The following is a 144,179-nucleotide window of genomic DNA, read 5'->3' as shown; positions in this document are numbered from 1 at the left end:
GGAGATCACGATTGTAAAATTAAAGAGATTCGAGCGCGCACGGAGGCTTTCCGGCAGTCGCTCTTCCCGCGAACCATACGCGACTGGAACAGGAAAGGGAAGTAATGACAGTAGCACATAAAGTGCCTTCCGCCACACACCGTTGGGTGGCTTACGGAGTGTAAATGTAGATGTAGATGTCATACAACTTCTGTAGCTCTTCATCCATTTTTTTTATTTACACGTCAAGTTCCGTAGGACCAAATTAAGGAGCAAATCTGCAAGGTCATGGGACGTGTCAGTACATGAAATTACAACATAAAAGTAGTAACAGTGAAAAATAAATGTTTAGCAACCCGAAAAAGATTAGTCCATAAGTTTAAGTAAACGCAATCAACAATACAATAAGAATCAGCTTAATTTTTCTAGGAACTCCTCGACAAAACAGGAGTAGTGACCCATGAGGAAACTCTTCAGTTTCCATTTGTAAGCACGTGGATTACTGCTAAGATTTTTGAATTCGAGTGTTAGCTTACTGAAAATGGATGCAGCAGTATAATTCACACTTTTCAGCACAAGAGTTAAGGAAGTCCGACAGAAATGCAAGTTTGATTTCTGCCGAGTATGAACTGAGTGAAAGCTGCTTATTCTAGGAAATAAGCTTCTATTGTTAACAAGAAATGACACTAAGTAATATATAATGAGAGGCCAATGTCAAAATACCCAGACTCGTGAACAGGGGTCGACAAGAGGTTCGTGAACTTACACCACTTATTACCCGAACCGCCTGTTCCTGAGCCAAAAATTTCCTTTTAGAACGCGAAGAGTTACACCAAAATATAACATCATATGACATAAGCGAATGAAAATAAGCAAAGTAGACTAATTTTCGTGTCGAACGATGACTCACTTCAGATATCGTTCGAATAGTAAAAATGTATTAAGTCTTTGAACAAGATCCTGAACGTGGGCTTTCCACGACGGCTTACTATCTATCTGAACACCTAGAAATTTGAACTGTTCAGTTTCACTAATCATATGCTCGTTCTGTGAAATTAAAACATCAGGTTTAGTTGTATGGTGCGTTAGAAACTGTAAAATCTGAGTCTTACTGTGATTTAGCTTTAGTTTATTTTCTACAAGCCATGAACTTAAGTCATGTAGGGGAAGGCGGGGCAAGACGGGGAGATGGGGTAATACGGGGAAGGGCTATAAGCTACAGTTGGAGTGCTGCCATCTGTGGATAGCTACGTCAACATCATCAATACACAGGTCCCAGTGTGTTGACATTGCTGAACCTTAGTTCATCGGCGGTTTCTGTGAGCTTTGCAAGGTACGTACAATTGTTATACTGATTTGCAATGTTTTACACCTTTCGAGGTCCTAAAACATGTGTTTCGTGAACGTTTGTCCAGACTGTGTATATAGCGCTGAATAGTACGTCCTATTAACAGTAAACTGCTGTGTCAGTAGTCAATGTTCACTACATAGTGTTCATGTAGGCGTAACGTAACCTGACAGCATGGTAGGGGACAACACGGGCTGGGGCAAGATGGGGAGCTTCCCCGTCTCGCCCCTACTATTACGCTCTTATCGTCTCGTGGGCTTACCTCGCTGCGGGTTTTGAACACGTACATTATACGTTGAATACAATTGTAAATAGAATGGTATTCGTTATTCCAACGTTTCCTAATTAATTACAAAGTATGCCTTAGGTTATTTGGTGAATAAAAATACACAAAACATGCAAAGTCAGTATTCTTGCTATGCATTAACGACTGACTATTGGAAATATGGTATTTACTATATGATATAGATTACCAGGAATGATCTGACTCAATAGTACGTTCCACGTGCTTTATTTCAGATGGTTCGCAAGTATCGGCGACAAACGTCTAAGCAAGATTGGTCATTGGAGTCAATGGAAGGCGCTGTAAATGCTGTTATAGAAGGTCATATGGGTTCTTTCAGGGCTGCTCGACAGTTCAACGTGCCACAGACAACGATTGAATGACATGCGGCAAAGAAGCGTGCTAACCCTGGCTATACAGTTGTGAAAAGGTTAGAACCAATCACTAGTGAGTTTATCCCAGAACAAGAGGCAGAACTTAAAGACTACTTAACACAGATGGAAGGACAGTATTTTGGCCTAACACTTAAAGAACTTTGTGAACTTGCTTTTCAGCTAGCTGAACGAAACAACATCAAACATCCATTTAATACTGCAGCCAAATCTGCTGGAAGAGATTGGTTAAATGGGTTTCTTGCACGAAATCCTATCTTAACAATACGAAAACCAGAGGCCACATCAATCGGACGAGAAATAGGGTTTAATCCAGTTGCTGTAGATCGGTTTTTCGATCTGTTAGAAAGTCAATTAGACACATTCAAGTTTACGGAAGACAGAATTTTCAATTGCGATGAGACTGGTTTAACAGTCATTCCAAAAGGTCACACAAAGGTGGCTGCTTTGAAAGGGCATAGACAGGTGGGAGCAGTTACTTCAGCAGAAAGAGGCCAGACTGTGAATGCAGAAATCTCTGTTTCAGCGTTGGGGTGCAACGTACCACCTATGTTAATTTATCCTCGAAAACGAAAGCAACAAGCGTTTGAGACTGGCCTGCTCCCTGGTGCCTGGGCAGAAGTCCAAGAAACTGATTGGATGACGGAAGAACTATTTTTGACTTGGTTTAAGAAGTTTATTGCATTTACTGGAGCGTCAAAGGAAAGGCCAATACTTCTCATAATGGACGGCCACAAAACGCACACCAAGAATTTAGAACTGATAGATGTGGCCCGCGAAGATGGGGTTGTCTTGCTGTGTTTGCCACCACACTGCTCACACCGTCTTCAACCATTGGACGTGGCATTTATGAAACCTTTCAGTAAATTTTACGAAGATGAAGTAAGATCATGGCTTCGCACCCATCCTGGAAAAGTTGTTACGCTACATCAGATCGCAAGTTTATTCGGCAAAGCCTTCATTCATTCAGCTACAATGTCCACAGCAGTGAACGGGTTTCGGAAAACAGGCATTTGGCTTGTAAACAGAAATGTGTTTCAAGAAAGTGATTACCTTCCCTGTTCAACTACAGACATTCATCAAGCTCACACATCTGAAGTTATAGAAACGGAAGACCAAATACCAGAGATGTTGTCAAGACGTAAAATACTTGAACAATTAACAACTGACGATCAAGCCTCTGTTTCGTCTAACTTTCAGGTTACCAGCCCTGAAATGGTGTTAGCTATTCCAAAGGTGGATAAAAAAATCAAAAGGAAACCATCTAGCAGGCGTGGAAAACCCGTTGTTTTAACCGAATCTCCCTATAGGAGTGAACTATCTAAAGAAATTAAACAGAAAGGAGTCCCCAAACGTGCTGCACGTAAACGGAATATCTTCTCAAAGACGTTTAATAAACCTGGGATACCACCAAAAGGACATAATGTGGTGTCACCGCCAGACACCACATTTGCTAGGTGGTAACTTAAATCGGCCGCGGTCCTGTAGTACATGTCGGACCCGCGTGTCGCCACTGTGTAATCGCAATCCTAGCGCCACCACATGGCAGGTCACAAGACACGGACATGACCTCGCCCCAGTTGTACGGACGACATAGCTTGCGACCAGACCTACCAAGTCTTCCTCTCATTTGCCGAGAGACTGATAGAATAGCCTTCAGCTTATTCCATAGCTACTACCTAGCAAGGCGCCATGTGTATCGGTGCTTATAGCTTACTACTATTCAAGAGATGTATTCCAACAAGAGAATAAAGTTAAGTATATTATTCCAGCTACGTACTTTTCTTCTTATTCATTAATAAGTCTCATGTTCCAGTACCTCACGCCCGTCTGCGTTAGTTTAGCGTGCACTTTCAGCCACTTCGATCTACAAGGTGTTGGCCCAGCTGCCGACACATCACATGGCGACGAGAGAAAGTGTTTTTTCTGCTTTGGACTGATTTGTTCTTTTTCCCTTTTTGTGCTCTGATTTGCTTGTGTCATGGCTTCGCCACAATCTCCAGATGTACTGTCCGAATTTTTTCGCTTGCAGAATCAGCAGACGCAGGCGTTATTGGAAGCCCTTGGACAGCTCGTCCAGGGTCAACGTGCGCTGCAAACCGATGCGGCAGCCGCCGCTTCATCGCTACCGCAGCCACACAACGCTGTCGCACCGCCATTTAGGCCCTTTGAGGCCACGTGCGAAACCTGGACTGAGTGGGCCAGCCAGTTCCAGTTTCATCTCGCAGCATACAGAATTCAAGGTAAAGAGCGGCAGCCGTTTTTGCTTTCTTGTGTCGGTGTGTCTACCTACCGTGTGATAGTGAAATTGTTTCCCCGACGCGACGTCGCAACTCTGACCTACGAGGAAATTTTGTCGGCTTTAGATGCCTATTTCAAAGAAACAGTAAATGTAGTTGCAAAACGGTATACGTTCTTTCGTACAAAACGTACGGCCGGTCAGACTAATAGGGAGTGGGTGGCAACTTTGCAAGGACTTACTAGAGACTGTGCGTTTGCCTGTGAATGTGGCCTCCCTTATTCAGATACTATGGTGCGTGATGCAATAGCACAGAACGTTTCTGATGTTCGAATACGGGAACAGATTTTGAAACTCGTAAATCCCTCCCTTCAACAAGTGATAGACATATTAGATAGGCAAGACACACTTGACTTTGCTCAGGAATCATTTGAAACTTCGCCAGCAGTGTGTCACATTAATCGGCCCGCCGGGCCCGCTGCACGGGACGCTAAGCGGCCCTCGCGCCCGTCGCAGCCGCGCTCGCAAACACGTGCGCAGCGTAAGCAAGCAACTGCAGTGAAATCATGCCCGCGGTGTGCAACTCGACATTCGCGTGAAAATTGCCCGTCACGCCAAGCTATTTGCTTTTACTGTCAAAAGAAAGGACATGTACAAAGTGTTTGCCAGAAAAAGCTTAGATCAGACAATCGCAATAATTCCAGGCCTTTTGCTTCGCGCCGGAATCGAACCCAGGACAATCGGGCTCGTGGACCTTCGCCCATGGACATTCATGTAGTTCATTCCCACCCGTCCAGTGCCACTTTAGCTAACAGGGACTGTGTTCGTCCCACCAAAAGTGTGCGTCGACGTCGCCGGAAATCCCGTAAAGTCGCAAGTGCTTCTGTACCTGTATCAGTTCAATTTGCACGTGACAGTCGCTCATGTCGTCAGCAGGACAATAAACTTTTTGTGGACTTAGACTTTGACGGCAAAGTGATCCCATTCCAGCTCGATACCAGAGCTGCAGTTTCATTGCTTAATCACGACACGTACAAACAACTGGGCCAACCGCCATTGCGTGCCGCAAATGTTAAGTTACATAGTTATTCAGGACAGCTGATCCCTGTGTTAGGACAGTGCAGCCTTCTTGCAACATACAAGGGACAAACAAAACTTGTATCATTTTACGTTCTTCGTTCTTCTAGTGCAGTGAACTTGTTTGGTTTAGATTTGTTTCAATTGTTTAATTTGTCTATAGTAAATCAGGTCCTATCAGTGAATCAGACTGAGCCTTCCGCCAGTGTTTCTAGTCTTTGTGAAGAATTTGCAGACATTTTTGCACCGGGCCTTGGTTGCGCTAAGAACTATGCAGCACATTTGGAACTGAAAGACAACGCGCAACCGAAATTTTTCAGAGCGCGCAATGTTCCCCACGCATTGCGTGATGAGGTCGCAAGAACATTGCACGATTTAGAATCTCAAGGTGTAATTGAACGTGTGCAGGCTTCTCTCTGGGCCTCACCCTTAGTAATTTTGCCAAAACCTTCCGGAAAATTGAGACTTTGTGTGGACTTCAAGGCCACTGTGAATCCACAACTTGTGACTGCTACTTTTCCTTTGCCCCGCCCGGAAGATCTTTTTGACAAACTGTGCCCCGGAAAATATTTTTCAAAATTGGCCCTAGCAGATGCGTACTTGCAGATACCTGTGGACGAAGACTCCCAGCGCGTCTTGGTGGTAAACACGCATCTTGGCTTGTATCGCTTCAAAAGACTGCCATTCGGGTGTGCATCCGCCCCTGCATTGTTTCAGCAATATTTACAAACTATTTGTGCGTCGGTCCCTACTGCTGCGAACTATCTGGACGATATTGTGATCTCAGGACAGACAGAAGCAGAACATTTGCAAAATCTCCGAACATTATTTCAGGTATTGCGTCAGAATGGTCTTCGCTTGAGAAAGGACAAATGTGTGTTCTTTGCTCGGGACTTACCCTACCTGGGGCATGTCATAAATGCCCAAGGTATACATCCGAGTCCCGAGCACCTCCGTGCCATACAAGACTTACCTGCTCCGCAGAATTTGAAACAGCTACAGAGTGTGTTGGGTAAAATCAATTATTATCATAAATTTTTGCGCAATGCTTCTTCCATTTCAGCTCCGCTTCATCGCTTACGCCGTAAAGGTGTTCCGTTCGTCTGGACGACGGAATGCGAACGCGCCTTTCGCCAGTTGAAATCGGCGTTACTTTCAAATACTTGCCTTACGCCATTCGATCCCCGAAAACCCCTTTTGTTGATGGTTGATGCATCGGATTTCGGGATCGGTGCTGTGCTTGCGCACAAAGATGGCTCGCATGATCGCCCTATTGCCTTTGCGTCCAAATTGCTCTCCTCTGCGCAAAGAAATTATTCACAAATAGAGAAAGAAGCTTTAGCTCTCGTGTTTGGTGTTACCAAGTTCCATGACTTCTTGTATGGTCGTCACTTTACCATCATCACAGACCACAAACCGTTGACATCGCTTTTTCATCCGAGCAAGCCTGTACCTCCACGTACAGCGCAGAAATTCATTCGCTGGTCACTTTTTCTCTCGCAGTACCGCTACGATATCTTGTATCGGTCCACTGCTAAGCACGGAAACGCTGATGCGTTGTCCCGTTTGCCTGTTGCTGAGGATAAAGCATTCGATTCTTCCGAACTTGCTTGCATGTTCATTGATTCAGAAACCGATGACGTGGTCGCATCGTTTCCGATTGATTTTCGTCGTGTAGCTACAGCCACAGCTGCTGACCCTGTCCTTGCTACTGTTTTGCGTTTTGTTGCTACGCAATGGCCCTTGTCAAAGTCACGGATCGAGGATCCTTTGGTTCGCCGTTGTTTTGCTCACAAGGAGAGACTTTTTGTACGACGTGGTGTTTTGTTGTTGCGTTCCGATAATTATCAGTCCCGAGTCGTGGTCCCACGTTCGTTACAGTCCTCTGTCTTAAAGCTTCTTCACCAAGGACATTGGGGTATAGCGCGAACGAAACAGCTTGCTCGTCAGCACTGTACTTGGTTCGGAATCGATGCTGCGATTACGAATATGTGCTCCTCTTGCGTGGCGTGTGCAGAACAACAATCCGCACCGCCGCGGAAATTCTTTGCATGGCCGAAAGCCACTTCCCCTTGGCAACGCTTGCACATCGATTTTGCTGGTCCGTTCTGGAATGCTCGATGGTTGGTTGTGGTCGATGCTTTCAGTAATTTTCCTTTTGTTGTCCGGATGTCTTCCACGACGTCTTCTGCCACAATCCAAGCCTTGTCTGCTATCTTTTGCATTGAAGGTCTTCCGCAGACTATTGTTTCCGACAATGGCCCACAATTCATGTCCGCAGAATTTCAGTCATTCTGCACGGCCAATGGTATTCAACATCTGACATCCGCGCCGTTTTCGCCTCAGTCAAACGGTGCCGCTGAACGATTGGTCCGGACTTTCAAGTCCCAGATGTTGAAATTGAAAGAGTCGCATTCTCGGGAGGACGCTTTGTTGCTCTTTTTGTCTTCGTATCGCTCTCAGCCCCGCGATGGTCGCTCGCCGGCTGAATTGCTCCATGGTCGTCCTCATCGTACCCTGATGTCTTTGCTGCATCCGCCGCATCAGGTTCCTGTGCAGCGGCAGACTCCTGCTTTTGCTCCTGGCGACGTTGTCTATTATCGCACCTATCGCGGTTCACGGCGTTGGCTCGCAGGGCGCATTCTTCGCTGCCTCGGCCGCGCGATGTATTTGGTTTTGGGGGCCTCTGGTGAGGTGCGTCGGCATCTCACTCAGCTGCGCCTCTGTCGTCGCCTGGGTTCTGCCGCTCCCCGTCTGCTTTCAGCGACGGAGCCGTCAGGTCAGCGCCTTGGGGACCCATCTACTGGCTCGCCTCATCCCCAGGTGTTACCGACGCTGCCTTCCATTTTGCCCCATGGCGTCGCGCCGCCGCCGCAGCCGCCGCCGGCGCCGCCCGCAGTGGACGCGTCGCTGCAACCGCCTGGCGCCTCCCTGGGTCACGCGCCGCCGCTCGCTTCCCGTGACCAGCCGTCCTCCGCCATGGACCTCTTGCCCGCTCCGGACCAGATGTCGTCTTCGCCCGTCGGGTGCTCCGACCACATGGAGGTCGACCCTTCTGTCTCATTACGTGCGCATACACCTCATGTTGACGTGCACCCTGGACTAGGTTTGCAGGCGTTTCCTAGCTCCCCTCGGACCGAATGGCCGGGTGCGGGTGGCACAGCCTCGCCTGTTGTTAGGCTCCCCACCTCATCGCATACGTCAACATGGGGTCCTCCCCACGGCGGGCGGAAGCCTTATCTCACGACCGTTCGCCGATTTGCGGGGGAGGAATGTGGTGTCACCGCCAGACACCACATTTGCTAGGTGGTAACTTAAATCGGCCGCGGTCCTGTAGTACATGTCGGACCCGCGTGTCGCCACTGTGTAATCGCAATCCTAGCGCCACCACATGGCAGGTCACAAGACACGGACATGACCTCGCCCCAGTTGTACGGACGACATAGCTTGCGACCAGACCTACCAAGTCTTCCTCTCATTTGCCGAGAGACTGATAGAATAGCCTTCAGCTTATTCCATAGCTACTACCTAGCAAGGCGCCATGTGTATCAGTGCTTATAGCTTACTACTATTCAAGAGATGTATTCCAACAAGAGAATAAAGTTAAGTATATTATTCCAGCTACGTACTTTTCTTCTTATTCATTAATAAGTCTCATGTTCCAGTACTTCACGCCCGTCTGCGTTAGTTTAGCGTGCACTTTCAGCCACTTCGATCTACAAGGTGTTGGCCCAGCTGCCGACACATCACATAATGACAACGAAAAAGTGACGAACGTTACTGACGTCTTAACCACCCCTTCATGCTCAAGGGATAATAAACTGAGGTCGAATGACAACGAGGAAGAGAGTGAAGAATGTTTATACCGCTATGACTTCTCTGAAGCAGGCTGGATACGGTGTATCAGCTGCGGGCGCTGGGCCCACGACACTTGTGCAGGGATAGAAAGTGATGATGACGAGGCTGTCCACACTTGTGTACTATGTGAAAGCAAGAGGCCTAAATAAAATGTAATACCTGATTCTACAATTCGCAGAACCATGTTTCGAAACCTTCTCGTCACATGATTTCGGTATTCGAGTCCTTATTTACGCTTTAGAGATGAATTCATGCTAGTTCCCCAACTTACCCCGCATATGGGGCAAGACGGGGAACTGGTAGTTTATGTTTCAAATCGAGATATTTCTAAATAAATGTAACAAGTTTGCAGGTTTCTTTGCATGCTATTATAAGTCAATGGTTAAGTAAACAAAAGATAACCGAACCTACTTGAATTTGTTTATTTTTTACCCTTTTATAAGGGTTTAAAGGTAGCTTCCCTATCTTGCCCCGCCTTCCCCTACTGCGCTATTTGTAACCGAGCGAATGTTGCACACAACAGCCTTTACTACCAAGCTAGTGTCATCAGGAAACAGAAATATTTTGGAGTTAGCCGTAATACTAGAGGGGATATCATTTATATAAATAAAGAACAGGAGTGGCCCCAACACTGATCCCTGGGGCACCCCCCACTTGACAGTACCCCACCCAGACCCCACATCACAGCCGAAAATAATGACCTTTTGTTGCCTGTGTGAGCTACTTCCCGTATTCCGTAATGGTCAAACTTCTGGAGCAATATTGTGTGATCAATACAATCAAATGCCTCAGTTAAATAAAAAAATATGTCAAGCGTTAGAAAATTTTGTTGAACCATTCAGCACCTCACAGAGAAAAGAGAATAGCATTTTCCGTTGTTAAACGACTTCTAAAGCCATACGTGAGTGTCTCGAAATCTTCTTAAGTGGCAGACCCCGCAACGTTGTCCTCGACGGCGAGTGTCATTAGAGACAAGGAAGTGCCGCAGGGAAATGTCATAGGACCGCTGTTATTTTCTATATACATAAATGGTATGGCGGACAGGGTGGGCAGCAACAGGCGGTTTTTTGTTGATGATGCTATAGTGTACGGGTAGGTGTCGGCGTTGACTGATTGTAGGAAGATTAATTAGACAAAATCTATACTCGGTGTGATGAATGGCAGCTAGCTCTACATTATAAACACGGAAGCTATTGAAGAGAAGTAGAAAAAATAAACCCGCAGTGTTCGGATACAGCATTAGCAGTGTTCTGTCTCACAATGAAATGAAATGATCATATGGAATTGTTGGCCGGCAGGCCCCATGCGGGGGAGTTCGGCCACCGTATTCCAAGTCCTTTTTTTAGTTGACGCCACTTCTGCGACTTGCGGGTCAATGATGATAAAAATGATGATGAAGGACATACAACACCCAGTCCCCTGCCGGGAATCGCACCCGGGCCCCTTCCGTGGTAGGCGGAAACGCTATCGCTACGCTACGGAGGAGGACTCTGTTTGACAAAGTCACATCGTTTAAATAGCTGGGTGTAACGTTGCAAAGCCGTAAATGGAACGGGCATGTTAGGATTGTGTTAGGGAAGGCAAACGGTCGGTTTCGATTTATTGGGAGAATTTTGGGAAAGCGTAGTTCATCTGTGAAGGAGACCTCACATCGGACGCCAGTGCGACCTTCTCTTGAGTACTGCTCGAGTGTTTGGAATCCACGCCATGTTGATTAAAGGAAGACATCTAAGCAATGCAGGCGGGCTTCTAGATTTGTTACCAGTAGGTCTGAAGAACACGCAAGGTTTATGGAGATGCTTTGGGAACTCAAATGGGTCTTCTTGGAGGGAAGGCGACGTTCTTGGCGAGGAACACTATTGAGAGAATTTAGAGAACTGGCATTTGAAGCTGACTACAGAACGATTCTATTGCCATCAATATATCACGAAGATCAGATACGAGAAATTAGGGCTCATTCGGAAGTTTGAAGACAGCCGTTTTATGGCTCTGAGCACTATGGGACTTAACATCTGAGGTCATCAGTCCCCTAGAACTTAGAACTACTTAAACCTAACCAACCTAAGGACATCACACACATCCATGCCCGAGGCAGGATTCGAACCTGCGACCGTAGCGGTCGCGCGGTTCCAGACTGTAGCGCCTAGAACCGCTCGGCCACTCCGGCCGGCCAGCCGTTTTATTCTCGATCTATTTGCGAGTGTAACAGGAAAGGAAATGACTGGTAGTGGCACAGGTTACCTTACGACACTCATCATACGGTGGTTAGTGGAATATGTATGTAGCTGTAGACAAACAGCTTTCCATCAAACGTAGTCTTCAATTCTGAAAACTTGTATGTCACAGAGAAACTATAAGACGGCAGCTCAAGAACTGAGAAGCTCAAAGTGTCAAAGTGTATCCGTCGTAAGCTAGGCTTCACGCGCTTCTAAGCATACAGCGTTCGTTCGGTAGTGTTCGCAACAAAACAGGTGATTCCTCATCTTTAAATACAGAGCTCTTGATTTATATGAAAATAACGCTGGGTTTGGTAGACGTACACAGTACGGTTCTTATTTTTTTCTCTTTATTGAGTTCCGAATGCCCCCGAAGGGGACGGGCTGGCAGCAGTTTAGTACACCGCTCTTCAGCCTACAGAATTTGTTTTGAAAAGTTGAAGATAATAAATAATAAAAGCAGGCGATGAAATCGGTGACTTCAATGGTAAGAGGCGAAAAATCGTGAAACTTTAAAACATGAAACAAAGGGTTGATGATGCTAATAAAATACATATGAAGCAGACAGGTAAAACAATAGACAGACAATTAAAAAACACGGCAACAGTCTGGTGTCTGTTCGCAAGGGATATAAAATTCACACCCAGCGACAGCATGGTTTCTGTTCGCAACACTTTGGAAAGACGAACGACACTGAACATTCACTTGAACACTGCACTAAAAATTTGGTATAAATATGACATACCACAGGGAAGGCCAGATGGGGGGAACCTGGTGGACTGATGAGGGGAAAGGAAAGGGGGGGGAGGAGAGGAAGATACGAAGTGGAGGGAGGGGGGAAATGAGGTGATGGAGGACTAGGGCCCACAAGAGGGGAGTGGGTGCTGGGCAGACATGACAGGGAATGGGGAAAGGCAGAGGAGGGGTATACAAAAGGCCTTGGGGGGGAGAGAGGAGGCAGAGAGAGGATAGTTGGGGAGAAAACAGGATGGAAGGGTGGGGAGGGGGGGGGGAGTGGGAGCCCAGGGAAAGGACAGAGGAAAGAAGGAGGGTGAGGATCAGAGTTGATAGGAAGGATAAATGGAGGGAGAGAGGGCATCATCCAGGAGGGGGAGTTGACAGAAGCCACCTTAGGAAAGGAGATGAAGGGTGCAGAGATGGAGGATAGGAGGGACACAACAGTAAAGGCGTGGCAGAGGATGGGGATTGCAGAGGAGCAACTAGGGGGTGAGGGGGATCAAGGCGGCGGGAGGTGTAGAGTATGTGGATATGTTCGAGGAATAGGAGCAGATGGGGGATAGGAATGAGGTCGTAGAGGATCCGCGTGGGGGATGGGAGGCATATTCGGAAGGCGAGGCGGCGTGCATGGTGCTCGAGGATCTGGAGCGACTTACAAAATTTGGGGGGTGGGGGGGGCGGATATCCAGGCGGGACTTGCATAACAGAGGATGGGACGGATTAAGGATTTGTAGGTGTGGAGGATTGTAGAGGGGTGCAACCCCCATATCCAGCCAGAGAGGAGTTTAAGGAGTCGGAGGCGGTTGTGGGCTTTGGATTGGATGGAGCGAAGATGAGGGATCCAGGTGAGGTAACGGTCTATAGTTCCTACAGCAAGCTGCTTCGTATTAGAATTTTTACAGTGTTTCTTTCAAACTGCCAGACACGATGCGTCATCTGTTCCCCTCTCTAAAAGTGTACAACCGTCAAGAAACGAAGGTTTCTCACTTTAATGAAATGTAAAAGAACTGCGTAACTTGCATGTATTATTTAATTGACTCACCTGTTCGGTAATACACACAATGGATACACTGCAGAAATGCTGCTTGAAAATAAATACAGATGCTAGCCAAGCCTACAGGTGGCGCTGCAGTATTCGACCACGGACGGTACGTGCCGCTATATCCTCCATACGTTCCAAGTGTCAGTTGTGGTCTGAACAGTTTTCCATTTAGTCGTGATTGCATTACGTCGGAGTTAACGTGAGCAAATTGTTGGTGCTCGTATGGTGGTTGTCTCCATAAGCAAGACAGGAGAAGTGTGTGTGTTTCAAGAGCCACCGTGTCGGAGATTTGTACCACATACAGGGACAATGGAAATACATCATCCGCTAAGTCACAACGCAGATGAAGGTGTATGTTTTGAGACCGTGAAGGACGGTCACTGAAGAGGATCGTGAAGATAAATAAGAGGATGAAAGCTCGAAAAGTTACTACAGAACTGAATGTCGCAATCGCAAAACTTGTCAGCACAAAAACAACACGAAGGAAGCCCCAGAATCAAGGAACTGCAAAGCGAGCTGGAATTATTTCAGTGATGTAAGTGCTGTAGTAGGAAAACGTGACGCTGGAGGCACAAAATTGGACTAAGGAGCAATGGATGAAAGTTGGATGAGTCGTGTATCACACTGTATCCCACTTCCGACCGAGTTTACGCCCCAATAGTGATGATTTGGACCGCCATATCATGGTATTACTTTGGTCCCATAGATACGTATTCTGATAGGTCACCTTACTGTCAGTGATTATGTGACCATACAGGCTGATTATTTTTATCCCATTGTTCAAAGTCTGTTCTCCAATGGTGATGGTGTATTCCAAGACGAAAAAGTCCTTTCACACAGCTCGCATGTTTCAGGACTTGTTTTGTGAGCACGGGAATGAATTGTCGCATCTCTTCGGGCACCGCGGTCACCAGATGTCAATATTATTGAACCTTGTGGTCTTCTTTGGAGAGAAGGGTATGTCATCTCGATACAGCTCCATCGTCGTTACCTGAACTTCCCACTGTTTTGCAGGAAGCATGGTACACTGAAGCGCCACAGAAACTGGTGTAGGCATGCATATTAAAATACAGATACAGTATACGTAAACAGGTAGAAAGTGGAACCGCGGTCGGCGACGCATATATAAGACAACAAGTAACTGTCGCAGCTGTTCGATCGGTTACTGCTGCTACAATGGCAGCCTATCAACATTTAAGTGAGTTTCAACGTATTGTTGTAGTTGACGCGCGAGCGATGGGACACAACATCTCCGCGGTACCGTTGAAGAGGGGATTTTCCTGTACAACTATTTCACGAGTGTACCGTGAATATCAGGAATCCTGTAAATCTCCGACATCGCTGTGGCCGGAAAAAGATCCTGCAAGAACGGGACCAACGACGACTGAAGAGAATCGTTCAACGCGACAGAAGCGCAACTGTTCCGCAAATTGCAGCAGATTTCAGTGTTGGGTCACCAACAAGTATCAGTGTGCGAACCATTCAACAAAATATCATCGATATGGGCTTTCGGAGCTCACTCGTGTACGCTTGATGACTGCACGACACAAAGTTTTACGCCTCGCCTGGACCCGTCAACTTCGACATTGGACTGTTGATGACTGAAAACATTTTACCTGGTCAGACGATTCTCGTTTCAAATTGTATCGAATGGATGGACATGAACGGGTATGGAGACAACCTCATGAATCTATGGACCTTGCATGTCAGCAGTGGACTGTTCAAACTGGTCGAGACACTGTAACGGTGTGAAGCTTGTGCAGTTGGAGTGATACGAGGCCCCTGATACGTCTAGATACGACTCTGACAGGTGACAGGTTTATAAGGATCCTGTCTGATCACCTGTATCACATCATGTCCATTATGCATTCCGACAGATTTGGGCGATCCCAGCAGGACAATGAGACATCCCAAACGTCCAGAATTGCTTCAGAGAGGCTTCGAGAACGTTCTTCTGAGTTTAAACACTTACGCTGGCTGCCGAACACCCCAGACATCAACATTATTGAGCATATCTGGTACGCCTTGTAACATGCTGTTCAGAAGAGATCTCCGCCCTTCGTACTCTTACGGGTTTATGGACAGGCCTGCAGGACTCATGGTGTAGGTTCCCTCTAGCAGTACTTCAGACATTAATCGAGTCCATGCCACATCGTGTTGCGGCAGTTCTGCTTGCTCGTGGGGGCCATACATGATATTAGGCAGATGTGCCAGTTTATTTGCCTCTTCAATGTGTAAGACCTCTTGAAAACCCTACAGGGTCTGTAGTTTTCTACTCTGAAACGACTGGGACTTATTTTGAGTGTCAACCGTTTTCCTAAATGGTTTCCGGCATGGTAAAGTGTGTTTTTGGTGTTTTCACATTTTTGTCCAACCCCAGTGTATGATAATGGGCTTACCCTGTAATATTTCTCCTTGCCGCCTACCGCTTCAGCTGAAATACGGAGCCCAACGAGGGCGATGGCATACCGTGTGGCCTTGGAAATGTCTCTCTCCTTTCTGCATGTGTGAATCAAGCAGTCACTTTCAACACTAATAGAAGCTAGTCGTGGGCATACAGATGAACGGGACGGGCTGCCATAATTACAACAATGGAAAGGCCCTAATTTCACTCCTTAATTGCGATATATTTTGCCTTCAAAGTTTGCATAGGAACAGAAAAGGAATATTAACCCCTGATATCGAGAGGAAAAACGGCGCTACTTTTGGCTGGAAAAACTGCGCTACTTTTGGCTATCATGTTCACATGTTCAACAGCTAAAATAAAAATTACAAAATATATAATCAATGAAGCTCCTATAAGGTTGAAGCGAGCAAGAGAGAGAAATGCTAGCAATGAGAAGCAACAATGCAACATCGTGCTATTTGTAGGCCATAGCATCTCACGTTGTATCAATGACGTGAATCTGCAGTTAGATTTTGGACCGTATACTGTGTTTGAACATTATGAAATACCTAGACGGAAACTACCTGTTAACACACTGTCAGCACTGATTAAAAAAAATATGATTCTTGTAGAACACAACTAACTCAGAATTCACACAAAGTAATGAATGCTACCGTCAGGGAACCTCATTCCTTATTTTTAGATTTCCAAAAGGATTTTGATGCCGTTCCTCGCAAGCGGCAAGCGGCTTGTAATCAAATTGCGTGCCTGCGGAGTACCGCCTCAGTTGTGCGACTGGATTAGTGATTTCCCGTCAGATAGATCATAATTCGTAGTAATAGACGGAAAGCCATCGACTAAAATGGATTTGGGAGACAACCTGCACACCCCTCTTGAATTGTTTGCACATGATTCTGTCTAAAACCGTCTAGTAAAATCATCGGAAGATCAAAACCAACTGCAAAATGATTTAGACAAGATATATGTATGGTGCGAAATGTGGCAATTGACCTTAAATAATGAAAAGTGTGAAGTCATCCACATGAGGAATCAGTTAAATTTCTATTAAACATAAATCACAAATCTGAAAGGTGCCAGTTCAGCTAAATACCTAGGAATTAAAATTAAGAACAACTTGAACTGGACAGATCAGATAGATAATGTTGTCGTGAAGACAAACCAAAGACTGCGTTTTATCCTCGCAACACTTAGTAGATGCAAGAAGTCTGCTAAAGAGCCTGCCTACACTACACTTACTCGCCTTCTTCTAGAGCACTCCTGTACGGTGTGGGATCCTTAACATATAAAATTAACGGAGGACATGGAAGTTCAGACAGGGCAGCTCGTTTTGTGTTATCGTGAAATAGGGGAGAGAGTGCCTCGGGTACGATACGCGAGTTGGGGTGGCAATCATTAAAACAGAGGCGCTGTTCGTTGCCGCGAGATCATTTCACATAATTTCCGTCCCCAACATTCTTCTCCGAAAGCGAAAATATTTTGATGACGCCCAACTATATAGGGAGAAATGATCATCGTAGTAAAATAATAGGAATCAGGGCTCGCACGGAATGATTTAAATGTAGGTTTTTCCCCGCGCGATGTTAGAGAGTGGAACATTAGAGAAATACAGGGTGATTCAAAAAGAATACCACAACTTTAGGAATTTAAAACTCTGCAACGACAAAAGGCAGAACTAAGCACTATCTGTCGGCGAATTAAGGGAGCTATAAAGTTTCATTTAGTTGTACATTTGTTCGCTTGAGGCGCTGTTGACTAGGCGTCAGCGTCAGTTGATGCTAAGATGGCGACCGCTCAACAGAAAGCTTTTTGTGTTATTGAGTACGGCAGAAGTGAATCGACGACAGTTGTTCAGCGTGCATTTCGGACGAAGTATGGTGATAAACCTCCTGATAGGTGGTGTATTAAACGTTGGTATAAACAGTTTACAGAGAATGGGTGTTTGTGCAAAGGCAGCCCGTGACAGAGCACTTCATCACTGGCCTCCAAGAAGCCCTGATCTTACCCCCTGCGATTTTTTCTTATGGGGGTATGTTAAGGATATGGTGTTTCAGCCACCTCTCCCAGCCAACATTGATGATTTGAAACGAGAAATAACAGCAGCTATCCAAACTGTTACGCCTGATATGCTACAGAGAGTGTGGAACGAGTTGGAGTATCGGGTTGATATTGCTCGTGTGTCTGGAGGGGGCCATATTGAACATCTCTGAACTTGTTTTTGAGTGAAAAAAAAACCTTTTTAAATACTCTTTGTAATGATGTATAACAGAAGGTTATATTATGTTTCTTTCATTAAATACACATTTTTAAAGTTGTGGTATTCTTTTTGAATCACCGTGTATTGTGGCACTGGTTAGATGACCACCCCCCCCCCCCCCCCGCCTGGACTTAAGTTTGAATTGCAGAGTAGTCGTGTGGATGTATATGTATCGACGGCGGCTTCCGGTTGTCCAAGACGTCCTCTGTAACGGACTCTGGCCCTATGAACGTGCGGACTGCTTCAGCACACCGACAAAAGAGAGGCAGAGTGTCTTCGCTGGGTCTTATTTAAAAACTCGGTCCCAACAGGAATGCGGCAGACTGTCAGGGCAAGCACTATTTTCTACTGCCACATTAAACGTCCGTTCCTACAAAGGGCTGTATCTGTCTTACCAGGAATTTCTGTGGGATCTCTCCAGATCTGTTAGCTTATCATTACCTGGCCGGTCTTCACCGCAAACTGCCTCCCAGATATCTCTTTAATTCATATCCGTGACATTTTCTCCTCTATTCCACTACAGCAAAAATTAAAATGTCCTTCTTTGGACTTTTTAGATGTTCTACTTCAGTCCTATCTCAAAAAGGACTCTTAAGTACCTGTGAAGCCCGCTCGTTAGCGGTGCGGTCTAACGCACGGCTTTCCGCATTGGAAAGGAGCGCCCGGTCCCCGGCACGAATCCGCGCGGCGGACCTGTGGCGAGGTCCGGTGAGCCGGCCAGTCTGTGGATGGTTTTTAGGCGGTTCTCCATCTGCCTCGGCGAATGCGGTCTTCCGCCTCAGCTACACTATGTCGCGATATCTGCGCAAACAAGTTCTCCACGTACAAGTACACCACCATTACTCTACCACGCAAACATAAGGGTTACACTCGTCTGGTGTGAGACGTTCCCTGGGGGAAGGGGGGGGGGGAGGGGGGGGGGGTCCACTGGGGGCCGAACCGTACCATAACCCTGAAAGAGTGGTTCGGGGTGGGGCGGCGGAGGGGTGAAGTGGACTGCGGTAGTTGTCGTGGGGCTTGTGGACCACTGCGGCTGCGGCCGGGACGGAGTCTCTCCGTCGTTTCTAGGCCACCGGTTAACGTACAATACGACACAATACCTGTCAAGGATTCATCTAACCAGTGACACTATTTCTCTACCGCTTCACTCTCTAACAGCACATAGGAAAAACCAACATTTAAATCTTTCCGTGCGAGCTCTGATTCCTCTTACTTTCCAACGATCATAATTTTTTCGAGTGTACCACGCCAACAGAAACTTCTAAAACAGTATTACCTTCACTCCTCATCACTTTATCAAATAGTAAGGATAGATTTATAAGTAATTCCTATCGAATTATGCAATTTTGATAAAAGTGTGTAAGACACAATATGCTGATTTCAGCAAATTTAAATAGTAAATGTAGGGACAACTACGGCGTAAAAGATTATTAAGTCAGTGGGTTAAATGGCAGACAACACGGTTAAAATTACGAGGATATTCGAAACATTTGAAAACGGCGTGTCGTCGAAATCAGCAGGTCGTGCAAAATACACTACCAGGAAACGAAAGAAGAATGTCATGACGCAAGTGACTATGGCATTCCACACTTTCATGGGACACTACGAGAGGGCAGTTACGCAGCGCTGCGGACAAATCAGGAACCGCGTCGTCAGCCATGAAATGGTGCAAGCTTCGCAGCAGTTGTTCACCTCCAGAGCCAGTAGCAGTCATATTGCCCTGGCACACGTAGCTCCGACTGTCTCTGCAACATTGCTGGCATGCCGCGACAGCGTTTGTACAGTTTACGGAGTTTGAGAGAGGACGTGTGGTGAGTCCGCGGGAGGCTAGTTGGTCATAAAGCGGAACTGCGTTACACGTGGGGTGAGGGGTCTCCACAGTGCATCGATGTTGTCGACAGTGCTCAACAGAAGGTGTACATAACCTGGGTCCGGACAGCGGCAACGCACAATTGCACCTTCGCATCTTATGATGTGCTGCATTGGACTGCATAGCAACCCCCGGGATATCAGTGAGGACGATTCGCAACCGTCTTCGTAAAGCAGGGCTACGTTCCTGCGTGTCGTTAGGGTGTCTTACGCTACCCCTCACCCCCCTCCCCCTCCAACATTGTGCAGCCCACTTACAGTGGTGTGTCGCGACAGACTCTTATGGAAGGAAGATTGGAGATTTGTTGTCGTTGCATCTGCCTCGGTGCCAGTGATGAGCTTATGCGTGTGTGCCGTCGTTCAGGCGAGTGCCAGCGTTTGGAATGTATACGACAGAGGCTCACGGAGCCGACACTCAGCATCATGGTGTGGAGGCCAATACCTTACAAAGGCCCTTCTCCTCTGGTGATCGTCGACAGAACAGTGCACGGTAGATTCAAAACAATCATCCATCGCGTCGTGCTACCGTTCCTGCACCATCAAGGCGATGTGTTTTTTGAGCGTGACAGTGCACATCTACATGTACAGTGTGGGCCAAATAAAAATGGCCCAGACGAGTGGACACGACTGGACGTGAATGGCAGAGTTGTCAGTGGAGGTCAGTCTGTTCGCGGCCCTAGCTGGCCACCCACGCCACCTGGTGTGTCATTGTGGGACTACTTTGTGTGGGGAGCCCTCAAGTCTGAGGCGCATCGCAACAACCCTCATAGTCTTGAAGAACTGCAGCAGAAAATTTTGGATGAGACTGCAGTAATTCTTGCAGTCCGGCTTCGATCTGCCTTCAGAAACTTGCTGACTGGTCCCCAGTTGTGCCATGAAATGAACGTTAGCCACTTTCAACTTCTGCTGTAGTCAGGTTAGTACTGTATTTCCTTTCCTCTTCTGTGTTTCTTTGTACCCTGGAACTCTGTCCTCCGGACCACTTTTATTCTTACCCTAACCAGTATCTCTTGCCACCCAACATCCTCTCCGAGGTGTACATCATTTAACCTAAGCAGCATGATCCCCAGGTCTGTGCGCCAAGGAGCATTTTAGGACTGGATGGAACATCATCTTTTGCGGTCTGCAAGAACAGCAGGAAATCTACTTCAAATGGCTCTGAGCACTATGGGACTTAACATCTACGGTCATCAGTCCCCTAGAACTTAGAACTACTTAAACCTAACTAACCTAAGGACAGCACACAACACCCAGCCATCACGAGGCAGAGAAAATCCCTGACCCCGCCGGGAATCGAACCCGGGAACCCGGGCGTGTGAAGCGAGAACGCTACCGCACGACCACGAGATGCGGGCAGCAGGAAATCTAGCCCGACTGAGGCACGAGGTAGACATTTCATGGTAGGTTATATCACGGTCGTATATTCGTCACTTCTACGATCGGCCCTGTGGGAGAATTGCAGTCTGCATTTGCTGCAAAAGGAGGGTACACAGAATAGTAACGCTGACATCCAGCACGCCCTGTCAATTGTACTCAGATGCGTGTGACTTTGCGGTCATTTGTTGTATACGTCCTGCAGTATGTGACAACAGACTTTACCTCTGCTGCATCGACGACTTCATGCGTTCTTTTAAGGGTTCTGTACCTCAGTCGCTAAAAACGGAAACGTTAAAGTATCACTTTGTTGTCCGTCTGTGTGCCTTTTTCTCAGGGACAGATAGCGATATCTAGTTGAAATTTATGTCAGTGCCTAAGGTCTACGGCCTGATAGCTGTGAAGTACATGTAAGATTCTAAAGCAATGCAGTCAAAAGATACGGTCAGTTATGTCACAAATTTTGATACAAGGCAACTCACTCATTGAAACCTGCAAGCTATTTCTCGTTGACCTAAAATAGTGAAATTTAGCAAAATGCAAGGTTTGACAGTAAAAGTAAAGGGAAAATCATGAAATTGTAATTTGTTATTATGGTACAGAAAAAAATTACTTTTGTTAGTTGTTATCCGACTTCAGATTTCAAATTAAAACTTTTATAAAAGTCTTTTAATTCCAAAGACTGATATCTTGGCAGCATCGATGTCGATTTTGGACCAATATCGTAGAGAATCTTGATTCCCAGGATGGATGAACTGTCCGTATACATAACTGAGTTTGTACGCAAACCTCAGAGGGCGAGTGCTACTCACACCTGTCGAGTTTTTTTTCATGTTCCAGCATTGTAAAGGACTTCGATCGTAACACAGCGAAGTTTGAGAATGAAATCACCTTGTAATAAATTTGCAGCTATAGCATACGATATGAAAACAAAACTCTATCCCGAAACTTCCTGGCAGTGCCGGACCGAGACTCGAACTCTGGACCTTTCTCTTTCGCGTGCAAATGCCTTACCAACTGAGCTGCCCAAGCACGACTCAAGCACCGCCCTCACAGCTTTAATTCCGCCAGTACCTCGTATCCTACCTTCCGAACTTCACAGAAGCTCTGCTGTGAACATTGCAGAATTAGCACTCCTGGAAGGAAGGATATTGCGGAGACATGGCTTAGCCACAACCTGGGGGATGTTTCTACAGCGGCGTGGGCGCTGATATGAAACTTCCTGGCAGATTAACATTGTGTGCCGGAACGAGACTCGAACTCGGGCCCTTTGCCTTTCGCGGGAAAGTGCTCTACCAACTGAGTAGAGTTAAAATTTCATTCTAGAAACTCAATCCCTATCGTCTACCTGTGTTAGATCCTCAACGCAGAAACGCCGACGCCGCGCGGAATTAGCCGAGCGGTCAGAGGCGCTGCAGTCATGGACTGTGCGGCTGGTCCCGGCGGAGGTTCGAGTCCTCCTTAGGAGAATTTAGCTTAAGTAGTGTGTAAGCTTAGGGACTGATGACCTTAGCAGTTAAGTCCCATAAGATTTCACACACATTTGAACATTTTTTGAAACGCAGATATCGTCATAGCAACGCAGATATCGACGGGAGGTACCGGTAATGGCAAGGAAAACATGGGAAACGGCCGCTGTCAGAGTAAGCAGCAAAGTGCGCCCGCAAATCCGCCCGCCTAATGAGCCGGTCACTATCCTGCTGCTCCCGGCCCGTTGCTGCGTAACAGGTAATTTTCGCTGTCGGAGCCAGCGTTCCGCGGTCATGACTGGGCGTGTCCACAGCAGGGCAACAGAAATAATTGTGTCCGCCCGTTGTTGCCGGCCGCAGAGCCATTCGGCGTGAGGAAACCCGTGGTTGCGGCCCGCCGAGTCACGCGCCCAGCCAGAGCGGACCCGCAGAGTCCAGACCGGCGCGGCCTCGTCTCCTTCCTGGATTACCACGTCGCCAGTAACGGAACCCGGCGGCGCTGCGACCTCCGAGTGCACATTAAGCCGAATAGCAGTCCGGCCGCAGATGCTATCTGGCAGCACGTACCGCCCGTCCCCCTCCCCGGTGATTTATTTCCCCGCCGCCGCTAGAGCACGCACTCCGCTCCCGTGCTGGAAGCTCTTTTGGAATGGAGGATGGAGCGCTGGAGTCTGTCTCGTCGAGACAGACGTTGTTCGAGAAGGGGCATTTGCTCAGACGGAGACTAATTGCAGGTGGAGGGGAGGAAAACCTTTGTCTATCGGAGGAACCTTCTCAGAATTCAGCTGTAAGAAACGCCACCTGTCACGCAAAGGAGTCAGTAACACGTGCTCAGCACAGACAGAAAGAGAAATAAAGCGATTACTTTTTCTTCTAGAAAAAAACGACAGTCGTATTAAACTTGTCAAAGGATAACATCTCTCACCTCGACCATAATTATTATTCATAAAATTATTTTTACCCCTTCCGTCATTTTTTACAGATATTTATTAATACGACGCGTTTCGGCAGCATTGTGCCTGCCATTATCAGCTGCATTACTTGTTCACAATAATTTCTCATACGCTTGTTCCCATAGGCTCCGTAAAGTTTGTCTGCTACTTGACCAGAATTATTCCTCAAATACTTCAAAAACTTCTCTACAGTGCCACAGTCTTCAGTTACATTTAACTGCCCAATTCCTAGAATTACCACTAAGTCTAGTTTCAGCTATTACAACTTTTCTCCTATCAGGTAAGTCTTTGGATATCAATTTACTTCATGCCTTCATAAATTTTACTAGAAATTTTTCTATTTCTGCCTCTATTGGAGTATGGCATGACCCTCCATATTGTGCAAAGGGGTAAAACCCATTTCTGTTCTCTAACTCTTTGATATTTGGAATTTGTTGTTGTAACTAATGAACTGTAGGTTTTACCTCACTGTCTCTCCACCCCCGGTAGCTGAGTCGTCAGCGCGACAGCCTGTTACTCCTAAGGGCCCGGGTTCGATTCCCGGCTGGGTCGGAGATTTTCTCCGCTCGGGGACTGGGTGTTGTGTTGTCCTAATCATCATCATTTCATCCCCACCGACGCGCAAGTCGCCGAAGTGGCGTCCAATCGAAAAACTTGCACCAGGCGAGCGGTCTACCCAACGGGAGGCCCTCGTCACACGCCATTATTATTATTATTATTACCTCACTGTCTGTATCATATTTTATTTAATCTTTCATTGCCTCCTTTTGCTTTTTCACTCGTTCATTTACCTATTAATCCAGCCTTTTCATCTAACTTTTTATCCATATTCTCTTCTACTACATCTCCCTTTTCACCCAAAGAATTATCCAGTTGTGTGACGTCCACTGTTAATGGTTGTATTGATTGATAATGTTGTTTGGATTGTCTGATTTTCATTTTTTGAAAAGCTTGACTCATTAGTTCACGGTTTGCATTGTTTGACTTTGCTTGGTATCTAATGCCAGTATTGACTGATTTATGTGCGTTGACAGTGATTGTATTTTTTTGTGTTGCTTTGGTTCTAATGCTTGTATGGACCGATTTGTATTGTTTTATCCTCCAGATTTCGACCTTGTTTAGAGTCTACATCCTGAACTGCTTGCATAGAATGATGTATCTGTGTTGTCAATGATTGATTATGTTGACTCATTTGGGCTGACAACGACTGTCACATCCTCATTAGCGTATTATCATGATCACTTATGTTCAGTCTTGCCTCCATTTTTACCTTATCCTCAATCATTGGATACGTAACTTCCTCCTCTAAGTCTCTTTGGTCCGAATCCACTACTTCCTGTTTTATAGTCGAGTACAGGTACGTTAACTGTTTCCTCTGAACTTCCCTGATCAAAGGCAAATGGCTCTTGCTTCACTGTCACATAACCTATTTGCTCTGCATCTATTGGATTGTCTTCACCATTAAGATTTGCATTCCTGCCAACTGAATACACATTGTCTATGTCATCAGATAGTCTTTGCTCCTCTCCTTGTGTCTGCTTGTCAGACATCTTAAAAATTTTTGTAGTTTTTGTGAACCAAAATGAGCAACTCATTTTTGCGAGGCCCTGCCCCAAGTCGATTACATGCGATTCAACGTGTGAAAAGGTCCTGTAAACGGTCGCCCTGTGCGATAACCCACCCGGATTTATCCTAATAAGGAATACCTAATTGCCGCAAATGACCGAAAGCGGCAATCGCCTCGTTTCACTGTGAGGACAGTCGCTTGCAGTGTGTGCTCAGCAACTCCATTGCTGATCGCTCTCTAGTATACAGAACATGCACACTGCCACACGGAAGCAGTTTTAAATATATAATTACTGTCGTTTGTTCTTTGGGGCCTGCAGTGCAAAACATAAACATGTTCTCTAATCGCATGATTATTATGAATATCAGCCAGCTGCACAGCTCTTTAAATGGCTTTTATATTATGAATCACTCACGATGAGCCCATTTCAGCATATTGCCATCATCAGGTGCTCCTACGTGTAATATCATTGCTGCCATGTCCTGTCTTTTTTTAGAATTACTAGTTTCTCCTTAGTAGTATGTTGGATACCAGGTAAAGTAAGATATACGCATCCAGCATACTCTAAGGAGAAACTATTAACTGTAAAAAAGACAGGACGTGGCAGCAACGGTATTACACATAGGAGCACCTGATGATGGCAGTATGCTGAAATGGGTTTATCGTGAGTGATTCATAATATAAAAACCATTTAAAGAGCTGTGTAGCTGACTGATATTTATAATAATTACTTTCGTATATAATGTAGAGGATAACGGAAAACTGTATATGTTCCGCACACTGAGTTGACGATTGCGTAACTTTACGGACTAACGTGGGTTTATCGGTATTGATACCTATAAAAAAATATCACTTTCAGGAACATAAACTGTCTACAAAAATGTATAGTGAAATATTATAGGACTAAAACCTCCTAAACTTTGAGGATGCTTAGCTATTGTGGTGATTGATTTCTGGATGTGTATCTACAAACATTAAACTCGTATTTCTTTCAAATAAAAGATTAGTTGCATTTACAGCACTTCCCAGTACTAATGCAGACGTTCCACTTTCTGAATGACATACTATTTTTCAAGTACTACGCTTTCAAGGCAAAATATCACTTTATTCTGCACTCCAAATCAACAGAAAATTACGTTTGTCATACGCGCTACAGCTCATGGATTGCGTAGCCTGAAATCCACCCAGTATTTGCTACTGGGAATAATATGAAGTCATAATACCTTTCGTCGTCTTCTTCTGGTGTACAGCATCTGCTACGTACTACTTTCTTAAAGAATGTAGCTAGTAAATATTTATTGTTAAATTTCCTTTACTTTTTACGTTTATAGTCACAAATATTTTGCCATCAGACTACCTAATGTACTGGAGCCACAGTGGCATCGTCAAATGTTAAACAGAAAATCAGCACCACCATCGTCATATATATATATATATATATATATATATATATATATATATATATATATGTGTGTGTGTGTGTGTGTGTGTGTGTGTGTGTGTGTGTGTGTAACATATCTGACGATGCTGGTGCTGATTTTGTGTTTAACATTTGACGATGTCGCTATGACTCCATTATATTAGGACATGTTTTTATAAAACAGATCTGAAGATGGTCATTACAGACCGAAACCGATAGTCTGATGAAAAAACTTTGTGACCATAGAAGTAAAGTACAGGAAATTTATTCTATATTCACGCCACTGTTTTATTCGCGGCCATGTTGCAGCTTGTGATATTTATGGTTGGTTGTACAATGTTGTCTTCATGTACGCGATTAGCAATGATTTATATTACAAAGTAATAAACCAGCTTTAATCACTGAAATTTATAAGGTTTTTGCTGTGTTGGCAGAAGAGCCAACACCGTGTTGCTAGAGGAGGCCGAAATGCACGCGTTTAATTACACGCAGAGTGGCGTGAGGTCTGGAACAGTTAAAGGAGTTGAGTCTAACAAGAAAAGAACGTAGTTCTTGGAATACTTAACTTTAATCCATAATTGGAGTACATCGCTCTTGACTGTACATGCTTCGATATAAATATCAATTGAATACGGCGCCTTGCTAGGTCGTAGCAAATGACGTAGCTGAAGGCTATGCTAACTATCGTCTCGGCAAATGAGAGCGTATTTGTCAGTGTAGCATCGCTAGCAAAGTCGGCTGTACAACTGGGGCGAGTGCTAGTAAGTCTCTCTAGACCTGCCGTGTGGCGGCGCTCGGTCTGCGATCACTGACAGTGGCGACACGCGGGTCCGACGTATACTAATGGACCGCGGCCGATTTAAAGGCTACCACCTAGCAAGTGTGGTGTCTGGCGGTGACACCACAGTTTTTAATATATGTCTGGCAAGAAAAAGGACACTCCTACGTAAGTAAACACACATGAAATAAATCTTTTGCTTTAAACAATAGTGACACGTTTAGTACTTAACTTTTACAAAGCATTAAGACTATGGCTTTTACAAAACAAGTACGACTAGCAATTATAACTCGTCCATCCGAGGATATTCTTGCTAATAAGCTCAGAATTCCACCACACACAACTATACGATTTCCTAACCCAAAAAACTCAAGACTCTGTGCAGAGACTTTTTCTGCAAGTCTTCTCATGATTTCAAAAACGGCGGTAACTTTGTCGCCTGAACGCATCCTCAGCGATTCACCTAATGATTCTAACTTAAAACTAAATGCCATGACAATATCCATTAGTATTTATGTAGCTTTTTAATATTTCAGATAACACAATCTCTCTAACGAAATATATAAAACAGTTATTTAAAAAAGTATGACTCACAAATCTGCATTTCAGTTTAGACTGTGCGGTTACTCGCTTGGCGGCAGCACTCCTGAGTGCCTACTTAAAGCGCTGCTGCCTGTACAATATTGGTATTTTGCTATGACGCTAGATGGCGTACGCGTCTTTAAGGAGTGCTCCACTGCCTGTATTATGGTGGCGGTATTCACGACTCTCAGAGAGTAAAGCACGACAATCGATAAGCTGCGCTCGAAAAACTCGGAGCGCGACAGCTGTATGGGCTGGCAGTACGAACTATACCAAGATCCAGCAGGGGCCGCAGCTGCCAACCCATGAGCATAACGTGTGTGGACAGAGATATGTTGATGGCTCGTTAAATACCAGAGCACGGAGCTACGTCGGATCAACACCTACGCCACATACTCCCCCAACCATGCCCACTTTACCTTCACCCGCCTAGGCACCCTCGTTTAAGCCCCTCTCTCCCCTTCCCGCACCCTTCCCACCTCCAACATCCTGGCGCGTCAACAGTATCGTCTCCTCTACCTCAACATTCGCTCCCTCCCTACAAACAAATACCTCTTCATGCATACCCTCTCCTAGCACCAGGTTGACTCCTTCATCCTTAATGAAACCTTCCTCCAACCCCACCATGTTGTCCGCACCTCCCCTTATCTCCTTCACCGCACTGACAATCCCCTTCCCATAGCCCGAGGCGGGGTCGCTATAGGCCACCTCAGGCATCTCCCTGTCCGGCCACAACCCCTCCTCAATTACCCAATCGAACACCTTCTCCTCAGCCTAATTTTTTCCCTCCCTCACCGTCACCTGTGCCACTATCTATATCCGCCCCGCAGCTCCTCTCCCCTTTGACTTCATTTCCCATGTTGACCGTACCTTCTCCACCTATGTGATCGCCGCTGACCTCAACAGCCACAGCCGTGACCCTGCCACCCTTCTGCAGTGGCATCAGTTCCTTGCCACCCTCCATGGTGACCTTGTTCCTCTCCCACAGCACACCCGTCCTGAAAGTAACTCCACCCCCGATGTTATCCTCGCTTCCCCCAACCTCCTTGGTCGCATCGCCATTGATGTCCTCGATCCCATCGGTAGTGACCACCTCCCTGTCCTTCTCACCATCTCCTCTACCTGTCCCACCACTGCCGCCACCCGCCCAGCTGGCCCTCCAAAGTCTGTCCATGACTACCACCATGCCAATTGGGATGCCTACCGGGATTCCATTGCCTTACAGGTCAAAAGCCACCCCATCTTTCACCACCCTGATGACATCACCCATGCCTCTTCCTTCCTTCAGAAGACCATCACTGACACTGTGGAGGTTCATGTCCCTACCAAACTCATCCACCCTCACTGCCCTGTGCTTCCTCCACAGGCCGTCCTTCTTCTGCGTGAATCCTGCAGGCTCTACCGCTCCTTCCTCTGCACTTGTGACCGGGATACTCTCACCCGCCATCGGCAATTCCAGCGACATATCTGGAACCTCCTTACAGCAAAGAAACGCCGGGACTGGCGCCAGACATGCACACGCCTCCACTCCACCCTCCCTGTCAACTCCTCCAAGTACTGGTCAGCCTTCCACCGCCTTACTGGTAGCCATCCAACCCCGCATTACTCCATCCTCCATGACGATCGACCCTTTCCTGACAACCTCAGTAAGGCTAACCATTTTGCTTCCCACCTCTCCGAGGTCTTCTCCATTCCTGACGATCCCCATTTTGATTACTCCCTCTTCCCCACCATCCTTGACCACACTGACACCTCTGTCCCCCCGCTCGCCCCTAGCTTCCAGTACTTGGATCGGTTACCCCCCTCAGACATCAACACTCCCATCACCACACAAGATATCACACTCATCCTCCGCTCCAAACACAACACCGTCCCTGGTCACGATGGCGTCACCTACCATCACCTCATGGAATCCCCTCCATCCTTCCTGTCTGTCCTTGCTACCCTGTACAATGTCCTCCTCTACACTGGATTTTACACCAACCTGTGAAAGACTTCCCATGTCCTGCTGTTCCCTAAACCTAACAAACCCCCGTCTGATACCTCTTCCTATCGTCCAATCTGCCTCACCTCCGTGTTCAGTAAGGTCTTCGAGGCCATCCTCTCTCGCCGTATTCACCACCACCTTAACCAGCACCGCCTCCTTCCTCTTACCCAATGTGGCTTCCGGCCTTCCTTCTCCGCCGACGACCAGCTCCTTAACCTTACCAATCTTCTTTCTCTCCAACTTAACTCCCATCGCTCCGCTATCTTTGTTTGCCTTGATCTCCAGAATGCCTATGACCGTGTCTAGCATCCTGGGCTCCTCTTCAAATTCCAGACCTATGCTCTCCCCATCAACTTCGTCCGTCTCGTTGCTTCCTTCCTCTCCCATCGTCCCTCCTATGTGACTATCCACAATTCCAACTCCCGTACTTTCTACCAATCTGCCGGCGTGCCCCAAGGTTCTGTCCTTTCCCCTCTCCTCTATCTCCTGTACACTGCTGATATGCGCAAACCTCCCCCTCCTGTTCATGTTCTCCAGTTCGCTGATGACATCGCCTTCCTAGCCCTTTATCCTACCCTTCAACGGTCCCAACATACCCTCCAAACCCACCTTGACCAATTCACCGCTTGGTGCAACCAGTGGCTCCTCCGTGTTAATCCCTCCAAGACCCAGACGATCATCAGAGGCCGCAACACCCGCTCCTTCCGCCTCCATGATTTTTACCTCACCATTTATGGCCGTCCTATCCACCTCACTCCTACCCTCAAATACCTTGGCCTCACACTCGACCGTCACCTCACCTGGACTCCCCATCTTCTTACCATCCAAAACAAAGCTCACAACTGCCTCCGCCTCCTGAAACTCCTGTCCGGCCAGATGTGGGGACTGCATCCTTCCACCATCCTTCACACCTACAAATCCCTGATCCGCCCCATCCTTTGTTATGCCAGTGTCGCTTGGGTTTCTGCCCCTCCCCGGTTCTATAAATCCCTCCAAATCCTCGAACGCCAAGTGCTCCGACTGGCCTTCTGCATCCACCTTCCGTCCCCCAAGCACATCCACTACTACCTCATCCCCTTCCCCCACCTTCTCCTTTTCCTTGAACACATCCGCACACTATATATTGTCCGCCGCCTTCATCCCCCTCACCCCCTGGTGTCTCCCTTCCTCTCCATCCCCAACCAGTTGCCGCGCCTTTTCCGTTGAGTCTCACCCTCTCTCCATCTCCACACCCTCCATCTCCTTTCCCAACGCAACTTCCACCATCTACCCCTCTCGGATGATGAGCTTCGCCCTGACATCTACCCTTCCTACCAACTCTAACCCCATCTTCCTGCCTCCTCCTCAGGGCTCCCTCTCCTCCCCCACCCTCCTCCTGAGCGGCGTCCCCCTCCTACTCCCCCTCCATCTCTTGTGCCTCCTTTCAGTGTCTCTGCGCTCCCTCCTGCCCTGTCTTCCCTCTTCCTCTCCCGCCCCATGTGTCTCCTGCCTCTTCGTGAACCCACTGACGCCCCTCTTCTCTTCATTCCGCCGCTTCCCCAGCTGCCCCATGCTCTCTCCTCCTTTTCCATCCTCTCTGACCTTTCCCTCGGCAGGTCCCACCTGGCAGTTTTATTCTTCGTCGTGTGTGCTCCAAGTGGGTTTTAAGTGTGTTGTACCAAAGTGTTTTTAATACTGTGGCTTACCTTTAACCTGTGCATGCGCATTCAGTGTCTTCTCTGTGTTTTAAGAATCGCCAACTGTGTTTTTTAACTTTCTGGTGACTTTTTTAACTGTTCCCCATGAACGTCTCCATGCCCGTGTATTTTTACCTCCATTTTCTCCCCTTACTCTGTTTTATGTTCCCCTTTTTTATCTCCTTATTTATGTATCATTTTATTCTTGTTTTAGGTGTCGTGCCACTCGGCTGAAGAGCGGCGGATTGTGCTGCTGACAGCCCTCCCCTGCCCATATGGGGCAAGGGAATGAAATCACAATAAAGAAAGAAAAAAAAGCTATGTCGGACAGTTTTATTCAGCGCCCCGAATCGTTACAGTCTCCATTTACCGCCGAGTCTACAAGCTGCAGTGTTCGTCCGTCGTCTTTGAGACTTAGGCTCCGTGGGGATAGTAGGCCAACGCTGGACTCTACGTAAGCATCTGTAGGAGGTACAGTGACAGGACTTTTAATAACTTCGAACGTCTAGTTGTGCTGGACTTTTCATAAGAAGAAGCATCATTTAAGTTGATAATTTCTTCATATTTAATAAAATCTTTTTATTACTAATTGTTGGGAATCCTGATTGAAGATAACCTACTACGCCATGTTCCTGCATTCGTAAAATCTCTTACTTCTGTTAGCGGACAGAGGCTTATGCGTTGTCAATCGTTGAATTGGAACTACTAGGAAAAAATTTCTGTGACCGAAATACACTCCTGGAAATTGAAATAAGAACACCGTGAATTCATTGTCCCAGGAAGGGGAAACTTTATTGACACATTCCTGGGGTCAGATACATCACATGATCACACTGACAGAACCACAGGCACATAGACACAGGCAACAGAGAATGCACAATGTCGGCACTAGTACAGTGTATATCCACCTTTCGCAGCAATGCAGGCTGCTATTCTCCCATGGAGACGATCGTAGAGATGCTGGATGTAGTCCTGTGGAACGGCTTGCCATGCCATTTCCACCTGGCGCCTCAGTTGGACCAGCGTTCGTGCTGGACGTGCAGACCGCGTGAGACGACACTTCATCCAGTCCCAAACCTGCTCAATGGGGGACAGATCCGGAGATCTTGCTGGCCAGGGTAGTTCACTTACACCTTCTAGAGCACGTTGGGTGGCACGGGATACATGCGGACGTGCATTGTCCTGTTGGAACAGCAAGTTCCCTTGCCGGTCTAGGAATGGTAGAACGATGGGTTCGATGACGGTTTGGATGTACCGTGCAGTATTCAGTGTCCCCTCGACGATCACCAGTGGTGTACGGCCAGTGTAGGAGATCGCTCCCCACACCATGATGCCGGGTGTTGGCCCTGTGTGCCTCGGTCGTATGCAGTCCTGATTGTGGCGCTCACCTGCACGGCGCCAAACACGCATACGACCATCATTGGCACCAAGGCAGAAGCGACTCTCATCGCTGAAGACGACACGTCTCCATTCGTCCCTCCATTCACGCCTGTCGCGACACCACTGGAGGCGGGCTGCACGATGTTGGGGCGTGAGCGGAAGACGGCCTAACGGTGTGCGGGACCGTAGCCCAGCTTCATGGAGACGGTTGCGAATGGTCCTCGCCGATACCCCAGGAGCAACAGTGTCCCTAATTTGCTGGGAAGTGGCGGTGCGGTCCCCTACGGCACTGCGTAGGATCCTACGGTCTTGGCGTGCATCCGTGCGTCGCTGCGGTCCGGTCCCAGGTCGACGGGCACGTGCACCTTCCGCCGACCACTGGCGACAACATCGATGTACTGTGGAGACCTCACGCCCCACGTGTTGAGCAATTCGGCGGTACGTCCACCCGGCCTCCCGCATGCCCACTATACGCCCTCGCTCAAAGTCCGTCAACTGCACATACGGTTCACGTCCACGCTGTCGCGGCATGCTACCAGTGTTAAAGACTGCGATGGAGCTCCGTATGCCACGGCAAACTGGCTGCCACTGACGGCGGCGGTGCACAAATGCTGCGCAGCTAGCGCCATTCGACGGCCAACACCGCGGTTCCTGGTGTGTCCGCTGTGCCGTGCGTGTGATCATTGCTTGTACAGCCCTCTCGCAGTGTCCGGAGCAAGTATGGTGGGTCTGACACACCGGTGTCAATGTGTTCTTTTTTCCATTTCCAGGAGTGTATGATGGTATACAGAGCCATAAAGGTACTTGTATCGTTGAAGTCCTTCTTTTAAGTGTGTTTACACAAATTTATGTGAGTTTCTGTCGGTCTATAGACATGAGTTACAAGTGTTATTAATACGATCACGACTGAAAAGGGCTTTATCATGAAACAGTAGTAACGGCAATTTGCAGTTAGCCAACGACGTAGTTCCCAAACGTCTGACGTCTTCTCATCCTTCTCGAAAATGTTAAATTCATTGTAAATAATACTGAAACAGTTCATGCATGCGTATTGTCTGTCATGTGCACAAGTGTAACGTAGTTAAGTGTCACGTACTTAAGTGAAATGAATGTGGTACTCCGTGGCTAGGAAATTACCTATGTTTCGTCTACAAAACTGACCAGTGTTTCCATTATAAAATCCGTAAACGAAAACCATATCAGCATACCTAAGATGTGTAAATACTAGTGACATGCTTAATCGATTGGCCAATAAATCTCAGTCACAATAACAGCTAAAAATTTCGTTGTGTAAATTCAAGCACAACTTCACAAGTTGAATTAAAAAGAAAAAAAAAATACAACAGATAAATAAGCCCATAGCATCTGGATTTCCAACACGTGAAAAGAAAACTTATCTCTGTAATCAGCTGTTTCACTGAAATCAAGAAAGACTCAACACATGTTATGTGGAATGTTTTATTCGAATTGGCCTATATAGAGTGTATGGAAAAATTATGGCCCAACTTTCAGGTGATTTTCCTCACATATACAGGAATAAAACGTATAATTTGGGCATGGGTCCCGATATGCTTTATCTTCATGGTAGAGCTCATTTTCTACTTCTCTTCGTAATCATATTAATAATGGAAAACACTAAGTATTAGTACGTGTCAGCTTTAAATGCAAATGCGCACAATACTGTGTTGGTTACGTTCGATTAGAATGTGCAGTAAGCTGTAATTCTTAAATTCAGCGCCAGTGTTTGTTGTTGCCAATGAACGGCCGTCACTTTTACATATGATTTACTATATTGCTTTTTTTTTGACAAGCAACTAACTTCATTGCTCTGTCAGCATCAAGCAAATAACATCAACAGTTCAGTGTTCATCACAGACTCAGTTTCCGGTACAGTTCAATGGAAATGCAGTGTTGACAGACGCCCATTTGCTGTACGAATTAGCATGTGGTACTCACCACGCCGCACAACGCTTATGTCCGCAGAGAGATCCAGAACGATGGTACCCCGACAGGAAGGAGTTTGATGCTGTTGATCATCGTCTTAAGGATTATGGTCCGTTTAGCACTACTACTCGCGACTAGTCGAAGCCTAGAAGGACCAGGTGGAGGAACTTCTTCGTGTAGTTGAGGACAACCCTAGCGCATTGGAAGACAGTTAGCTTCTGCAAGTAATGTTGACCGCATGACTGGAGTGTGCTACATGAGAACCTGCTATATCTGTGCAGTGTACAGCATGTGCAGCTACTATCAGCAGCTGATTTCCCAGCACAAACGAAGTATAAGTAGAAATTTAGACTGCTGAAGGTAGTTTGATTTGACATTTTATAATTAAGAAATTTCCAAAAATGTTCAAATGTGTGTGAAATCTTATGGGACTTAACTGCTCAGGTCATCAGTCCCTAAGCTTACACACTACTTAAACTAAATTATCCTAAGGACAAACACACACACACCCATGCCCGAGAGAGGACTCGAACCTCCGCCCGGACCAACCACACAGTCCATGACTGCAGCGCTTAAGACCGCTCGGCTAATCCCGCGCGGCAAGAAATTCCCCCTTGCCGACATGTATACAGATTCAGGATAGCGTACCTGACAATGAGCAGGAACTACTCAGCTTTACTGTGGCCGTGCATTCGCAGTTATGTAGCTTGCTGTAGTTAAAGAGAGTATCCAGCGAATACTGCTGGGAAGTGATGGTTAGCTTCTGTACCTGGGACAACCGACAGGTCTGTAAAATATGGGGCGCTAAAGACTTGGTCTTTAGTTTTAGCACGGTTTATGGGTAATTTTCGTCGGTCTCCGCAGCCAGGTAGTAGGTGTGGCTGACTGCCTTGAGGAGGACCCCATTCTTCCCCTTTCCGTTGTACCATTTTCTTGAAACGTACGCCTGGTTCGAGACAGACACGGGAAGTGGCTGGCTGTTGTTTTCTTTAAAGTGGAATGCGACTGATATACTGCTGGAAATTGAAATAAGAACACCGTGAATTCATTGTCCCAGGAAGGGGAAACTTTATTGACACATTCCTGGGGTCAGATACATCACATGATCACACTGACAGAACCACAGGCACATAGACACAGGCAACAGAGCATGCACAATGTCGGCACTAGTACAGTGTATATCCACCTTTCGCAGCAATGCAGGCTGCTATTCTCCCATGGAGACGATCGTAGAGATGCTGGATGTAGTCCTGTGGAACGGCTTGCCATGCCATTTCCACCTGGCGCCTCAGTTGGACCAGCGTTCGTGCTGGACGTGCAGACCGCGTGAGACGACGCTTCATCCAGTCCCAAACCTGCTCAATGGGGGACAGATCCGGAGATCTTGCTGGCCAGGGTAGTTGACGTACACCTTCTAGAGCACGTTGGGTGGCACGGGATACATGCGGACGTGCATTGTCCTGTTGGAACAGCAAGTTCCCTTGCCGGTCTAGGAATGGTAGAACGATGGGTTCGATGACGGTTTGGATGTACCGTGCACTATTCAGTGTCCCCTCGACGATCACCAGTGGTGTACGGCCAGTGTAGGAGATCGCTCCCCACACCATGATGCCGGGTGTTGGCCCTGTGTGCCTCGGTCGTATGCAGTCCTGATTGTGGCGCTCACCTGCACGGCGCCAAACACGCATACGACCATCATTGGCACCAAGGCAGAAGCGACTCTCATCGCTGAAGACGACACGTCTCCATTCGTCCCTCCATTCACGCCTGTCGCGACACCACTGGAGGCGGGCTGCACGATGTTGGGGCGTGAGGGGAAGACGGCCTAACGGTGTGCGGGACCGTAGCCCAGCTTCATGGAGACGGTTGCGAATGGTCCTCGCCGATACCCCACGAGCAACAGTGTCCCTAATTTGCTGGGAAGTGGCGGTGCGGTCCCCTACGGCACTGCGTAGGATCCTACGGTCTTGGCGTGCATCCGTGCGTCGCTGCGGTCCGGTCCCAGGTCGACGGGCACGTGCACCTTCCGCCGACCACTGGCGACAACATCGATGTACTGTGGAGACCTCACGCCCCACGTGTTGAGCAATTCGGCGGTACGTCCACCCGGCCTCCCGCATGCCCACTATACGCCCTCGCTCAAAGTCCGTCAACTGCACATACGGTTCACGTCCACGCTGTCGCGGCATGCTACCAGTGTTAAAGACTGCGATGGAGCTCCGTATGCCACGGCAAACTGGCTGCCACTGACGGCGGCGGTGCACAAATGCTGCGCAGCTAGCGCCATTCGACGGCCAACACCGCGGTTCCTGGTGTGTCCGCTGTGCCGTGCGTGTGATCATTGCTTGTACAGCCCTCTCGCAGTGTCCGGAGCAAGTATGGTGGGTCTGACACACCGGTGTCAATGTGTTCTTTTTTCCATTTCCAGGAGTGTATAATGAGGAAAACCGCTAGGAGTATAAATGATGATATCCGGCTCCAGATTTGATTCCAAGTACGCAACCAGCGTCGAAAGAACGTCACCTTTCTCACCTATTCGAACGAATTGTAGTGAAATATCCGGATTAGATTTTCCATCCACCGGCGTAAATTATTCAGGGCTAACACCAGAATGGCTCCTCTAGAATGTCCTACCCGATTCCCCACTCGTCCATCCCTTCTCCACGTAATGAACTGTACGTCAGCGGGCCCAGAGATCCAAGCAAATAAAAAAAAGCACAGAATCTTGGAGATAAAAAACAAAAAACCTGTGGCTGTCTCTTGGCACGCTGCTATCTCCTAGGGGAGGGAGGGTTGAATTGCGCTGCAGCTGCCGAGTGAAACAATGTAACGCCGGGCCCGCATTTGTGGCGGACCGCCACAAAAACACGACAAATGCCGGCGAGTTCCGACGTCTGCCGGAGGCATCGCGCCCCCGCATCTCCTGATTGCTGCCGCCCGCCGCCTCCTCCACCACCGCCACAGGGCGCCCCGGAAGCTGCACCGCATGGCGTGTCGCACATCCCCAGCAGTATGTGGCTCCAGCCCTTACCAGTGGATCGGGAACTTAGTCTTTCAGAAAACGCGAAAAATATGATACGAAGGCAGAGCGTTCCATTTACTGTCACTTGCTTCTGTATCACAAGGGGAGGTCACGATGTTCGGATCACGCATTTACTTCAAACATTGTACACTTTTAGTAGGTCAATTAGGTTTAGGACAACGTAATGTGTAAGTAGTAAGGCGTGCTACTTCGAGGAAACCGCAAGAAAAATTTTACGCATCAGTGATGTACTGGTGCGTTGCTACCCTAAACACGAGATGGTAGCGGTTATGTGGTTGACGTTCAAGCTCCGTAATCGGTGGGTCGTTGGATCGAGTCACGCTTACGATTTATTCTGTAAGTTTATATTTTTTCAACACCAGTCATATTATTTCATACATATTACATCTGAAAGGTACTATGATGAAAACACACGTGTATTTGCACGAACTTTCATTCAATTTGTTGGGGTTGATTTGGTGGAAGAGACCAAACAGCGAGGTCATCGGTCTCATTGGATTAGGGAAGGATGGGGAAGGAAGTCGGCGGTGCCCTTTCAAAGGAACCATCCCAGCATTTGCCTGAAGGGAAATCACGGAAAACCTAAATCACGATGTCCGGACGCGGGATTTCATTGAATTTCCATTGTTATTTTGATGGTCTCTAATTTTTATTCTTGCGACAAATATCATGCGACTTTAATTTTTATAGCCGGCTTGAAAACTTTATCAAACACCTTCAGACTTGTTCATATTGGGCTGACAACGAACGAGAGATTTCTTTTGATGAATATGCTATTATAATACGTTCAATCATACATCGCCAATTCTTGGCGTAAATATTTACGACAATGTCGCGTTAGGCATGATTTGCATCTAAATTGTCGGAAGAAAGATACTTTTCAAAATGTCTGAGAGCTTGGTTTTCCTTAGAAACTCCGCATGCGGGAAGACTGCATTTATCCGAGCTGGTAGCTAACGTTTTAGGTTATGTTTTCCGTGTCTGTAAGAAAAATGTCACCCTGCAACTTCTTAAAACCGAAAGCATACCCGACGATTAATCATGCATTACCCTCACATTCTTGCATATTGTAGCTCATTGCATTATTCAATAAAGTTACTTACGCCTTTCTTTATAGATGTGTTACATTCGTTTTTCAAACCTGTCCCTCGTTCTTGAAGCCTATGTATGCCTGCAGATCGCAGCAGCCACGTGCATAGCAGTTTGCTGCACCTTAACCGTTTGCAGGTATAAGGGATTTCGAGAATCACGACAGGCACGCATTTTCAGTGAAATTTATCGATAATTGTAAGTATAATATTTACTGTGATAGCAAAAATTAGAAAGCAACGAAATATTCAATAAAAGATCATGCAAATGCACGTGTCTTTTCATCACATTACCTTTCAGATGTAAAATGTATGAAGTAATTTGAGTAGCACCGAAAAAAAAAAAATGTAAGCGGGACTTGACCCAGCGATTCATCGATTACGCAGCTTCAATGCTAATCGCATGAGGGCCGGCCAGTTCGTGCTCTTGCTAGCAACGCACCGATGCATCTTTGACTCGTGAACCATCTTGATGGCAGTATCAGTCTAATTATCAGTACAAATGTTATGGCGTAGGCTTTCGCAGCCAGTCAGTGAGTATGGAAATTTTCATGGCTATGGTACCGCTAAAAGTACTGAACAAAAATATTTATGTGAAAATAATGTTTCGGCCACGTTTAGAATGGTTTTTTTTAGTCTACTGGTCACCAGTAGACCCAGAAGAAAGTCACTGTAACTGTTGGCGAAATGTTGGTTTCACTAGTAATGCTTTTACTACAATATGACGTGATACCATACCATGAAAAATTTCGTGTTATCAGCATGAAGTTGCACCAGTCTGACCTCTATGCATGGACTTTTTAGGTTGGGAAGGCTGTCGTACGTCAGTTGTACGCCTCGTGAGGCTAGGTGACCTACAAATGTCGTAACTGGTCCTTAATATTCTGGATAAAGGCATTGGGACAGTGTGCGATCGAACTGGTCTCACACATGGGCTATCGGGAGAAGGTAAGCCCGCCACACGAGTACACCAACATCACACATACACATGTTGTTTTCTTTGTTCTTAGGCCTCTATTCTACGCAACTGCAGATATACCAGTTGTATAGGTCAAATAGCACCTATTACAACCGTAATGAAAGTCTTATAAACAACAAACTTGTTTTGCTTTACTCTAAGGCGTCTTCAGTGGTTGCTGAACAGTATCGTTTTGTTCTCTCTTACCATTTTGTTTGCTAAGATCATCAGCACTTCGTATGCTTTAACTTACAACCATAAACAGTATTGTTTCTCATCGTTAGTCACGGCTATTTTGTTATTTACGTCATTCTTCCTTGTATATATGTTAGATTTTAGCGCACAGCACTTTAACTAACACTAAACATACACACGTTTTTATATGTTGTGAAGAACCACTGTTATCTCACCATTTCGTGCTTTTTGTTTTACTACTGCTCGATGTGTTTGTCTTTTCTTTGTTCTGGTAATGGTGACAGCGCTTGCTATTGCTGAGTGTGTATGTGTGTACAATTTTTTTAATGGTAGTGTGTGTGTGTGTGTGTGTGTGTGTGTGTGTGTGTGTGTGTGTGTGTGTGTTTGTAAAGGCAGCTAACATTGTGTGTGTGTGTTTGTAAAGGCAGCTAACATGTCTTAACTACTGTGTGTATAAATTATTACTTTACTGTAACACAGTGGTGATTGATCTAGGGTGCGACATTTATCAGTTCGTGACGTTATTTTCTGGTGTCTAGGGGGCTGTTCCTTCTCTACAATGTGTTTTATTAGTTTAAATAACACATGGTCACCGTTGTTTGCCTCATTTGATGTGTGTTTCTTCTGTATTATCACTTTTTGAGATTGAAACTACTCTTGCATATGTAGGAGATGTTTCTTATTACTGATTCTGACTGTATTCAAGTCCTTTCCTATTTTGATGTGTGGTGGTTTTCTTGGCAGATATTTTCTGAAAATCTTGAATTGCTGGTGCCATATTTACAGGATCTTTTGTTCTCTTTATATCTCACTGCGAAGGTCCTGCTTGTCTGCCATAAGTGTGTAGCATCACAGCTGCTACACTCAAATTGGTAAATGGCTGATTTTTGGTACATGTGTGATCTCCGTTTTTTATACATTTCTGTGTGGAGTTGTTACTTTGGAATGCTTCTTTTATTCCTTGTTTCTTGACGATGTTACCCCTTTTGTGTGTGTCAGTTTGTTTCTGTATGTGAGTGTGTACCAATTTGTCCAGTTTCTGTGTTGAGCCCTTGCTGTGTAGTGGTGGTGGTGGTGCCGGTGGTGGCAGTGGTAGTATGTGTGTTTGTGGTGGGTGTGGTGGGTCTCTGAATTTGTGTATTGTTTGTTTTTCTATTTTTATATTTCCCTGGAGTTTCTCATTCAGTTTTGTTATTAGGGATCTTGGTATTTGTTATTTTATGCCATCTGAATAATTACGTCCATCTACTTAGTAATGTTGCATTTATCAAGTGGTAGAGGTTTTTAGTCTGTGGAGCATATACCTGAGGTCAGATTCTTTTTGGGCCGGTGTGTGTGGTTATATGACTGGTGTAACGTTGTGACTACGAAGGCTTTCCCGGCGTAGTAATTGGTAAAGACGTTATGATCCGGCTGCATACCCGACAAGAATATTATGGTGTAACATTGTTATATTGTAGATCTCTTTGTATTATCTTGATTGTTTCTTTGATTGGGACTGTGTAATACACGTTTTTCGTATCAGATGAGATCAACTCAGCTCTGTCTGTAATATATTGTCCTTTTTTGTAGTTTATTAGTTCTTCTTTGTTTTTCACTGTCATTTTGTGTTTTATACTGCTTTGTGAGTATGTTTAGTATATGTCTGGAAAGAGTGTATGTGGGTACTTATGGCAGACAAGAAGAACCTTTTACATGAAGTTGAAACAACACAAGAGAGCATGGAAATATGGCATCAGCCATTCCAGATTTGCAGAACACTTGCAGCAAGAAAACTAACACCCTACCACAACAGGAAAGTACATGAAAATCGTCAGATTCAGTAATTAGAAATATCTTCTAAATCTTTAAGAGAACTTCCTAATTCACAAAAAGCACATAATAAATTGCCCAACACACATCAGCAACCAGACGTAATTTATACTAATAAAACTTGTTGACAACACAAAATAATACTACAAATTAGGCAATATGGCCACCCTAGCTGAACCACCGATGTACCATTGGAAATCAATAATCTACACACAACCCGCATCTCGTGGTCGTGCGGTAGCGTTCTCGCTTCCCACGCCCGGGTTCCCGGGTTCGATTCCCGGCGGGGTGAGGGATTTTCTCTGCCTCGTGATGGCTGGGTGTTGTGTGATGTCCTTAGGTTAGTTAGGTTTAAGTAGTTTTAAGTTCTAGGGGACTGATGACCATAGATGTTAAGTCCCATAGTGCTCAGAGCCATTTGAACCATTTTTTGAATCTATACCTACAGTAGTTAAGATATACTAGCTCCCTTTACAAAAACATACACACAAATAAGGACAGCCAACCCACCTCTAAAAATATTTTACATACATGCAGACACACACACACGCACACACACGCACACACACACTAGTTGGAAAATATAAACACACACACACACAGAGCAATAGCAGACGCTCCCACCACTTCCAAAACAAACGAAAGATGAATGCATCCTGCAAAACAAAACACACGAAATGGTGAGATGACAACATTCTTCACAATACACTAAAATATCAATAGTCTCTGCATATCTATATTTTCAGAGAAGAAATGTTTTTATAACACATATACATGGAAGAACAGGAAGAATGATAGCAAAAAAAGAACTTCAAGTACTTTATAGTAGTAGGTTAAAGCATGAGAACTGTTCATGATGGTAGCGAACAAACTTTTTAAGAGGAAAAAAATAAACAACAAAACAAAAGAGATAACCACACACTCTGTTAGTCCTTAGAGCAAAACTATGCAAAGACAACATAATCATAGCAAAGGCAGACAAGGGGAATACAGTTGTTCTCATCGAAAAACAAGAATACAATAACAAGACACAAGGGTCCAGTTCACAGAACAAAACCACAAAACTAAATTCTGACCCAACAAACATGTTCCAAACAAAAGGCTTATGTGATACATATGAATCCTAATACCCCAAAACTTCAAGTCAACCAAAACTTCAAAAAGTATGTACTCCTGCGAGACCTGTAGTAAATAACAGCAAGACACCCACATACAATTATGCCAGACATGTGCTGGATGTTCTCACATGGCAGTATAAAACACAAAATGATAGAAAAGTTAAAAACATAGAAGAACTAATAACCCAGAAAAAAGTGCAATATATTACAGACAGAGCTGTGTTAGTCCCATTTGATATAAAAAAAATCTACTACACAGTTTCAATCAAACAAACAATCAAGAAAATAGAAAGACATAGATACTTACAACTTACGACGAGAAAAATATCAGACATGAGGACACTCCAGCGCATTATTACCGACCAAAATTACATTCAATTTAAACCAGAATTCTGCCTATAAGAAGAAGGATTACCAATGAGTTTCCCAGTTTGAGGGAAGTTAGCAAATATCTTCATGGAGAAAGTAGAAAGAAGAATTACCTGGAAAATGGTACCAGGAAAATACAGCTTATTGGATTGATTGAGATGTATGGATGACATCCTCTACATTGTAGACCAATTAGAAAATAAAGTACAGGAACTACATCCAGAGATAACGTAAAGTTCACATTTGAGACAAAAAAGGATTCCAAATAAACTTCCTAGATATATCCATAAAAAAATAACCAACACTCATTCAGCATTTACAGCAAAAAAACCATAACAGAACAATATTATGTCAATTGTCTAACCACCCACAGTCCCAAAAATAATTGCCCCCAGGTATATGCTACTCAGTTTAAAAACTCTACGACTTGAAAAACATAACTATAATAAGGAGATGGACATAATTTCTAAGATAGCATAAAATAACGGATACGAAGAACCCTAATAACAAAACTAAACAAGAAACTTCAGGAAAATATAAAAGTATAAAAACAAACAACACACAAACCACAACTCCCAGCACAAACACACACACTATCACCATCAGCATTACACAGCAAGGGCACAACACAGAAGCTGAACCGACAAACTGGTACACACTCACATATAGAAACAAACTGACACACAAAATTGGAAACATCCTCAAGAAACAAGGAATAAATGAAGCATTCCAAACTAACACCTCCAGACAGAAATGTCTAAAAAACGGAGATCACACTTACACTACCAAAAAACACTCATTTACCAGGTCAAGTGTAGCAACTGTGATGCTGGACACCTAAGACAGACAGGCATAATCTTTGAAATGAGATATAAAGAACACAAAAGAGCCTGGAAATATGGCACCAGTCCTTCAAGATTTGCAGAACATATCTGCCAAGAAAACCACCACCTCATCAAAATAGGAAAGGACATGAAAACAGTCAGTTTCAGTAACAAAAAAACATCTCCTACATCTGCAACAGACGTTCCAAATTCAAAAAGCAGCAATAGAGAAAAAACAAATATCAAAACCCATAGGCCCTACGTTACGTAAACTAATTAAACGTATTGTAGAGAAAGAACAGCCCCTTCGACACCACAAAATAATATCACAATCTAGGCCGCTTCCCCACCCTAGATCAACCACCACTGTACCACAGTAAACCAATAATTTACGCACATAGTAGTTAGCACACGTTAGCGCCCTTTATAAACACACACACAGACACACACACACACACACACACACACACACACACACACACACACGCACGCACACACACACACACACACACACACACACACACACTCACACACAATGGTCGGAAAATATAAACACTCACACACACACACACACACACACAGAACAGTAACAGACTCTCCCACGACTACCAAAACGAAGAAAAGACTAGTGCATCCCGCAGTTGCTAAACGAAACACACGAAATCGTGAGATGAGAGTGTTTCTTCACAACAGCAAAAACGTGAATATGTTTAGTGTTAGTGAATGCGCTGTGTATTAAAATCTAACATTTATACATGGGAGAAAAGGAAAAATGATGTAAACCAAAAAAAATCTCCTGTTAGTAGTTGTAAGTTAAAGAATGCGAACTGTTCAGGAACTGAGGAGACAAAATTGTAGAGAAAAAAAGCCATATTGTCACAGTGACCACTGAAGATGTTTTAAAATATTGCGAATCGTGTTTGATGTTGCTAAGACTACAATATACAGGGTGTTACAAAAAGGTAGGGCCAAACTTTCAGGAGACATTCCTCACACACAAATAAAGAAAAGATGTTATGTGGACATGTGTCCGGAAACGCTTAATTTCCATGTTAGAGCTCATTTTAGTTTCGTCAGTATTTACTGTACTTCCTCGATTCACCGCCAGTTGGCCCAATTGAAGGAACATTATGTTGACTTCGGTGCTTGTGTTGACATGCGTCTCATTGCTCTACAGTACTAGCATCAACAGGTTAGTGTTCATCACGAACGTGGTTTTGCTGTCAGTGCAATGTTTACAAATGCAGAATTGGCAGATGCCCATTTGATGTATGGATTAGCACGGGGCAATAGCCGTGGCGCGGTACGTTTGTATCGAAACAGATTTCCAGAACGAAGGTGTCCCGACAGGAAGACGTTCGAAGCAATTGATCGGCGTCTTAGGGAGCACGGAACATTCCAGCCTATGACTCGCGACTGGGGAAGACCTAGAACGACGAGGACACCTGCAATGGACGAGGCAATTCTTCGTGCAGTTGACGATAACCCTAATGTCAGCGTCAGAGAAGTTGCTGCTGTACAAGGTAACGTTGACCACGTCACTGTATGGAGAGTGCTACGGGAGAACCAGTTGTTTCCGTACCATGTACAGCGTGTGCAGGCACTATCAGCAGCTGATTGGTCTCCACGGGTACACTTCTGCGAATGGTTCATACAACAATGTGTCAATCCTCATTTCAGTGCAAATGTTCTCTTTACGGATGAGGCTTCAGTCTAACGTGATCAAATTGTAAATTTTCACAATCAACTTGTGTGGGCTGACGAGAATCCGCACGCAATTGTGCAATCACGTCATCAACACAGATTTTCTGTGAACGTTTGGGCAGGCATTGTTAGTGATGTCTTGATTGGGCCCCATGTTCTTCCACCTACGCTCAATGGAGCACGTTATCATGATTTCATACGGGATACTCTACCTGTGCTGCTAGAACATGTGCCTTTACAAGTACGACACAACATGTGGTTCATGCACGATGGAGCTCATGCACATTTCAGTCGAAGTGTTCGTACACTTCTCAACAACAGATTCGGTGACCGATGGATTGGTAGAGGCGGACCAATTCCATGGCCTCCATGCTCTCCTGACCTCAACCTTCTTGACTTTCATTTATGGGGGCATTTGAAAGCTCTTGCCTGCATAACCCCGGTACCAAATGTAGAGACTCTTCGTGCTCATATTGTGGACGGTTGTGATACAATACGCCATTCTCCAGGGCTGCACCAGCGCATCAGGGATTCCATGCGACGGATGGTGGATGCATGTATCCTCGCTAACGGAGGACATTTTGAACATTTCCTGTAACAAAGTGTTTGAAGTCAGGCTGGTACGTTCTGTTGCTGTGTGTTTCCATTCCATGATTAATGTGATTTGAAGAGAAGTAATAAAATGAGCTCTAACATGGAAATTAAGCGTTTCCGGACACATGTCCACATAACATATTTTCTTTCTTTGTGTGTGAGGGATGTGTCCTGAAAGTTTGGCAGTACCTTTTTGTAACACCCTGTAGTTGTAAAAGACGGTATGAACCCATACAATTTTTAAAATATCACAGTGCCTGTATTGTTCAAAATGATGCAAAGTTCGTTTGGATATGCAAGCACGTCCAAAGGAATGGGCACTACAGCGACTACAGCCATTCGAAAATACATTAAATCGATTTTCGTTTGTGAATATTGACAGCTGGCTGAGTAAATACGAAAAATTGTGTTTGACTGTGAGCTGCGCTCGGATAACGTAATGGTAAGGCGACCGCTCACTGTACGTGGGAATCCTTGCCTTCGGTTTGTTCCAGAACTTTTGAACATATTCTCTTTTTGGAAAAAATAAATTTTCTCGTGCCTGAGAAGCTTATGTCCACGAATAAGCATTGTTTTAGGAATCATCGTTCGTGCGAACTCAGCATGTCCTTTTCTTGCAAGACGTACTGCGAACTATGGATGAAGGCCAACAGGCGGGTTCAATATTTCTAGACTGCCGGAAAACATTTGACACGGCACCCCGTTGCCGACTGTTAAAGAAAGTAAGAGCATATGGAATAAGTTCACAGATATGTGAGCTGCTCGAAGACTGAAGTGGTGGATCCCAGTATGGTGTCCTAGACCGTGGGTGTTCACCAGAGGCAGGAGCGCCCGAGGGAAGTGTGATAGGACCGCTATTATTTTCTGTATACATAAATGGTTTGGCGGACACGGTGGGCAGCAATGTGTGGTTATCTTTTAAAGATGCTGTGGTGTATGGTAAGATGTTGAAGTTGGATGAGTGTTGGAAGACACGAGATGTCCTAGAAAAAATTTCTAGCTCGTCTGATGAAAGGTAGCTAGCTCTAAATGTGGGAGAAAGTAAGTAATACGGATGAATAGGAAATACAAACCCATCATATTCAGATGCAGTATTACTAGTGTCCTGCTTAACACAGTTACCTTGTTTAAATATCTCGTAATGTTGTAAAGTGATATGAAATGGGACGAGCATGTCAGGTCTGTCTTAAGGAACGCGCATGGCTGACTTTGGTTTATTGGGAGAATTTTTGGGAATTGTGGGTTATCTGTAAAAGAGATCCATATGGACGCTGGTGCGTAGTATTCTTGAATACTGCTCGGATCGAGGGAAGACATCGAAGCAATTCACAGGCGGACTGCTAGATTTGTTACCATAGGTTCGAATAACTCGTGTTACGGTGATGCTTCAGGAAGTCCAATGGGAATCCCTGGAGGGAAGACGACTTTCTTTTTCAGGAACACTTTTGAGAAAGTAAGAAGAACCGGCATTTGAAGCTGACTGCCGAATTATTCTATTACCGCCAACATCCCTCGCTCTATTTGCTAGTGGAACAGGAAAAGAAATGACTAGTAGTGATACAGGGTACCCTCCACCACACACCGTACGTTGCGCATCTATGCACATGTAGATGTAGAAAACCAGGTTCGAGTTCCGGTCCGGCACACATTTTCATTGTTGAATTCTATTATATAGCTTATGGTTGCAATTACATTGCGAATACATGTCAGGTAGACAACTTATGTGTTACGCATAAAGTTTATAGAGATAGGTGCCAGATGTGCACAAGTATTATCCTACTGAGAAATGGCATAGCGTTGGCCTTCAGAGTTCCCTCATTCACTGTCGTCTTTGATCTGTAGCCATACCGGATGACTTCAGTCACCGTGGCACCACGACTAATACCATAGCGTCACTCCAAAACTCTAGAAGAATGGGGCGCATCTGTCGCTAGGCTATGATGTGCTTGGCACACAATACTTCAGTTTTCTTCTCTTGTGTTTACAAGGGAACCTCGCCATCGCACCACCCTCAGATTTAGTTATAAGTTGGCACAGTGGATGGCCTTGAAAAACTGAACACAAATCAATCGAGAAAACAGGAAGAAGTTGTGTGGAACTGTGAAAAAAAATTAGCAAAATATACAAACTGAGTAGTCCATGTGCAAGATATGCAACATCAAGGAGAGTGTGAGCTCAGGAGCGCCGTGGTCCCGTGGTTAGTGTGAGCAGCTACGGATCGAGGGGTTCTAGGTTCAAGTCTTCCCTCGAGTGAAAAGTTTACTCTCTTTATTTTCGCAAAGTTATGATCTGTCCGTTCGTCCATTGATGTCTCTGTTCACTGTAATAAGTTTAATGTCTGTGTTTTACGACCGCACCGCAAAACTGTGCGATTAGTAGACGAAAGAACGTGCCTCTCCAATGGGAACCGAAAACATTTGATCGCAAGGTCATAGGTCAACCGATTCCTCCACAGGAAAACACGTCTGATATATTCTATACGACACTGGTGACGGCATGTGCGTCACATGACAGGAATATGTTGTCGACCCACCTAACTCGTACACTTGGAGAATGGGTAAAAAGATTCTTCTACCTTGCCCGATTTACGTTTTCTTGTGGATGTGATAATCAGTGCCAAAAAAATGATGAAAACATAAGAGTTTGACACATAAACTGAAAATAAAAAATTAAAGTTTTTACGCGAGGGCAGACTTGAACCAAGGACCTTTCGTTCCGCGTCTGCTCACGCTAACCGCGGGACCACGACGCATATCAGCCCACATTTCCATATATGTTGCCTATGTTGGGCATGGACTACTCAGTTTGTATATTTTGCTTATTTTTTCATAGTTCCACACAACTTCTTCCTGTTTTCTCGATTGATCTGTGTTCAGTTTTTCAAGGTCTATCCACGGTGCCAACTTATAACTAAATCTGAGGGGGGTGCGATGGGGAGGTTCCTTTGTTAGACATTGTCAACCCTCAAGTTCCCATGCAGTCAAGCACGAGGTCATCCAAATGAGCCACAAATCTTGATATTGCCGTATTCGATCATTCGGCCAAATGGTGACCCACAATGACGTCTTCCCTTTTAAAATTCTTTTTTCGTACGTCTTCATCTACATCTGCATCACTGCTCCGCAATTCACACGAAAGTGCCTGGCAAAAGTTTCTTCGAAGCACCTTCAGACTATTTCTCTACCGTTCTAGTCTCTAAAAGGGCGTGGCACAAATGGGCAATTAAATATTTCTGTTCGAGCTCTGATTTCTCTTATTTTATTACGATGGTTATTTCTCCCTATGTAGGTTGGCGACAGTAAAATATTTTCGCATTCTGAGGAGAAAGCTGGTGATTGAAATTTCGTGAGAAGACCTCTCCGCAGCGAAAAATGCCTTTGTTTTAATGATCGCCACACCAACGCGTTTATGATATACGTAACACTCTCTGCCCTATTTCACGACAGTACTTGGACTTTTTCGATGTCTCCCTCCAATCGTACCTGGCAAGAATCCCATAGCACACAGTATTACTCTGGAAGAGGAGGAGCAAACATAAGGTAGGCGATCTCTTTAGTATACCTGTTGTATCTTCTAAGGTACCGCCAATAACACGCAGTCTTTGGTTTGCCTCCCCGACAGCATTATCTATGTGATAATTTCGATGTAAATTGTTCTTAACAGTAATTCCAAGATATTTAGCCCGGTTAAAAGCCTTCAAATTTTGGTTATTTGTCGCGTAACAGAGATTTCATGCATTTCTTTTCGTACTCATGTGAATGACCTCACACTTTTCCCTATTCAAAGGTAACTGCCATTATTTAAATCATACAGATATTGTGCATAAGTCATTTTGCAATTGGTTTTGATCTTTCGATGACTTTACAAGAAGGTAAAAATGATAACATCATCTGCAAACAACCTAAGAGGGCTGCTCAGATTGTCCCCTAAATTGTTTATATATTTCTTCAAATTGATGGTGGGACAACAAATGAAAAATATATGTAAAGCAAGGAATAAGACCGGTATCGGTGGTCCATTTGTCATCAGGCCCCTCTACGGAAAATGGTGGTCATATAACCAACGGTAATCAATGTAATAGAAGGATCGAAAAGACAGGCGTCCACAAAACTGCTCATGTGTGGTGAGTGTAGTGCAGCCCATTAACCGACTGAGTTGGTCTCAGTTTTTTTTTTTCAGGCAGTGCATTTTAAAAGTTTCAATAGATTTCTTAATCCAGAGGGCTACAGGCTTCACAAACAGATTCGAGAAGTTCAAAATGGTTGAAATCGCTCTGAGCACTATGGGACTTAACTTCTAAGGTCATCAGTCCCATAGAACTAAGAACTACTTAAACCTAACTAATCTACGGATATCACACACATCCATTCCCGAGGCAGGATTCGAACCTGCGACCGTAGCGGTCGCGCGGTTCCAGACTGTAGCGCCTGGAACCGCTCGGCCACCCCGGCCGGGCATTCAAGAAGTCACTATGTCACATAGAGCCTTTGTGGACTAATGATGTCGTTTAACATGTATTTCCACTGATTCAAATAAACGTCAGTCCAGTACGTCTGCTCTTCTATCATTCAATGCGAAATCGCACTGACCACATTGATCAACATTTTAAAATACAAGTTGCAACTTGTACTCTTAGTGTTAATCAGCCGCTATGCTATAAAGCATCCTTAAACAGAGTCTTAGTCGTAATCAAATAAGAAACAAATACTCACTGCTGACAGTCTTACTGCCGGCCGGAGTAACCGAGCGGTTCTAGGCGCTACAGTCTGCAGCCGCGCGACCTCTACGGTCGCAGGTTCGAATCCTGCCTCTTGCATGGATGTGTCTGATGTCCTTAGGTTAGTTAGGTTTAAGTAGTTCTAAGTTCTACGGGACTGATGACCTCAGAAGTTAAGTCCCATAGTGCTCAGAGCCATTTGAACCATTTGACAGTCTTACTCATTGCTTTACACATTCATCAGCTGTTGTCCCACGATCCATTTGAATATGGATGTACGAATAACGAATTTCGAAAGACCTCATTGTGGGTCTGCATTGTGCAGGTTGGTCGAATAGTGCAGTACCCAGATCATTCGAATGTGATAGCTGCCCGATGTTGTGTTGCATGGAATCGTGAGGCCAAACACATTCGTTTCAAGGGTCTTGTCGACCACGGATGACCACCACAAGGTAGGATCGCTGTATTGTGCTCCATGCATATCGTAGCCCCTTCGCATCTGAGTCTACTACGCATCTACAATTAATTGACTCCCAGCAACAGCCTGCACCATCCTGCACCACTGGACGGAGACTGACAGCAGTCAGTCTAGCTGTGCTGTGACTGGGAAGCATAGACTGCTGATGAATGGCGTCGCATTGACCATGGTTTGCATTACCCTGGATGACCGTCGATGGAACTGGGAAGAGGTCGCATTCTTCCAAGATTTTGCAGACTCACAACGGTGTTACTCCTGCACTAAAGTATGCTTCAGATCACTGCTGACAGTGACTGATGGAACTCTGATGGCTGACGGTACGCCACGGAACTCCTGCTTTCGCATATGTTTCTCAAATGTTTCCTCTCATGGTGCTATTTTTCAACAGGACAATTCTCATCCGCACACTGCTCGTGTCTCTGATAACTGTCTGTGGGACTTGTGCAGCAAAATCCCAATATCTCTTCCCAATAGAACATTTGTGGGACCACGTCGAACTCGAACTCGGTCCAGACTCAGTGTCCAAGATATCAAGGACCAATTACAACCGTCGTTGTCTGACTTCCCTCAGGAGAGGATAGAACGGTTTTATGGCACCCATCCCAATCGAATCAGTGCGTACATACAGACGAGCGGGAGCGCAATGTCATACTGCTTAAGTGAACTCATACTGCCAAGCTGTACGCAAATTCGACTCGATTTAGTAATCACTGAAGTGACATCACATACCCTCTCAACCTGTGAAGTTTCATTTCGTTTCTTCGTTCCCTTATGGATGCATCACTTTTTTGTCATGCACGGCATTTGGCTTTTAAAGAGCATTGAGCATTTCGGATTGCAGTGCTTGTCCATTCAGTTCAACTGAGACGACGTACAACTTACACTCGAAACGGTATCAAATTACTAAGGCGCTCGGAATCATACTCCTCTCTGAATAAGAATTTTTCAAGTTTCAATTAAATCGTTTACTTTACACTTCATCCGACGCACATTTCTGTGCGTATCGATTTAGAAATTCTGCATTGCATCAGTTGTTAAATCGTGCAGATGGGAAAAGTGACAAAAAAATGAAGCCTGACTGAGCGCACTGAAGACTAAACATACTCTGATTAAAGTAGGATTCAGCCAGCATATCAGATTTTAGAGACGTAAACGGGAAAACGTAGCAGACAGGAAGTCAGTTGATCACAGTATAGTTGTGGAAAGTAAATTTCTTTGAATCATCGATAATGTCGCTGTAACAGTCACATACACATTTCTCTTAAATCTGAATCGCCTGTAGAAGCATTAGTTTGTAGCACTACTTTAGCATCTGTCGGATGATATTTAGAGAATGGGTTTTAAATTGCCGTTTGGTCAGCAAGAGACAATTTACAATCCAGTTTCACAACGCTAGCTCTCTAAGCAAGCTCGGCCCATAAAGTAGAGGACCAATTGCTGAATAAATTGTTATTCACCCGAGCGTGCCGTTTAAACCAGAATTCTATTAATGCCGGTAGCCCGGAGCGGAAGACTCGGAGAAGAGAAAGCCTTGAAGGCCGCCTCGACTCGCTCGGAGTTCGCGCTCTTCGCCTCACATATAAGAAATTATGTATCCGCGTTCATCAGCGTCAGCAGTTTACGGTGCTGCCGAGCGAAAGCTCCTTCTCGTATCTCCTAATATGTGCGCTCCACATTCTGATCAATGCTTGCAGTGTCACCTGTCCTTGCACATCTCCACTGATGTGTTGGGCGACTAATGTCCCGTTTCGGTGGGCGGTTTGGGATCAGTAAAGAGAGGGTGGGGGGGGGGGGGGGGGGGAGGAGAACTCTTCCATTAACAGCGTCTCGGGCACCATATACAGGTAATTTCCCAAATGCTTAGTACGTAGATATGCAAGATATTTATAACAATGGACATGCTGTTTACACCACTTTGAAATTTAATGTCTGCCAGATGATGATATTAATTCTCGAAAGTAGATGCTTTTTTTGGATGCAGACATTGAAAATAAAAATATCTTTGCTTAAACCGATTTCTCAATAATGCTTCTGGTTGGTGATGTTGTGGGCTTTCAAAATAAGAAAAATGAAATGAAATGAAGTTGGTGGCCCTCAATTACGTACCCTCCGACTCAACGTTGCAATATTAAATGTTTTGGCTGGTTTCGTTGTCTAGGGGCTGGGATTCGATGTTGCCGCATTAAAGGCCAAATACTGCCGAGTCTACAGTATATGATAAGAATACACGCATGACTCGAATGGTTGAAGGTTTCTGTCACTCGGCAATTATGAAAGTAACATATAAATCTATAAATGAAAGATTGCAATTAAATAAAATCTGCAGGTACTATCTTAACAACTTCAAATGATGAGTACGACAGTAGAAGTACTTTTGAGAATGCGGTATATTTCTGTAAAACACTTATTGGTGTCGATGGTCCAGCAATTAAATAAAATAAAAGTTGTATAACAGGGAAACAATAGATTCCTGCTGCACGTAATTAGTCACAAACAACAACATAGCTCGCGAGATATTCACTTCTAAATGCACACTACGCCTTCACTGCAGAAGCCACGGAAATCTCACGAGTGCACAAATCGGCACTCCGAAGTATTGCTATCTGGGGCGACCACGCGCAAACCGCTCCACTCTCTCCAAGTCTCTGCCGCGACTCCGCGTACGTCGCCGTCTTGCTCCCAACCCCCAGCACTCTTCACCCGAACTCGCTTCCATCCAGTCTCCCCATTCACGAGCGCTGTGATTGGCTAGAGCGCTCGCGCCATGTCTTCATGCCAACGCACCCACACAAACATAATGAAACACAATTCGAAGTACTGGATTTACATTTAAATAACTTGAAATTATATAAATATTCCTACGGCTGGACCCTAAACACGCTCTAATACATATTATTAAATACATAAACAAATTAAATAAACATATATCAAAGGAATAGCAACAAAGGGTAGGCCAGTAGCCTAATGTCTCTATGCTTTCTAAAACACAGTAAATATTTAACCAATTTCTTCATGAATAGTATTTATCGAATGTAAACAAAGACATAGATGAATAAATATATTTATAAACATGCTGCTAACGTTTTTTCGTTTAACTGTGGAGTACTTATGACCTGACGCGATCGATAGCAATCGGCAACTATGACCTCCAATAACTCATGTACTATTCAAGTTACATGCCTGTAATTCATAACAATTTAGGTTTAAACTAATAGCTTTCTAAAGATACGGCGATTGACAAAATCGGATGAAGCGTTTATATTTTGGAAATTTGTTTCTGGGTGTTACTTGCATAATTTACAGTTAGATACTAAACTTTAAGCTAATAAAGATATTGAAAATCTGATTACACCATCAGAATCGTCATGAAATAATAGTAATGTACATGTTTCTTTTTGAGGTATCATGACTCATCTGGCTACTATTAATTTCTATACTAACTGTGAAATGTCTGCCATTAAGGTTACCGAAGTCCGCCATCTTTGGCACTCCCGGCATAGACATCTCCTTCATCGACACAAAGCACCGTCCTCGTCACAGCGGAATTCCCAGCCACACGGCTGGACCATGTGCTGGGGATACCCCTCTCGTCCGGCTAATGTATGGCACAACGTGTTTGTTGCCGGGCCCCGGCTGGCCGATCGGCCGCCCCAACTTCGAACATATAATATTTCCAGGGCGCCACAACTCGCTCGTTACCTCACAGTGTCAAACTCCAATGGAGATTCTAGAAATGCGGTTTTGACTGCAGGAGTTGCTTTCACGGTCGGTTTTTCACTTTTATAAACGCTCCACTGCGTTTCAGTCGAGATTATGATCTTAGGCTGCTACATGTATTATAAAATTTTGACTAAAGCGGACAATATGTTTTCGTATGGAATGATGGAAAAGCAGAGGTATTGGACTGATCTTTATTTGAACCAGTGGAAGGAAATGTTATCCTTATAATTTGAAAAAAGGGTCCTCAGTACGGATGCACTTCGGATAGTCTTCAAGTTTTCATTAATAAAAGAAAACATGGTCCGTAGTAGCTTAGAATGTAAACGATCTTCATTTAAATAGTGCGATTAGCTCATTTCGACCTTAAGTCATTTTCAAGCACATTACATTACCCAAAGAGATTCTGGTCATACATAAAGCACACCAGTGGCAAGACGCAATCAATACCTTCACTGCGCGATAACAACGGTGAAGTCACTGATGACAGTGCCACTAAAGCAGAGTTATTAAACAAGGTTTTCCGAAACTGCTTCACCAAAGACGACGAAGTAACTATTCCTGAATTCCAATCAAGAACAACTGCCAAGATGAGAAACATAGAAGTAGATATCCTCGGTGTAACAAAGCAGCTTAAATCAGTTAATAAAGGCAAGGCCTCTGGTCCAGATTGTCTACCAGTCAGGTTCCTCTCAAAGTATGCTGATAAACTAGCTCCATATTTAACAATTATATACAACGACTCGCCCACAGAAAGATCCGTACCAAATGCCTGGCCGCGCGGGATTAGCCGAGCGGTCTCAGGCGCTGCAGTCATGGACTGTGCGGCTAGTCCCGGCGGAGGTTCGAGTCCTCCCTCGGGCATGGGTGTGTGTGTTTGTCCTTAGGATAATTTAAGTTAAATAGTGTGTAAGCTTAGGGACTGATGACCTTAGAAATTAAGTCCCATAAGATTTCACACACATTTGAACACTTTTTATTTATTTTTTTTTTGAACCATAAGACTAGAAAATTGCTCAAGTCACACCAATACCCAAAAAGAAAAGTAGGAGTAATCCGCTAAATTACAGGCCTATTTCACTAACGTCAATTTACAGTAGGGTTTTGGAACATATACTGTATTCGAACATTATGAAGCACCTCGAAGAAAACGATTTACTGACACATAGTCAGCACGGTTTCAGAAAATATCGTTCTTGTGAAACACAACTAGCTCTTTATACTCATGAAGTAATAAGTGCTATCGACAGGGGATGTCAAATTGATTCCATATTTTTAGATTTCCAGAAGGCTTTCGACACCGTTTCTCACAAGCGTCTTCTAACCAAACTGCGTGCCTAAATTATTTAGATAAGATACCTGTAGGGTGCGAAAATTGGCAATTGACCCTGAATAAAGAAAAGTGTGAAGTTATTCACATGAGTACTAAAAGAAATCAGCTAAATTTCGATTACGCGATAAGTCACACAAATCTGAGCTCTGTAAATTCAACTATATACTTAGGGATTACAATTACAAATAACCTAAGTTGAAACGATCACATAGATAATATTGTGGGTAGAGCAAACCAAAGACTGCGATTCATTGGCAGAACGCTTAGAAGGTGCAACATGTCTACCAAAGAGATCGCTTACACTACGCTTGACCGCCCTATTCTGGAGTATTGCTGTGCGGTGTGGGATCCGCATCAGGTGGGACTAACGGATGACATCGAAAAAGTACGAAGAAGGGCAGCTCGTTTTGTAATATCGCGAAATAGGGGAGATAGTGTCACAGACATGATACGTGAATTGGAGTGGCAATCATTAAAACAAAGGCGTTTTTCGTTGCGCGGGATCTTCTCATGTAATTTCAATCACCAGTTTTCTCCTCCTATTGCGAAAACATTCTGTTGGCACCCACCTACATAGGGAGAAATGATCATCACGATAAAATAAGAGAAATCAGGGCTTGCACAGAAACATTTAAGTGTTCGTTTTTCCCGCGTGCCGTTCGAGAGTGGAACGGTGGAGAGACAGCATGATTGTGGTTCATTGAACCCTCTGCCAGGCACTTTTATGTGAATAGCAGAGTAATCACGTAAATGTAGATGTAGATTTCAGTACTACAGCATTACTACTTAGAGCACAGTTACCAATAAGTGACATACGAGATCAAAGCGTAGCTTTTGCTAAAGTAATTGTGTAATATGACACCTTTTTTATGTGTATGGTAAAATAATCTAATAATTACAATATATGATACACAGTGTGGTATGCTTTAAAATGAATTATGGCCGAAGTCAGCTAATCGTACGATCTAAATAAAGTTCGTTTGCACAACAACCTAATACGAACGACGTTTTCTTTTATTAAGTACTAACTGAGTACCCGGCGTTGCCTAGATATGTTTTATTCCAATTCTATTTCCCCATCTCCTCTTTCTCCCACTCTTGTCCGTGTCCTACACGCTCTTCTGTGTCCATCTCCTCTTGCCCCTTTCTCTGTCCATCTGCTGCTCCTCTCTATGTGCATCTACTCCTTCCCTTCTCTCCACCACCTCCGCACTCTCTTCTACCCATCTATATTATCCTCACTCCCTTTGTCTCATCCCCCTCTTCCCCTCTGAGTATCTCCTCCTGCCCCCTCCCTCCTCTGTCCATCACCTCCTTCCCCTCACTCTGCCAATTTCCTCTTCCCTTTCTCCGCTTATTTTCTCCTCCTCATCTCTCTGCCAGTCTCCTTCTGCACCTACTCTCAGTCCACATACTCCTCCCCTCCTCCCCTGCCCATCTTCTCTACTTTCCTTCCTCTGTCCATTTCCCCCTTCCCTGAGTGGTCAGCGCATCTGACTGCCTTGCAATGGGCCTGGGTTTGATTCCTGGCCGGATTGACACTGGGACTGGATTTGTGTTGTCCCCGTCATTTTTCCATCACGGACTTGAAACCTGCCGATGTGGTGTCAACTGAAAAGGCTTCAACCTGGCAGCCGAACTTCCCCAGTGGCGACCTCCAGCCGTCAGTGCCACACAACCATTTCATTTTCATTTCCCCCTCCCCCTCAATCTGTTAGTGTCCTCGTCCCCCACATCTGTGCCGACGACTTTCTTCCCGCTGTCCATCTGTCCGTCTCTTCCTTCCCCCTTCACTCTCCACATTATCACCCTCATACCAACAGGCAGTGTTAATGGTTATTACCCCCCATCTTTTCTATCCAGCTAACTGGTAATATGCGTACCAAGTTTCTTAAAAATCGATCCAGGTTTGCAAGAGTGCGCACGTTAACATATTTTACACATACTTGTACAAACATTTCACCAGTATCTGCAGAGCTAAGGGCCGTGCTGAGTTTGATACCCTGGACCCTGTCAGATAACCGTAACGAAGCCCCGTCGAGCGTGGCCAGCATTTGGATGGGTGACCGTCCGAATACGCCGCGCGCTGTGCGACGGTATGTCACATGAATGGACATTTGCAGAAAGGGAAAGGAAGTTTTTGTTATGAAACGTGTGAATTATAAATTATTTCAAGACTGTGTACGTGTGCGCGATGTATAACAAATAGTAAAGAACGTAAGTTATTATTATTAAAACACAAATATCGATGTAATTAACAAAACACAGTTTTTTTGGTATAATCTCTGTGTAACATAGGCCATGAAGATCAGAGACAATGCTTTGATTGAACTAGCTCTCCTGTTTTGTTTCGTCTAGCGGTAGGCCGCCATTGTAGTACTGTCTGATAATTAACGAAAGTTTTATCTGTATTTTGAAAAATATAATAGAAATTGTCATTAGAAGGTGTGTATTATTGACTTAGTTGTCACCTCTCATGATTGCAACCATTAATTATAATTAACAAAGTTTTTACAGAACTTCGCAGTACAGGGAGCTCATCTCCCCTAGCAGGATTTAGTCGGCCATTACGCTGACTGTATTATTTAATTAAAATTTCATATCATAATATTAGATGTAAATGCGAGAGACTTCTCAATTTTGATCTTTCATTAATTTCAAAGTTAAAGAGAGTCAAAATAGATTTCGTTTATTAATATTTAGAATACTGATTGAGTTCAGTATGTTTCATTTTGGCCGCCTGACGGCAGACGAGATTCTCTCCAGTTTTGGCTTGCAAATATTGAACAAGAAATATTGAACAGCATTACATTCCGCAATATCTCAGTTAATCTTTGTGTAATTTGGTACATAAATAACTAGTAGCCCCTGAGTCCCATATTAACAATTACAGTTTTTTCTTTTCTAAATAGAAGCGCTCACGCAAACTATCTATTAGAAATCGGTGAGTCGGGCGTTGTGTTTAAAAAAATACTATATCGTACGTACTTCGGGGCAGCCGATGTCCGTACGAGTGTTATCGCGGTATAAGTTAATTAAAAGTCTCATGCTAGTCCACAATATTTAAAGCTACCGCAACCAAAATCATAAAATATATAATTATAAAAATAAAAAATATGCACTTAGGGGTTTAGGAGGAGCTTTTTACCGCAGCTTTGCAAGAGTGCGCACGTTAACATATTTTATACATACTTGTACAAACATTTCACCAGTATCTGCAGAGCTAAGGGCCGTGCCGAATTGGATACCCTGGACCCCGTCAGATAACTGGAACGAAGCTCCGTCGAGCGTGGCCAGCACTTAGCTGGGTGACCATCTGAGTACGCCACGCGCTATTAACATTTTCCTCTTTGCTTGCAGGTGACACAGTGAGTGTGTGTGGGGCTGCGTGCCGGCACCATCATCTTCTGTCATCGTCTCCAATACAAACATGACACTACTCTGAACATACAACTATCACAATCACCTGAACTTAATGACTACAGTTACGTACAGAACTCTCATACTTTGGGCTAGAAAAGTGCCTAAATTCCTCCCGAACAGGCCATGAAGTCCCAACGCTACCGACCGGCTGCCGTGTCATCCTTAGCCCACAGACGTCACAGGATGCGGATATGGAGGGGCATGTGGTCAGCACACCGCTCTCTCGCCCGTATGTCAGTTTCCGAGACCTGAGCCGCCACATCTCAGTCAAGTGGCTCCTCAGTTTGCCTCACAAGCGCTCAGTGCACCCCGCTTGCCAACAGCGCTCGGCAGACTGGATGGTCACCAATCTAAATACTAGCCCAGCCCGACAGCTCTTAACTTCGGTGATCTGACGGGAAACGGTGTTACCATTGCGTCAAAGACGTTGGCAGAAAAGTGCCTATGAGAGCGAAAAATAGGGAAAACCTTTCCAAATAGGCAGATGAACCTAGTAGCAATTCGTGTGATACGAGCTTACTTTTTACCCTTTAATTTCATCGTGCAGTTTCGTCCTAACAAAGCTCAATCTCTATCACGTGTCTCCTGAACAATGATATAACTTTGCAGGTAAATTTAGTGTATATTTCGATAGTGTCTGTGAAATGTGTTGCAAACTGACTTATTAGTAAATACGCAATAAATTGAAACATCATGCATGATGCGGCAGCTCTTCATAAATCTCAGTGTTTGTAACGCCATATCCGCGGCACTATGTGTCGTACAATGATATAGCTTTGTGGGTACCTTCAGCGGCATATGTGAATACTGTCTGCAATATTTGCTGCGAGCAGTTTCAGTATCAGAGAAGTAATAAATTTAAATATCATGCGCGATGTGGCAGTTTTTTCACGCATCTCAGTGTTTATTACGCCGTATCTCCTGAACGACTTGTTGTAGAATCATATAATTTTGCTGGTACATTAAACGCAAAATGTGTCATGAATCCAGTTTTACTGCATGAACAATGAAAATGTAGTAAGTGATAAACTTTTTTCCTTTCATCATTTTGTGGAGTTTGCCAGGGAGCAAAAGTTTCGTAAAGGTATGAAATTATGTGTAAAGTTTGTTGCAGGTCATTGAGTGCTCTCATGCTCAAATACTGGATAAATAAAGTGTGCGAATTTGGGCTTGGTGAGCTACGCCACTTTTCCAGTTCCACCCTCCCACCTGCATGATATGTGCGTGGTTCTTATCCCCACAGCTATTCTTGCCACACAATAATTGATATGTGTACCAATTTTAGTTGAAATCGCACCAGTGATTTAGAGGGAGATGTGACACAGAAATAAATATATTTCTATAATATAAATGGATTTAGAGACTGTAGATCAACACAGAAACAAAATTTTGACCACATATTTTCAGTGGGGTTGAGGTCTGGTGATTTGGCACGAAAGGAAGAAGTTTTATTCTCAGCTGATCTTGGAACCAGTTCTGGACAGCTCTGCTATTATGAAAATTAATGTTAAGTGACTTTATTTACTGTTTCCCTGCAGATGAATGCTTACAGTCCTACACAGTGAAGTTCCTGAGCCACAGCACTATAGCAAGTCGCTAGAGCAGCGAAAGCCAAGGGCACGTGGAGACCTGCAGCCATACATGGTGTTCCGGGAGGAATGGACAGATTCAGGGATATGACAGGAACGGTCATTTGAAGCGCCAAGCTTCATCTGAACGTGTTCTTTATTCCAAACTGTTTCTGAGACAAAATACAGTTAATGTACATTGTTAATTATTGTATATTTTATTCAATACATTTTCAGGTTCACACAAATACACACGTATAACTGTTGGTAAACATTACAAGAAGAGTTTACAAACTATCAAATTCCACTGAAAGACACAAGAAACAGGAGTTATGCAAACTATTAAGAAATTGGCATTCATAAATGTATCCACGGAAATTGTGAAACTGTAAACTTTGGCGGCCGATTGATGAATGTGTGTCGACGAAGCGCAATTTTACCTCGCAGCTGACAAGGATAGTAAACAGGGCACACGTCAGTACCAGGCCATAAAGTCTTCGCGATGCTCATTCCATGTACTCAGTTAGATAGTAGATGTGCCTCGCAGACAGGTGCGTGGACAATATACGCGAATGACGAGAGGTTGGTCTCAAAGAAGCGGTTTGGAGTAATCGGCGAATCGCCCGACAGTTGACAAGGAGCGATGCCACTTCGCAAGGGCAATTAATAGGCGGCTCATGGTGAGAGGGTGGCAACGGCCTTGCCGCAGTGGATACACCGGTTCACGTGATATCACCGAAGTTAAGCGCTGTCGGGCGTGGCCGGCACTTGGATGGGTGACCATCCACCCGCCATGCGCTGTTGCCATTTTTCGGGGTGACTCAGCCTCGTGATGCCAATTGAGGAGCTACTCGACCGAATAGTAGCGGCTCCGGTCAATGAAAACCATCATAACGACCGGGAGAGCGGTGTGCTGACCACACGCCCCTCCTATCCGCATCCTCAACTGGGGATGACACGGCGGTCGGATGGTCCCGAAGGGATACTTGTGGCCTGAATACGGAGTGTATGGTGTGAGGGCTGAGCTCACAGTGGCCGTTGTGCCCACTAGCATTAACCTTTGCACACCAACAAGTCCATTTACAGTGGTGTCGGTTACATTCGGCCTGGACTCTCATTTACTGTAGCAGAACTGACTTGAATCACGAGTCCCGCTTCGAACAGAGCCTCGATGATCAGCGAAGACGTGTCTGGAGACGCCCCGAATGGCAGTGGGATATCAGCCGGAGTGTCGCCCTCCATACGGTCCGACAACCATGAGCGATCGTCTGGGGTACCATTTCATTTCATACCAGGATCCCTTTGGTTGTCTTCCGCGGCAGTCTTACGGCGCATTGGTACATCGACGATATTCTACGCCCCGTTTTGTTGCCCTTCACGAACTAGGTGTCCTGGGCTTACATTTCAGCAAGACAATGCTCGCCCCCACACGGAGAGAGTTTCTACAGCTTGTTTTGGTGCTTGTCACGTCCTATCGTCGTCAGACAAGTCGCCGGATCGTTGCCTAAATGAAAACGTTAGGACTATTATGGACATGGCCCTCTTATCAGCTAAAGATTTTGACCATCTGACTCAGCAGCTGGACAGAATTTGGCGCGATATCCCTCATGAGGACGGCCAATAACTCTCTCAGTCAATGGCACACCGAAAATTGCTTGCTTAAGGGCCAGAGGTGAACCAACGCGTTACTGACTTTCTCAGTTTGATAAGTTCGTCCTCCTGAATAAATCATTCAATTTTTTTTAAATTATAATAGTTTGCTTTTCTGAATATGTACATCACATCTACTTATTTCCGTCCCATTTGGCTAATCCTTCGTGGTATGCCTCTCTTTGTATATTTTCTATTAACTTACATCGACTAATTAAAAATAGAATGGTGACATGTTGAAGCAAGTGTCAATCAATTCCAAGCCAAAAAAACTGCTTGATTAAGGGCCAGAGGTGGACCAAAACGTTATTAACTTTCTCTTGAATAAATCATTCAATTTTCCAGAAAACGTGATTATGTGTTTCTCTGTATACGTACATCTGTCTATTTCCGTCCCATTCGGATAATCACTTCTTTTTGGTCTTAGAATGTATGATTTGTAATACTTTCACCTCTAAGCATTGTCGTACACGTAAGTTACATGTGTTGTACAGTTCACAATAAATGTTCTAGCATCCCACTATCAACTTCAGTGCATTTGTGCACTCTTTGGAGAAAATGTGTTGCTTTTCTCAGTGAGTCTGCACGTTCCCTAATGAAAGGAGTAGCCTCCATGATGCGACAAAGCAGTTCATCACACGTTTGTACATCTCAGACTTCATCTAACCCCATAAGCAAAAATGCAGCGACGTAAGATCTGGCGATCCTGGTGGCCAGTTAATTGTACTACCACCACCAAAACAGGTTCAAAATGGTTCAAATGGCTCTAAGCACTATGGGACTCAACTGCTGTGGTCATTAGTCCCCTAGAACTTAGAACTACTTAAACCTAACCAACCTAAGGACATCACACACATCCATGCCCGAGGCAGGATTCGAACCTGCGACCGTAGCAGTCGCACGGTTCCGGACAGCGCGCCTAGAACCGCGAGACCACCGCGGCCGGCACCAAAACAGGGATTAGGATACGTGTGGTTGAGATGTTCCCTCAAAAGTCTAGTAAAATGTGGAGGAGCTCTGTCTTTCTGGAAATTCGTTGCAGTCCGCGTGGCCAAAACAACATCTTCAACGTGTCCAGCAAACCAAGTTTTCACAAAATGAGACTAATTCTGTCTCGTTATTCGCTCTTCTAAAAGGACTGGATCTATCGACACGTTGCCGATCATTTCGCACTAAACATTGATTGATAAACGAACATTGAAGTTGGTTTCCATTGTAGCGTGTGGATTTTCCTGCGATCATGGATGATTATTACGTTTGTTGTTGAGTCCTTACCGTGTAAATGTGGTTTTACCAGTGAACAGTATTATTAGAAGTATATGACGGTTTTCATTTACCCAGTAAAAAAAAAATCAAGCCATGTGGTATTGTTAGCAGAGTCAAGTTTGCGGACACACTGGATGTGAAATAGTATAAGTTTTCCGAGTGTAACGTTCGCCAAACACGTGTTCGTAGGACGCTGGTACACGCAGAATATCGCCGTGTGCTGATAGCCGGACTAAACAGCATCATTTCAACACTGTGTTGCTGTTCCTGCACAGGTTGTTGAAATTCAAGTTCAAAAGAAAAATGGAAACCTGGAGGAATACCTCTTTCTCACGATGTGCTGAAAATGCTAGTAGACACTCTTTGGGTTTTGCTGCCGGGATGGAGAACGGTGGGGGGGAGAAGGCAAAACCTAAAATTTCAGCGTGGCTCCAAAACGATGAATTAAACAAAACGGAAGTCTGCACAAACGGAGAAGTCTGAGAATAAGTGGGAAACACAGATCTCTTATTACATCGAGTGTCTTACTGGGAATTAACTACTGCATTGTGTAATAGATGACAAACAAAGTGCTGGAGTCAGTCACTTTGGGCGGCTCTTTCAAAATAGCAAAGCTTTCTAGTGGCAGTGTTGCTAACTCAATTTCTACCTCACGTCTACACAATACTTGAAATTTCCTAGGGCTGCTTGAGTGCCCCTACAGAAACTAAAAACTCTATAATAAAGAAATAAAGAAAGGTTGCAGCATATGATTGCATAACATTTCTTATACAGCAAATTTGAACACCTACAGAAGTATCATTGAGAAAACAACTTTTTAACAAATAAATAAAGGATAGCTAAAATATGAGCTGCCCGTCATACGCCACTATCAGACTGAACCCACGCATTGTGATTAAGCGGCGTCTACTCGCAGAATGGTGCATGGGATCCTTCCCCCACCACTCTTTCTCCTTTGGATCTGCTGTTAATACCATTCATTTCTCTTCGTCTTGCTAAGCTCCCATAAAGTAAATTTTTCTGTAATGCCTTTTAAGTTTCCCCTCACTTCCTTTTTCATGTCGGCGTTGAAGCGGTATTCAATAGATATCAATATTACGACTGTACGTAAATCTATGAAATCTTATTTTGGAGTTGAATCTGGTCTGTTCGAACTGTTTACCCAGTTTAGTCATATTTCAAAACTATTTGCGTTCCAAAAGCTTTATTTATGCTGCAACTGTCAATTTACGCTACAATAAGTGAAAGTGCTTTCAAAACTGCTACTTTCGAGCTATAAATCACGCTCATGGCACGTCAAAAAGCGTTCCTTCTCGATGTTTGACCACAGCCGTTTTTATTTTATGTACTACAGACACAATGAATACGCACTGGCGATTTATACACTTTTTTCCAAGAAATAAAGGATGTATATCTAAATCCTTTGCTGTCCTGTGAGCTTCCATTTTATACAGCAGAAGTGTCGAAGATACCGCCAAAAATACGGTACTCGTCGGTGGTAGTTGCGGTAGGCAGTTCTATTATACAGAAACAACTTTCGCTCGTTTTGTTAATGGACTAATACCGGTAGTTAGGAACGGAGTCAAGAGTGATATGGTGGTCGAAGTATGGTCTGGGTCTCTCATGCAGGTATGTATGTGTTGTGGGTGTTAGAAACGCATAATTTTTCTCTATTAACGTCGATCAATAATCGTGTAGATGGGAAAGACTGTCACCGATCTTATCAGTCCTGTCGTAGGCTGTCCAATAAAGACAACAACAACAATTATGTTCAAAGTTAATATTTTTACATTCAGCGGACAGTATGCAGGGATTGATGGTTTAGTGAGAAAAATCTTGGAACGTGACGTATTTTCTTTGGACTACATTGCGAACGTTATAAATTCTTACAATGTCTTGCGGCAGGAAGGGCCTCTCAGGAAGTTAGTATAGGAAAAGAGTAGCTGAAAGAGAAAATGTAGATAAAAAATTGAAATTTTCATAAGATAAATTTCTTCAACCGAAAAGACGTTTGTTCAAGATGATCCACGAACGAATTCAGATGCAGACGTAAATCAGGGTAAGGCTTCGGAAGGTGAAGGTGCACCTTCAATGTCACAGGGTAAATAATACATTGTGTGCCAGCTCTTTAATGAATGCGAAACTGTTGCAGCTCAGTCTGTCAACTGCATATCTCACACTGAAAGTAGAAGTTATATAGTTGATTCACACCCAGCAAAATCGGCCACCAAAATAGACAATTTTGTTAGGATAACCATAGTCAAAAGAGACCATCCAGAACAAATAACTGAATTTGACAGCTGCCCTAACAATGATTCTAATCGCCGCTTTACTTCTAAAAATTGCAATTACAGCTTGTGTAATGGTAAAATTGTTCAGAGAAAATTGTTAGTTTATTCAAAAAGGGCAGTGCTTGAAATTTTCCCGTGGGGTGGCAAAATCCCTGCACCAATCACTGGCCAGAGCACAGCACGCAAAGCAATAAACGTACATCATATTGTATATTCTTCATCGGTATACACATGTGTCAATTTATCCAGCGCGTAACGCTGTTAACCAATGATTTGATACTCTCTCAATTGCTGGCCCTATTTTGCTCACAACACAGCATGGATAACTATGTATTCATTTGTCTAGTTCAATGGCAGAGAGTCATCCCGAGCAAAGAGGTTGAAAGCAACATCGTAGGTTGGGCTGGAATAAAATGTGAAGGAAACTGGTGGGTGCGGCTCAGATGCGCGCGCCATTCCCCAAAACAATATATTAAACGTGTCTGTCTCGGAAACCAATCGGAGTAGGGGTATGTCCACGTGTGGTGTTTGATTCAAATGAACGTTCCTCACATATCTCTGAATATTGATCAGTGACACCCTGAAGACAAACAAAATTTCATTATGTACTTTACTTTCTCGGTGTGATGATCAGAACTCGTTTTTGCTGAATTTACAAAATCGAATTGCTTGACAAGAATCCTATTTCCTACGTAGTTGACAAAATCGTAATATATTCCGAAGCGCCAAATAAACTGGTTTAGGCATGCGTATTCAAATATTGAGATACGTAAACAGGTAGAAGACGACGCTGCTGTCGGCAAGGCCTATAAGGCCACAAGTGTCTGGCGCAGTTGTTGCTTTCATTTACTGCTGCTACAATGGCAGGTTATCAATATTTAAGTGCGCTTGAACGTGGTTTTATAGTCGGCGCACAAGCGATGGGACACAGCACTACAAGGTATCTGTTGTTGTTGTTGTTGTGGTCTTCAGTCCTGAGACTGGTTTGATGCAGCTCTCCATGCTACTCAATCCTGTGCAAGCTTCTTCATCTCCCAGTACCTACTGCAACCTACATCCTTCTGAATCTGCTTAGTTTATTCATCTCTTGGTCTCCCCCTACGGTTTTTACCCTCCACGCTGCCCTCCAATGCTAAATTGGTGATCCCTTGATGCCTCAGAACATGTCCTACCAACCGATCCCTTCTTCTGGTCAAGTTGTGCCACAAACTCCTCTTCTCCCCAATCCTATTCAGTACCTCCTCATTAGTTATGTGATCTACCCATCTAATCTTCAGCATTCTTCTGTAGCACCACATTTCGAAAGCTTCTATTCTCTTCTTGTCCAAACTATTTACCGTCCATGTTTCACTTCCATACGTAGCTATGAAGGCGGAATTTCCAGTACGACCATTTCACGAGTGTACCGTGAATATCAGGCATCCGATAAAACATCAAATCTCCGACATCGCTGCGGCAGAAAAAAAGTCCTGCAAGAACGGGACCAACGACGACTGAAGAGAATCGTTCAACGTGACAGAAGTGCAATCCTTCCACAAATTGCTACAGATTTCAGTGCTGGGCCATCAAAAAGTGACAGCGGGCGAACCATTCAACTAAACGTCTTCGATATGGGATTTCTGAGCCGAAGGCCCACTCTTGTTGCCTTAATGACTGGACGACACAAAGCTGTATTCCTCGCCCGGGCCAGTCAACATCGACACTGGACCATTGATGGCTGGAAACATGTTGCCTGATTGGACGAGTCTCGTTCCAAATTGTATCGAACGCATGGACGTGTACGAGCATGGAGACAGCCTTATGAATCCATGGACGCTGCATCTCAGGAGAGGATTGTTCAAGCTGGTGGAAGCTCTGTAATGGTGTGAGGCGTGTGCAGTTGGAGTGATATGGGACCCCCGATAGTCTAGATACGACTCTGACAGGTGACACGTACGTAAGCATCCTGTCTGATCACCTGCATCCATTCATGTCCATTGTGCATTCCGACGGACTTGGGCAACTCCAGCAAGACAATGAGACACTACACGCCCAGAATTGCTACAGGGTGGCTCGAGGAACACTCTTCAGAGTTTAAACTCTTCCGCTACCCACCAATCTCCCCAGGCATGAGTATTATGCCTTGCAATGTGCCTTTCAGAAGAGGTCTCCACTTTGTCGTAATCTTAGGGATTTACGGACAGCCCTGCAGGATTCGTGGTGTCAATTCCCTCCATTACTACTTCAGCCGTTGTACTGTGGCACTTCTGCGTGCTCGCGGGGGCCCTACACGACATTAGGCAGGCGTACCACTTTCTTTGGCTCTTCGCTGTACTTCTCTCTCTTTTAGTAGTAAACGCTCTGGAACACGAAAGCGACTGTGAGAAAACATTCACTAATTCCGTTACATAATTAGAAATTCCTTCACCTATCAGACGTTTTAATCATTCCGTCTTGCAAAATGCGTTACTACAATAATGTAGAACCACTGCTCACTTCACACTTTTGTCCAGAAGGCGAATCGCCTAGGAGTGTGCAATAAAACAGTGTCCCACGCATTTCTTGGCGCAGATGAAATGTTTAAACATTTTTTCTTGATCAATCTCCTCCTGCTTCTTGACTTCTTTCACATCTATAAGAAAATTGTCCTCTGTTGAAAACATTACGAATGTACAGAAACCTTCACTTCATCACGATACAGAAATCGAAACAACTGACGTAGAGGCACCATTTGTGTAAGACAACAGACACTCGAAAAATTTATGTCGATCGGTTTCGCAAAATCTACTCAGGCCTATCAGATAAACACGGCAACGAAAACCGGTATCCTAAATTCAAATATTGCTCTTTCTCAAGTTATGTCGCATGTGAACGCAATGAGAGAGAGGGCAGGTGTCCCTACCTCCTCTTCCCTCTCCTCACTTTTCGAACCCCCTACCACCCCCGCCTTTTTCAGTCTGTTCAGAGCTGTTGATGCATACTGGCATTCCTGGTGGGATTACCGCAGCCACGAACATGTACACCGACTTACAGCTTATCTCATCTCGGAAACAAGCCAGGCATTTTACTCCCCGAGTGAGATTTTTCTCGTTTTGTCCACCGTGGCAACACTTATGTTACACTTCACTGTGATTGACGTTAAGTGATGGAGGGGAAAAACAAGAAGATAACGAGGCGTGTCGTTGCGTCTGTCAAACAAGTGACGGGAGACCTGCGGAGTGACTCACCAGAAGAACTCGTCATCCATCGCCTAATCCGGATTTTCGGTTACGTCTGCGCTATGTAAACACATTCTTATATAAACCACGGCCTTCGAAAAAATAAAAACAGGGCTTGGCAGACAGTTTAATTGTGAAGTCTGCAACAACTTCGAAATATACGCTACATGTTTCAAACACCTAAGCTCAAAATCTTACGGATGACAGAGGATCCTGAACTGCGAAGTCTGAGAGACAAGCAGCTAATGCTTTCAGTGAAAGAAAATATTGTCTGTAATAGACTGTATAGTTATCCTTTATCTGTTGTGCAATTGGCCAATTTAGATTTCTAAATCATTTTACAGGACCACCAAAAATACATGAACGTGGAATATACACAAGCATCATAGCAAACGGTTAACCATAATACTTACACAATAACTCTTCCATCTGGTGAGCAAGATGTATGGAACAGGTGAAATACCCTCAGACTTCAACAAGAATATAATAATTCCAGTTCCACAGAAAGCAGCTGCTGACAGGTGTGAAAATTACCGAATTACAAGTTTAAAAAATCATGGTTCCAAAATACTAACACGTATCCTTTACAGAAGAACGGAAAAACTGGTAGAAGCTGACCTCGGGGAAGATTAGTTTGGATTCCGGAGAAATGTAGCAACACGTGAGGCAATACTGACCCTACAACTTCTCATGGAAGATAGGTTAAGGAAAGGCAAACCTACATTTAGAGGATTTGTAGGCTTAGAGAAAGCTTTTGACAATGGTGATTGGAATACGCTCTTTCAGATTCTAAAGGTGCCTGGGGAAAAATATCAGGAACGAAAGTCTATTTACAATTTGTACAGAAACCAGATAGTTATAAGAGTCGAGGGTCATGAAAGGGAAACAGTGGTTGGAAAGGGAGTGAGACAGGGTTGTAGCCTATTTCCGACGTTATTCAGTCTGTATATTGAACAAGTATTAAAGGAAACAAAAGAAAAATTTGGATTAGGAATTAAAATCAATGGAGAAGAAATAAAAAATTTTAGGTTTGCTGATGACATTGTAATTCTGTCAGCAAAGGACTTGGAAGAGCCTTTAAACGGAATGGACAGTGTCCTGAAAGGAGGATAGAAGATGAACATCAACAAAATCAAAACGAGGATAATGGAATGTAGTCTAATTAAATCGGGTAATGGAGAGGGAATTAGATTAGGGAATGAGGCACTTAAAGTAATAGATGTACATCGATGCATCAACCACACGTTTCCGTCATATATGAGCCACACAAAATGTAGAACATATGTAGTTATCATAATATTCTGTCTTAACACAGTCCATACAAACACACTGTGCCTTGGTCCAATTCAGTAGTGCACATTTGGTGATAACTCCACACTTAATAATTTACACATTATAAGTCAGAGGTAAAAATGCTGTGTGAACGTAAAAAAAAAAATTAAGTTTAAACACGCACATTTCTTTAAATTGACGTTTTCCGCAATGTTTAGTCCAGATAAATACCTTCTTTTTAATTTCTGTAAGTGTAAAGTCGATATACCACATTATGACAACTTAGCTATTTATTGAAATACATGGTTGTAGCTTCGTTATAAGTTGCATTGACAAGTACCTATTTTTTATTTCTTGATGGTGACTAGTTTCGCTCATCTGTGCTCATTTTCAAACCAAGCGTGCTGTAAGTGCGACAATGACAGGCGATAGCCCATGTGCAGACGCTTCCTCTGCAGTAATCAAAAGCGGTATATGGCGACTTAACAACAGTACATTACACCTCATAGGACAGATATTAGAGTTGTCTAATGTCCACTCTATGTGGTGTAATTTGCTGTTGTTAAGTCAGCCATCTGCCACTTTGATTACTGCAAGGGCAGTTTCTGTACATGGGCTATTGCCGGTACTCGTCACCCTTACAGCACACATGGTGGAAAAATGGACACAGGTATCCGAAACAAGTTACCATCAAGAAATGAAAAATAGGTACTTGTCAACGCAACTTATGACGAAACTACAACCATTTATTTAAGTTGTCATAATGTGGTATATCGACTTTACTATTACAGAAATTAAAAAAGAAGGTATTTATCTGCACTAAACATTGTTAAAAATATCAGTTAAAAGAAATGTATGTGTTTCAACTTGATGTCTTTGACAATCATGTAGCATTTGTACCTTTGACAGTTGTTCTTGTGGTCTTCAGTCCAGAGACTGGTTTGATGCAGCTCTCCATGCTACTCTATCCTATGCAAGCTTCTTCATATCCCAGTACCTACTGCAACCTACATCCTTCTGAATCTGTTTAGTGTATGCATCTCTTGGTCTCTCTCTATGATTTTTACCTTCCACGCTGCCGTCCAAAACTAAATTGGTGACCCCTTGATGCCTCAGAATATGCCCTACCAACCTATCCCTTCTTCTAGTCAAATTGTGCTCAAATTTCTCTTCTCTCGAATTCTATTCAATAACCCCTCATTAGTTATGTGATCTACCAACTAATCTTCAGCATTTCTCTGTAGCACCAGATTTCAAAGGCTTCTATTCTCTTCTTGTCTAAACTATTTATCGTCCTCGTTCCACTTTCATACATAGCTACACTCCATACAAATATTTTCAGAAACGACTTCCTGACACTTGAATCTATACTCGATGTTAACAAATTTCTCTTCTTCAGAAACGCTTTCCTTGCCATTGCCAGTCTGCATTTTATATCCTCTCTACTTCGACCATCATCAGTTATTTTGCTCCCCAAATAGCAAAACTCATTTACTACTTTAAGCGTCTCATTTCCTTATTTAATTCCCGCAGCGTCACTTTGACAGTTATAATGTGTAAATTATTAAGTGTGGACTTATCACCCAATGTGCACTACTGTAATTGTGCCAAGGCACAATGTGTTTGTATGGACTGTGTTAGGAGAGACTATTATGATAATTATGTCCTGCATTTGTATGGCTCATACATATGGATGAAATGTGTAGTTGATCCATCGATGTACATTGTGTAAGTATTATGGTTTAAAAATGACCTTTTTAATTCTTCCATTTACTTTGACGCTTGTGTATATTCTATAGTCGTTTTTTTGTACCTTACGCTTTTCTCCTTGAAGACGATTACAACAGGTGAAAGTGGTAGAGAATAAGCGTAAAACTGTAAAGTTGATAGCACAAATATGCTTTTTCCAAGAAATTTTTCCAGAAATTTGACGACTTGAGGCTGCCAATGGTGTGTGTCCGAACACTTACACTAATAATAATAATAATAACAGTATTGTATAGACCCTACAGCAGTGTAGTAGCCATTATACAGTTACCGTTGTGCTGTCAATTTGTTCGTTTATTGTTGCAAAGGGAATAAGTGAGCAGTTTTTGGCGTTTTACGCAAACTACCTATGACTTGGAGAAGGTTGGTTTATTGGTTGATTTGGGGGAAGGGACCAAACAGCGAGGTCACCGGTTCCATCGGATTAGGGAAGAATGGGGAAGGAAATCGGCCGTATCCTTTCAAAGGAACCATCGCGCAATTTGCCTGAAACGATTTAGGGAAATCATGGGAAACCTAAATCAGGTTGGCCGGACGCAGGTTTGAACCATCGCCCTTCCGAAAGCGAGTCCACTGTGCTAACCACTGCGCCATCTCGCTCCGAGTTGGAGAAGGCGTTTTTTATTATATATTGTATATGTGATGTATATGTCTGATTTTTACTGCCTTAAATACGTGGCACAAAGCACGTCGGTCGTGGGTGGACTATGTGGAAAGGATGATCTTCATACAATAGTTTCATAAGCTGTAACCACACTGAGTCAGGTATTAATGCTTGTAAATTGCAGTTGTTTCGAAGAAATGCCTTTTGCATGCTGCACATCGAAATTTTTATTTTTATTTATGCACCCAGACGCATTTCGCATTTTTTACAAGGCATCTTCAGTGGGTGTCCTGAAATATTACATGATTTGTCCTTTTTATACATAGGTTATGGTTTCACATCTAGGCTATAGATTTAAAAACAGTTCCTTAATGTTTTTTTACGAAATGGAAAGGTACTTACAGGTAACTTATAATTCACTGCATCTAAGGAAACTGCTTTTTCTCGTCTGGCAACCATGTGGACATCTTACAGTTCACTTTCAGTTCACTGTTTTCGTTACACATCCCTGTAACTACCATCTTTTTGATACAGAGATTCATTTGTTTTTCTAAGTGTTACCAACTGTTTTGTGAATGTGTGTGAATGTGTGTGTGTATATGTGTATTGGAGTGAGTTATTATTATTATTAAGAATAAAAAATAAAAATAATACACACATACAGACACACATTCACACACATTCACAAAACAGTTGGTAACACTTAGAAAAACAAATGAATCTTTGTATCAAAAAGATGGCAGTTACAGGGATGTGTAACGAAAACAGTGAACTGAAAGTGAACTGTAAGATGGCCACCTGGTTGCCAGATGAGAAAAAGCAGTTTGCTTAGATGCAGTGACTTATAAGTTACCTGTAAGTACCTTTCCATTTCTTAAAAACACGTTAAGGAACTGTTTTTAAATCTACAACTTAGAAGTGAAACCATAACCTATGTGTAAAAAGGGCAAATCGTGTAATATTCCAGGACACCCACAGAAGATGCCTTGTAAAAAAAGGCGAAACGCGTCTGGGTGCATAAATAAAAATAAAAATTTCGATGTGCAGCATGCAAAAGGCATTTCTTTGAAACAACTGCAATTTATATACAGCTACTGCGAAAATGACCACTACAAGAAACGTATTAATGCTTGTATTTAAAGAAAAAATTCGTTATTGGCAACTTATGTAGTCTCTATTCCAATCTTACGAAAAAGTGATAATAGTACCGATATTTTAAAAATAATTTAATCTCTTTACGGAAATACTAGAAGCAGTTTATTCGTACCCCTCAGGAAATTACATTTTACCTGAAAGGGGATAATTATTTACGGGACGGAAACCACTGGTCTAGATGCTGTCCGTGCTGCAGTTGCTGGTGGACATGTAGAGCAATACATTTTGTCGATATCTGCATGTACTCCTTGCTTGGAAATGGAAATGAAGTCCCATGCTTCTTGACAGAGCGTAGGGGAACGATGCGGGAGCGCCGCACCGCCGTACTAGGCAAGGTTCTAATGGAGGTGGTTTCCCTTTGCCCTCCTACGACCGTAATGGGGATGAATGATGATGATGATGAAGACGACTATGATAAAATTTTCACGAAAGTAACCTTTACTATGATATTTAAGATTACTTTTTTTGAAATTGTTATATTTTTTACACTGTTAGGACTCAGAAGGTTAAAAAAGACCTTCAAGGATCGATGATTCCTGTCAGATGAGGATGTTCAGCAGGCAGTTACGAACTTCTTCACTCAGCAAACGCGGATCTTCAATCTGGTGCGTCGGTGGTATGATTACTTCAGTGCTCATTGTGATTTTGCCTAATTGGCATACCGATTCTGGACTGTACGACCTTCGAACGGAAACTTTTTGATCACCCCCTTACTCCATACAGACTTGTCGTCAATTCAAAGAACTCTTCGGTCTCGATATTTTCTTTGCACGTAATTTGTAGGGAGCAGTCAATCTCTCTCTGTAGAGGGTGTGAAAGGTGGCGATATAATGAGCGGCAAGAATGCACAAGAGCGGCGATTAAATCGTTGGCTCGTCTTGTTGTGGGTGCGCGGCTTGTTCACGGGCAATGCATCATGCAGGGGAGCGAGTGCCAGGCGGGGACCACGGCTGGCCGCCCCCCGGTCGGGGTGGGTCGGTATTAATGGCGGCCGGGGAGTGCGGTAATGTTTTGATGAGATAGAGGGCCGCTTAATTTACACGTCCCCCTGAGTGCTGCGGCCCAGCTGCCGACGGCCCAGGGGTGTCCAAACCGGGCGCTGTCTTATTCGTCCGGATATAGGTGCTGCATACATCAACGTCTGCCTCCTTGACCGATGTACTTTTCTCGGAAGTTTACAGCTGGCATTTGAAATGCCTCAGATCCTCACACCTGATACTCGACCTCTCCTCGTTATACGCCAAACGTTCCCTGCTTGTCTTCAATGCTTGCTACTAATATCCGGAGTCCCATTTTTCCCTTACTTATCATTCCACGTAAGAAATAGTAATAAACAATTGATAGAATGATCTGCCTTCTGGCAGATCGTCTATCTTTCTATTGATTGTTTTTTACTGTTTCTAGCGTGTTATAATAAATAAGGGGAAAAGGGGAGACAATCTACATTAACACCTACACATGTAACAGGGTAGGTGAAGATAAAAGATCCTCGTGCGGCAAAAACCAGCACAGAGATTTCGAGCTGACTGCCATCAGTTAAGGAGCTGACCACCAGGTGACAGGTCTGTGTCATTGTTACCTATTGTTCCGTGACATTTCGTCCAGGCAGATCGCTCCGCGGGTGAAAGAGTGATGCAAGTCTGTGTTTTACTATCCGCATGTAACTATTCTGCTGCTTTACTTGAACACTGTATAATGTGGGGTTCGAAAAAAAGAATCAATGAAATACTCCTTATTATTGTTCCATTTTGTCCCCAAAATCAACAATGACGCATTTATCAGAAAATAGGGAAGTGGGACAAATCCCTTCAGGTGCTTTGGGGTGAAACCCAGAAGCTCCAACAATGTGACGAGGGAAGTATGATATTCAATATTCATTGCGTGATATTATCTCACCTGAAGATGTAAATTCGCTTTATAAAATAAAGCTTTAGGGGAACTTTCAGGCAAAGCATTGAAATATGTGCTTCTAAGGTCGACACCCATAAAGAATGAACGGAAGAAGAATGCATGGCTGGAAGGACGCAGCCAAAGGGGCATGGAGGGGGGCCTCCAGGTGTTCCGGACTCCACCTGCCTTCCTGTCACGGCCTAGTTGCCCTGCAGTGAAACTGAAAGATATTTTGATGTCCCATCATACGACGTAAAAGGGATATGCTCTGTCGATACTCAAGAAAGCCTTCAATTAATTTAAACGCTCAATACATCGGTTGCGCTATCTGCTACTACTATCCCTACTTTAGCGAAGACCAACTGCTATGTATTGTTGGCATTATTTGAGCTCAGTAGTTGTTTTGTTAATAAGTGCAGTTGAATTTAATGTGAACGCTCCTGTTTATTGTTTTTGTGCTGTGTGCTATTGTGATAGTTTCTAAATATGAATAACTCTGTAACAAGACAGAATACTAAACGCAATTCTTCTGATTCGTCCAATAGCATTTTGATAACTTAAAAACGTGTACGCACTACTACAATGGCCTAATTAGCTATCTGTAGCAGTTTAGTGTTAGCTCTGGAGTCGTTAATTGGAGACTAATACTACTTTTGGTTTGGAATATTACGGTATTTCACAAGGCAATGGAGTGGTAAAAATCATTACAAATAACATTAAACTAGAATCAGTGCATAAAAATACACCTAGATTTGGCTGTGTCGCCCAAGAGCTATGTTGGTGAACAAAAACCGATAGGGCTTCAGAGCTCTAAAACTCGGTAGAGTCCGTGGATGACGGGAACTGTCTTTCGATTAGTAATCAAAACGTCCTCGGTCTCGGGTTCGGAACCCGCCACTGCTTCAACTTTGATGCAGAAGGATCAGCTATGATCAACGGCATGAGGATGCAGAATGCAATAGAAACCACTGCATTAAAGGCACATAACGCGTAGCCACAGGATATGGAGCCTGTAATTGAAAAAGTGTCATGATGCTCTCTCCGTTGGCCAAAGATTCCGAAATACGAGGCCTGTTCAGAAAGTAAGCTCCGATTGATTGCCAAATTGAAACCACAGTGAACATCAGAAATGTTTTACTTGTAACAATTAGCTACACCTTTCAGCTACTTCTCTACGTAGTCGCCGTTCTGACTTAGACTTTTGTCATAGCGTTGTACCAACTTTTCAATAGCCTCATCATAGAAGGCAGCCGCCAGTGCTTTCCGCCAATTCTCCACGCTGGCCTACACCTCGTTGTCTGTGTCAAAATGTTGTCTTCAAAGACAGCGGTTCATGTGACCAGAGATGAAACTCAGGGGGAGACAATTGCGGACTGTATTGTGGGTAATCTCACATTTCCATTTGAAAACGATGCAGGAGCATCTTCATTGCCCCTGCAGAATGCGGCTGAGAATTGTCTTGAAGAAGAAACAGCACGACAGTTATGTAATGTTAGCTGCATAGCATCAGGCGAAATTTCTCACCAGGCCCTCGTACTTGGCGGCAGACACTATTTTCTAGACATCTTTACGCACTCACTGCGAGCTCAGAAATGAGAAGAGCGACGTGATGCTAACTGGGGTTATACTAGAGACACTACCCAACACATCTGTGCAAAGCTTTATCGGATTTTCATAGTCGTTTCCATTTCGCGACCGATCGGAGCTTACTTTCTGAACGCCCCTCGTAGTTCTCCATTCGGATATCCGGGAGGGGCTGCCAAGGGGGAGATGACCATGAGGAAAAGTTTGATTAGCCAACGAAAGAATAACGTTCTACGAGTAGCGGCGTGAAACGTCAGAAACTTGAACGTGGTAGGGAAGCTGGAAAATCTGAAAACAGAGATGCAAAGGCTCAATCTAGATGTAGTAGGGGCCAGTGGAGTGAAACGAGAAGAAGACAAGAATTTCTGGTTAGATGAATATAGGGTAATATCAACAGCAGCAGAAAATAATATAACGGGAGTAGGATTCGTTATGAACAGCAAGGTAGGGCAGAGAGTGCGTTACTGTGAACAGTTCAGTAATAGGGTTGTTCTTATCAGAATCAACAGCAAACCAACACCGACAACGATTGTTCAGGTATACATGTCGACGTCGGAAGCTGGAGATCAAGAGACACAGAAATTATATGAGAATATTGATAGAATAATACAGTACGTAAAGGGAGATGAAAATCTAATAGTCATGGGAGACTGGAACGCAGTTGTAGGGGATGGAGTAGAAAAAACGGTTACAGGAGAATATGGATCTGTGACAAGGAATGTGAAAGGATAAAGACTAACTGAGTTCAGTAATAAACTTCAGCTAGTGATAGCGAATACTCTGCTCAAGAATCAGAAGAAGAAGAGGTATACTTGGAAAAAGCTGGGTGATACGAGAAGATTTCAGTTAGATTACATCATGTTCAGACAGAGATTCCGTAATCAGATACAGGATTGTAATGAGTACCCAGGAGCAATTATAGACTCAGATCACAATTCAGTACCGATGAAGAGTAGGATGACGTTTAAGACATTAAGACGTGGGATACGGAAGTACTAAGATACGACGAGATACGCTTGTAGTTTTCTAAGGCTATAGATACAGCAATAAGGAATAGCTCAGTAGGCAGTACAGTTGAAGAGGAATGGACATCTCTAAAAAGGGCAATCACTAAAGTTGGAAAGAGAAACATAGGTAGAAAGAAGGTAACTACGAAGGAATCATTGGTAACAGAAGATATACTTCAGTTGATCGATGAAAAAAGGAAGTACAAGAATGTTCAGGGAAATTCAGGAATGCAGAAATACAAGTCGCTTGGGAACGAAACAAATAGGAATTGCAGGGAAGCTAAGACAAAATGGCTGCATGAAAAACGTGAAGAAATCGAAAACGAAATGATTGTCGGAGGGACTGATTCAGCATACAGGAAAGTCAAAATAATGTTCGGCGAAATAAAAAGTAATGGTGATAACATTAAGAGTACAACGGGAATTCCACTGTTAAATGCAGTGGAGAGAGCGGATAGATGGGAAAGAGTACAATTGAAGTCCTCTATGAGCGGGAAGATTTGTCTGATATGATGGAAAAAGAACCAGGAGTCGATTTAGAAGAGACAGGGGATCGAGTATTAGAATCAGAATCTGTGAGCTTTGGAGGACTTAAGATCGAATATGGTACACGGTATAGATAACATTCCGTTAGAATAACTAAAATCCTTGGGGGAAGTGACAACAAAACTACCATTCACGTTGGTGTGTACAATGTATAAGTCTGGCAATATACCATCTGAGTTTCGGAAAAATGTCATCCACACAATGCCGAAGACAGCAAGAGCTGACAAGAGCTGATGCATTCAAGTTGCTGACAAGAATAATATACAGAAGAATGAAAGAGAAAATTGAGGGTGTGTTAGATGACGATCAGTTTGGCATTAGGAAAGGTAAAGATACCAGAGAGGCGCCGGCTGGAGGGGCCGTGCGGTTCTAGGCGCTACAGTCTGGTGCCGGGCGACCGCTCCGGTCGCAGGTTCGAATCCTGCCTCGGGCATGGATGTGTGTGATGTCCTTAGCTTAGTTAGGTTTAATTAGTTCTAAGTTCTAGGCGATTGATGACCTCAGAAGTTAAGTCGTATAGTGCTCAGAGCCATTTTACCAGAGAGGCAATTCTAACGTTGCAGTTGATATGGTAGCAAGACTAAAGAAAAATCAAGAACGAAGTGCCCGGATTAATAAGGGCCTAAGACAGGAATACAGTCTTTCGTCCATGCTGTTCAATCTGTACGCCGAAGAACCAATGATGCAAATCAAAGAAAAATTCAGGTGTGGGATTAAGATTCGAGGTGAAAGGGTATCAGCGATAATATTTCTTTCCTGAATGATAGAGAAGAATCTGCTGAATGGAATGAACAGTCTAATGGGTATAGAATAAGACCTGAGGGTAAATCGAAGAAAGACGAACGTAACAACGACTAGCTGGAATGAGAAAAGCGAGAAACGTAAATCAGGATTGATGATCACGGAGTAGATAAAGTTAAAGAATTCTACTGTCTAGGCAGCAGAATAACTAATGATGGACGGAGCAAGAAGGACGTCAAAAGCGGACTAAAACTGGCAAAAAGAGCATTCCTGAGCAAGAGAATTCTACTAGTATCAAACATAGACCTCAATTTGAGGAAGAAATTTCTGAGAATGTACGTTTGGAGCAAGGCATCTATGGTAGTGAAACTAGTAGGAAGACAGTTATTGAAAAAAGTGATTTGAACCCGTTTAACTTTAGAAGTAATTCAGCGCAATGTCATGTGTTTTGTTGGCAAAGAGTCAGTATATTATATTAGAATTTTAATTCATTTAGCAGTAGAGTAAAATTATCATACTGCCAAAAGAAGAAATGTTTATTTGGATTCGAGTATTTTTTCTATATAATTTTTTATGGAAAGGTTTTTTTATTTAATTTCATAGAACGAATCCCAATACTATTTCTATAAAGGCCTCTCTAAAGCAAATTATGTACATAAAATTAAAAGCGTTTTGACAAGAAATGGAAAACATGAGCCTTTTTAAAGTCCTTTTTAAGATATCGGATCTCTCTCTTTGATAAAATCCTGAAGGAAAGCTTTGCCAAAGAAAGAAAAGTGAATACTGCAGAAACAAAACGACGTAACCTAGATTTCATTATATCAATACCAAAAAGAGAAAGAAAACAGACCAAACAGCGAATTGAGTATTTTTCAGCGTAAGATTCAGACTTCGCACAGTTTTACAGACACAGATAAGGATTTACTATTTGCCAAAAAAGTATCCAAAGAAATAGAGGAACAAGAGAGTGAGACTTCAAGGGAGAATTAGAGGACCTAACGAAGTACGTTATTTCCTAGGTACCTCGATACCTTAGCCTCTGTTACTGGACTGTACTAATCCTCTGCTCACGGAGAAGAAATCCTTAATTTTGTACAATTATTTTTAGGCATTGTGTTCAAATTACACATTAATTCAATGTTGTGTTGGGTAACTTGACTACAACAACAAATTTACAATGGGTAACTTCAAGTGTTTTTATTATGCAGTCATCAATTCTTATACATGTTTATCACAAACGGGGCAAAGCCCTGCGTTGCGGGGCTTTATCCCATATTGTGTGTTAGAGCCCCGTGACTTTTGTTTTAGGTAAATTGTAAATTCCTCTGTAATCAATAATGAGACAGAGCTGGAATTTGGATGGGTTATAGGTGTAGCTCAACGTATGGCCTCAATTTGGAATCATGCGAAAATCTACCCTTTATTGACCACAATATTAGAAAAAAATTGCGGGGCTTCACCCCCACCCGTCCTACGTATGGCAGAACGCGTTTCCTATACCAAGCGAGCGTGTTAGATTAGGATGTTCACGATATGCATGATGTTTCAAGAGGAATAAACCGATTTGACAATGCGATTACTTCTTCACGAATGAAGTAAGATACCTAGGGTTAATGTTAACTGAAACACCGTAACTAAACGTTTATGGTGATGGCGGTTTAAGTTGCTGATTTAACTGGTAGGGTTCTCGCTAGTGCAGATAGGTCCCTCACAGTTTCAATACCCAACGTCCGTCGAGACAAGATGGCGATAACGCAGCAACAATTGCGAGATGACAAAAATGGCATTTTTCAATAGGACAGAGCACCATCGCACTGGAAACAGTATGTAAGTGCATCGGATCCGATCAGCCATAAGCGGTGTACGAATTTCTCATTGAACCATTGGCCTCCATGGTCGTCTATTCTCAAGGAATGTAATCTACATCTTTGTTTCTACGTTAGTGAAATACTGTAAGAGCAGTGAATTGTGTAACTCCAGGCATATACTAACCGATCAATTATTTGGTCACCTGTTAGTTGACGAGACTCACAAATTCCTGCCGGCAATGAGGATCCAGAAACTGAGAGAACACATTCCCAGTGACAATATGCCCAGAAAACTCTGCATAAAAGTAAGGACGAAATGACGGCAGAAATGAGTTACTATTGCGTGGCGATATCTATGGAGAAGACAGTTTGACAACACGAAATATGCCGACGAAAAAATCGTTTTATAAAACGCTCGTTCGACTGATTCTTGAACTACTGCCAGTCAGTATGGAACCTTAAGAAGTTACGTTATAAAACGTAGACTATAAAGTAAAGAACCGATCAAAGTGCTATCGTCCTGGGTTCGTTTAGTAAACGAAAGTATGATGGACGTGCAAAGTACATCAATGTGGATCAAGGACACATTTACTGTTGAAATTTCGAGAAGAGTACGAGATTAATTTCTCAAAAGCACATCTTGGATTATGACAATGACGGGTAGATCAGCAGACATAGGTCTAAGGGACACTTGTGCTGCAACTAAAAAAATATGTATTTCACATCAAGGAGACTTCGTTGAGTCTGATGTATTGTCAATCCCTGACTTCTTGATGGTCATTTACTCGAAACTTTTTACCTGTGAAGAAACATACAATATCTCTAATGATCCCTTGATGCCATTCTTTAAACATAAAATTTTTATATACTTTCCCTGAAATTTAATCTCCTTTCCAAATTTCTCCGCGCTTCTTATAATGTTTGCTCTGTATACAAATTGCATGCCAACAGGGATAAACTTAAACTGATCCATATTGTATGAAATGTTTTGAGGACTGCGACCGTATTGTAAGTTTATGAAATGATTTATACTGCTTCAGTCATTTATTTATTTATTTCCTTAAGCTGATACCATGATTGGGGCCATCAGGCCCTCTGTACATCAGACCAGGGTTTCACCCATACGGACAACTATTGTTTAAATGATTTGAGTGTCCGAAGTGGTAGTGTGGGTAAATTATACTTACCACGAACTAACAATGTTAATACTGACATTACTTGTACTACTGCAGCTGCTGCCACTAACAGTGTTAATTTTAATAATAATAATAATAATAATGACAGTAAGTGTGACATTAGTAACAATAATGATAGTGGTAAATGTCATTACCTGTCTTCAGAAGCTGGAGATATTTTGTTCTCTAATGCAATGCGGAAGTTGTACCAGAGTCGGGTTCCTGTGACTGCGAAGGACTTCGAGAAGTTCGCTAAATGATGGAGTGAGACAGAAAGAATTTTGTTCTGAAGGGGACGGGTGTTTCTGCCGTGTTGTTCAGACAAGAGCGTTAAGGTCGAGGAGAGGTATGAGGGACAGTGTTCACTGATAAGACCCTACAGATGGGGGTGTATATGGAAATCTCCGCGCTTGTCTGCAGATAGCCAGGATAGCAGTGCATACCATGGTGAAACATGATCAAAGAGTGGAACATCACAGATATATCGAACACAGGCATTCATAACTAGTTCCAGAAGCTGGGGGCTTTCCTGAGAAAGACCTTGCAGGATAACACCACTGTAATCAATATTAGGAAGTCATGAATAAGTTTCTTTTCCAGAATAAGAGGAAAAAAGTTTCTTATGTTTCTGTAGGGTACGGAGGGGTACTGATGCCTTCTTGCACATAACGTTTACGTACTCAGTCCAATTTACATTTCATCTATTACTACTCCTACACATTTTGCTGAAGGAGGGAAGTTGATAGTTGTCTTATTAAAGATGGTAGGGATTCCCGATATTTCGGGCTAATAGGACTAGAATAACCAACGAGTACCGCTAGGGTTCCGAATGGGTTGATCTTTAACCCCATATGCTGTGCCCACTTTGATAGTGCACACAAGTTGGTACTGACTTTCTCGGCATTTGCCTTCACGATTATAGGTGTGATACTTGGATACAACTAGAGGTTATGAGCGTAGATGTGGTACTTGCAATAGGACAAAACAAATTCATCATTTACGTTCAATGAAAAGAGTACATTCAGTTGACAAAAGTCATGGGATAGCGATATGCGTGTATATGGATGGAGGCAGTACTGCGTACGCAAAGTATAAAAGGGCAGTGCATTGACGGAGTTGTCATTTGTACTAGGGTGATTCATATGGAAAGGTGTCCGACGTGGTTATGGCCGCACGAGGGGAATTAATACACTTTGAAACTGGAATGACAGATGGAGCTAGACGTATGGGACATTCCACTTCGTAAATCGTTAGGGAATTCAATATTCCGAGACCTACAGTGTCAAAACTATGCTGAGAACAGCACACTTCAGGCATTGTCTCTCACCGCGGACAACGCAGTTACCGATGGCCATCATTTAACGATCGATAGAAACTGGAAAAACTAGTAGAAGCCAACCTCGGGGAAGATCAGTTTGGATTCCGTAGAAATATTGGAACACGTGAGGCAATACTGATCTTACGACTTATCTTAGAAGAAAGATTAAGGAAAGGCAAACCTACGTTTCTAGCATTTGTAGACTTAGAGAAAGCTTTTGACAATGTTGACTGGAATACTCTCTTTCAAATTCTAAAGGTGGCAGGGGTAAAATACAGGGAGCGAAAGGCTATTTACAATTTGTACAGAAACCAGATGGCAGTTATAAGAGTCGAGGGACATGAAAGGGAAGCAGCGGTTGGGAAGGGAGTAAGACAGGGTTGTAGCCTCCCCCCGATGTTGTTCAATCTGTATATTGAGCAAGCAGTAAAGGAAACAAAAGAAAAATTCGGAGTAGGTATTAAAATTCATGGAGAAGAAGTAAAAACTTTGAGGTTCGCCGATGACATTGTAATTCTGTCAGAGACAGCAAAGGACTTGGAAGAGTAGTTGAATGGAATGGACAGTGTCTTGAAAGGAGGATATAAGAAGAACATCAACAAAAGCAAAACAAGGATAATGGAATGTAGTCTAATGAAGTCGGGTGATGCTGAAGGAATTAGATTAGGTAATGAGACACTTAAAGTAGTAAAGGAGTTTTGCTATTTGGGGAGCAAAATAACTGATAATGGTCGAAGTAGAGAGGATATAAAATGTAGACTGGCAATGGCAAGGAAATCGTTTCTGAAGAAGAGAAATTTGTTAACATCGAGTATAGATTTAAGTGTCAGGAAGTCATTTCTGAAAGTATTTGTATGGAGTGTAGCCATGTATGGAAGTGAAACATGGACGATAAATAGTTTGGACAAGAAGAGAATAGAAGCTTTCGAAATGTGGTGCTACAGAAGAATGCTGAAGATTAGATGGGTAGATCACATAACTAATGAGGAAGTATTGAATAGGATTGGGGAGAAGAGAAGTTTGTGGCACAACTTGACCAGAAGAAGGGATCGGTTGGTAGGACATGTTCTGAGGCATCAAGGGATCACCAATTTAGTATTGGAGGGCAGCGTGGAGGGTAAAAATCGTAGAGGGAGACCAAGAGATGAATACACTAAGCAGATTCAGAAGGATGTAGGTTGCAGTAGGTACTGGGAGATGAAGAAGCTTGCACAGGATAGAGTAGCATGGAGAGCTGCATCAAACCAGTCTCAGGACTGAAGACCACAACAACACCAACTGTCTTTGCTAGAATTGTCAGTGGTAACAGACAATAACACTACGTGACATAACCGCAGATATCAATGTGCGACTTATGACGAACGTATCAATTGGACAGTGCGTAGAAATTTGCCGTTAATGGGATATGGCAGCAGACCACCGACGCATCGGCCCAAGTTGTCAACAAGGCGCTGTGCTAGCTCCGTAATAGAGTGGACTGTGTTTACATGGAAGGGAATAGATCCTCTGGTCCTACTGAATCGACCGTTGGCTAGAAATAGTAGTGTCAGCTACTTTGAGACCTTTGGTTCTGATCTTAGCTTTGAAGCCTGAGGATTTATATTCACGTTATACTTCTTTTCAAAGTCAGTTACCGAGTAATATGTGATTTTTAGCTGTGATTTCAGTCTTGTCAGAAAAGATTTCGTGGGGTCTTTTGTGTTTCGGTAATGCCATTATCAATACATGTTTTTTCCTTCTTGTTCTTCTTGTTTCATTACAAACAAAGAATTCCCTTTGCCCATCCTGGTGATTACTGCTTCATGATTACTTAGCTTTTCGTTTATATCATTGATTATTTTTCAGTCATCTTGGTGGGCAATATGACTAGCTTCATGTTTGTTTAGTTCTTTGTTTGTCGCTTTCATAGATCTCTAAGAGGATAAAACTACACACAGCCTCACTCTTATCTCAACTTCCTTTCGTGTCATCACTCTTTTATGTGGTTTGATGCAACTCGCCACAACTCCTCTCCTCTGCAAACCTATTAATATAGGATCAGCACTTGCATCCAATATCCATAAATACAATTTGTCCACATCTCAGTTACCTCCCTCGGCCCCGCCAGCCCCTAGTTTCTACCCTCTACAGCTCCCATTAGTGCAATAGAAGTTAGTCCCTGATGATTTAACATGTGATCTATCATCCTCTCACCTCTTTTTGTCAGTGTCTCCACATGTTTCCACATAGCACGGTACAGTATCGGCTTTCTACTAATCTATCTGAATATTAACCTGAACAAGTCCCATAATCGTTACATTCTCATTTGATCAAACATTTTCCGTATTTTGGGCTTTCGTACCACGGGTTATATGCACATAATTATGTTGTGCCATGGTGGCTTAATTATATTGTGAGTAGTATGGTTATGGGGCCTATAGAACACTTTGACCTAACTTCAATCCTGGCAAAGTGACACGTGGTCATTGACATTGAATGCATGATGTCATCAAGATGGAGGATGGTGACAAATTTTAAATTCAAAGATGGCGGATGGTAGGAAACTTTAAAATATGCAAAAACGCGATGGGCAGGAAAATTCAAGAATATGATGGATGGCATTGGTGGGATATTTTATTAAATTTTATCTTGAAATACAAATGGTTTGACAATACATTTAATACACATACCTCCTATTCTTCAACACTTTTTAGAATACCGTCTGTTGGAAACAGTGAGTTGCAACATGAGCACACACATACATCTGTTAAGCTCTCACCTTCACTGATGAGCAACTGGTAATATTGGAACTATAAATCTGCCTATATGTTCTAGTCTCCTTTGAATTTGAATATGATCTCCCAGCATCTGTTGTTTGATACGCGGAATTGCCCACAGTAATTGTGTGAATTGTCTGAAAATCATTCGAATTTGCTAAATTGGCATTTTGTGGAAATCTTTTAACTGGTGGAATGTTCTTATGTGCATCTCCCCCCGTTGTCAATAGGGTCTTTCACTCTATTATTTACTATACCCATTTTAAACTTCAAGAAGCAAATGGATATTAACTAATTATCATGTGGGTTATTGCCTACCACTTTCTAAAGATAACGGAAAAACTAGTTGCAGTTTATTCCAGCGGACATAATGGATATGTGTCGATGTTTTGTTGGACAGGAGCTTCCAATTACGAACATCACATACCTCACTGTAATCGTTGTCTTCTTTTCCTTCTTCTCCACAATCTACAGTACATCATCATCATAATCATCCTCCTCAACTTCACTGTCATCTTTATCATAATCTTCTTCTTCTCCTCCAGTATCTCAACTGTCTGCATTCATGAACACACCTTTTCTTTGCTTTTAATATATTTGTCTTCTCAGTCTTGATCTGTCTTCTCTTTTCAGAATAGCTGTCCCAGTCTCCATAGCAGTAGAGAAACAGTTATTATAGGGATTTAAAATGACCGCTTCTTGGATTGCATCTTCTACTCTGACAGTACTTTGAAACATTATTTGTATCCATATTTAGGCACAGCTGGATAGCTGGATTAGGGCCTGAAATTGCGTTCTCTCCCATGCCGATACACGTGTCGTCATCGCTCAATAATGATACACCAATTTCATCTAATGTAGTCTTTACGGTATGCATCTATTTACAGCATCTGTTGGGATTTGCTTGTCTGTGGGAAAGATATCTTTGTCTATGAGCATTGGTAGTTCTGAGAATTTTACCTCAATTTTGAAAATTTCGTTATGTGTAACCCTTTATGATCTTTTTATTCTCGGATATCTCCAGCAATATTTACTGGTGAATCACCACTCAGTCACAGTTTTGATATTGATTCAAATTTGATTCCATATACAGTATCACATGTTTCGTCTGCTGGTTTAACAAACAATGATGTTGCCTGCTTACGTCCTGTCTCTGTTATATTTTCTTTCACGACTCTTCATCATCTCTGTCTCAATCACAACCTTCAATGTCGTGTTCATCATCTTCTTCCTATTCTCCTGGTTCTCTTCCTCCTCCTGATCGTCCTTGTCATCCTGAACTTCCAATATCTCCTACTTCTGTTTTCAAAAATACTTTGTTTTCTTTGCATCTTCATCTTTGTCTTGGTCTGCCATCTTTTCGATTAGCTGTCCCAGTCTCTGCAGCAACTGAGGAAAGGGGCTTAAATACACTTCCCAGTGCAAAGTCAGCTTTAGCTTGCCTTTGCTGCAGTGGCAGTTTATTGCTGATATTTCGTCAAGATTTCAACGTCCAGTGCCTAAGAACAGTCTTTTGTCCAATAGAGTTGATAGATGATTATCAAATACTCATCTGAATCGGATATAAATAAACATCTTAAACTAGACCACTGCTCCTATGTAGCAGATAATATCAAATAGAAATATAGATATCCAATTTCAAAAGATGTCGTTCACAAAGACCGTTTAAAAAAGGGAACAGGTTGGAGTTTCATTAACACAAATTGTTAAAGGAAAAAAGGACTCCGTCAGAATTTCATTCACGTAAATGGTTAAAGGAAACAGAATGGGCTGGAATTTCATTCACATAGATCGTTAAAAAACGGAAAGCGTAGGAATTTTGTTTTTACGCACACCGATTAAGAGAAAGGAAGGGGAAAGAGTTTGATTTACATACACCGTTTAAGAAAAGGGAATGGTTCGGAATTTCATTCACACATACCATTAAAAAAAATGAAACGGGTTAGAATGTCATTCAAACAGGCCGCTTAAGAAACCGGAACGAGTCGGAATTTCATTCATTCAAACAGCTGAAAACAGAACAGACTGGAGCCAGGTTAGGTGACCGAGCGGTTCTAGGCGCTACAGTCAGGAACAGCGCGACGGGATGGTCGCAGGTTCGAATCCTCCCTCGGGCATGGATGTGTGTGATGTCCTTAGGTTAGTTAGGTTTAAGTAGTTCTAAGTTCTACGGGACTGATGACCTCAGAAGTTAAGTCTCATTGTGCTCAGAGCCATTTGAACCATTTAGAACAGACTGGACTTCAGCTAGACAAGTCATTTCAAGAAAACAACGAGGGTTGGAATTTCATTCACACGGACCGTATAAAAAAGGAACAGATCAGAATTTTGTTCATAAAGACTATTTAAGAAAACGGAATGGGTCATAATTTCATTCTCACACATCATTAAAAACAACGAAACGGATCGAAATTTCGTTCACACAGACCTTTCAAGAAAACGGAATGAATCGTAATTTCGTTCACGCAGACCGTTTAAAGGAATGAGGAGGGTATAGTGTACTGCACATGCCACCAATAATGGACTAGGATTGTTACGCAACCTTTGTGTATCGCTGTTTGTTACGTTTTGTGAAGTAAGCTAAACTATGAAACCTTTTTCATTATTTGTTTGTAACAGCAATGATGAAAATCGAAATACGTCAAAAGAGAAAAAGTTACTTTACATATATATGTACCAAAAAGATCTTATTATTTTTATAAGACTAATAATAGGAGCTTTATGTGCTGACAAATATTGAGGTAATGGGTTAATATCATAAGGCTAATATATGTGATTGTGTGGCAACATATTTTCAAGATACATAAGTTGTCAACATAAATTTGGGGGACAATCCTTTTAACGTATCAACATTTTGAAAAATTTGCAGCTGCAGATAAGGTTTATATATGGAAATACGATTCATTTCCTCTAGTTCACACCGAACTCCGCTCTAGTTGCGATAGAAAACTGTACTACTAGTAACTATAAAGTGGAGAATGATTACGTGTGAATAATATTTTACTTATTCCATGAACGGAGATTATAATAGATTGTATCATAAAAGTAATTTAAATTGTGACAAATCGCAAATTTGCAGCACGTCACAGTTGCAAATTCTTTTTCGAGGGCCCTTTCACTTTGACATACCTGGAAGCCATTTTGCGATATAGATACACGAACATTTTTTGGCCTGGAGCTCAGTAAAGAGCCGTAAAACACTCCAAAAATCTGTGTTCATATCCCATAACTAAAAACACGCTCAGCATGAACTGCATTTCGCAACAGTTTTCTGGTCTTGCTACTTTCATGCAGATTAAAGTTGCAGAAAATCATGTAAGAGTTTCCTATTTTCGTTACCTGTAGACCTCACGTTTTGTAAATAGTTATTACCCAAATAGTATCATAATCAAAAAACAAAAATCGTTTCCAGTAACAAGTGTCTGTAAACAAGCCTTTCTTGAGATGACTGTGAATGCGGGTTTCAGAGCCGACACCGACTTAAGACTGCACAAGACGTGAGCTGGTGGCGGCTTGTTTCAAACGGCAGCTTATGACAAAGCAGGTTGGCTCCCACCATTCTACTTTGTATGCACTCCTGTTTCAGGTCTTAATGTCTATAGAAAATTTTCGCTGGCTTTCTTTTCAGAATTCCGATGTTGGAGTTCCTACATTAAGCACATACTACGCGAAGTTTCAGAACTGTACTATCAAATTTCCCCCACAAAACTTTATTACTCTGGTAGTTCCGTTTGTCATCTTGCCACAGGGAAAATCTTATGAGCCAATAGGTCAGTTCGAAAGAAAACACCACTTCCAAATTAAAAAACTATTTTTCCCCTTTTCAGTAACGTATTCACGTTAGTCTAAACTCAGTTTAAAAGATATTGTTACTTAAAAGATTTCACCTGTTCCAAATCTTCAGTGCCAATTATAGCCAAACCACTAAAAATTTCTAGTATATGTTGAGTTACTTTTCATCGCCTGCTTTTTCTGAATCAAATTATACAAATATTAAAAATTATTAAATTTTCAATAAGTAAATTTCAATACACAAGATAGTTCCCATGGTTATGAACCCGGGATTCCTAACTGCGTCAGCATAAATTAGTACTGCATACTTTAACAGATGCTGTTTATGAGAAATAATGCATGAACAAAAATAATAATAATCTTGTCAGACAGTGAAAGAGAAACACTTTTACCCATAGAATTTAAAAACTGTTATAAAATAGAGCAGTGGAACAACATCCTAGTACGCGTCTCTACAAGGCCAAAGCTCGCGCCGTTTCAGTCAGTCTTGCTTTAGTTTTCGCTCAGGCTTTTTGGCGGCTGCATACAGTGCTAATATTGCCTCTCTCTTTGTTCAGTTTAACCTCGGCACACGTTTGTGCTAAAATTTAGATGCGTTTAATCAAGACTGAGTGGGTATACTTTATAGACAAGAGCCGTATTCACTAAAATGTGTGGTTTCGATTCAGCTCAAGATTGTTGATGGTTATAATAACTGTCGTGTGCCGTATTTATTAAATTGTGCTCGTTTACTTTCTGACAAGGTAAAAACTATTAAGCTTCTCACATGCCCGTGCTAAATACCTGTTTGTAAACTTTACATCTACATCTACATCTACATCTATACTCCGCGAGCCACCTTACGGTGTGTGGCGGAGGGTTCTTATTGTACCACTATCTGATCCCCCCTTCCCTGTTCCATTCACGAATTGTGCGTGGGAAGAACGACTGCTTGTAAGTCTCCGTATTTGCTCTAATTCCTCGGATCTTTTCGTTGTGATCATTACGCGAGATATATGTGGGCGGTAGTAATATGTTGCCCATCTCTTCCCGGAATGTGCTCTCTCGTAATTTCGATAATAAACCTCTCCGTATTGTGTAACGCCTTTCTTGAAGTGTCCGCCACTGGAGCTTGTTCAGCATCTCCGTAACGCTCTCGCGCTGACTAAATGTCCCCATGACGAATCGCGCTGCTTTTCGCTGGATCATGTCTATCTCTTCTATTAATCCAACCTGGTAAGGGTCCCATACTGATGAGCAATACTCAAGAATCGGACGAACAAGCGTTTTGTAAGCTACTTCTTTCGTCGATGAGTCACATTTTCTTAGAATTCTTCCTATGAATCTCAACCTGGCGCCTGCTTTTCCCACTATTTGTTTTATGTGATCATTCCACTTCAGATCGCTCCGGATAGTAACTCCTAAGTATTTTACGGTCGTTACCGCTTCCAATGATTTACCACCTATGGCATAATCGTACTGGAATGGATTTCTGCCCCTATGTATGCGCGAGACCTGGTCATCAACGGCAGGATCTTAAGGAAGCAGTTGAAGATTGAAAAGACGCTGCTTGCTACTGATTTTAAGGATATATACTACAACAGCACTTTCGGGTGCTGATATAGTGAAACTGCTCAGCTGCCAAGGCTTATTCCATAACAGGCATATTTAGCTATGTTACAAACTGACAAAGAGGCATACCACAGGTGACGTGTCGTGGCACACTGAGATGCGCCTGTCTGTAGTTGCGTCGCCCCAATCAAGCTGTCAAACAATAATGCAGCCTGTCATGTTCAAAATCATCCTGAACATTCTGAATTTTGCGTCATGGCATAAAGTATCCGAAGGACCTGAATTTTTCGTAACTTGGAATATGTTAAAAAGGTATCCAGTCGACTTGTTGGATATTTTAATGGCGCTCGATTATTTGTTATACTGCTTATGGTACGGATGTAGGTTTAGTGATATAAATTACGTTTGACGTCTTTAAAAACCATTTGATGTCTTTAAAAATTTGGAAAAAATTGAAAATTTCGTTCTGCAGCGAATGCATTTGACTCGGCTTCGCGTAAGATGATGCACATACCGATTCCTTTGAGCTGGCAGAAAACCACTGACAAATACGGACTCGCTGGCTAAGCGTTTTTGTTTGAAATAAGCCGAAACTTGTTCTCGTTTGTCTGACAAAAGCACACACACAATACCGTAGTGTCAGTGATGTACGAGGGCTATTCCGAAAGTAAGGTCCGATAGGTCGCGAAATGGAAACCACGGTAAAAATCAAAAATGTTTCATTTGCAACAGTTAGATACACCTTGCAGCTACTTATCTCCATAGTCGCCGACCCGACTTAGACGTGTATCGTAGCGTTGTACCAACTTTCCCATACCCTCGCTATAGAAGGCAGCCGCCAGTGCTCTCCGCCAATTCTCTACGCTGGCCTACGGCTCGTTGTCTTGTGCCGAAATGTTGTCTTCATAACCAGCGGTTCATGTGACCTGAGCTGAAACTCAGAGGGAGACAATTACGGGCTGTAGTGTGGGTAATGTCACATTTCCATTTGAAAACGATGCAGGAGCATCTTCATTGCCCCTGCAGAATGCGGCTGAGAATTGTCTTGAAGACGAAACAGCACGACAGTTATGTAATGTTAGCTGCATAGCTTCAGGGGAAATTTCTCACCAGGCCCCCGTACTTGGCGGCAGACACTATTTTCTAGACATCTTTACGCACTCACTGCGAGCTCAGAAATGAGAAGAGCGACGTGATGCTAACTGGGGTTATACTAGAGACACTACCCAACACATCTGTGCAAAGCTTTATCGGATTTTCATAGTCGTTTCCATTTCGTGACCGATCGGACCTTACTTTCGGAATAGCCCTCGTATGTCATGCTTGGAGACTGCAGAACTATTGACTAATTGAATAAGGAAGAAAGGATGATAAAGCAAGGCAGACTATCATAAGGAAGTCATTTGCTGCTGCTGTCCTGAGTGTTTTGTACACTGAAATAGTGCGACATATCCATTTTGCAATCTGTTGGTAAAGGAGAGAGTTACTAAGGTAAAGAAGTACTCTAAGCTATAACTAGTGTGTGTGTCATCTAAAAAGCAAGTTAGAATCAATTATGACAGTTTATAAAGGATTTGTGTCCAAAAGAAAGATTACCGATAGCCGCCAATGAAAATTAATAAAAAACATCAAAAAAATTAAGGGACAGTTCTGTTACCTCATATTGATGAAATTACTGATCAGCACCAAGTTTTCTTTAGTTAAACTGTGATTGATATTCATGATTTTCTGAGTAGTCAGGGATTTGCCGACGTTATTGTGTGAAATAAAATTATATTATGAATTCCGTTCGAACGTGATTTAATAGATTTATTAGATTGTATGATCTTCGGTATTTATTACGTTGGGCTTTTTCAGTGCGGTTCTAATAAATTTACCCGTAATAACGGAATTAGTGACCAGTTTTACCAACTGTATATGGTTTATTCTGAGGTGAACTATTCCTTCAATTTTGTGAGTTTTTCCTCACGTGATGGTTGACATCTACGAAATCCGACAAGTGTGTCTACTGTGACCAGTTGATCGGACACCACACACAAGGTGAGATGAAATGAGTAGGTGATGAGCACAGCGTTTCTGTCTTATGTGAACGAGACAGGTGTCTGCTGCAAGCACACCAAAGGAGACTGCACGCGTAACTACACTATAGGTGGCATACAGACCGTAAAAAAAGTTACATATACAAGATTTTAAAGTGCTTGCAGGTGATAAATGTTACACTATTCAATGTGACAGAAATGTCAAAGGTGCATCATTTCCCCACTAAAGATCCATGGTGATTTAGATGCTAGTGATGTTCAGAGGCGGTGTTCAAACTTCTGTGTGATGAATATTGTTTTATATGTGTTGCTGAATATGTCGTCTGTTTACATGAATACAGGTCAGGTCTGTTATCTATATGCTGATGATTGTCTACCACGATAAAAACAAAAAAGATGTTTGAAGGAAACGGCAAGATATGGTGGAGCGCAGTCATGCTCGAACCATAATCCTAAGCTTACTGCTAGTGGGACATTTTCAAACTGTTACAATAGTACTTCACGGAGAATGTATCATTTCCTCCACCGATCGTTCAGGTGGAAGATATGGCCCAATCAGATGGTCGTGAGCAGTACTAGACCACCCATCTATTAACCTCTGTCGATGATGGAACAGATGAGTGGTCGGATTTTCTAACTCTCAGACATGGCTATTGTGGATACTGAAGATTCCTCCCCCTTAAGGCCGACTCGTCGGTAAATAACACATATATTTTGAAGTCTGAGATGTTAACAATTTCGTGTAGATACCATTGGCAGCATTTGATGAGCTGGGGAAAGTCATCAGCTAATAACTCTTGTACCTTCTAGTATTTGAATAGGTGCATGGCTGTCTCGTGTAGGAAGTTCCACACATAGGAGGTATTTAGTTCCTTGGCTATCGTTCGTGTGCTGATGTTGGGATTGTCCTCAGGTCGTTGTTGCACTACTTCCTCAAAATGAACTGTACGTATACTGCGAGGTTCACCACTTTCCGACTGGTCTCCTGGATGCTCTTATGCTGTTTCAAGAAGATAGGCATCAAATCTTTGAAATGTGACTTATTTTAGTAACTTCCTCCCTGGAAGTATTTCTGCACACATGCCTATTGCAGCCTGAGTGTTGTATACTGTATTCTCTGGAAAGACACGTGTATCACCTAACTCCTTCAGAGTGTAAGCAACCATCAAGGCCGGCCGGGGTGGCCGAACGGTTCTAGGCGCTACAGTCTGGAAACGCGATACCGCTACAGTCGCATGTTCGAATCCTGCCTCGGGTATGGATGTGTGTGATGTCCTTAGGTTAGTTAGGTTTAAGTAGTTCTAAGTTCTAGGGGACTGATGACCTCAGAAGTTGAGTCCCATAGTGCTCAGAGCCATTTCAACCATCAAGAACTTGCAAACATCAGTAGAAACTTTCATGTAAACGCAATGTAACATTATCATCAATAATGTAAGGGACGTGGCCACTGGTAGCAGTAATGAAAAGGCACATTTCCTAGCAGCAGTAATTGTGCTGCAAATCAAATTACAATGTCAAGATGTTGCATACAACCGGCCGGAGTGGCCGTGCGGTTCTAGGCGCTACAGTCTGGAGCCGGGCGACCGCTACGGTCGCAGGTTCGAATCCTGCCTCGGGCATGGATGTGTGTGATGTCCTTAGGTTAGTTAGGTTTAATTAGTTCTAAGTTCTAGGCGACTGATGACCTCAGAAGTTAAGTCGCATAGTGCTCAGAGCCATTTGAACGATTTTTTTTTCATACAAAGCAATAAAACAGCTGTGAACGTTGGCCTTCAAGGAATCTTAGCGGGGAAACGATACACCTGTGATATTTGTGTCGTGCAACAAATTTTCCACATCTTCTCCACGAATCTGTATACGTAGTGGTTTTACACTCTGTATAAATTTTTCTATTGAGTTAGGCGATTATTGCATGGAGATGTAAATGCACTGAAACAAAAGAAAGAAGAAACGACGCCCTACGAAAGAATTATCCGAATTGGACGGAAATCGTTAGCTGTGTTGTAATACGTGTACAGGCAGACAGCTCGGGATTTTGACGATCAGATGCGCTAGGTGAACAGAGGTTGTCACGGTATCCCTCAGGACTACATCCAACAGCTCCGTTAATCAGCTTACATAAGGGCTAGAGGTGAGTCAACAATTATTGCTCGTTCAATTTGTGGAACTCTCTTGAATAAATCAGCCAAATTTGGAAATTGTAATCATTTGTCATAACATGTACATCCCATCTACTGATTTCCTTACCATTCCGGTAATTCCTTCGTGGTAAGTCTTTTTTTTTCGTCTTAGAGTGTATTTACTTAGCTTGTATTGCCAACAAATATCAATCCTACTGATCGCATATGCTATACTACTGAGTGTCAAGGACATAGATGCGCGACCAAGAATTTAGGCTAACCGTCAAGCGTTCGTGAATGAAGACAGTGAAACTTCACAAGGTACATACAAAATACAATTTCGTAAGAGTGAAGTTATCCAACTGTGTAATTACGTAAACATCTGTCACTGATGTAGTAAAAAAAATGTTTATCTCTCAGTTACATGATCAGATAGCTGTGTAATTTATGTGTTGGAGAAATATGGTACCGATGTGTAAAGTTGTATAAGCAAATACCATATTAGCTAGGGTTCCTTGTGGTTGCCACACACATGGTACACAAAGTAAGCGTGTACCCCCCTGAGGATAAATGTAATTACAGATTATTGCAATGGAATGAAATGTATCACGGAAAAACTTCGTATCATTGTACTTCAAATATCTTTAAAAATAAATGTTTTAAGTACCAAATTAATCACTCAAATGCGTGTCCTGTAACGCTAAATGTGCGTCTTGTTGCAACATAATCTCTGTGGCAGTGTCGTAGTTATCGTCTTCCGAAAGCTAAGTTCTGCAGAAGTCAATGTACTTACCTCATGATAAACAAAAGTGAAATGCTTTGCGTATAGATATCTCAGTTATTACGCTTATTGCCGTGATGAGGAAAGTACTGTACTGTAACGTATTGTTGTGCTACGAAAAAGGCTGTCTCATTGTTGCTATACCACAAAAGTTACTACTAAAACATGTTTTAATTTCTTGAATAATGCCGAAAAACTGTGCATATATAAAACAGATACACCGCAAAAGCAACATTGTAAATTGTCACTCATTAGTAACGTCGTGATAAAATCCTGTAGCTGTCACATAAACTAACCACTGTGTCATCTAGTATCTCTCAGAAAGCACTTTAAATCCAGAATGTATTTTCAAATAAACCAAAATGTTGCATTAAAATCTCAAGTTAAAAAAGCACATTATCTCTCAATAAACGGTGTTACATGTGAAATGTGGTGTAAACCTTTGCTCTTCCTAGTACGCAGAGTTTCAACTTTAACGCAATTATCAAGTGGTATACGTCGGTAAAGAATACTGGAATTTTTCTCAAGGTTAGCGTCTGTGTTATTTTTCTCGGAGCCAGCGGGCGCAGGTGTCTGCCTGCGGTGCGGGTCATTGTTGGCGCGCGTCGTTAATGGGATTCGGAGACCAAACTTCTAGAAATTCACCTTGCCGAGAGGGCCCTGCCGTGTTTAAATCCCGCCAGTTCTGATGCAATTCAGGTCTGTCGGTACGAATATATCGTCTGTCGTCATGTCGGTAGGTTCCGTAGTTTCTTCCTTGTCCGTCACGAGGTGGAGAATTTCTCCCTGAATCGTAACTGTGCGCCGAACTGTTGCGTTTGAAGTTATTCTGCCTCCCTTGATAATAATAATTGTTTTGGTTCCCATATTGTCTGTTTCTATGATTGTCTCTGTCATAGTCATTACTACGGAAATGCGATCTTTCTCTGTAACTATTACTACTCTGCCAACGGTTGTCATACGGGTGGTGTCTGTTTTGGTCACGATTCGTGTTGTGAAAATAGCCTTGTCGCGTCCAGTTATTATTTCTTTCATCGCGGAATTGCGACGGATGTAATCTGTAATTGTTGTGCTCCTGCGTTCCGCGATTGTCAGTGTCAATTTCCAGTTCTTGTAAGAGTCCCTGAAAAGCTTCAATGTCGTCTTTGCAACGTCCTGCCAAAATAATATGTCGCAAATGTTCAGGCAGTTTGATTAAGCAAATGCGGATGAGTTCTGAGGGGCTGTATGGGTTTGACAGGTACTGATTCTTGTGCAACATGTCTTCAAAATATTTCACAAGACTGGAGAATTCAGATTGTTCGAAATGTTTCATCATTATGATGCCATGTTTTACTCGGTCTTGTGTGGCTTGAGACCAATATGCTGAGAGGAAGGCATGGTAAAATTCTCCTTCACTATGACAATCGTGAATGACCGAACGCATTCTTACAGCTGGTTCATTCTCTAAATAGCCACACATAAATTCTAATCTGTGTTCTAATGACCAGTTGGGAGGAAAACAATGAGAGAATTGATGGAGCCACGCTTGTGGATGAATGTCGTTGGCAGAATTTTTAAACGTTTTGAATTTACGTGTGGTAATGAACAGCTTATAGTCAAAGTCATCATGTCGGCGAGTCGCATATCGGTCATTGTTACGTCGTGTCGGCGGTTCCATCTCAAAATTCGGTGTGCCTTGCCAATTTCTTTCATAATTTCCGAAGTGTCCTGTGTTATTGTGGTTGTTCCGTATTTCTATGTCCCTCTTCCCGTATTGGGGCGCGAGTGTCCTCTGAAATACGTAATTCTTGTATTACCTGTGTGAGCTGATCTTGTACTTCGCGGATTTCTCTTTTGTACTGTGTATTGATTTGATTTTGATTTTGTTTGAATTTTCTAATTTCTTCATACTCTTCTGTGTCATTAAAGACTACCGGTTTTGTGTCGTTCAGATTATCATCTACCTTCGTAGATAAGTTAGTGAACTGATCCGAAAGTTCGGCTACTTTCTCCGATAGTGAACACATTTCCTCAGTGTGTTTTTCTGAACCAAGTTTCAGAGTGTCCATTTGTGTTGAAATCGAATCTACTGTGTCCTTTAAGTTTTCTTGAGTTTTTGCAAGTTGCGTAACCGAATCGGTAGATGCAACTGAGTCAATTTTAGCCGACAAGGTCTCATGATTTTCATGAACAATGGTTTGCAGTTCTTTTATGGCTGCTTCGTGATTCTGTAGTGCATTTTCATGCCGCGAAAAAATAGGTTGGAAATGTTCACAAATTTGTGTTTTTACGTCATTACAGACCTTTTGACATTTCGATTCAATGTGATGTAACTCATTAGTTAAATCCTCACGTGTTTGTTCAAGTGTGGTATCTAACTTTTTAAGATTTTGTTCCACTGTGTCTAACTTTTGAAGATTTTGTTCCATTGTGTCTAACTTTTGAAGATTTTGTCCCATTTGTTTCATTTCTCTCTGATTTTGTTCCATTTGTTGCATTAATTGCAATAATAATGTATTAGTGTCTGGAATCTGTTTCTCTATGCTTTTTGGCAGTGCATTTTCACCGGCAACATTCACATTTTGACAAGCAGAAAATGTGTCTTGACTTATTTGAGAAAACGGTGAGGATCCAAAACATGAATCTACAGTATTTGTGAGATCGTCTCGTGTCATTTCGGATTCCTGAGCCGAGCTATTGCCGACCGATCGATCGATAATGCTTCCCTGTTCTCTAATTGTTTCGCTGTCTACACCATTGTTTGCAACCCGCTCCATCTCCCTATGCGCAATTACCAAATTACTACTTTTAACATTAGTTAATTCATTACTCGGTGGCGCTAACACACTGCTTTCGTCTTCGCTGTCATTTCTCAATTTACTTTGGAGCCTAGTATTACGTTTTTCACACGCCATTATTGTCACAGTATTTCACACGACAACACAGAAAAAACACAATTTGAAGAGCAAAAATAAGAGAACACATTAACATAACACTGAAAATAATATCTAGTTAATTGCAGCTGCGAAATACTTGGTGCAAATCTACATGCATGCCACACCTGTTTTACTGTACAACAATGAAAAACTACAACTACAATGGAAATTCTCTCTACAATTACGCGCTAGCAATAAACAAAATCTACACTAATTACACAAACTACAAGAAAAAATCAGAAGATTCCAGTGAGGTATCCTCGGCTAAGGGTCGACATATGAAACTTCCCCTTTGAATAATTTTACAAGACTGTGCTTAAACTGACACACAATATTTTTTAGCGCAACGCAATCTGACTTTCAACACACAATATTTTGTTAGCGCAACGCAATCTGACTTTCAAAATTCTCTACAAGAGAATGGCCCTGACTAACATTAAACTATCTCTTTCACAAATCACTTACCTCACAAAAATCTTCGCTGCTCAAGCTACTGCAATACAGCGAGCGCCACTACTGCCAGCTAAATAAAAGATTCGAACTATGGAAGGCACTAACTACTCATAGGGATAGTTAGCAAATAAAAGATATTAATAGAGAACCAACAATGTATTTACCTTGATATCATGACAAATTACAAAACTCCGCCATCTCTCTCCCCACATCCACCACTGCTGGCGGCTCACCTCCAACTGCGCAACGTTACGCGCTGTTCACAGCCAGCTGCCTAACACTACAATGGTTGAGTATTACAACAATGCAAAGCAGCCACAGACTGCACACGGCACAGCCGGTGATTTTCATACTGAGATGGCGTTACCAATAAAAAAACCTAAACAGCCTACTTACAACAGTTGCTTATGGATTGCAGCGTCTTGCTGAATACGTGCCACGACATGCCGTCAAATACAATGACAAGCTATAGTAGAGACTTTTCTTAGTCCCTAATGACCATGAATCTCCGTAACTTAAGGCCTATCAGATGGCAAACTGAGCTTTTATGTACAAGCACGAAAGTAAAATATATTTGTTAGCACCTTAGACATCAAGTGCTCACAAACAGCGAGAATAAACTGTTGTGTATCTATAACATCTAATATGTGAGTTGACAAAAAATTCAATGTCGTCTGTTATGCTTGTTGACCTGTATTTTATTGATGATAAAGATGACACTCGATCTTGTAATGAAAATTTGTAACCGTAACTTTTCTTCAATGAATGATTAACTTAGTTATAATTACTGTTATTATACTATTATATGGATCTTACAATAAATGATTTTCATATGTACATTTTATGTGTTTCACATGTGCTGCAGGTGAACGTCGATTCGCCTTTTTTCTCCTTATGCAACACTCGTAGAACGTTGTTTGACAGTAGTACATGGTTCAAACATGATAATTAATGTTGTTAATTAGTGTTGTCTCCAATTTCAACGTTTATTGAATTATTGGGGCAGTCGCCTGTTAAGTGTCAAGAGTGTATATGCAGCTTATCTAAGATTTTAAGGGTATTGTCAAAATCTGGTTATGTTGCACAGGCAACTTATCTAAGGTCTTCAAGATATTGTCAAAAATCTGGTTTATGTTGCATTTCACGTTTTTTTCACCGTTACATTTGGTATATGAAAGTGATTCGTATGAGAAATATGCATTTTTAAACCAACAGACATCATAATTTTCTAAGTACGGTATGTGACGATGTTCAGAGGTACAACTCTTAACTTTTCAATTTTGGTCTGTGTATATTACATATGGTTTTTCTGTTGATTGTTGAGACAACCGAAAACGGTGAAGAATAAATATAGTTTATACACCCGATGGCAAGCAGAAATGCTTTTCTGTAAATACCTCATAGCCGTAGCCGGTCACATACACAAATTTTCGTTATAAAGTACTTGTCTAAGGGGATTTACACTGTACAACAGATTATGATTTCTAGCTACTCCATTCACAGAGTAAATATGAGAGTAATGGACGATAATTCTTTTTGATCTGTTAAGATGTTTTCATGTTATCTGTAGTAGTGTGAGAGGGTGAATAATATTCGTAGAGTTTGCTATGAATGAACGTAGTGTCGGAATTATCATGTCATTAACATATACACATTACGGTAGGCAGGGAACATTGTCAAAGCTACATCCTATGGTAGCGACAAACGTGTTAACCTGATTATCCAGATTACCACATCTCTTACGTTGAATCATTTTTCTATGGGCTTCACACGTCATTTCTCCAGAAACAAAATGTGCAGTTCAATTTAGCGCGATTCCCTACTCGCAATATTGTCCCTCACTTATCCTCGGCCCCTACATTTCTTCACCATAGCCTCAGCATCTTCTCGCTAGTGTTACAGGCAGCCTACAGTACCCAACTGCAACAGGGTGTTACCTACGGGGCTACTCTTCTTTGAACGCACGAGGAACAGATGGTTCATGTGATTCATTGAAGTAAATAAAAATTAATTATCAATCTCATGATACGATCTCATTCGGTACAGTTTTATCTTTCGGAAATCATTTCGGTGTCCACATCTGACGCTCCCGTAACCGCTGCACCAGGTGGAAAGACCCTTTGCGGCTGGAACGTTAGTCATCGTCAGAAATTCCCAACTCCTGCTATTGGACCTGTAACAAAGCAACTTTATGTAAGTCATTTTCAATACACTCTCTAAGGTAGAAAAAGAAGTCTCATTAAGGAATTATCCAAAATGGACGGAAATCGGTAGATGTGAAGCACATGTACAGGAAAACAAATGATTACTATTTTACAAAAACAGGTGAATAATTTAAGAGAAAAAACTTCACAAATTGACCAAGCCAATAATGCATTGGTTCACCTCTGGCTCTTACGTAAGCAGGTATTTGGCTTAGCATTGGTTGGCAGGGTTGCTGGATGTTCTCGTTGTTCTCGTGCCAAATTCTGTCCAATTGGAGCGTTAGATCATCAAAATCCCGAGGTGGTTGGAGGACCCTGCCTGTAATGCTCCAAACATTCTCAACTGGAAAGAGATCCGGCGACCATGCAGCCCATGGTAGGGTTTGACAAACACGAAGACAAGCTGTAGAAACTCTCGCTGTGCGCGGGAGGGCATTATCTTGATGGGTTTGTAAGCCAGAATTGCTTGCCATAAGGGGAAACAATATGGGGTTTACAATATCTTTAATTACCGCTGCGCTGTAAGGGTCCCGCGGATGGCAACCAAAGGGATCCTGCTATGAAAAGAATTGGGACCCGAGGCAGTCGCACTTGGACGTACGACCGTGATGTGGGCGACAATCGGGTTGGTAGCCCACCACTGTCTGGGGCGTCTCCAGACACGTCTTCGGCCTGGAATCTCATTAACTGTAGTAGAACTATTGTCAGTGATGAGTCCTGCTTCGGACTGTGCCCCGTTGACCTGTGGAGATGTATGTGAAGATGCCCGGACTGCAGTGTGACGCCAACCTGACAGTTGCCTTCCTTACGGCCTGACAACCCGGAGTGGTGGTCTTGGGTACCGTTTAGTTTCATAGCAGGACCCCTTTGGTTGTCATCCACAGCACTCTTACAGCACAGTGGTACGTCAACGATATTCTACGCCCGGTTTTGTTGTCCTTCAGGAACTAGCTCCCCTAGGCTTACATTTCAGCAAGACAATGCCCGCCATCACACGGCGAGCGTTTCTACTGCTTGTTTTCGTGCTTGTCATATCCTACCTTGGCCAGCTAGGTCGCCGGATCGCTCCCCAAATGAGAACGTTTGGAGTATTACGGGCTCGGCTCTCCGATCAGGAGGACGTCCAATAACTCTATCAATCAATGCCAAATCGAATATTTGCTTGCATAAGGACCAAAGGTGGACCAACGCGTTGCCGACTACTCAGTTTGTTAATTTCGTCCCTCTGAATAAATCATCAATTTTTTCTGTAATTGTAATCATTTATTTTTCTGTACATGCACATCACTTCTACTTGCTTCCGTCCCATTTGGCTAATTCCTTGATGGTGTGTCCGTTTTTTTGTATATTTTCTATCAACATACATAGGCTAATTGAAAAATAAAATGGTGACGTGTTGAAGCAAGTGTCCATTTTTTCAACAAGAAAATCGAGAAAAAGCGTGCGCCGAAAATAAAATTTTGAAGATATCGGAAAAGGACTACGTATGCTGCTAGAGAATTCAATTTAGAATGTCATCATCAACTTCCGATTAGAAGCGTATGTACCGTTATGTGTTCGACCAATCTGAAAAATGCTGTTTCTAGAAAAACGCATTCGGAGCTTTGGTTACTTCCAGTCAACGATATCTGGACCATACATCTTTGTGGTTGCCATGATGGCATTCCGGGCTTCTTTGGCAGCTTCTGCCATCCGCTGCTCTCCAGGCTCGATGCGCTTTTCGACCGCTTTTCCACAGAAGTTGTGACTGACTGGTCAGATCTCAAGTTCTAGCACTTTTATAATGTCCGTACTAGCTGCTAGGTCGTGCTACCGTATTGGCCGCAATTTCGATTATTTCTTTCCCTGTGTGAATGGTTTTCGGAAACACTTTTTCACAAATCGCCTTGTAGCTCGATAACGGAGTTTCTGGCGAACTTGGGATGAACACTGCAATAAAGTAGACATCCCTAAGAACATTTTGAGCCAAAAAATCACCTTTTTGAAATATTCCTTAAACTGTTGTCGTACCTTATTCCACTAGCACTTGCGTATCACAGAAATGTCCGCTTTTGCTGGTTCGGTGTATTTCCTGTCCACCAGGACGACTACACCACAATCTAACATAACACCCGCTGCACCCCGTCACGGTTTTGTTGCCAACAGAGATAGCAGCGCCCCAAGCGGCCAGCAATCGACACTTCTGAATACGATTGGTTGGTTGGTTGATGTGGGGAAGGGGACCAAAAAAACAGCGAGGTCATCGGTCTCTTTGGATTAGGGAAGGAAGTCGGCCGTGCCCTTTCAGAGGGACCATCCCTGCATTTTCCTGAAGCGATTTTAGGGAAATCACGGAAAACCTAAATCAGGATGGCCGGACGCGGGATTGGACCGTCGTCTTCCCGAATGTGAGTTCAGTGTGCTAACCACTGCGCCACCTCGCTCGGTCCTGAATACGATATCGGGTGTTTGCGAAGGGAATGACAGGACATTTGTCATTATTTCCTTTCCTCTGCACCATGGAGGGCACGAAACGGTCCGTTACAGACCAATTTATTTAAGATTCTCTTGTGACGTAAAGACATTTACCGAATAATGTCGTTTTCTTTAATAACAGAAAATCGCTAATAAATACCAGAAACCGGACCTTTCGCAGAAAGACGCCGTATACATACCCAATAAGATGGAGTTTTGCTAGCTATACTTTCAGCTGAATCAGTGAATGTGGAACATAGGAGGCCTATATGGAATGTAATACCTGTATTACTAAAGGTACCAAATAAGTCAACAAAACTGTGACTCAAGAGAAAACCATAAAGACGTGACAATACAACGTCAAAGCAATAAAACAGTATGCCAAGAGAGAAGAAACCAGTTCCACCATTGATGCTAAATCTGAGCCACAAACGGCAATAATCTTCAATACATTCGCTTTTGAAGCAAAAGTAATGACGTTTACAAAAATATTCGTGTATTAGGAAGACGAGTGACGCGTAAGAATGGGCGAATCATAAGACTAAAAAAAGATGAAGTGTTAAGGAAAGTGCTTAGGATAATAACAACCAAAATCATCATAAGTATATGTTTCTCACGCATGAAGTATGTTCAAAATGGCTCTGAGCACTATGGGACTCAACTGCTGAGGTCATTAGTCCCCTAGAACTTAGAACTAGTTAAACCTAACTAACCTAAGGACCTCACAAACATCCATGCCCGAGGCAGGATTCGAACCTGCGACCGTAGCGGTCTTGCGGTTCCAGACTGCAGCGCCTTTAACCGCACGGCCACTTCGGCCGGCATGAAGTATGTTTTTGATATTTTCACACTTTCAGCGGAATAAGCAGAATATATACACTGATCAACCAGAACGTTATGACCACCGAGCTACTATCGATATATGCCCGTCCAGCGATAGCAACGCCACCTGGCGAGGAACGACTGCTGATCAGACACACGTACAATGCTGTCTGTGAGTAGAATGGGGAAGGTGCTCTATCTACATGTTCGACCAGCGCACATTGCGATGGTCCGGAGGCTCGGCACTGCGCGACTTGTTGGGTGTTCGAGGTGTGCTGTGATGCGTATCTCCAATACGTGGCACTCGCGGCGAAACCAACCAAGGCGTTGAGCACCCACCCCTCATTACAGATGTCGGAAGTCGTAGGTTGGGCAGACTGGTAAAACAGGATATGTGGCGAACTGTTGCGAAATTAACATCAGACTTTAATGCTGGGTGGAGTACAAGTGTGGCTGAACACGCAGTGCACCGAACACTCGTAACGATAGGCCTCCGCAGCCCACGACCCGTCCGTTTGCCATTGTTAATACCACAACATCGGCAACTACGACTGAAATGGGCACCTCACCATCGGCACCGGACGCTGGCGAAGTATCAGAGCGTTGCATGGTCTGATGAATTCCCATACCTTCCTCATTATGCCGAGGACAGTGCGCGAATCTGTCATCTTCCAGGGGAACAGCTCCTCGACACGGACACAAGCTGGCGGTGGCTCCGTTATGCTCTGGGGGAACATTCACGTGGGCATCCGTGGATCCAGTGGAGCTCGTGCGAGGCACCATGACGGTCAAGGAGTATCGTACACGTGTTGCAGACCACGTACACCATTACGATCGTATCTCTTGAGGGGAGTGGCATTTTTCAGCAAGATAATACCCCAAGTCAAAAGGTTAGGAGTATCAGGCAATGGTTCGAGGAACACAGTGGAGAGTTGCAGTTGATGTGCTGGCCACCCAACACGCCAGATCTGAACCCGATCAAACTCATCAGGGATGTGAATGAACGTGGTCTCGGTGCTCGTCACCCCCTTCCCGGAATTTACGGGAATTAGGTGACTTCTGTGTGCAGATATGATGCAACTCCCGCTTCCATGCAATGATGCGTCGCCGCTTTTATCTGTATTTAAAGTGGACTTACTGGCTATTAGATAGGTTATCATAATGTTCTGACTGATCAGTACAGCCGGCCGTGGTGGCCGAGCGGTTCTAGGCACTTCAGTCTGTAACCGCGCGACCGCTACGGTCGCAGGTTCGAATCCTGCTTCGGGCGTGGATGTGTGTGATGTCCTTAGGTTAGTTAGGTTTAAGTAGCTCTAAGTTCTAGGGGACTGATGACCTCTGATGTTAAGTCCCATAGTGGTGGTTCAAATGGCTCTGAGCACTATTGGACTTAACTTCTGAGGTCACCAGTCCCCTAGAACTCAGATCTACTTAAACCTAAGTAACGTAAGGATATCACACACATCCATGCCTGAGGCAGGATTCGAATCTGCGACCGTAGCGGTCACGCGGTTCCAGAATGTAGCGCCCAGAACTGCTCGACCAAACCGGCCGGCTAAGTCCCATAGTGCTCAGAGCCAGTTTTCATCGTGCACCTATATTCGGAAGTATTTCTCCATGAATGAGTCGTCCTATTTTTACGTGTATTTCACAATAATTTAGGTCTCGTGGTAATTTACTAACGAATGGAACGCTAAAACATAACAGCTATGTCGTTAATTAAGAAGAAAATAATTAAAAAGAAACGTTATCCTTTCGATGTATGTGTTCCATGCCACTTGGAGCGCCAGTGTCGCTCCAGCTGTCAAACGCTACCAACTTCCGCACCAGAGAGTGTCGTGGGTGTACGTATTAGACTGTGGCCACACTGCGGGCCAGCGTTTGGCATTCCGCGGCGGGGCGCAGCTGCTGTGGCCGGCAGTGGACCAGCAGCTGAGCGCCCGCGGCGCCGCCTCTATTCGGAAGGTCAGTGCCTGCTGTGTAAACACGGCGGCGGTCGTTCGCCGCGGCCGGCGAGATAATCACCGCCGATACGGCCGCCGCCGCCCGCTTACGGTGTTTGGCGTAATAGCCGCCGCCGCCGCCGCTGCTCCTCCTCGGAAATAATTTCACGCAGATTACACTTGATTAAATAGCGCGCGAGTCGTTCAACCTCGCCCGGCCTCGCTACGTTCCGCGGATAGCGGCGGCGTCTCGGCGAGTCGACGCCGCCGGCACCACCTATCGCCGCGCCGTAAAATTAAATGTCTCAGCACGAACAAAAGACAGGCGACAGCAAGCAGCGGCTGCACTGAGGTAGTGGAACGCTCACGACGAGAACACGACAAGTGCCATAACCTGATTTCCCAGGTGTCAAAATAAACGAACACGGGTCTCGGTTTACGCGTAGATCCTGACCGTTTCTGAAAAAACGACGGCCAAAGACTTACAGCGCTACTCCATCAGCCGAAATGGTGGCACGGTAGCTAGCGATGCAGCTCTCACTTTTGTTCAAAACAGTGCGTGTGAAATCTTATGGGACTTAACTGCTAAGGTCATCAGTCCCTAAGCTTACACACTACTTAACCTAAATGATCCTAACACACACACCCGTGCCCGAGGGAGGACTCGAACCTCATCCGGGACCAGCCACACAGTCCACGACTGCAGCGCGTTAGACCGCTCGGCTAATCCCTCGCGGCCTCACTTTTGTGCCCGGTGTTCAAAACCCGATTATTGTTTTCATTTATTTACTTATTTTTTTAATCTATGTATCCATCTCCATAGAAGGTTACTCAAGAGCGTTTCTTATCCAGTTAGGGGATACAAGAGCGTTATATTAATTGCAAAATTGCAGCTGGGTTTCACAATGTCATACATTTATTATACAGGGCGAACATTAATAAAATCGCCGGCAGGGGTGGCCGAGCGGTTCTAGGCGCTTCAGTCTGGAACCGCGTGACGTCCATGCCTCAGCCATGGGTGTGTGTCATGTACTTAGGTTAGTTAGGCTTAAGTAGTTCTAAGTTCTAGGGGACTGATGACGTCAGATGTTAAGTCCCATAGTGCTCAGAGCCATTTGAGCCATTAATAAAATCGACCAACTGCAGGGACGGATTGGCACTGACGAATGACAGTTCCTCTGACCATGTGCCGTGTGCTCCTTGTGTGTTGCAGGCTGTGTGATTGACTGTAAGCAGCACAATGCTCCGGTCGGGAACAAGCCTAGATGGTTTCTGTGTACGGCCAAGCAGATTCAAATAGATACCAACGACATCAAACCACATTTCAAGGCCTTTTTGGACGTTTTTGTGATCATGCGTCCGTTCAGACGGACGAACGTGCATGGAGGCGGCGGACTGTGCATACACCAGATGTGGAGGACCGGGGTCTGGCTCTCGACCGTTTCCATCTACTTGACCGTACACAGACACCATCTCGGCTTGTTCGCGACATGAATGCCACACTATTCTGCTGCTTACAGTTAATCATACAGTCAGCAATACACGAGGAACACACGGCACGACGCATTTCCGTACACACGTTCATAGGACCTTTCTTCCTCCATTTACAATCAGGAACTCGTCCCTGCAGTTGGTCGTTTTTATTAATATTCACCCTGTATATGTGTGTATGGTTTTTCCAACGGTTCACAATCTTTTTAACTTCTCATGTCCATGTTTTTCCTTCTTATATTCTGATACTTTATTCTTACATTTAATCTTCACGAAAATTTGGTGCGTTCCTCTGCATGATACAGATCGTGGAAACATTCGAAACATAGAAATTCCGAACACCACGAGCATTGCGACAGTGACATTTGTAGATATGAATCTCACTCGGGAAAGAAACGTCTTTGACATTGCTGAATAGTTCAGACGTTGGCAATAATTTCGCAGTAAACTACGCATGACTGTTAATTATTCGAAAACTAGTGCTTGCAGTGGATTATGGATCAAGACGCACTGCAGCAATTTCATCGAAAACGATTTCAAAACAATTTTCTCATTCATTTATTGTCTTTCTTATTTCATTTACCAGACATACAATTAGGACAAGATTTCAGTATATATTGGAAAACAGTCGTATTGTCATCTTCTACGGTCGTGGGTAGATAAATTCAAAACAACAACAAAAAACGTAATCATGTTTCGAACATTGTAGTTGGACGCGAAATTGAAGCGTCACCCATCCACCAGTGTCAGCCCAGTTTGCAGGTGAATATAAGTTTAATTTAGTGTTTTGTTTATGTATTTTGTAATATTTGTGATGTGTGTGAATTATCTAAAGTTTTGTATTTGTTTTTATGTTTCATGTACGGAGAGGGCGGCGCAACGAACGGAGACAGCATCTTCACTGCCGGAACCAGAGAGAAAATTGCTGGCCACTATATGTCGCGGGTCGACAGCCAAAGAGCAACAGAAGATCCTGAAACCGAATTGTTGCGTCGTGCTTCTAAAAACTGAAAAAATAAGAATTTGTAATGTTTCTACAACAATGACGTTATGTTGTAAATGTTCAGTCCTATCTTGTCAAGGCTCATGTTCACGTCTATATGTAGTATATATGTAGATAATGAACTAGTGTTTGCTACAAAAGTTTGAATACGTGTTCCGAGAATTTATTTATGAAGAATTATATTAAGGAAGAAGTAGTACTGATTTATTTCACAAGATTATTAATTTTTGACAACGTTCATCGCGAGTTTGAATCTTGAAAGCTTATTCAATGTGGTTTTAATATTTATTAAAGCAGATAACTTGCATTAATATAATTTCTGAGAAGAAACAAACGACATCTACATTGAAAAAAGTTTGCGCAAACCAATTGGACTGAGTGACGTAATTCTGCGCATAGGACTCAAATGATGGTGTTTTAATTAAAGTTTCGTTCAAGAACCATTCAGAGATAACTTTAAAAAGAATTTAAATAATTTTGAAGAGTTTTGTAACTGACGTAGGTGACGAAGTCTGCAGATGGTCATATGTCAAAAGAAAATCATTTTTACAAAACTTACGTCGTTACACTACAGCATGTGGCACAGAAGTGCAAAGCCGCGACACTACGCACTGTCACCGCTTCGCTTGGACTACTTACTCGCTGAAAGACATAGAAACTACCTGAAAACTTCAATCGTCGTTTTCTAATAAACAATCGAGTGCGTACGTATAAGCTGAGTCACGTGTCTGTTTATTTTGCTCCGCCTTCCACTGAGCAATGTTTCTCGAAAATCGGGTTATGGCTCTTTCCGTGTTCTCCTCGACATTGGATTGTTTCCATCAGTACATACAGGGAGATTCCTATTAACATTTAAAAAGCCCCGAAGCGGCGTAGATGACTCTGAGATACGTAATTTAAGACACAGGTGACCGAAAATGTCGAGAAATATCCCAGAAGTGTAGGATAGATTTTGAACTTGTGACGTCACCAAATGATGTACTTAGCTGCACGTGCAAAGGTTGGGCTTGTCCATCCTACTCTCGACAGTAGTGGGCAGTGTTACACATCACTCCGCTAGGCTACTCTGTTTTCGTTCTTGTATTATTCGATGTGATATGGTAGAGCACGCGGTAATGGTAATACAAAAGTACGGTGAATCGGTCTACACTTAACTATCTTGCAGACATGCAGCTCTATCACGGTGCGGTTAATTCCAATACGCCTGCAACAAGACGTATTTACGCAGAACGTTTCCAACAGCGTGTTTTACCTTCTCACGTATCGTGTATCGCCGAAACGTGAAACAGGGACCCTGCGCTTATGTAAACAATGAAGACAGACATGTACTGGGGTAAGTTACAGCCGTGGTCAGACATGCTGTATAATTATCAGGCAAAATATAGTGTATGAAATTATCCCTACTGTCTTGCTTATTGTTTCCGGGTTTTTATGTTAACGTTTAAAAATTAAATTTCGTAGATATGTACGGTACTTAAAACTTTTTTTTTACCTAAAGGTTACTACAGTTTGTCCACTCATACCGTATTTCAAGATGTTCCCGTCGCATTCGAATTATTATCACTAATTTCAACCTTCCAATATCTTGGACATACCAGTAAAGCTGGCCCCCGCCGGAACGTAAGTACACTACAAGCATCCGGGCAATTGAGTGTTTCACGGTCAACGGTATGGCATGTGTGGAATAGAAAAGGTCTGAAAGCGTAAGATAACGTTAATGCACACAAGTTGTACGAAAGGGATTGTGGGCTTCGTACGGCATTTTGTGAATTGTTTCGTGCGCAACACCAATATGGCTATAATTTGACTCCCATGGTTTTCTTTACCGACGAAGCTACAGTTGATAAAGAAGGAATCTTCAACACCGAAAATAACATTTATTGGTATGATTTTAACCCTCGTCAAATGTACAGTCATGGCCATCAAGTCAAATTTAAGGTTAGTGTGAGGGTAGGAATTTTAGGCAACCAAGTAACAGGACCACACACTTTACCTAATAATGTGAATGGCCGTAATTACTCCGTGTTTTTGGGGGAGATACTGCGAGAGCTACTTGAAGATGTTACTCTGGATGTAAGAGAGCTCCACTTCACAGTGCCAAAGTAACATGTGTATTCTGTTAAGGTGGATTGGGCGACGCGAACCAATTTGCTGGCCAGCACGATCCACAGGTTAAAAACCACTAGATTTTTTTTTTCTTTTGGATCGTGTGAAGAAGCTAATTTACATCATGCTAGTAGAGTCCCAAATGGACTTCATATCCCTCATAGCCGTTGCCGCTGACAACATCCATAACACGGAGGGTAGTTTGGAGTGCGCGCGTGAAAGGATTGAGCGATGCAGTACTTGCTTTCAAGTAAGCGGTGTAAATTTCGAAGACCTATCCTGAATATGGTTGTAAACGTAGAAATTAGAAAATTATTGTCCTCATCGCAATCGAACAAAAGCTGATCTATTTTTTTGTTTTTTCTTCTGCCCCTTTTTTCGTTTACAGACGTTATTTAATAAACCTGTATTTATCCGTAGCGACGCAATATGGAAATTTGTATTTGTCTACTTATGACACATTACGTAGTCATTTCACAAAGAAGAAATTCCAATCTCTGCAGCCTTTGGATAATGAAGGAATTCGTTGGCGACAATTTGTACCAAGGCTGGGATTCGAAGCCAATTCTTCCGCTTACAAGGGAAACTCCCCGTCGCACCCACTAAGACTTAGTGGTAAGATAGCCCGTCAAAAACTGAACACAGATCAAGCATGAAAACAGGAAGAAGGAGTACTGAAGTGTGAAAGAAAAGCAAAACAGAAACAGTGAACGGTCCAAAACTAAGAAGAGCAACATCGAGCACAGTAGAAGAGAAAAGGGCGCTTTTGGTTAGAGAGGTGACTGTTCTCTGCAATAAAAAAAACTGATGAGTGGAGGGACCAACGACGAACGCTTGCGTCATATGACCATGTGACGTAGGCCACGACCAAATGGAAAAAAAAAGTGGTCACGACGTTTGACTGCCAAATGGAAGACCCAGATTCAAAAGGTTCAAAATTCCCTCGTGCCACTTTTTTCACAAAATTATGAGTTGTCCGTGCCATCATTGAAACAAGTTTTCTTTCTGTAGTCTTGGCGTTTATCATACTATCATTGGTTATAGAATATGAGTCAAGTGCTAGGAATACATTACCGTCGCAAGTATGTGTAATGAATAGTGAGAGCAAGCGAGATACCACATAGACGTCTAACAGAAATGAAAACAAGTGTTGCAACAAAAGAATTCAAGAGTCAAAACATCCGAACGGAACACAACTTCATAAAAAATTATGTGTTGACAGAGTTTAGGTAAGTGATTGTGAAAGTGTTGCGTTCATTTGTTGCAATATTCTGACCACTTTTTTTGCCGCAAAAGAGGGTCTGTATTTTCTTTCACAGTTTCCGCAATTACATTCACAATCGAACGATCTTTCAGTAATCTACCAGTTAATGTTAATAATGTATATTTCTTCATCATGCACTTTATTATTTTTCTTTTTCATACAGTGTATTCTTCTTCGAGCACAAACGTATCACTCAAGCTAAGGACACGCCAATTTTTAAACATAACCACGACGCCGAGGCTCTTCCACTTCGCTATATGGTGCACTTCTTGTGCCTAGACCGTTCACTGTCTCTATTTCGCTTTTGTTTCACAGTTCAGTACACCTCCTTCCTGTTTTCATGCTTGATCTGTGTTCAATTTTTGGCGGGCTGTCATCTGGGCCCTCTTACCACTAAATGTGAGGGGGGTGCGATGTGGAGTTTCTCTCGTTAGTAGGTACATGCATTGACCATCTACTGTACCTTGGCACAGTGGTTAGACACAACTGCACGGGCTACCTCAGCACGCCTCCCTCCTCAGTCCAGATTCCCATTTGGCACACACTACCAAAGTAGTGTACCCTAGAGCACTTCCCTCTTTTTGCTCGTGAAGTATCGCACGAGTTCGGCGAACGAAGAGGGCTCTGTACTGAATGATCATAATAGCCTTCGCGGCGCGTACATCACGTTAGAACAAATTCCACTCATACAGATACAGAAATGCGTAGGTTTTTACTATAGTGTACATTGCAATAAACCAGTGGAGAGGACGAAACAGGCAAATAAAATAAGAGATCTCAGAAATGAAATAAACCTTATCTCAATGTAAGCACATAATTACCTAACGCAAGTAGAAAAAATACTGCCTACCAGATGCAAGACTCGACGATGAAGGATGATCAGGTGCAACAGAGTGACAGGCTTAACCGCTGCACGTTCGGCGAGGTACGTCATCTGGTGACGTCACATGTTCAGCATGTGTCATTCACTTTTAGGGTATTTCACATTTGTGGCCCCATGTGTTTCATATTGAATTACTTGTCTCAGCGTTATGTAAGTCGCTTCAGGAGATTTTAAACGTTAATAAGAATCGCTCTGCACATCTTACATTTCAGGACCTGCTAGAACAGATTAACGATCCACTGACCTTCATAGGTAAAAGAACATACGGCCTTAAGAACATTTATTGCTTATTTCACGCTGGAGCTAAATTTGAGGAAAGGAATTGATTAGTTTTACACCCATAGATGGAACAGAAGCACCAGATGGTCTTTTTTTTGTACATTCCCTAACTTTAAGTGTGGTCAGCCAGCCGGTCTCGGCTCCTAAGCGTCTTGTGTATCAGCATTCTTCTTGCTTGTTTTTGCCTCTACGTTGATAGATTAAAAGAGTCTCAAACCGACAGTTGTCATATCACTGAAGATAAGCGAAAAAACGAATACATTCTTTCGAGAATGAATTTTCGCTCCGCAGCGGAATGTTCACTGACTTGAAACTTCTTGGGAGAGTAAAACTCTGTGTGGAGAACAGGGACTCGAACCTAGGTCCTTTATCTACTTCGGGCAATGTGCTCTTCCGGCTAAGCTAACTTTTTTCCTCTTTCTTTCTTTCTTTTGTGTGTGTGTGTGTGTGAGAGAGAGAGAGAGAGAGAGAGAGAGAGAGAGAGAGAGAGTTTGTGTGTTTTGTGTGCAGCTTTCGGACGCTCAACGGCCATGTTATCAGCGCCCTTCTTTCTTTTTTTTTCTCGATATGTTTCTTCGTCTTTAATCTTCAGTGATACTGTACGGGTATCGCATGGCACCTTTTAAATCCGCCGATGAGATCTTCACTCTGTTTATTATAAGGAATGGGCAGTTCCGTATCGAAACATGCTGAGCTACCACGGAACACGACTCGCGAAGTAGCAGATGCTCGCAAACACTAAGGCCCCAGGTTCGAATCCCATTCTGGCACACACATTTAATGTGCCAGGAGATTTAAAAAGTTTATTCTACGTAATACGAATTATTTTACAAGAAAATGATATTATTTAAATGTACAAAAACAAAAGTTCTGTGTTTGAATTTGCTTTCCGTTACCATCTCAAATAATCGCAAACAAGACGTTATTTTAAGGTAGGAAATTGTTTATTAAAGAAGAATGGGAAACCTGAATTCATTTAGTAGACAGAATGCAGATTCATAAACGCTATTGCGCCAGCAGGAAAGGTGATTGCCTTCTACGTAGATGAGGAATTTGTTTACATACACAGCAGCATTTTTGCTTTTAGCAAAGGAAAATATTTTCACACTCCTGTTTTCACAGCACACGAACCTAGGACAAGAAGGCAGTTGAGGAGTGCAGCTGGTGTGGGCTACAAGAGGAAGCTACCTGACGAGAAAAATAGTTAAAAAACCTCTGTTTGGCAAAAAAAAGAAAACGTGCTACACGCTAGCTTACAAGACGAGCAGATGAACCAGACTACGCTCAAATCTCTTTATCTTTTGCATTCGTAACTTTTTTCCGTCTTCTGACTGGTTTGCTTCGGTCTGCCAGGAGTTCCTCTCCAGTGTCAAACCCCTTCACCTCAGAGAGCACTAGACTTCCTCAATTATTTGTTATGTAAGTTACCAGCAAAGTGTCCACTCAAGTAAATGTGTAGAAAGCCTAGGCAATATAAAGAATGTCTCTGACCTTTTGGCAAGGTGTTTAATTTAATTCTTTCCCTAGTTAATATACACTCCTGGAAATTGAAATAAGAACACCGTGAATTCATTGTCCCAGGAAGGGGAAACTTTATTGACACATTCCTGGGGTCAGATACATCACATGATCACACTGACAGAACCACAGGCACATAGACACAGGCAACAGGGCCCGCATCTCGTGGTCGTGCGGTAGCGTTCTCGCTTCTCACGCCCGGGTTCCCGGGTTCGATTCCCGGCGGGGTCAGGGATTTTCTCTGCCTCGTGATGGCTGGGTGTTGTGTGATGTCCTTAGGTTAGTTAGGTTTAAGTAGTTCTAAGTTCTAGGGGACTGATGACCATAGCTGTTAAGTCCCATAGTGCTCAGAGCCATTTGAACAGGCAACAGAGCATGCACAATGTCGGCACTAGTACAGTGTATATCCACCTTTTGCAGCAATGCATGCTGCTATTCTCCCATGGAGACGATCGTAGAGATGCTGGATGTAGTCCTGTGGAACGGCTTGCCATGCCATTTCCACCTGGCGCCTCAGTTGGACCAGCGTTCGTGCTGGACGTGCAGACCGCGTGAGACGACGCTTCATCCAGTCCCAGACATGCTCAATGGGGGACAGATCCGGAGATCTTGCTGGCCAGGGTAGTTGGCTTACACCTTCTAGAGCACGTTGGGTGGCACGGGATACATGCGGACGTGCATTGTCCTGTTGGAACAGCAAGTTCCCTTGCCGGTCTAGGAATGGTAGAACGATGGGTTCGATGACGGTTTGGATGTACCGTGCACTATTCAGTGTCCCCTCGACGATCACCAGTGGTGTACGGCCAGTGTAGGAGATCGCTCCCCACACCATGGTGCCGGGTGTTGGCACTGTGTGCCTCGGTCGTATGCAGTCCTGATTGTGGCGCTCACCTGCACGGCGCCAAACACGCATACGACCATCATTGGCACCAAGGCAGAAGCGACTCTCATCGCTGAAGACGACACGTCTCCATTCGTCCCTCCATTCACGCCTGTCGCGACACCACTGGAGGCGGGCTGCACGATGTTGGGGCGTGAACGGAAGACGGCCTAACGGTGTGCGGGACCGTAGCCCAGCTTCATGGAGACGGTTGCGAATGGTCCTCGCCGATACCCCAGGAGCAACAGTGTCCCTAATTTGCTGGGAAGTGGCGGTGCGGTCCCCTACGGCACTGCGTAGGATCCTACGGTCTTGGCGTGCATCCGTGCGTCGCTGCGGTCCGGTCCCAGGTCGACGGGCACGTGCACCTTCCGCCGACCACTGGCGACAACATCGATGTACTGTGGAGACCTCACGCCCCACGTGTTGAGCAATTCGGCGGTACGTCCACCCGGCCTCCCGCATGCCCACTATACGCCCTCGCTCAAAGTCCGTCAACTGCACATACGGTTCACGTCCACGCTGTCGCGGCATGCTACCAGTGTTAAAGACTGCGATGGAGCTCCGTATGCCACGGCAAACTGGCTGACACTGACGGCGGCGGTGCACAAATGCTGCGCAGCTAGCGCCATTCGACGGCCAACAGCGCGGTTCCTGGTGTGTCCGCTGTGCCGTGCGTGTGATCATTGCTTGTACAGCCCTCTCGCAGTGTCCGGAGCAAGTATGGTGGGTCTGACACACCGGTGTCAATGTGTTCTTTTTTCCATTTCCAGGAGTGTATAAAGGGCAAAATGGACACGAGCAAAGTATAACATTACAATGAAACAACCTGTTCAAAGCAAAAATTTATATATTTAAAGAAACTTAAAACATAACATGGAAATTATTACAAGTGTATGTGTGTGTGTGTGTGTGTGTGTGTGTGTGTGTGTGTGTTTGTGTGAAAATTGGCTAATCCTGAAGTAGATGTTTTATGAGTGTTTTAACTATCACTAATATATAATAAGCAATTGAAAACAGTCTCTTTTACAATTATTACGAACATATAATAAACAATATTTGAATCTGAACTTTTCGATTTTATGTACTTCGAAACTGTTCTTCTTTTATGTTTTATTTATGGCAGCAGGCAGAAATGTGGTTCTATCAATATCTGGCATCATGAGGCTCAATGTTGTCATCACCACAGACAGTACTAGAAGCTTAACAGCCAGCCTCTGTAGCCAACCACCTTGTGGCGTGGCTAAGGGCAATCACCACTGGTTGCTGTTTACGTCCAGCCTCAGATCTTAAGGATGCTTGTGTGTTCAGCTGCGAATCTCAGCTGACAGAACTACTCACGTGTATCAGCCTTGTCAGTGGACAAAGTGCTGTTCCAGACTGTCTCTGTCTAAGTACTATACTGTACTGCCCCAGTGAACCGGACATGAAGTTTATTTTCGAGTGTAGTTCCACCCGCTCCAGTATCAGCTTATAGTACACTAACTAAGGTTTTTTGCATTAATAAATTGTTTGTTTAGAACTGTGTCAACATTCCTTATTGTCTTAGGTCTGAGCATCCCTACCCTCTAGACTTTACACAACAGGACTGAAATGACATTTTGAATTGCAAGTAACTTTTGTTTTCACACAAATACCCGAAGTTCTGGCATTTACTTTTGTACATTTAGTTCATAGGGCCAATTACCTGTAACTCTCTGTAATGTCTTCGTTTCACGTATTTGTACGATCATCAACCACAACATTTTCACAATCATCATGTGCAACTTCCATTTTAGCGAAAGTGACACTATCATACAACTTAACTTCAAGCAAACAGGACTGAAATTGTTACAACAATTATGTCTGTGCATCTTGTAACTGTCAAAATATTTAAATTATGTTTTTGTACCTTGTCTCAAACGTGACTGGCCGTCTATTAAATACCTAGACAAAGTATTAAATGATATGCATTTCTTACTGTTCCTAATGATTTATGGTATTCTATGTAGGGCCTAGCCCTTCCATAAAACACCACATTTCACAGTTTGCTTGTAGCATATACACACGTCAGCAAATGTGTTGCATCATCTCAATATTTCTAGCAAACATATTGCTATTGTACCCTTTCCTAACATTCAGGGGCCTACCCCTGATGTTGATTGTAAACATACACACAGTTACTGTGGGCGCTGCCTACAGGTAGAAGTTCAAACCATTTCAGTTCATAGTAAAGCACCAGCAAAGACAGGTTACAGAGATCTGAGAAACAGAAAATCCGTCATGTCACTTACGACAATCACAACAATGAATCACACTGTTAGGAGACCATCATATGGTCTGAGTCTCCATTCTTGATGACCATTGCGAGCGCCACACCCTACTTCACAGCATGGCCTCCATTACACATGGGCAAGACATCATGTGAATGGGTGCCAAGTGGTTGACGTTTGGTATTGTTTACATACAAAACTCTGATCTATTTTTACTCTGATCGTCGCAGAAAACGTGTTTGGAGACAGCCTGGTAATACCAAATGCAACTACTACTGTGTCCTGCATTAGCAACAATGTGGTGGTGGGGTGATGTTCAGGGGAGGCATTACATGGGACCACCATAAAACTCTCATGACTGTTAAGGGCAGTCTCACTGCTCTACAGTACACAGACGAAATTCTGCAACCAACAGTGAGACTTTATCTTCAAGATTTTGGTGACAAATTAATCTTGATGAATGATAAACCATGTGCTATTCTCGTGAACACGTTATTTCATCAAGCTGGGACCACCAGAATGGAGTGGTCTGCCTGTTCTCTGGAAATGGACTCAGTAGAATATGTGTACAATTAACTGAAATGAGCTGTTTTTGGACATCAACAATTACCAGGTTCTCTGTGTGGCTTACACAAAACTGTCAGGGACAATGTGGATCAGGGTTTCCTTGATGATCTAATCGCTAGTAGTAGGATGTCAGTGGGCTGTCTGGATCTAAAATGTCCTTGAACTAGAATTGGTAAAGTCGTTCGCCTCGGCATTCTGGCCCTCTTTGATACTGAATACAGTCATTGTTCTTTTTTCAGTAACATTACATGATGGTCAATGATCTAGTACTGAGGTCATCATTCTTATCAGTTAATTGTACATCTTTATCAATGGGGAGCCATATATCCCCTCCATTTCTCCAGATCATCATAGCAAAATAGTAAAAATCCAAAGTGGCGGAACTAACCCTCTCTTTCCTCTATGACCATACAATCACAGTGCTGTTCTCCTTATCTCCAGTTTGGTATTAAAAAGTCCATGATGGTAGAAATACTTCAATTCTGTTAATGGAAAATTTAAAAATCTCTCCCCCTCCCATCCCCTTTCCTCTTTATATCTAGCCAATCATAGTGCAGGCACTAAAAGTCCATGATGAAGGAAATAGACCACTTGTTTGTCCTAGACAGTAGGCACTAAACACTTAATAGTAAAAAGTAAACATTAAACACCTAATGATAAACGCTGTAAAGGCTTAACAGTAATCAATAAATCCTAAATGGTAAATGCTAAATGCTCAACTCTCAACGATTCATGATAAATGCTATATGTTAAATGGAAAGTGCTGAACAGTAAATGGTAAACAGTAATTGCTAAACGCTAGATGATAAATGTTAACACTATAGCAATATGCAAGTATGATTATTGATATTTCGAAAATTTTTTATATAAAAAACTGATGTCAAAATATTTCAGGGAAAGACAAAGATAATCACGTACATAACCATACTTCTGGCATAATATTACATGATTCCAAGGTCAAAGTTATGGACCATTTTAATACACATGTAACTTTTTATTTCATGCATTAGAATACTGTAGACACCTGTGCTGTCTCTACACACCTGTGTTGTCTCTCAAGAAAAATAATCTGTTCTTACCTCACACACAACTGTATCCAAATTACTTTTTTATTTTGTAAGATGGCAAGAACTATGCCCCTTACATGAAGTCATTAAAGATCACCGAACTCACGTTGGGCGAACAGTAGGGCTGAACAAAAATGACTGACAAGGCACAATTCATCTTGTAGAGGGTATAGTATGGACGTATTGGAATAATTAATATTGGGTGATGGTTTTAAAGTAATTCACGTGACGTGAAAAATTTGTGGAAACACGTCGATTTACTGGAGGCTAGTTTACCCCAAGGAAATATTCAGAGTTGACTGCAGCCGGGTGGCGGCATGCGAAGGGAAGTGTCAATAGGCAGCTTAGGGCGGCTCAAACTCTGAGAAAGCGGTAACGGGGTGCGGCCTCCAGCTGCCTTAAGATGAGTGACAGTGAGGGGGTGGTTGACCCCATGCTGGTATACTGGGAAGCAGACGGAAAACGGTACACCTGTTGATAAATGTCCGTCGTCCTATTTTCAGTGAAACATGCGAGAAAGCCACGCAAAGCTATGGTGGAGCGGTCAACAGAGGCCAAAATATGTGTGTTTGTAACTGTAGCAACTTCATGCTGAATTCACAGTCTGCAGAGTCTGAAGTAAATCAGGTGGAGAGCGACAGAATGAAATACGCTGGCCTCCGATGGGAATGTAGGACCAAGGTATTTGAAGTACTGTCCTGGGAGTCAGAATTTCGGAAAAATTGGTGTTTTATGCAGACGGTAACCTTGATGGGTAGCCTGGGGGGAGCTAAATAGCAGAAGTTGAGAGGAAGGGAAATTTTGTGGGAATTTGTTCACTTCCCAGAGCAAGCATTGGTCAGCGCTGGGAAGTGACGCATAATTAACGATACTGGCGCAGCAATTGGAATAAGTGATTTTGCTGGAGGGGAAACCGAGGCGAAGAGCTGACTAGCAGAAGTCTCTGTAGAGGTCTTCCGTTCCCAGCTTGCCTAGAGTGTGGACGTGGCGTTCTTTACTCAGCTTGCCTGAGAGAGAGTGAGCATCTCTGCAGTTTACGACTTAACAAACGGAACGATTGAGCTTGGAGATAGAAAGTTTTCATTCAGCTATGTACTGAGCAAGATAGCTAGGAGTGAATCGCCGAGCGCAGCCTTGCAGCACCACGAGGCCGGCCAATGTCCTCACAATGACGTGAGTTAAAATAAATTTGTGCTAATCGACTGCATATGTTTTCAATGAAGTAGTTGAAATCCCAAATCACTTTCTTAATTAATTTTATGTTCAACATTTGCATCTGGTGTTCAATAGCTGAATATAACATCAATGTGCACCCCTTTTTAATTAAAAAGGTATCAATTCTGAATCAATTAATGTCGACACTGCCACCGCAGTTCAATCAGGAGTCACAGGGCGTTATTACTTTCTTTGCATTACCCAACATTGCGGCAGTTTTGCACTCTCTGTTGAACTGTTAGTCAATTAGCTGGGGTGAACACACGCCAATACCAGATAAGTGATGGATGGGGTGTTACAATTTCAATATATTACAGAGGGATAGAAGGGAAAAAAACAGTGAATAAGGAATAATAATTTTATTGTACAAAAATTTGGACAGGAAGCTATCAAAATTTACACTGTGTGAATACACGAATTTAAAGCGTATTTTACATGTCCTCCACACTTTTTACAGCATGATCTAATGCTGACTTTAGTTTCTTGTAATTTGAGTATATATTTGTAAACACAAAGATTTCACTGCTGCATCAACTTTAAGGAAATCAAAACCGCGCTGAACAGCATGTCGTAGGCAAACTGTGCACTGTGCACACCCCAGATTCTTCAAGATCTGTAACGTGGAATTCCCGCTTTCATGTAATATAGCACGGAATTGACGAGCAAAATTATATACGTATAGATTCTTACAGTATTCTTCTTGTACTGACTATCTTTCTCAAGACAGCAACTGTGATGTTAACTGTCCAAAGCTCCAGAATCATATGATAACTTCTAAGTCAGTCTTCTTGTTTTTATACCCAAACCTCCCTGCTGAATCAGCAGGAAATCTCGTATGTTGAATCAGTGACTGAACATTAACATCCTCGGAACTCCTGTTTCCCAACAAGCACGAGCAATCAGATCAAACTAAGAAAGCTGTTACACCCGTTTTTCCACAAGGCAAGAAACATGCGAGGTGAAGACAAGTACTTATTGTCAGACTTCTTCTGTCCACGTGATTGCTGCTGGCATCATCTCACATATGTCATAATGATGGCACTCGCACAACAGAATTATAAAAATTAAAATTGCTAGATGGGTAGGCTGCTGAACTTGCGAGCCATTGGCTAAAATGTCAGTGCTTCACGGCCCCAATACAAATGGCTGACAGCATGATGACGTCACATATCGCCATTGGCCTCAGGAGGGAGGGGAGAGGGAATTTCAGGAAATAGAAGAAAGGAATGGAATTCCAGAAATGCTGATGCTACCATCAATGGTTCGTGGAACGCTGATACTGACACCAACGATTTGGCCCAGAACTGGCAGTATCCTCCATTTAAATTTATGGGCCTTCAGAACTTAATCTATCTGACTAGTCAAGTCTTACATCCCTTGGCCTTAAATACTATTTAAGGTTAAAGCCTAGAGACTTCTGTCTCAAAAAAAAATTATAGCAATTGTATTTAATTCATGGGCCTTCAGCCGTTTTAGAATTAAATACGTTTTCCGTCGATGGTCAAGGTTACAATTTGCGCTGTAATGTTTGGAGAACTAAATAAAGTGTTTTATTTGGAGCGTAACTGACAGCCGTTCATTGCGGCCCCCTTCCACAATTCCTACTACTTGTCCTGTCCTGTGGGTTTAGCACGGCGTCTCAAGCCCCTATAGCGGGCACCTAGTGATGCCCATCGCAAGTATGACAATCGTTTATGCTTAACTGCCTCCATATAAATATCTTAGAAAGTGTCCCATAGTTCATGGTTCAAATGGCTCTGAGCACTATGGGACTCAACTGCTGAGGTCATTAGTCCCCTAGAACTTAGAACTAGTTAAACCTAACTAACCTAAGGACATCACAAACATCCATGCCCGAGGCAGGATTCGAACCTGCGACCGTAGCGGTCTTGCGGTTCCAGACTGCAGCGCCTTTAACCGCACGGCCACTTCGGCCGGCTCATAGTTCATGTTTCCAGTAATTATTGGTATGAATAATGTTTTGCACTGTCATGATAATCCACTTTGCCACATAATACACTATGGCATGCCACATAATTACAGTTTGTGATGATAATCTCTGATGATGATGTCACGCAAAGTGGTCGACCTCACTGAACCACAATTGACCGAAGAGGAAGTGTCTGTTCTTCAGAAAGGAGGGAATTTCGCTATCATCCCGAGAACTATACCTTTGGAGGACATCATAGCTAATACCGAAGCGGCCATGCAGATCCTTCCCTGTGAAAGAGCAGAAGAAACACGCACTGAAACAGTCAGGATACTGGGCCAAGCAAAACCACCAGCTTGCATTCTAAAGAAAGAAGAGCTACAAGCAGTTAATAATCTTAACGCCGACATGAGTATATTGTTTCTGCCTACCGATAAGGGAAATGCGACCGTCGTAATGAAGACCGAATATTATGAGCAAAAGATCCGGGACCTATTAGATCCGACGACGTACCAAAAACTAAACGCAGATCCGACGCTGCGTATCACACGGCATACGAATCGGTTAATCAAGGTGTCTTCTTTGCGGCGGACTTAGAGATGAACCTGCGCAACACAGAAGCCCTACCACCTCGGCTGTATGGAATCCTAAGACCCATAAGAACAACGTTCCACTAAGACCGATTGTTAGCACTCCTGGCTCACCGACGTATAAACTGGCAAAACACTTGGCCTCTTTGCTCCAGCCGCATGTGGGAAACATTTTAAAGTAAAGAAGCTGGAAGCAGTCTTGATTGCATAAATTTTTTAATGTAGTGACCGGTTACGATCTTATTAGATCATCTTCAGACCATAGATGTCTGCCGGAGGCGGTGGCGCATGGTAACCCTTTTGCTTGTGGCTGGTGGTGTACTGCACGTGGGGAAGACTGATACATACATAAAGGACTCGGGACATTTCATTGAGAAGCTGGAGAAACTAAAACTTGCACCAAACAACAACCTGGTCAGCTTTGATATTGTTTCCTTGTTTACGAAACTGTCACTCAGTGACTATCTGGAGCATATCGGTTCCATTTTTCTGCGAGACATCACAAAGCTCTTTCATGCATGTCTTATCGTGAGCTATTTCACGTGGAATGGCAATTCCTACGAACAACTGGAAGGCGTCGCCATGTGTAGTCCAATTAGTCCAGTGGTGGCCAACTTCTTCATGGAACATTTTGAAGCACAGGCGCTGGAATTGGTGACTTGTAAACCTATTGTGTGGTACAGATACGTCGATGATAAAATGTGTGTGTGAAATCTTATGGGACTTAACTGCTAAGGTCATCAGTCCTTAATCTTACACACTACTTAACCTAAATTTTCCTAAGGACAAACACACACACCCATGCCCGAGGGAGAACTCGATCCTCCGCCAGGATCAGCCGCACAGTCCATGACTGCACCGCCTTAGACCGCTCGGCCGTCGATGATACTTTCGTTGTGTGGAGCCAGGGTGAAGCAAAGCTGGGTGACTTCCTAAGACACTTGAAGAGCCTCCATGCCAACATAAAATTTACCATGTAAGTAGAAAAGGACAAGAAACTACTATTTCTAGATGCGCTGTAGAAGGGATGGCGAAAATCTGGGACACAGCGGGTACCGAAAACCGACACAAACGCACCGATACCTGCACAATTTGTCTAACCACCACTTGGGCCAGAAAAGAGGCATGATTAATATAATCGTAAAGCGAGCAGGACGAATATGTGAGCCGCAGCACCTCAGACGAGAATTGCAACACCTGGAAAGTACTCCCCAAGTTACGTTAGAAGTGTAACAGAGCCAAACACTCGGCGAAGTGACAAATCAGGAATAGAAATGTCGGGTACGTTCCCAGAGTGACGGACAGAATCGGCCATATATTGAGGAAATACGGCGTAAAGGCGGTTTTCAATCCGACAAAGAAGATCAAAGAGTGTCTCAGATCGGCAAAGGAGAAAAAAGACCCACTTGCATTGTCGAGAATATACCGCACACCATACACATGCGGAAAAGCTTATGAAGGAATGGCTGAAAGATCAATTAACAGCAGGATCAAAGAACATAAGGGACATTGCAGGTTGGGGCAGGTGCAGAAATGGCCGTGGCAAAGCACGCACTGTGTGAGACCGACCACGTAGTAAAATTCGCTGACACGGAACTTCTGGCTGTAGAGAAGCGCTATTACACCCGCTTATTCAGAGAGGCGATAGAAATGCACAAGAAAGGGAATAGCTGCAACAAGAGAGAAGATAGTCTTAAGGTAAACGGATCCTGGCTTCCCGTTCTGCAGCGAACGACCGTCGCAAATAGCAAGAGGAGAACCGCACCGGAAATGACCGCGGTGAAGCCCTTGGACGTTGGCGCGCCAGGTACATATTGTCTGCGGCCGCGAGCTCAGCTCCAGTTCACCACCAGCAATGGAGGGTGAAGCTTTGACATTACCAGCCACTCGTGCTGGCGAAACGTCAGTCAGATCATCAGACAAACATCGGCTGAAGAAGCCGAGACAGAAGTCAATAGGCAGTTTGTCAACATGTGGCCACGAAAGCCATAACAATTTTGGATGATGAGCTAACACATTATCTGGTTCATGATGTACATCTGCAACACTTGTCAAAGCACGAAGATTCACTCTCAAAACCATCCGCTTCCTTATCACTTCCACACTGTTTCCTATGCAAATCTCCATCTTGGCTGTGGCTTATCATACTTGAGCAAAGTAAATGGCGTGCTGTGTCTTGGGGCAATCCAAACAACAGAGCCTGTGCTTCCATCTCTTGGTTTCTTCAAATACTACTCCACCAGTGGCTTTCCATCCTCTAGCACAGTGGTTCCCAAACTTTCTCAGATCATTACCCCTGAGTGCAATCAGATATTAGCTAGTGCTCCCCTCTCCCCCCCCCCCTTCCCCACCCTCCCTGCCTACCATGCCACCATCAATATCAACCATCAACATAAGCACCTAACTAATCTTCCTTTGAACAGTTCTTTTTCTAAATGACGAAATATGAATGATATTTAGTGTTTGTAGCTTTTTCATTAAACCGTGCACTAAAAGAGTCAGTGAGACAATTTGTACTCCTTATTTCTAACAGCGCTTTTTTTTATAGAACGAGGATGCAATTTTCAGTGCATCGCGATTGTTACCTGCAACTCCATCTCGAAAAAGAAAGATAACTATCCACAGTGAGGATAGATACTTGTTATAAAACATACTTGCTGTGCACTACTTCTCTCCCTCACGACACTTGCTTCATCCACACCCATCAACCGCATTTAAAATCAACCAAATTTAGTTATGTGCACTAAACTTGCGGCTTAAAATCATTTGATTGCTGGACTCCTTACTTCTAAATTGGCAGAAATTGGACAGCTTCAGGCTGTGAGTGTTCTGTGTCTGAAGACTGCCGCTAATAATAATAACAATAAAAATAATACAGTGTAAGTCCTACAGCAGTGGAGTAGCCATAACGTTGTTACTGTTGAGTTCGCTGTCAATTAGTACGTTTATTATTGCGAAGTGAATAATAAAGCAATTTCTGAGCTATTGAGGGAACTCTCTGCAACTCAGAAAAGGCTTCTCAGTGAGATATTTAAGTATATGTGATGCATAAGTCTCCAATTTACTGTCGTAGATGCATACTACGAAGTGGACTATCTGAGGAAAATTTTGTTCATAAATTCGTGTAACAAGCTCTAATCTCCACCACATTGTGTCAAATGTTAATTCTAGTATTTAAAAAGGTGTATTTCTGGTAACTTACGTAATCAGTGTTACACGAATTAGCTATAACAGAAATGGCTTTTAAAGATAATTTAGTTTCCTGACCGAAACTCAATTGAACACTTCTGTTTTTACCCCTGAAAATTTTCATTTTACCCTTCAGGGGGTAATTACCCCCAGGTTGGGAACCACTGCTCTAACAGGTATGGAAAAATCCCCAATTCGCTCATTCTGTGGCTTACCATTATCGAGCCCCGAGTGCCTCAATTCCTGAGTATTTCGTTTCTTAGTCCAATTCCCTTACCATCACCTGATTTAATTAATCTACATTCCATTTTCCTTGTCTTGCTTTTTTTTATGTTAATCTTTTACCCTCCTTTCAAGACATTGTCCGTTCCGTTCAACTTCTTTTCCAAGTCTTTTGCTGTCTCTGGCAGAATTACAATGTCATCAGCAAACTTAGAGATTTTCATTTCGTTTCCCTGAACTTTAATACCTACACCTAATTTTACTTTGGTTTCCTTTACAGCTTGCTCAAAGTGCAGAATGAGCAGCATTCGCAATAGGCTACAACACTATCTCACACCCTTCTCGACCACTGCTTCTCTTTCGTGCCCCTCCATTCTTGCGACTGCTGCCTACTTTCTACACAACTTGTAAATAGTCTTTCACTCCTTGTATTTTAGTCCTGATAACGTCAGAGTATCAATGAAATTCTTCTAGTCAACATTGTCAAAAGCTTTCTTTAAGTCTGCAAATTATGTAAACGTAGGTTCGCCTTTTCTTTGCCGAAGATATGTCGTTGGGTCAGTATTGCCTCAAGGTGTTTCTACATTTCTGTGAAATGCAAATTGATCTTCCCCAAGGTCACCTCGTAGCAGTTTTTTCCATTCTTCTCTAAGGAATTCGTGTTAGTATTTTGCAACCATGACTTATAAAACTGATAGTTCGGTACTTCTTGAGGGTATTTTTGTTCTGTCGTCGCATCTACAAAAATACGTGATTTTTTCGCCAAACGCGTTTCGCTTTATTGAGGTAAAGCATCATCAGTGGTTTGTAATTAGGTTATTTACATTTTGATTTGCTTTTAGTTCGAAAAACAGTTCGTTATGAATAAACTGATTTGTACTTAACGGTGATTTTCGGTTCATTTCTCGCATAGATAAGAAAATGCCGTCTGCTAGCACATCATTGTACAGGGTGATTCAAAAAGAATACCACAACTTTAGGAATTTAAAACTCTGCAACGACAAAAGGCAGAGCTAAGCACTATCTGTCGGCGAATTAAGGGAGCTGTAAAGTTTCATTTAGTTGTACATTTGTTCGCTTGAGGCGCTGTTGACTAGGCGTCAGCGTCAGTTGATGCTAAGATGGCGACCGCTCAACAGAAAGCTTTTTGTGTTATTGAGTACGGCAGAAGTGAATCGACGACAGTTGTTCTGTGTGCATTTCGAACGAAGTATGGTGTTAAACCTCCTGATAGGTGGTGTATTAAACGTTGGTATTTCAGCCAATAAAGTTTTTGGTCCCTTTTTCTTCGAAGGTGCTACTGTAACTGGACTACAGTATCTGGAGATGTTAGAGAATTGGCTGTTCCCTCAGCTCGAACAAGAAGCACAACAATTCATATTTCAGCAGGATGGAGCGCCACCACATTGGCACTTATCTGTCCGTAACTACCTGAACGTCAACTACCCGAGGCGATGGATCGGCCGCCAGGCAGCCCGTGACAGAGCACTTCATCACTGGCCTCCAAGAAGCCCTGATCTTACCCCCTGAGATTTTTTCTTATGGGGGTATGTTAAGGATATGGTGTTTCGGCCACCTCTCCCAGCTACCATTGATGATTTGAAACGAGAAATAACAGCAGCTATCCAAACTGTTACGCCTGATATGCTACAGAGAGTGTGGAACGAGTTGGAGTATCAGGTTGATATTGCTCGAGTGTCTGGAGGGGGCCATATTGAACATCTCTGAACTTGTTTTTGAGTGAAAAGAAACCTTTTTAAATACTCTTTGTAATGATGTATAACACAAGGTTATATTATGTTTCTTTCATTAAATACACATTTTTAAAGTTGTGGTATTCTTTTTGAATCACCCTGTATTTCTTTGTTAGACAATGATAATTTTTGGTCTAAGTTTTAGATGTTCTGTGGCGCAATTCATTTCTTATGTTTTTCACAAAAAAATGGTTCAAATGGCTCTGAGCACTATGGGACTCAGCTTCTGAGGTCATCAGTCCCCTAGAACTTAGAACTACTTAAACCTAACTAACCTACGGACATCACACACAGCCATGCCCGAGGCAGGATTCGAAGCTGCGACCGTAGCGGGCGCGCGGTTCCAGACTGTAGCGCCTAGAACCGCTCGGCCACCCCGGCCGGCATGTTTTTCACAACTCACTTTCATGCACACCACTGTGTTCTGTTTGTTTTTGTACTTCAAGTATGTGTTGCGTTTTGTGTTTTTGTGGTGTTGCCAACATAACCTTTCCATTACTTTGTCTTTGACCTACAACATTTTTTAAATTAGATTATTGTATGTGTGTAATTCTGTTTAATTATGTTTCTGTGTATTTATGTACTGTGTAAGAGTAGGCAAGGAATAGCGATGGACAGTTCTTTTTTTTTAAAGTAGGGGGAAACCATGATGTGTGGACATAAGTATATGGCAGCATGATGGAGTGTGAATTAGAGGAGAAGGTGAGGTGAGGAGCGAGACGTGAAATGAACCTATGAGTGGGGGGAGGGGAGGGGGTTATGGGAGAGTGGTAGGAGGTGAAGGATGGAATAGGCTCTCTTCTTTTTCATGTAATTTCATCAGTTATTCTATATAGAGTCTGGTTTCCAATATTTATTTGGTCAATGAAGTACAAAAACAAACAGAATACAGTGGTGTGCATAAAAGTGTGTTGCGAAAAGCATAAGAAATGCATGGTGATGTCGAACATCTAAAAATCAGACCAAAAACTAACAGTGTCTAACAAAGAAAAACAACAATGTGTTAGCACACGGTATTTCACGATGTAAGCGAGAAATCAACCGAAAATCACCGAAAGTACAAATCAATTTATTCTTAACGAACTGTTTTCGATCTAAAAGCAAATCAAAATGTAAATAACCTAATTGCAGACCACTGATGATGCTTCACCTCAATAAAGCGAAACGAGTCTGGTGAAAAAAATCACTCATTTTCGTAGTTGCAACGGCAGATCAAAAATACTCTCAAGAATTACAAAGCAACTACTGACACTATGGCCACACAAATCAAGAATCTGATAGTTCGGTAGTTCACGCACCTAACTGCTGTCTGTGGAATTGGAATTTTTACATTCGTCTTGAAGTCTGGAAGTATTTCGCCTGTCTCATACGTCTTTCACACCTGATGGAAGAGTTTTGTCTCTACCAAGGCTATCACCAGTTCTGACGAAATATCTTCTACATGAGAGACCTTGCTTCGACTTTCAGTGCGTTGTCAAATTCTTCGTGTAGTATGATACCTCCCATCTCATCTCCATCTTCGTCCTCTTCTATTTATATGATATCGCCTTGAATTTCATTTGACATGTATAAACCCTCTATATACTCCTTCCACCTTTCAGTTTTTCCAGCTTTGCTTCGTGCTGGTCTTGCATCTGAATTCTTAATATTCATACAGTTTCTTCTCTTTTCTTCAAAATTTTCTATAATTTTCCTGTAGGCGCTATCTATGTTCCCCTAGTGAGATATACTTGTAAATCCTTACATATGTAAGCACAGATTCCTTGGTGTGACTATTATTTTACAATTTATGCACAAATAGTCATACTTCGCCGATAACAGCTCCTAAATTACCATCGGTGCACCATTTCAGCATATGCATATAAAAATTTGGAACTATCTTCAGCAGCTTTTCCTCATTTATTGGCACTGCAATGTCATGAGTATGTGGGCGTGTTATCCGTCCATTTACAAGTACTATGGAGAAGAGACGAATTTTTTGCGCGGCCGAGCGCTAGCGGGGCCAGGGTACAGGGCGTGCCACAGCCAGCATTGCTAGTTGATCAATTGTGGCCAGCCATGTGCAGAGATGGACAGCGTTACCGGAAACAGGTAAATCCCAATGCTGGTAATTTGTTGGCTGTTACTCGCATGGCCTTTGCGCAAGAGATGCTCCAAGAACATCTTTAAAGTTGCAGTTGGTAAATCTCACAGCGAATAAACATTTTCACCATAACCCTCTGAATTAATAACTATTAATCGGTCCAAGCGATTTCAAGAGTTGCATCATCTTTGAAAGCTATTTCCCCTTATTTTTTTATTTCTCGATTAATTACGTTTTTATATCGTTTGTATTATGCAAATGTTCATCAGAACATCATATTCCACATTTACACAGCAAATGAACACAGTATCAGTACCATCTATTTTGTCACATTTTTGTTTTTATGTAATGAACAGTTTACTATTTCGCCAGTAACTTTATTTAAATGGTGATTCCCAGTGATATTAAAAAACTGTGGTAATTTAAAAGTGGTCTCACATGTGTTAGTACACACCACAATTCAAAAGAGAACTAAAAGGCACTTGTGTCAAGAAGGCACAAACAATTATTTAAATAATATTTAACGACCATTCGTTGTCATTTAACGTGAGCACACTTGCGAAAGAATACCGACATATTTGCTTAAAAACAAACTTTTAGTTACAATTATTATAAATTATCTAAGTGTAATTGAAAATTTATGACATTTCTTTATTTAAATATTGTTGTAATATATTAGTTTAGTAGAGTAAAGGGCCAGAATGAGTCAAATCATGTCAGCAGCATGTAAGAACGACGTATTTTTAGCGGAGACAAGATAAGACTGGGACTTTTGGAGTGTAGAACTCCAGTGACCTATTCTCGACACTTTAAGTCGAGTGCTGGAAGAAGACAGACAGCCCTATAGTAATGTGCGTGATTCAGTCATGTAGGTCATTGGTTCTGGGCAGTGAAAGGCAGATACAATACTCTAACTCACGAGAATGTGCCGCAGAGGTGGACTCTAACTTTTGTCACTTGATTTCCGGAACTGAGAATAGACGTAGTATGCGTTACTATTCTTTCTATCATGTGTGTTACTTTGTGTATCATGGAGTTGATATCTGAACTGTTTTGTGCTGATGAATATTTTATGTATAGTGATCACCAAATGGACTTATTTTCAAGTATCTTCCATGAGCATTTAGTTCGTGGATTTTGTTCTCATTCTCATAAGGCACTCAGCGTAACTTTACTGCTCTTATAACGGTATTTTCTATCTGTATTTTAAACTGAATATCGTAGGACCACTTCCTGTACATTTAAAATGCCCGTTTTTGAATAAACATTCTTTAACACTATTCTCTGTCGTCTTAACAATTACAGACGTTACAATGGAACACTTGTTAATAAATTAATCATTTATCATCCATTTTATATTTCTATGTATTTTATTAACTCGCCATTCTAGTCAATGCATAGGCTGTTTGACGGCATGATCGTAACTATAGGTTATTATTTTCAACGAATTAGCTGCAATGCATTCTAGCGGATGCTCGACCCTATGACTCGTTGAGCTGTTCTTTTTGAACAGAGCTGTGCATACCCAGGTACCTAAAATACGACCAATATCAGGCAAAGTCTCAACTGGTTTGATCGCGTGGACTGCTTTTTGGAAGAGCAACTGCTCAGTAATCATCGCAGCACTTTGTCCTCTTGACCAGAGAAGCTGTCCATACAACGTATCAGAGACGGCTATTTCCGCCATCACGTTCACCTTTTCTGTAGGAGATTATTCCAGGTATGTATTTATGAAATTAAAGTGCTTCATAATGCACTAGAAGTTTCAACTGGAGAAAGACGCTGATCATATTAATGTTCAGGAAGGGTCATCAGACAGACGTGCATAATTATAGGTCTATATCACTGACATCAGTCAATTATAGAATTATAGAACACGCATTTTGCTTGTGGTTTTCGACCTTTCTGGTTACCGAAAATCCATTCGGTAAGATCAACACTGATAACGCGAGCAGTGATGTTTTGAAACTTAGCCCGCTCCGTTGGACCGTGAGATATGCATATGGCAGTAGGTAACAGCACCCAGTCCGATCTCGTTGTTACTTGACTTCAGGAAGGCATTCGTAGCAGTTCCTCGCTGCCACCTCTTGAACAATATGTGAGCGTACGGAATATGGAACCAATTTTGAGAACATGTTGAGAACTTTCTGTCAGACACTACTTGCAACGAAACCGCCAGGTGTGAAAGTCACGTCTAGTGTACTGCAGGCAAGTGCTGTAGGGCCGCTTTATAAATGACGTGGTGGATAACCTGAAGCTGTTTGCGGGTGAAGCTGTTGTGTGTAATGAAACCTCAACGTCAGGAGATTGTAGTGAAAAGTATGAAAGTCACACATTGAACCAGCTGTCTTAGGTCCACCTAGTTAACCGCAGAATTTACATACTAGCAAGTCGATTACAGCTCTTCGTTTTTACCGCAATGACTAGAAACACTTTACGATCGTATACTCTGAGCAGCGTTTTTGCCACGTGTCATTAGTTGAGGCTTCCTATAGCGCAATCGCCTGCTTCATACTTTTACGTTCGTCATGAGGGAAAGCGGGTCATCGCTTTATTACAGAAAAAGAAGTAAAATGTATCGAAACGTCGCAGCTACGTAGCTTAGCAAGGAAACTGACAAGTGAATGAGACCGAGAGCAATAGAATAATTAACACAAACTGCTGACGCAGCAGTAATTAAATATTTCTCTGGTGTCTTTGACCCGAATAGTTCTAAACCCTTGACAGACTGTTATATCGAAGCGTGAGCGATTAATACCTGGAAAGTCTTACGCTGAGTCGGGATGCAGATCGATCAGTGTTACCATTTAGTTATTGTTGCTGGTAATTCATTGTAGTCTGGAACTCCACTGCCACCGGAGAGGTCTATGACAAAGGGGTAATGTCTGGTCCCATAAAGTCGGCGTGTCTGTCAAAACATTCCCGTGTTGTTTCCTTCGCTGCCATTCATTATTGCGCATAATTTATTTCTTTCAGTTTGACCAAAAGTATTCTCGAAACCCATAAAAGCGACGTAAGTTTCTAGATTAAATTCTCTTTCTTCAATTTTTAAGTAGTTTTATCATAAATTATTGTCACTACATGAACGCCCTTTTCTAAACCAACATTCATCTTCTGGGACAAGTGCCTCAGCGAGAACTGTTGTTCTGTTGTCACAGATATTTTAGTAGGTTTTAAACGTCGCGTTCAACAAACTAATGATCATTGCTGAATTTGCTATTGTTCTCCACTGGTGAAACCTACAGTCGATATGAGGAAGTCGTTCTAACAAGCCTGCAACTGCCCAGTCCCTCCCGATCAATGGAATTGATACTACCCAATACTCCCGATTCTGTAGCTCTTCCTATGTGGGACAATTCTTTCCTCCATCCGCTACTCTGACGATTCCACTTTGATACACCAAGTCATTACTCGCCCTTTGTACTTCATTATCTTCCTCTTTTTCTTTACTTATAGTTAAGCCACATTATGTGGTAAGTATGTCCTCCAATCTACATCTACATACGTACACCGCACATCAAACGGTGCATAGCGGAGGGTACCTGGTGCCGCTGGTGATTAATCTATTTCCTGTTTCACTCGCAAATGGAGCAAGGAAAAAACGACTATCTATGTGCCTCCAAACAAGTCCCAGTTTTTCTAATCGTGTCTTCGCTGTCCTTAATCGAAATGTACGCTGGCGGCATCAGAATTATTCTCCAGGCACCAGCAAATGCTGGTTCTCTAAATTTTCTCATTAGCGTCCCGCGAAAAGAACGCCTTCTTCCAGGGATTACCGTTTGAGCTCTTGGAATATTTCCAAAATACTAACGTGATCAACGAACCTACCGGTACCAAATCAAAAAGCATACCTTTAATTTGTTTCGGTGTATTCCTTTAAGCCGATCTGGTAGGGACCCCAAACGCTAGAGCTGTATACCAGAATGATTCATACTAGTATTCTGTACTCATGTACAGATGAACTACACTTTTCTACAATTCTTCAAATGCTTTCCCTACGCCAAAAGGCTATGTCGTCTGCGAACTTTAACATTGTTATCTCCTTTCCCTTACCTACAGTTTCTCTTCCTAATTTTCCTATCGCTTGTTTAATTGTTTCTTAGAAACACGAAGTAAACATCATGATAAGCTGAAGCTGAGACTTGCACTTTTCTCATTTGTCTTCCAACGTTATATAACTCGCAATTGGCTTTTACAGAAAGCACATAATCTGTCCGTCACTTTAGATAAGTCTCGATCAACTGTGGCTTAAAAACATCTCATTCCAAACATTCTGAGAGATTTTCGTATGTTCATAAAATGGTTCAAATGGCTCTGAGCACTATGGGACTTAACTGCTGAGGTCATCAGTCCCCTAGAACTTGGAAGTACTTAAACCTAACTAACCTACGGACATCATACAAATCAATGCCCGAGGCAGGATTCGAACCTGCGACCGTAGCGGTCGCGCGGTTCCAGACTGTAGCGCATAGAATCGCTCGGCCACTCCTGCCGGCCGTAGGTTCATGAACCCCAGGAAGATACGCTGACTTTTCCTCAAACTGTCTTACATTATTAAGTGCTTACCTCGTGCCTTTTCACTTCCTGAAACCAAACCAATTTTCGCCTAGAGTAACTTCCATTTTTCTTGCTGTTGTTCTGCATACTATTCTGCTAGCTGTTTACAAGAGTGACACGACAGATTAATCATATAGCTTTTTGCACATTTATCCGTACATAATATGAAGGGTTTATTTCAATAATGGTATAAGTCCATTTTTGTTCATATTGAGATACGGAGTCCGAAAGTTAAATGGGCGCGGAAAAATCTGCAGTTGAGATACCAGAAATATTCAAGCATATGGCTCCTTGCTAGAGATGAACCTTTCTTTCTGTTTGTTTGGCTCATTAATTTCAGAATGATTATAAACAGAAAAGTGGAGGTAATGGACTTGTACCACTATTGAAATAAGCCCTTCATATGGTATCTGCAGTATTTACACATCGTGAACCAAGAACATACTGTCAGCTGTACTTTGCATATGACGATATCGTTGAGGCCACTTCACTGAGATAACGCTGGAGCTCCCTAAAATACACTATGTGATCAAAAGTATCCAGCCACCCCCAAAAACATACGTTTTTCATATTAGGTGCATTGTGCTGCCCCCTACTGCCAGGTACTCCATATCAGCGACCTCAGTAGTCATTAGACATCGTGAGAGAGCAGAATGGGCCGCTCCGCGGAAGTCGCGGACTTCGAACGTGGTCAGGAGATGTGGGTGTCACTGGTGTCATACAACTGGACGCGAGATTTCCACACTCCGAAACATCCCTAGGTCCACTGTTTCCGATGTGATAGTGAAGTGGAAAGGTGAAGGGACACGTACAGCACAAAAGCGTACAGGCTGACCTCCTCTGCTGACTGACAGAGACTGTCGACAGTTGAAGAGGGTTTTAATGTGTAACGAGCAGACATCTATCCAGACCATTTCACAGGAGTTCCAGGCTACATAAGGATCCGTTGGAAGTACTATGACAGTTAGGCGTGAGGTGAGAAAACTTGGATTTCATGATCGAGCGGCTGCTCGTAAGCCTCACATCACGTCGGTAAATGCCAAAAGACGCCTAGCTTGGTGTAAGGAGCGTAAACATTGGACAACTGGACAGTGGAAAAACATTGTGTGAAGTGACGAATCACGGTACACAATGTGACGATCCGATGGCAGGGTGTGGGTATGGCAAATGCCCGGTAAACGTCATCTGCCAGCATGTGTAGTGCCAACAGTAAAATTCGGAGGTGGTGGTGTTATGGCGTGGTCGTGTTTTTCATGGAGGGAGCTTGCACCCCTTGTTGTTTTGCGTGGCACTATCGCAGCACAGGCCTAAATTGATGTTTTAAGCACCTTCTTGCTTCCCACCGTTGACGAGCAAGTCGGGAATGTCGATTGCATCTTTCAACACGATCGAGGACCTGTTCATAATGAACGGCCTGTGGCGGAGTGGTTACACAACAATAACATCCCTATAATGGACTGGCCTGCAGATAGTCCTCACCTAAACCCTACAAAAGACCTTTGGGATGTTTTGGAACGCCGACTTCGTGCCAGGCCTCCTCAGTGCAGCACTCCTTGAGGAATGGGTTGCCATTCCCCAAGAAACCCTGCAGCATCTCATTGAACGTATGTCTACGAAAGTGGAAGCTGTCATCAAAGTTAAGAGTGGGCCAACACCATACTGAATTCCAGCATTACCGATGTAGGGCGCCACGAACTTGTAAGTCATTTTCAGCCAGGTGTCCGAATACTTTTGATCACATACTGCATGTGAAATGCTAAGGAGTTCATGTTTAAGCGTAGTGAAAATAAATAAGACGATTGTACCCTACAACGTTTACGGAAAATTAAGCAAATTGCCGTAAAAATATGAGAAAATGCTGAAAAAATTTTGGGAACTGAGTTTTAGGGCCAATACATTATAGCGACATATAAAGACTGCATGAAGCTGCTTCGACTAAATGAAGCATGTTTCTTACTAAATGCACGAAAAACTTCAGTGGTTAAGCAGGTGAAAGAATTTCCGTAGTCATAGGTGGCACTCTATTCGGAGAACGTCGTCGAACGAGGTAACAAAATTTTCGCTGTATTAGTCGAAATCAATATTGCTGTTTCCGGGTGTCAGGCCGATTTGGTCGGCTTATTGTGAGTTTTTATCGTGGTATTTCACAAAAATAAGCTTAACCACTTGATAGTATCTGCACAGCTTTCTTAATGTCATTCACAGTGCTATGCATTTTACTTAGTCACCACTGTACTCGTTTACCGTAACACATCACCGCGTGTTTCCGATAACGGCCACAGCAGTACAAGTGCAATAACGCTTTAGTTGGGTAGTATGTGTCCACTGCGTGTTGTCAACACTAGTCAGGAAGTCTCCTGCACTTATATTTGTTCTGATATCCATAACTGGTCTGCCGTTCTGACCACAGGCAGCTATTGTAGGTAGTTTCTATAAGCAAAGAACTTTGTCGTTAACTAATGACCAAACAAAGGAATGACCAAACAAAGGAATGGAAGAAAAATTATCGTCTACAAATTATCTACACTTTTACGTTCGACGTCTCCATGTTCTTCGAAACGTCAGCCCGTATACAGCTAGAAAAAGAGCTCTTTAGCATTCTTAAAGAAGACAGTCCTTATCGAAATTTAAAAGAAAATGTGCATTAACACAATGAGATATGGGCTAGTCTTTCCCACGACACCCGTCTTTCTGTTGTAACTACAGGAAGGAAGTAAGATTAGGTTTAACGTCCGGTCGACATCGAGTCGTTGGAGACGGAGCACAAGTTCGGATTTTGTCAAGGATGGGGAAGGAAATCGGCCGTGTCCTTTCAAAGGAACTATCCCTTCATTTGCCTAAAGCGATTTACACAAATCACGGAAAACCTAAATCTGGATGGCCAGACGCAGGTTTCAACCGTCGTCCTCCCGAATGAAACTACAGGAGGCGTTTCTGTGTCGTTACCACTCCCTCGTAGACACCCATCAGCCCTAATTCTCAAAGAATCGTAAACTTGTGCTAACACAGTTGGCTGCCCTCAGGTTATCTCACATGTGTAGTAAACACTCTTCCACAACATGTGCGCATTGTTAGTGTGCCTGCAATGTATCAATCCCTGTCCGCAGCTCGTGGTCGTGCGGTAGCGTTCTCGCTTCCCACGCCCGGGTTCGATTCCCGGCGGGGTCAGGGATTTTCTCTGCCTCGTGATGACTGGGTGTTGTGTTCTGTCCTTAGGGTAGTTAGGTTTAAGTAGTTCTAAGTTCTAGGGGACTGATGACCATAGATGTTAAGTCCCATAGTGCTCAGAGCCATTGTATCAATCCCTTTCACATCCCCACAGCCTGAAATCTATGGGATTAAGGTCAGATAAAATGGAAGGCCATGTTAGGGAAACTCCTAGATCAATCCGTCGCCCATTAGACGTCGTTAGTAGGTACTGCTGTACGAAGCATGGAAAATAGGGTGGTGCCCTTTTGACCATGTACCGGTATCAAACCCTTTGCCTTTCTACAAAGGCAACGTTCTCCAACTGCACTGGTAATTTGGCGCGCAGAGATTGGTGATAAACAGTGTCTGTTAACTCCTCTGGTATAGATAAACGAGGGGAACGAACGACCACAGCCGTATCGCCGGCCGGAGTGGCCGTGCGGTTCTGGGCGCTACCGTCTGGAACCGAGCGACCGCTACGGTCGCAGGTTCGAATCCGGCCTCGGGCATGGATGTGTGTGATGTCCTTAGGTTAGTTAGGTTTAATTAGTTCTAAGTTCTAAGCGACTGATGACCTCAGAAGTTAAGTCGCATAGTGCTCAGAGCCATTTGAACCATTTGAACAGCCGTATCATCAAATAATCAGACGACTAGTTTTGACGCAATACTTACGCCATCTTCAGGTGTATTATAAACCAAAAGTGTACTTTCATTCCTTGACCTATATATCATAAATCCCATACAGTACTAGTTGCCATGGATTGCAGACATCAGGAGTGTACATTCTACAACGTGTTGTTGTGGTGACATTACGTTGTAGAGTAATACACTCCTGATGTGTGCAATCCGCGACAACTACTATTCTGTGGATTCTACAACATATGGGCCAAGGAATGAAAGTATTCTCTGGATTTACAGTGCACCTGTAGATGGCGTTAGTGTTGCGCCAAAACTAGTAGTTTGAAATAAATTGCTTTGACGATACGGATGTGGTGGTTCATTTTCTTTATTCGTATCATCAGTCGCTTTCCATGTCCACGAGAACGATGGACTTGCACAGGAAAAACGTCTCGTAAACTACAGGGACCCATGAATCTGTCACTATTTCAATTAACACATTTATTCGTAAGGACATTCTAGACACCGATTGGATACACAGTTTCAAATCTCTGTTACTTCGCGTGCTTACGGAACTGACGTTACGCTTCTGTTTTCTGCTGTCGGAGATACTCTCAGTCTTGTCCCAGGCACGAACTTATACCCCATTAGAGGTTGGGGCGCCTCAGCGTGAGAACTAGCCTTTGGAAGGACTAACACTTGCCTCTCCATCCGCCCGCCTCCCTCCAGGACTTGCTCACGCATATTAAACGCTCCTCTCTAATAGCCCCGTGTCCTTCCTCACCGACTAGCCGCACTCGCTCACCAGCATCGAAGGAAATTGATATATTAACAGATAGCCGTGCACACGTGCCGGCGCTTGATAGGAAAATTCCATCCCACCGCGCGCTTCCTTTATTGCTTCGCACTGAATGATTAAATAACGCTCAACTTCCAAACTTTGTCCAACGAATTTGGGTAACGTTGTGCACAGCACACTGACGCGTTTAGTGGTGTGCCGCCTTCATGACCTTGTTTGCTGGAAGGACATTCAGCCATAATAACAAAAATGAAACAACGATTAAGCTTAGAAACCTCCAAATTACGGAACCAACGTTCTAAAGGTCAACAAAGCATGGTGATTTACCTCGTAGTCTACTGCCTACAAAGGGAATTTTGCGTCAATAATACTTTGCAGTATGTGGATGTGCTCTTTTCTGTCGCTCACAGATGCGAATCTTCATCTCAGCACAGAATCAGAAATTTTAAGACTAATACAACATGAGCAGTGTAGATACTTCCCTTTAGTCAATAATGACAGATACTGAACAGATAGTCTTCTGATCCACGTTTTTTTTCGGAACCTCAGTAAAGATTTACCAGAAGTACATTGTAAGATATGTGCGGGTGTGAGTGGAGTGGGTTAGGTAGGTTAAAGACATGTAGCCCATCGATATTTGTTTCACTGTAACAACTGCTGCAAAAGCTCACACGGACAATTTAAGTAACCTAAGTTTATAATAACGGTAAAACATTTGGACCACAGTGTTGGCTCGCCATCTGCGTAGTAGATGCATGTGCCACTATTAGACATAAGTTCATAAGAAACCGGGAATTAAGTACGTGTTTTAATGGGAATATGTATCTAAGATTACCCGTATTCCATTAAAAATATGAATGTCTTTTTTTCATAGTTTTCAGAAATGCTGGAACATGATTTGATTAATCGAGGCCGTTCGTTACGATAACACTAGGTTCGTATAGGTGCGCCACGCAATTCTGATCCATTTCTAACAAATTGATTTAGCTTGATTTTGTCCCGCATAAATATTGTTGAAAGTCAGCAAAAAGGAAAAAGGGCCGCAAGTAGATCGAATATACTGTATAATTCTTTTCCTGCTTAGAACTTCCGTAAAATTAGTATTCCCACGAATTTGACCATCAACGTTGATATGAAGGCGACCATACACGCAGACATAGTGTCAAAGATGATTTGGTTCTCCAAGTAGTACAAAACGGTATTTTGACTCGCACGTGCTTCTTGGTTTGTCGATCACGCGTTATTTTGCTTTCAAGGTAGCGGATTTCCTTTACGTCGTAGGCCTGTACTTCATGGTCCCAATTTCGATCGTAAGTTTGATGCTAGTCTCATTTAAGCCGCATCCGACTACGTCCATCTTCCTTTGATTCACTGTTTTCATTCAGTCCGAATCCGCGCCACTGCTACGGTCGCAGGTTCGAATCCTGCATCGGGCATGAATGTGTGTGATGTCCTTAAGTTAGTTAGGTTTAAGTAGTTCTGAGTTCTTGGACTGATGAGCTCAGATGTTAAGTCCCATAGTGCTCAGAACCATTTGAAACATTTGAACCACTGTTGTGAGCTCAGTGTGTTATTCACTCGAAAATGGTTCAAATGGCTCTGAGCACTATGGGACTAAACATCTATGGTCATCAGTCCCCTAGAACTTAGAACTACTTAAACCTAACTAACCTAAGGACATCACACAACACCCAGCCATCACGAGGCAGAGAAAATCCCTGACCCCGCCGGGAATCGAACCCGGGAACCCGAGCGTGGGAAGCGAGAACGCTACCGCACGACCGCGAGATGCGGGCTATTCACTCGATTCAATAGCTTCTGAAATTCCTCCACGCCTTCACAATGG

This window comes from Schistocerca nitens, chromosome 1 (assembly GCF_023898315.1).
Source record: "Schistocerca nitens isolate TAMUIC-IGC-003100 chromosome 1, iqSchNite1.1, whole genome shotgun sequence".
NCBI classification, from domain to species: Eukaryota; Metazoa; Arthropoda; class Insecta; order Orthoptera; family Acrididae; genus Schistocerca; species Schistocerca nitens.
Note: the sequence above shows the minus strand (reverse complement) of the source record.